Raw genomic sequence first — 144,179 nt, 5'->3', positions numbered from 1 at the left:
ATTTTGTTATAATTAAATTTTAATTACAGTTTATTAATTTAAATAATAATTAGTTGATCTTATTTTTATGTTTGTTAACTTTTTATTTTATTTTATTTATATGGTTCATAGGACTTTATATATATATATATATATATATATATATATATATATATATATATATATATATATATATATATATATATATATATAATAGATGGATACTTGTTTAAGTCTAGCAAAAAAAAAAAGTATTAACTACTTAATTTTATGTAATAATTATTTATGTTAATTATCAAATAGTTAACAGAATAAACTATATGTAACAAAAATGTAGCATGTATTTATTGTTATGTGTGACATTGAATGAGATATTATGTGCCATGTTTGTTTATTGCAAAAACATACATTATCATTGTGAATCTGTGACCACATTTGTGTATATAATAACAAAAAATATCTTCATTCAGTTCCATACATATCCATCTTCATTCAATGCCACATTTTTATACATTTACCTTTTTTTAGAAAATATATGCTTATACACAAATGGATTGTACAAGTATATTTTGTATTTCATATATTATTTTTCCAATTTCGTAAGTATTTAAAGAGAATTTAACTCTAAAATGTCATGATGAGTCTAGCCTTCAACCTTTAGCTGACCTAGTAAGATATTTTAAAAAATGACTTAAATGTATATAAATAATAGTTTATTTTTAAAAAAATTATCGTATATTATATTTGTATAACTAGTTTATTATTATTATTATTATTATTATTATATATATATATATTATTAAAAGTATATAGAAACATATCTGTTATAAAATATGCTTCATTAAAAAAATTCACCTTCTTAATTTATTCTCATCTTCTCTCTTATCATTTTTTTTTACTAAAATTCATTTATAATATCATAAAACCGGTATATCCCTAATCTATAACTTATTATTTGTTTTCGTTGAAAAATAACCCATGGGAAGGAGGATCAGGAATTAGCAGACCGATTCGCTTTTGTCCTTCCCGTTCTTAGTTGAAGGAAAATCTAAAGTGTTCCAATAAAAAGAGTAGTTCAGAATTTGGAAATCCAATAGATTTTTGACTCTATTTATAAATAGAAATATAAAAAAGAGGCGAAGTGATACAAAAAGGACTCTGTTCGCTTTTTTCGTCTATCCATAAGAGGAGATCATATGAAAAATGTAACCGATTCTTTCCTTTCTTTGGGCCACTGGCCATCCGCCGGAAGTTTCGGGTTTAATACTGATAGCACGTGTCAGAAGACTCGTGGCAATACGGGGAATTCAAAGTGGTTCGATGGTTTTAACTTTGGTTTACATGCTAGACATCTCTTTAAAATAAAACATTACTTTTAAAGATTTTGATAGTACCTGACAGCCTTTCAAAACAATTATATAAAAATAGTTTTATTCATATTTTAACAATCTAGGATTTCTTGTAATCAAATGACGACTTGATTTGAAATTCGGTTTTAAATTAATTAAACATAGTTAATGTAAGAAAATATTATTTATTTGAAAATAGAGTCGCCAATTGATTTTAGAAAAATCAGTAAAATTTACGTGTATAAACGTACCTTATAATAGAGTTTCCATAAGGGGTTCGTTATTTGGTTACGCTCGGCAAAGGGCTTGCGCGTTATGTCATCCGCGCCCGTTGAAACAGTTTTATTTTTTAAAAGTCTGGCTATCAAAAAATTCATTTATAACATTTATTTCCTTTAATTAGTAGTAGGGGGTCTTAAACAAGGATAAGTTTGGATTACGTAAATCAATGTATAAAAATATTTAAAAGTGTGTATCTGCAATTGCGATTATGAAAGATTGAGTAAAGATCCCGAAAAATATGAAAAAATAATGTTAGGGTTTAGAAACAAACACGAAACGAAGCCTTGGTCAAAATATTTGTTTGGGAAATATCCCGAAAATATTTTGAAATTATTTTCTGATCCCTCGGGGATCATTTGAAAATTGAATTGGTTTCCAAAATTAGAAAAATAATTTTGGGTTTTGAATAGTGGAACCAAACAGACCTTAGAACTGGAGTCCTAAGGCTTGGGTCTGTTTTTGTCGGTCGGAGACTAGAGAGACTCGGTCTAAACCGAGGGAGCTCTCGATCTAGGTTCAGGAGACTCTGTTGGAGGACCGGAGTCCTTAGGTTAGGGTGCCAAGGATTCTCGATCCTTGGCTGAAATTATCGGTTTAGGTGTAAAATCATATTGGTCCTGGACTAGCCAGGGGCTAGGATCCTCGGTCCCAAAGTTGGATCTCTCGGTCCTAGGACCTGGGAGTCTTTGTCCCAAGTCAGATTTCTCAGTCCTAGTTCAAGAACACCGGTCCTAGGGCTCGGTCCTAACTCAAGAGAATCGGTCATTAGTCTCGGTCCTAGGTCGATTTTTTCGGTCCTTGGCTAGAACCAAGGGTTCTTGGTAATGTCTCTCGGTCCTCGATCCTACAAGACTTGGTCCAAGAACACCAAATATTCTTCATTTGGTCCGAAAATTACAGGTTGGTATCTTTTGATAAAGATAATGAAAATATGATCTATAAGTTGTTATACAATTGAACTACGATTGATTTCTCAAAACAATTTCTAGGGCAAAATTTGGAAACTTTTGAATTAGGCCAACTCATGGCCTAATTCTTGTTCCAACAGCTTCGAAATGGTGTTTATAATCGAACACGACCAAAACAAGAACATCATTCAAGCTCTGTAACATATTTCAAAACTGAAATTGAAAGTTTTATTTTGAAAATTTTCAGTTCGATCAAACATGATCGGAATGTATGTTTTATGATTTGAGACTCATCCTAACATGTTTACAAATATGTTACAACTATTTGAATCAAAATCCAAGCTTAAAACCTCAAGAACACGAAATTCAAATTTTCTAGTTTTTCAAATCAAATTTGGGTTTTTTTGATTGGGGTTGAATTGATGAAATCTCTTTCGACAGAAAGCTTAGAAATCATTTAAGGATCAATTTCAACTATAGAAAGCACATAATTGATCAAAAATAAGTTCAACCCGATCGCATTTTAAAAATTCCAACTTTGAATCATAACTTGAATTAAAGATGGTCTGGAAGCTTACCTGTGATTAGAGATCACTCCTACGATCTTAAGGAAGCTTTCTAGAGCTCTGAATCGAAGCTTAGAACGCTGGAACTTTTTTTCAAAAAATAGTTGTCGGAGCTCCTTTGAAGATCTTCGAATAGGCTGTCATAGTTGGATCTTGTTCGATGGATTGAAAGAAGAACACTTAGGGATTATTTATACCCAAGCTAGGTCGGGTTCGAAGTCGAATTCATCTTCAATTTTACTTCTGAAGCTCTTCTTCTTCGTTTATGTTTTGTCTTAGCAGGCCTAGTTCTAGGGTAGATTTTAACTTCAATCTTTAAGGAAAATGATGGCGAGGGAGAGACGTGCACATCCGTGAATTCTGGAAGGATAAGGATGAGAAACGAAGGAGATAGAGTTTCTGGAAAGATCACCGACATCGAGTGAGATTCTCTAGCGTTCCCCTGTTCATCGGATAAGACAATCAAAACGACGTCGGTTCATTTAATATGAAATTTGTCGCTGCGATCCGTTAGCGGTTCGTTAGACGTTCGTGCGTCTGGGCTAACGGGGTTGGTGTCTCGTTAGTTGATCATGTGTGGACCCGGGCATGTGTTTCTTTAGTTACAACTAGCTACGCGGCGTGTTCTTGGGCGATGGATAAAAATCCAACGCTGATCCAATGGATAAAAATCCTATTGTAGTCGATTTCTTTAATTTCGGACACACCAGATCATTAGTTTCATTTAAAATAAAAGGGTTATTTGAAATCGAAATTTTAACCATCTCTTTCATTTTTTCTTCACCAAACTAATACACAAAAATATTTTTGATAACATAATAAAAATTGTTTTCATTTATTTTATTTTTAGGTATTTATTTAATTATTTTAAACTATAAATTACACGTAATTTATGTCTAAAATTATAATTAAATTATTTCAACCCTTTTTTTAATTTGAGTAAAATAAACATAATATTTTTGTCCCAAATTATTATTATTTTTTAATTAATTTTTGTAATTAGGGTTTAATTGTCACAATAATTAATTCTAATTTAATCTTTACTCATTCTTTTAATTATTTTGAATTAAAATTTTAAAATATTATTTTAAATTATTAATGTTATTATAAATTAAGGTATGTCAAATTTTCATGTTTATAATTATATTTTTATTTTTAATATAAATAAATTTTATATTTTAATTAAAAATATTTAATCATATATGATAAATTATTTAAATTTAAATCAATGTAAAATTTAAGTATTATTTCATTTAATATTATATGAAAATAAATTGGGCTATGTTATGGGCTGGTCCATAAAAGATTTTTTTTTAGTTTAAGTTTAGTTTTAAAAATTGATAAAAAAAAAATTATGTTTAATTAGATTTGAAATCATGACCAAATAAAAATACTAAATTTATATCTTGAACACTAATTACAATATTTTATGTTTAAAATCATAAATTTATCTAAATATTTTTTATATATTTTATTAAATTAGTTGTTTTGAAAAGTGGACAGGCTTACCAAGCAAGTCAAACTGACCATAATTAATAGTTATATATAAATATAACAATTACTCCTACATTATTATCATTTTTGAGAGGAAACACGTACCAACCATAGCTAATCCAGATGGTTACCATTTCTTGTTATATATATAAATTTACATTAAATGTAACTGTTCCAAATATATTTTGGTATATTATTTGTCTAAAAAGTAATCAACTAATATTTAATAATCATAATAGTCTGATGTGTATCATATAAAATGTTATTATTATTACGTATTTTAATACGTTTTAAAAAATTGGTGAAGTTGATATCTATTTGTTATCCTCGAGGCTATACGAACTCGATAACACGATAGATGACATTTTTAAGGTTTTTTTTTTTCATATTTAATGTTTTATAACTTTTTATTTTATTTATTTTCTCTGATGTGAAGTTTGTGTTGTTGGATTTAACAAGTATCATATTTTTTTTATTATAAACTGGTCCTTTAAAAGAAATAAAAATAATTAAATAAATATGAATCTCAAAAATTACACAATTAAATAATCAATTACAATATCCTATATGTATCCTTTCATTTTCATTCTCAAATCCTTGTACAATTGCACATAGATAAAAATATAAATAAAAAAATAATAATATTTATTCAATGTTTAATTTTTTAATAAATTATGAATAAATTAAATGTTTAAATTTTTAATAAATCACAAATAATATATTAAAATAAAATTAAAAAAACACTCTCATCTAATTAGTTAGTTATATATAGATTAGTTAGTTAAAAAGTTGAACTTATATTGTTAAAATGTCTCACGTTCATGTAATTTGGTGTTGAACCGTTTTAAGTTTGTGGGTGGATCAACCTACAAACTATATTTGATAATAAGATTCCAAATAACACTAATTATTTAAAAGGATACTTAAATAACTCAATTTTTTTTTAATAAAAAGATAATTCAACTAAAGAGTTATGTCTGAAATATTAATTTATAAATAATAAAAAACATCTAAAAAAAATAACAACCAAACTAAAATCTAGATATGAAATAGTACCACAAATAACTCAACATTAAATTAGGCCTAAAAGTTTTAAATGGGTATATATAAATATATATTATTTTGTATTATAATATAATTACAATAATATAGTTATACCCAATTATTCATCTCAGAAATATTCACACATCAATATTTGTAAATTTTTTTTCTTATCAATTAGTATAACAATTAAATATATATATAATATGGTCGTAGTTGAATGTGACGTAATTGCTTATGCCTGTCTCCATTTCATACAAGTCGTTTATTGACTTATTTATAAATCAAAACTAATATTACGTTCACACTTATTTTTTTTTTTCATTTTTTATTATCTTATTTTATTTAAAAGAATACATCTCTCTTTCTTTTTTGTTTGTTAATGAAAGAAGATCAAATAGCCTATTCAACTTATAGGTGCGAGATAAAATAACTCCCAAACTTCCAAGATATGACCCGAATTTATTTATTTGTTCATTTAGAAAATATTACTTTTATTAGAGTTTTTGTTAATCAGTTTAGTTGAATTCTTTTAACATAAATATTTACTAAAAAAATAATTTAGTTATACTAAATTTTAATGTTCACAATCGATTCTATAACCAAAGCAATCAGTTAATTCAAATATATGTTTAGTAAACAAAATATTTTAAAAAAAAACTGGTTATATGATTTAACGGATTGAATTATAAAAATATAGTGATTTGATTATTAATATGTAAAAAATGTAATATAAAATAAAGTAAATTTAAACAAATTAATGAATTTAATCAATAAAAAAAAATCAGATTAATAAAACTAGGAAACTTGCTCTTCATATATTTTAAAATTGAATTCTATTTAATTTGTTAGACTCTAAAGTATTCTAGAAGGTTAAGGAAACTAGAATTAATAAAAATTTACGTAAGGTTCTCTTTGCAAAAAAATTCAATTAATCACTTCTCAACAAATAAATCACTCATTTTATTAACTAAAATACTGAAATATCTTCTATTTTAAATTATTATTTTTTATTTTATTTATATATATAAATATTATTTTTAAGTCTTTTTATTAAAAATAATCATCACCTTCTCAAAATAATCATCCATCATTATTTTTTTCAAAACTACAAACCGAACAAGGCAATATTAATCTTAACACATTGATGTACAATTCAAGACAAATATATCTTTCTATTAATCTCAACAACTCAATGGAACATTTTAATACTAAAAAACAATTTTATATTGCACTTTAATAATTTATAAACATAACAAACAATTTTATACTGCACTTTAATAATTTATAAACATAACGGTGACAAAATATTGTTTTAAAAAATATATATTATAATAAAAAAACACTATTAAAAAGACTTTCTCTAAATTGCAAACCTACTTAACATAGAAAATAGAATATAGTGTCACAAAAAAACCTCAAAAAAGAAATTAAAAATATTTTTATCTTGAAGAAACAATTAATCAATTAAATTAAATTACTATTATTTAAAAAAATACAAAAACAAATTATTGGCTAAATTTAAAAAAAAAAAAAAAAAAAAAAAACCAACAGAAAATTTTAACTAACTACAAAAATATGACCAATAGTGTCAAGAACCAACCTGAAGATATTAGCATAAATGAAGTTTTAAAATGAAGTGATTTTTCATTTGTTATTGTTAAAGGGCTTATTTACTCCATTGTCGAAAGTTCAAGGGCCTTTTAAATTAGTCTTTGGTCAAGAAAGAGTAGCATAAATGATAAAACGTGTGTCAACTAGAACGTTCCACTAGTCTTGTATGTCCTTTTTTATGACTTTTTTTTAATAATATTATATATAAATTCGTTGAATTTAAGGCTAAAATACATAAATGCTTATAAGATAGATAATATTTTATAATAATGGTATTATTTGAAAGCTCAATTAAAAAATTGTGTGGACATATAGTAATTTTAGTCATATTTTGTACATAATCAGGTCCTGAAATTTTAACGGGATTATGCAAATTTAAATTTTGAGACCCCTAAAATAGTAAAAAAAATAATTTAATTTTAATTAATAAAATAAAATATAAATAATTAATATATTATAATACAAGATTAAAAAGAGATAAAAAAGTTATTTTTATAATATATATTTAATATTAAAGGGGAAAAAAAGAAAAAAAAATAATATTAATAATATAATATTATTAAATATAAAAAAATGGGGCCTATGCAAGTGCATTGGTTGGTTGCCTTACTCCAATGCCCTGTCCATAATTAATTAAATATTTTATTTATTTTAATGTTACTTTTTTTTAATTAATATTTATATTTAAAAAATTACATTAGACAATTTTAACACATTAGTAGTGTTGCGACCAACTATCCTCGTTCCATCCTTGTCATGACTTTGAGTATAATTAATATTTAAGAGCAAAGTTTGAAATAATTAAAATTACGGATAATTCATAATATTATATTATATCATGAGTCTTATTTATTTTATAAAAATAATAAAAATAAAAAAGTTAAACATATTTTAATGTAGGAACGAATATTCTTAAAGAATAATTAATTTAATTTAATTTATCTCACCGACAGACCAATAGTGTAGGGTCATGGTGTATAAATTAGGGAACGCTACCATAATGCATTTTCATCCTCTCCATTTGCACATTCTTCCTCTGTAGAAATTCCTTCGATCAATTTTCAGATCTTCATTCGTTTTTCATTAGAAAATGGCGTTGAAAGTCCATGGTAGTCCGATTTCCTCCGCAACACAACGAGTCCTGGCCGCCGTGAAAGAGAAGCAGCTCGAGTTCGAATTAGTTCCCGTTCACATGGCAACCGGTGCTCACAAGCAGGAACCATTCATTTCTCTCAACGTATGCTCTATCTCTTTCTCTAACCGTATACAGATTTTATTACACTGAATTGGATGGATGATCAATTGTATAAACCTAGTCCGATTTCAATTTTGTTGTTAAAATTAGATCAGTTTGTCTATTTATTAGGAATTGACATTTTCTGTATTCCCAAATAGGTCTGTTGCATCAAACAATAATAATTCAGGTCTCCTCAGTTGAAGAACAGAGGATTTTAGAATTTCTTCAAGGAGTTCTTTCTAAGCATTAGGTTTGTCTAGAAAAAGTAGTGATTTCTTTGATAAAATTATTATGATAATATTTGTGCCATTTGGAAACACTTGAGATTTGGATCTAGACTTCAATAAATTTATATATATATGTGTCTAACTAAGTCCTGTTTTCAATGATGAATCCAGTTTAAAATGAGCTAATGTTTCCATGAATAAAAGCCAAAAGGGCCCAGTCTTTATCTGTTTCCAACATAGACATGTCCATCCTTAATTACTTTATTTGTTTCTAGTTTTAACATATGGGTCTTATCCTTCTCAGCCATTTGGCCAAGTTCCAGCCCTTCAAGATGGAGACCTGACACTATTTGGTAACTATATTTCATTCAATTCATTCAATATTGTAATTTGTTATGTAAAAATTCTACATATTATGTCAAGGAGTGTATGTTAAAGATACAATATTATTGGTATTTCAGAATCAAGGGCAATTGCTTCTTACATTGGAGAAGCATACGCAAGCCAAGGGACACCCCTTGTGAGCAAAGACCCAAAGGAGAATGCCATCATCTCCGTTTGGTGCGAAGTGGAGGCTCAAAAGTTCGATCCAGCTGGGTCCAAATTGGCATGGGAGATTGTTTACAAGCCAATGTTCGGAATGACAACCGATCCAGCTGCTGTTGAAGAACACGAGGCTAAGCTATCACCTGTTCTTGATGTCTATGAAGCTCGTCTAACTGTATCAAAGTACCTTGGTGGAAACAACTTCAGTTTAGCTGACCTTTATCACCTTCCCTCCCTCCAGTTCTTGGTTGGGACTCCTACTTATAAGAAGGTTTTCGAGTCGCGCCCAAAAGTCGATGCTTGGGTCAAGGATATATTGGCTAGGCCTGCCTGGAAAAGCGTAATTGAGATGCAAAAGAACTAACTGAAATCATGTTTGTTGCATTTTGGGGGTTTAGTTGTGTGCATGTTAAGGAATAAGTTTGGTTTGTGGAAAGGCTAACCATTGTTGTTGGTCTGTTTTTCTTAACTGGGCATATATCATTTCTTTTTTGTTGATGGATTTCAGTTTTTGTTTTGTTTTGTTGATCTACATTTGGACCATTTTGAGGCTTTTTGTATATGATAATGTGTTTCAATTCTATTAATAATATTGATTATTATTGTCTTTTATATGGTTTGAAATGTTAAAAGATAAAATTCAAGAATAATAACCTTTTACATTTATCTAGACGTAAATCCAATATTCTACCTTGACCGTCATGCTAAACAAATCTTCTACTTTCTAATTTTGTTTCTGGAGAAAATAGGCTCTAGACATTATAGTATCGATGATTTATTTTCGTCGCAATTTCCCAACCCGACTTTTTGACATTATTTTTTACATAGAACACTTATTTTGTTTTAGTGACCAATATAAATGGATCATTTTGATATCGACACTTTCGTTTGCAATTTATACTCACAAATCCATATTTATCTATTTTAATTCTCATTTTCCCATAATGCACGTCGAACCATTTGCACTTAAAAAGAACAATTTGTTTCCACGAAGATATTGCATTTCAATAATTGCTGTCAAAACACCATAATAGTTCATAATTTATGTGTGTTTGTCGCCAACCACTAGAACACCACTATTTTGTACGTTAAAAACCTCGTTCGTGCCTTTGTGTTTTGAATTTATATATCTTAACTTTACACCATAAAAATTTTGACGCATATTGCGTTGGTCCACTTCTTAAAATTTTAAGCTCTAACGTTTTTTTAATTTTTGTTAGTTAATTGTTCGACCTTCCAAAATAAATAAAAAGATTTAAAATGTAAATTTATAAGTTAAATAAAAAAACACTTTATTTTATTTTTGAGCTATTTGCTATATTTTTTTTATCATATTCATTAGTTGAGTGATCTTGCATATAATCACTAAATGCTATATTTTTTTTTATCATATTCATTAGTTGAGTGATCTTTCATATAATGACTAAATATAAATTTGAGTTAGAATTTAATCATCATAAAAAATAGATGTAGAAAAATATGTTAGTACCATACTTTTAATGGTTCTGTTAGTACCATACTTTTAATGGTTCAGCTTCTTCAAAAAAAAAAATTGAACATCTTCTTCATAAGTATATGTCGTCCAACAATGAAAATATAGATAGAGAACGATTTGTTTGATTTAAAAAATGTGTTTTAAAATCATATAAAATATTAACTAATAACTAAAAAAAAAACATGACTATAGTGTCAAGAACTATCCTTGTGAAGACATCATAAATGAAATTAATTTTAAAATGAAGTAATTTGTTCTTTGTTATTATTTAAGTGCTTATCTATAATGATGCTTAATTTTTAAAGTGTCCGGATTGCCGGGTCGAGAGCTGTGGTTAATTTGAATACTTGGGTCGGATTGTGGGTTGACCCGTTTTTAAATTTAAAACGGTTAAAAATAAAATTAAAAATGTTAGAGGTATGTTTCGAACCTGCAACCTAACAAAACAAGTATTATTTTTTAACCAACTAGGCTATAAAGACTTTATATTTTAAATTCAACACCAAATTTGATAAACGCGGGACGTTTTAATATTAATATAAGTTCAACTTTTTAACTAACTAATATATAATGATGTTGAGTAAATGGATAATTGGGTCGGATTGTGGGTTGACTCCCTCATAAACTTAAAACGATTAAAAATAAAATAAAAAATGTTATCCGTAATTTTTTTTCACGGTTTTTATATTATTACTCGTGTAAACTTTACAGATTCACCCTATTTATATAAAATTAATAATGAAAAATAATATAATATATATATATATATAAAATAATAAATAAATATAAAATTAGGTAAATGCATTTATAACAAAAAAAAATATATTTATATATATATATATATATATATAATAAATATAAAAATTATGTAAGTGTATTTATAATAATAAAAAAATTGTTTATATATTGAATTAATATTAATAAAGATAATTGTTTAGATATATATTGTAATATATATATATATATATATATATATAATATATATGGAAACAAAATTAATTAAGAAAGAGAGAGTAATATTAAGAGAGTACAAGAGATGAGAGAGAAGACGTTGATTATATACCCTGTGATTGTGACGTGAATCTATATATATCTAATAACGCTTAATTTAAAATGTTGGAGGTGTAATACACGCTCTCTCTACCATCATTAACAAATAAGGTAATTTCTCTTTCCTAATAATTATTTATCTTAATTATTTTCTCTCTCCAAATAATTATATATATATATATATATAAATTTCTTTCCTAATATATATATATTTCTCTCCCTTAATTTAATTATTAAGTATTTTTTACTCTCTCTTACCATATAAATATTTATATTTTTTCGCATTAATAATATAAAATATATTTTTATCAATAATTTTATATTAAAATATATAATATTACATAACATATTTATTGTTATATTTAATAATAACAATATATTATATAATAATGTTTAAAGACAACATGCACCACATTAATACATGTCATTAGATATATAATCCACATTATCAAATATTTTATCTCTCTTTTCTCATTCTCTTTATTTCATAATTTCTCTTTACTAATAATTATTTATCTTAATTATTTTCTCTCTCCTAATATATATATATATATATATATATATATATATATATATATATATATATATAAAAGTTTCTTTTTTAATATATATATATTTTTCTCCCTTAATTTAATTATTAAATATTTTTTACTCTCTCTTATTCTATAAATATTTATATTTTTTTCACTAATAATATAAAATATTTTTTTTATCAATAATGTTATATTAAAATATATAATATTATATAACATATTTATTTTTATATTAAATAATAACAATCTATATATATATATATAATCTATAAAGTCAACAAGTACCACATTAATCCATATATAATCTATATCATTAAATATTTTCTCTCTCCTCTCTCCTCCTCTTCATTTCTTAATTAAATTTTGTTTTTCTATTATTATATATATTATATATAATATATATTTCATTATCAGATATTATCTAAAACATTATCTATAATAATATTAATTCAAGATATAAAAAAAATTGGTTATAAATGAATCTAACTTCATAATTTTTATATTTATTTTATTTATATATAAATATAAACAACTTTTTTTATATTTTTATAAATGCACTTACCTTCATAATTTTATATTTATTGGTTACCTTATATATATATATATATATATATATATATATATATATTATATTCGTTTTCATCATTAATTTTATATAAATACATTTTATCTTTTATCATACATTTTTTCACTCATCATATATATAATAATATAAATAATTTTTATGTTAATATAAAAATTAACTAATTGGTAATAAATATTAAATACAAAATATATATGCATACACAAAATAATAAAATTATTTCAACAATCATAAGTGGTCTAGCGGTTTAAGTGTTCATATTTCATGCGAAAGATCAGGGTTCGAATCCCAGAACATGCAAAATTTTAAACAAATCATAGGCATATGAAAGTGTGATGTTGGAATTAGTGGTTTGTTTGACGAGCATTTAAATGTTTGAGGTCACGAGATGGAGGTTGGGTGGTCAGTGGTTTATCGAGTATGATATCAGAATTAGTGGTTGGTATGACGAGCATTTGAAATTGTGAGGTCACGAAATGGAGGTTGGGTGGTGGGTGGTTTGTCGAGTGTGAGGTTGGAATTAGTGGTTGGTTTGGCAAGCATTTGAAAGTGTAAGGTCACGAGATGGAGGTCGGGTGGTGAGTGGTTTGTCGAGTGTGAGGTTGGAATTAATGGTTGGTTTGAAGAGAATTTGAAAGTGTGAGGTCACGAGATAGAAGTCGGGTGGTGGGTGGTTTGTTGAGTGTGATGTCGGAATTAGTGGTTGGATTGGCGAGCATTTGAAAGTGTGAGGTCACAAGATGAAGGTCAGGTGGTGGGTGGTTTGTCGAGTGTGATGTCAGAATTAATGGTTGGGTTGGCGAGCATTTGAAAGTGTGAGGTCACATGATGAAGGTCGGGTTGTGGATGGTTTGTCGAGTGTGAAGTCGGAATTATTGGGTGGTGGGTGGTTTTTTGAGTGTGATGTCGGAATTAGTGGTTGCGTTGACGAGCATTTGAAAGTGTGAGGTCACAAGATGAAGGTCGGGTGGTGGGTGGTTTGTCGAGTGTGAAGCAGAATTATTGGGTGGTGGGTGGTTTGTCGAGTGTGAAGTCGGAATTATTTGGTGGTGGGTGGTTTGTCGAGTGTGATGTCGGAATTAGTGGTTGGGTTGGCGAGCATTTGAAAGTGTGAGGTCACAAGATGAAGGTCGGGTGGTGGATGGTTTGTCGAGTGTGAAGTCAGAATTATTGGGTGGTGGGTGGTTTGTCGAGTGTGAAGTCGGAATTATTGGGTGGTGGGTGGTTTTTCGAGTATGATGTCGGAATTAGTGGTTGGGTTGACGAGTATTTGAAAGTGTGAGGTCACAAGATGAAGGTCGGGTGGTGGGTGGTTTGTAGAGTGTGAAGTCGGAATTATTGGTTGGTTTGACGAGCATTTAAAAGTGTGAGATCACGAGATGGAGGTCGGGTGGTGGTTAACTAATTGTTAATAAATATTAAATACAAAATATATATGCATACACAAAATAATAAAATTATTTCAACAATCATAAGTAATCTAGCGGTTTAAGTATTCACATTTCATGTGGAATACCAACTTTCGAATCCCAAAACATGCAAATTTATATTTTTAACGATGTATTCTTGACTATAATATATGGTGGCGCAACTTTTAAACAAATGATAAGCATCTGAAAGTGTGAGGTCGGAATTAGTGGTTGGTTTGAGCATCTGAAAGTGTGAGGTCGGAATTAGTGGTTGGTTTGGTGAGCATTTGAAAGTTTGAGGTCACGAGATGGAGGTCGGGTGGTGGGTTGTTTGTCGAATGTGAGGTCGGAATTAAATGTTGGTGTGGTGAGCATTTGAATGTGTGAGGTCACGAGATGGAGTTCAGGTGGTGGGTAGTTTGTCGAGTGTGAGGTTGGAATTAATGGTTGGTTTGACGAGCATTTGAAAGTGTGAGGTCACAAGATGATGGTCAATTGAGGGGTTAAGTGAGTGTCGAGCGGATAAAATATAAGTTAATCTTAAGTTTAAAATGAAACTTAATTTTATCTAAAATATTTATAAATAAATAATATTTTATATATATTCTCATCCGTGCAAATGCACGGGATTCATGCTAGTTTTTTTAAAAACGGTTTAACACAATTTCATTCAAATGTTCAAAAAAAAATGGGAGAGTCAATAATCAAAACTAGACAAACCCTAGTTTTGATTGTAAGATAAACAAAAAACTTAAGAGTTTTTGAATGATAGCAGTCAAATCACATTACAAAACACATATTACAATGAACAAAGACTACAATCTATCTATCACAACTTATATTATCTCCATATCTGCCTTTTTTTACCACATTGTCTTCTTCCACGTCTCTTTCTTCTCTCGTTCTTTATGAAGGAATATTGAATTGAAGCAAATGATATTTGTCTACTCTCATTGTTTAATCTTCCTCTATATGAACTCGTACTAATATGAAAAATGTATTCCTCTTCACGATTTTAGAGTTTTTGTCACTAATTTTCTCTAGTTCAGTTTTACGTGTTTGAGGATCAACAACCTTAGTTTCCTCTTCGTTTTTCTCCTTTATTATATCTTTGTTTTCACTTTCTACACTTTCCTCTTCCTTGTATTTAGATTTATCTTTTTAGCATCTCATGTCTCATAAATTCATTGATTTCTTCATTATCTGATTCTAGTTGCTTACTTCCTCTATATCATTAATTTTTCCTTCTCTGATTATTCCCTTGCATTTTTTCCTTACTGATTGTCTTTAAATTCTCCAATATGCTTTTTAATCATTGATTATTTCGTTTCATTTTTTGCTTTTCTTCTTCTTGGACTTTCATGATTTTATGCTTTTTCTCAATTTCTTTTGTACATTTAGTGCTAGCATGTTGAAAAGTATTGTAAAAAACACACATGTATGGCCTCCATTCATATGAGATTTTCATGACTGTATATTTTCCTTTCCTGTCAACTACTATTATATTCTTTGGAAGCGTACTTCGAGAATGCACTTCAATGTTTATTATAGCAATGGTAAGTTGTTCTTCTCCTTCTTTAATTGGGTCCATATATAGGGGAATTTGATTAAATGACCCTTAAAAAGGGGTCATCTCAAAACTAACCATCCTAAAATGTATTTGCAAATATAACTTTTTTTTATAAATTCTGACCATTTTACCCTTACTAATTTTTTTTATTCCCGTTTCTTTTCTCTTTTCCCTCTCATTTTCTCTCCTCTTCTTTCTCTCTTCTCATCCGGCGACGAAGGACGCCTCCCCCCAACTCCCCCAAGCAACGCTGGAGGACGACAACGAGACCCACCTGCAACGTTGGAGGACGAAAACAGGTTCCCCAACTCCAGCAACATCGCCGGACCACGGACGCATGAAATAAAATATGAAATATGTTTGGTATGTTTGTAATGCTGTGTGAAATTGCACACCACGCAAATTGCGCACCACGCAATTTGTATTTGCGTCCCACGCTCCACGCAAATTACGCTTACGTCCTACCACACAATTTGCGTTTGCGTCCCACGCACCACGATAATATGGTTTTGTTTACTGCTCTAACATTTCAATTTCTATCAATTGCAGATTACAATTTATTTGTTAGCTGTCAACGCATATATAGTTTGTAAACGGTGTACATAAAACACACTTGTTAGTACTTTCCACTCACTTTTGTGAATTTTTATGTATTGTTTGTTTACCAACGGATCGAGTATGATTGGGTTCGACATTCAGAACTAAATTTTTCGAGGTGAAACTAAATTCAAGACACTAAAGAGGAACAAGACAACTGCAGGGATGTCAGTTACCTTTTTGGGCAACATGGTGAATGTCAGGGCTTTGTCTCGACAAAGAACAAACCTGAGAAAGCAATTTATTTCCTACAACACCTTCTCCGCCTCTGAAACGCGGGCTTCAGTTTCTAAGTGAAGTTCGGATGTTCTTGAATGGTGATTGGTTAATTCACCAATACTATTCACATGAGAAACGAGTTTCTCTACGAAAGCTTCCTTCTCAACATAAGCAGTGGCCATAAATTCTTTAAGTTCATTAACATTGGCAGCCAACAATTCATTCTCTGATAAAAATTTTGTTGCTTTATCCTCTCCTGTGATATTTGTCTCTTCAGTTCTTCATCCCTCCACCGATGATGCCAATAACAGGTTCATCAGAAATATGGTCATCGAACGCAACCTGATCTTGACTGAATGTTTTCTTCAAGGCGGGCCTGCTTGTGGGACGCGAACTACACTCTACGTGGGACGTGAACTACACTCTGCGTGGGACGCAAACTACACTTTGCATGGGCCGCAAACTACACTCTACAAGGGACGCAAATAAAGCAAACATACCCGACTTAAAAGCTATACCAAACATATGAAAAAATTATATTTGCAAATACATTTTTAGGAGGGTTAGTTTTGAGATGACCCCTCTTTTAAGGGTCATTTGATCAAATTCCCCCATATATAATGGTTTCCCTAATAAATTTCCAAAGTGACTTAGAGCTTCTGCATTATACATGTGTGTTGGGATGTTCCAAAGCTTAAACCATATATGAGCTATTTCTTTTGGTTTGCTTAACAGGTTCAATTCTTCAAACCATCTCTCCAACTTCATACAGTTAGATCAAATATAAGTATGCCCATATTTTAGAATATCATCCAAGTTTGATCATTTCTTAAACTGCAGAAAATAGAGATCATGTATGTTTGTAGAAACTTTCTATAGTCTCTTCTACTCCCATTATTTCACTAAGACTTATTGGTGATTGAGAAGAATACTTTATTCTTCCCTATGTAGCTTCCAAAAACTACATTTTCCTATTCATTAACACATTTTTCCTCCACTACAGTTGGAAGTTTATATTCAAAATGAGAATTGAGTATCTCTACTTTTGTTTTAACATCGCCTAAGTAGATTTTTCTTTTATAAGCATGATCCTCTATTTTCTTTCCTGCATTATTTTTCCAGACTTCATTTACTCTCTAGCTGGAATTACTCCTGATAGTATAGGTCTTTGATTTAGGAGACTTCATCAGCTCACTCATTGTTTTAACTGACCAATTTACTATTGTTTCATACCATTTCTTTTTTTAGTAAATTTCAGTCCTTAAGATAGTGTACATTCAATTGACGGTTGTTTGCTGCATTTTTTCTTTGTTGAGCACAATCTCTTATTTCTTTGCGTGCATCAGGAGCATTGTGATTTGATTTTTCAGTCCAAATAGATTTTCTCTTTCATTATAACTAACCTTCCAAAATCCTTCTTTCTTCTCTTGATTTCCTACTACATTATCAGCAATTGGTTCATTATCTTTGTTGCATTTCTGTTTTTTCTAAATAATTTCTTCAGCAATCTTATCAATTTCTTTTTCACTTGCCTCACTTAAACCTTCCATCACAAATTCTTTGACTTCCTTATCCTTATTATTTTTCTTTCTTCCCATTTTAATGAAAACATAACACAACAACAAAGTAGAGCAATTACAAAACAGAGTAAACCAGAAACTCTAGCTATTACAAAATAGGGTAAACTATAAATGCTAACCTTCCAACCAAGTTTTTCAAACTTGGACTGGTGACACGAGAAATTTCAGCCCTCTACTCTACTAGTTGAGCTATCCCGACTATTCATGAATGAACAACCTAGCTATTATAGTAGATATTGTGTCGTTCGTATTGATCGTGTACACATTCTTGATTTGACAAGCAACCCTAAACGACTAGCAACCGTGATCACATTAAGCAAACCGCAACATTGATATTGTGTCAATCGTGCTGATCTTGTTATCGTGATGAGAGAATTTGCTGTCGAAATTTTCGCTATAAAATATCGCCTAAAATCTCTAAAACTTTTCTCTCTATTCCTTGAGTTTAAGAGCTTATTTATTTCCTTGTCAAATGTTCATGGATCTTTATATTAGTTTTTGGTAAAAAAAAAAAGAGTAGCATAAAACGTGTTTCTAGAGTCTAGTCTCCATTATCTATATATATATACTAGGAAAATTCTCGTGCGATGCACACGGATAAAATTATAAATAAAATAAATTTTAAAAAATATAATAATATGTATTCAATGTTTAAAATTCTTAATAAATCACGAATAATATATTAAAATAAAAAAAAATAGAATACTCTCATTTTACATTTTATTCACTTCGATAAAATAACTCATCTTCTCGCATATCTCATCACATATTTTTTTCCAATGAACCTCTCATCTCACGACCTTACACTTTCACTTTGGTCTATCAAATATTTATTCATATTTTTTAATGTTTAGCATCGTGACTTCACAATTTGGTCAATCAAATATTTGATTTATATTTTTTAACCACTTTCAATTGTTACTGACCTATTATCCATCGGTAAACCACATTTCAATCACACTTGGTTAAAGGGATGTAATTATTTTGTTAGGTTGCAAATTCGAACATACATAACCGTTTTAAGTTTATGGCGGGTCAAACCACAATCCGACCCAAATATTCATTTACTCTCACATATATATTCAAATTAACCACAGTTCTCGACCTGGCAATCCGGACACTTTGAAAATTAAGCATCATTATATATAGAGAGAGATTAGTTAGTTAAAAAATTGAACTTTCTTATTAGTTTAGTTGGTTAAAGAGTTGTACTTATTTTGTTAGGTTGCAAGTTCAAAACATACCTATATCATTTTTTATTTTATTTTTAACCGTTTTAAATTTATGGTCGAATCAACCAACAATATGACCCAAGTATCTATTTACTATCACATATATATCTAAATTAAGCATCATTATATATATATATATATATATATATATATATAATGATGCTTAAAATTTAAGCGCACTAAGATCATTCACGTTAAACATATATTTTCTTTCTCCTTTCTCCTAATCTCTCTTTCTTAATTAATATTTTTTCCTTTACCACATATGTATATATATAATATATAAATAATATATATATATATATATATCCTCAATCGAAAAAAATCAATATCTATATAATTGGTAATAAATATTAAATACAAAATATATATACATACACAAAATAATAAAATTATTTCAACAATCTCAAATTGTCTAACAGTTAAAGCGTTCATATTACATGCTTAAGACTAGAGTTCAAATCCCAAAACATACAAATTTAGATTTTCAAGAATGCATTCTTGACTATAATATAAGGTGACACAACTATTAAACAAAGGATATGAGTCATATAACTCATACGAGGCATTTGAAAATATGAGGTCGGAATTAGTGGTTGGTTTGGAGAGCATTTGAAAGTGTGAGATCACGAGATTGAGTTCGATTGATGGGTAGTTTGTCGAGTGTGAGGTCGGAATTAATGGTTGGTCATTTGAAAGTGCGAGGTCACGAGATGGATGTCGGGTGCCAATGGGATAAAGAGGTGTATGAAAAAGTGTTAGTCACAAAATGAGGGTCAATTGGGGTTAGTGATATGTTTGACATTGGATAAGAAGGCTGTGATCAATTATGATTGGTTGTTAATTTGTTGAAGTGTGAGTAAAAGAGAGGTCGACTAAGATTGGTGAGTAATTTGTCGAGGGATAAAGATACATATGAAAAGATGTGAGTCACAAAATTAAAGGTCAGTGTGTGGTTTGTCGAGGGAGAAAGAGGCATATGATGGATTAAGTGAGTGCCGATGGGATAAAATATATGTTAACATTAAGTTTGGATTAAACTTAATTTTTACAAATTAAAACTAATTTTAAATTAATTAAATTTGAATAATATTAATTTTATCTAAAATATGTATAAATAAATAATATTTTGTATATAATGCATCAGATTAATGCGAGTGGTTTAAAATAAAATAAAAGTTTTTTTTACTTTTATAATAATATTATATACAAATTTATTGAATTAAAGTCTAAATAGATAAGATTTTATAATATTAGTATTATTTTGAAAGGCTTAATTAAAAAATGGTTTGTAACGTCAGATTTTGTAAATAACAATTATTTATTTATTTATTTATTTATTTTAATGTACCTTTTTTTAATTAATTTGTCAAAAGTATTATAATAAAAAAATTACATTCACAATTTTCACAACCAACAATTTCATCTTCATAAGAAACCTTATTTTTGTAACTTTTCTAATTATTATATTGTATAATTTAAATAGAAACCTTATTTTTGTAACTTTTCTAATTATTATATTGTATAATTTAAAGTTTGAGTGATATTTATTTTATAAAAATAATAAAAAGTTTAAAGATAAACATAAATTAATGTAGGAACTAATATTTTAAAGAATAATTAATTTAATTTATCTGACCGACTAACAAACAGTGTACGGTATTGGTGTATAAAGTTGGGAGTGCTACCTTCATGCAATTTCATCATCTCCATTCGCATTCTCTTTCTCTTCAGAAATTCCTTCAATCAATTTTCAAATTTTCGTTCGTTTTTCATTAGAAAATGGCGTTGAAAGTATATGGTAGTCCGAAATCCTCCGCAACACAGCGAGCCCTGGCCGCCGTGAAGGAGAAGCAGCTCGAGTTCGAATTAGTTCCCGTAGACATGGCATCCGGCGCTCACAAGAAGGAACCGTTCATTTCTCTCAACGTAACACTAACACCTCTCTCTCTCTTTCTCTAGCTAACCATTCATTGTTTCTAGTTTTGACATATGGGTCTTATCCTTCTCAGCCATTCGGCCAAGTTCCAGCCCTTCAAGATGGAGACCTGACACTATTTGGTAACTATTCATTCAATATTGTCATTTGTTATGTAAAATCTCTACATATTATGTCAAGGAGTGTTAGTTAAAGATACAATATTATTGGTATTTCAGAATCAAGGGCAATTGCTTCTTACATTGGAGAAGCATACGCAAGCCAAGGGACACCCCTTGTGAGCCAAGACCCAAAGGAGAATGCCATCATCTCCGTTTGGTGCGAAGTGGAGGCTCAAAAGTTCGATCCAGCTGGGTCCAAATTGGCATGGGAGATTGTTTACAAGCCAATGTTCGGAATGACAACCGATCCAGCTGCTGTCGAAGAACACGAGGCTAAGCTATCACCTGTTCTTGATGTCTATGAAGCTCGTCTAACTGTATCAAAGTACCTTGGTGGAAACAACTTCAGTTTAGCTGACCTTTATCACCTTCCCTCCCTTCAGTTCTTGGTTGGGACTCCTACTTATAAGAAGGTTTTCGAGTCGCGCCCAAAAGTCGATGCTTGGGTCAAGGATATATTGGCTAGGCCTGCCTGGCAAAGCGTGATTGAGATGCAAAAGAACTAACTGAAATCATGTTTGTTGCATTTTGGGGGTTTAGTTGTGTGCATGTTATGCAATAAGTTTGGTTTGTGGAAAGGCTAACTTTTGTTGTTGGTCTGTTTTTCTTAACTGAGCAATATATCATTTCTTTCTTGTTGAAGGATTTCAGTTTTTCTTTTGTTTTGTTGAACTTCATTTGGACCATTTTGAGGATTTTTGTATATGATAATGTGTTTCAATTCTATTAGTAATATTGATTATTATTGTCTTTTATATGGTTTGAAATTTTAAAAAGATGAAAATCAAGAATAATGACCTTCTTTTACATTTACCTTCTTCTAGAAAAAAGTTTTCACACAAAAGCCTATTATACACAAATAGATTCTACAAAACAATTTTCTTTTTTAGAGAGAATTTAACTATAAAATATCATGATGAGTCTAGATACAATATTAATTGCATTAAAATGAGACAATAAGATAAAACTAGCTAAATTCCATTCATTTTCACGGGCAATAATATATAAAAAAATATATTATTTTATATAAATATTTTAAATAAAATTTATATTATTCAAATCTTTGAATTGATTTTAATTTGTAAAAATTAAGTTAAATACAAATTTATTTTTAAATTTATCGAGTATATAAAATTTGAAAAACATATAAAATGAATATATATTACATGCGGGTCAATCATATAAATTCATAATATACATTAGGTGGTGAAAAAATAAATAAATCATCAAACATGAAATTTTAGATTAAATTATCAATCAAATTATATAAATTTCTATTCGGGTCTAATATTCTATATTATTATATACTTATTTAAAAATTAAAAGTCTAGGCAATTATTTAACCAATTCAATTAATTTTTTATATTTTTTATTTTTTAATAATTTTAATTATTTGATAAATAAATTGGGTAAGAATGGATATTTATCAAAAATAGAAAAAATAAATAAATTAAATAAAATAAATTATTTAAAACTAAATAAATTAATATAATAAATAATTAGATAAATATAAAAAATATTTAAAATTAATATATATATATATATATATAATTAAAAAGAATATATGATAATACAATTGTTGTATACATGGTATTAATTTGTGTTTTTATAATAATACATTATTATAATAATATTAAAATATAATTAAATTAATATAATAATTAAATAAACAAATATGTGCTATTAAAAAAATTGTTCTTACAATGTCTTCATTTTTATTTATAATAATAAATTATCAAAATAAAATAAAATTAATTTATAAATAATTAAATAAAAAATAATAATAATTAATAATAAATAAGTCTTAAATATATTTTTCAATAAATTTAAAATTTAATGTATTTAATTAAATATTTTTTATTTTTTTTAATTTATATATTTTTATTAATTTGTTTGACAACGTTTTTTTTTTTGAAAAAACCTTTGTTTTTATTTTTAACAAATATTTATTTATTTATTTTATTTCAGTCTTTTTAATTAATAATATTTTTTTTAATTTTTCCTCAATTCTAAAATATTATTTCAAGTGTATAATGTCTTATTTTGTTTTTTATAATAATAAATAAATTAAAAAGAATTTCTCGAAAAAAAAAATGCATTATTAAAATATCTCGCCCACATATATATCATCTAAATTATCTTTTTAATGATGCATTATTAACCTTAATCATTTTAAATTCTCACCATACTTAAGCATTCAACTACACCTTTTGCCATGATCTTTGACTTTGACTCACCCTCTGTGGAAGAACTTTGCGGTCTTTAAGGATGTATTCTTAAACATTCGATTACACCTTTCGGTATAATCTTAGGCCCTAAATTACCCACCATGGACAAATCCTTAGGTTTTTCCACCAATGTTTATTTTACTCACGCCAACATTCTCAACATTCAATTACACCCATTTGAAATGATCTTATGCCCTAAATCACCCTCTGTGGACGAACCTTTAGGTTTTCTCACCAATATTTGTTTTATTCAAATCAATATTTCCTCTATGAACGAACCCTTAGGTTTTTCACCAATGTTTATGTTACTCAAACCGACATTCTCGTTTCCGCTACATCTACCGATGTTTGCGCACCCACACATAATAATTACTTTTAAAGGAATTCAAACTCTAGTCTTAAATATTAAATGTTAACACTTTAACCACTAGACCACTTTATAATTGTTGAAATAATTTTATAATTGTGTGTATGTATATATATACTTTGTAAGTCACATTTTGAATAACTATATATATTATATAAAAAATTTATACTCATACCAAAAAAATATAATAAAAATAATTGTATTTTTATGTTAAATATTAAATAAAAATAATTAGTTAATAATGATATATATAATAAAAATAATTATATTTTTATCCTATTTTTTCAATATATTATATAAATTTATTAATAAAAATATTTTAATTAAAATTTATTTGTTATTTATTAAGTATAACATTGAATACATATTTTAAAATTATTATAATTTTTTTTTGATTTTTTTGTTTTTTTTGGGATCATACATGAATTTATCTAGTATTTATTAAAAATGCAGGTGAAGAACTTTGCGGTTTTTAAGGGTGTATTTTTAAACATTAGATTACACATTTAGGCATGATCTTAGGCCTTAAATCACCATATGTTGAACTCTTATGTTTCTATCCGAAGTCCTAACACATTCGATTACACCTTTCAGCATTATTGTAGGCTCTGAATCACCCAATGACGAACCTTTAGATTTTCTCACCAATGTTTGTATTAATCAACCCAACATTATGGCTTTCGCTTCATCTATCAATGTTCGCGCAACTACATATAATAATTACTTTTGGATGAGAATGTTAACACTTTAATCACTATACCACTTATGATTGTTGAAATAATTTTGTAATTTTATGTATGTATTTTTTTAAATATAAGTTAAACACTTATTATTTTAATATAAATAAATTTATTTTTATTTTTAAAATTTATTAATTCTTACATTAAGGTTGATTATATATTTTATTTAAATTATATATATTTAATTTTTATATTATTAATTATTTAAATATATGTATTTGTATTTTTTAAAATATATAATAAAAATTTATTATTTTAATATAATATAATTAAAATTGTATTTATTATATATTTAATTTATTAGTTAGAGAATTAAATGAGAGAAGAAATTTAAAAGATATAATAAATCTTTATTATTTTAATATACTTTAATTAAAATTTTATTTATAAATTTTATTAATTATTGTATTGTTAATGTTATTATATATTTTATTTATTAGTAAGAATATAGATTTAGAGAATGAATAAAAAAATGTTTTAAATGTATTGTATTTTTCAAATAAATAATAAACATTATTATTTTAATATTATATAATTAAATTTTTATTTATAAAATTTATTACTTTTTGTATTGGTAAGATTAATTTAATTTCTCATGTTACACCCAATTGTCTCTATATTTTAATTAAAAGAGTTATTTGAAATCGAATATTAATCTCTTTCTTACGTTTTTTTCACAAAAAAATATTTTTGGAAACATAATTAAAATTAAAATTATGTTCATTATTTTTATTTTTGGATATTTTGGGATATTTATTTTATTGTTTTAAGACATAAATTATATATAATTTATGCTTAAAATCATAATTAAATAATTTTAACTCTTTTGGCCGGGGTTAATTTGGGTAAAATAAGTGTAATATTTTAACTTTAAATTATTTTTTGATTTTTATTTAATTTTCTTAATTAGGATTAATTATCACAAATTAACCCTAATTTGATCTTTAATCTATTTTTAAATTATTTTAAATTTTAAATTTTAAAATATTATTATAATTTAATAATATTATTTGTAAACTAGATTATGTTAAATTTTAATGCTTAAAACTACACATACCAATAAAATGACAATACAGAACATAACCTTAAAAATTATACAAATCAAGTGAAATAATGAAATTCAATCTAAAATCGATATAATACAGAGAATGAATTTTAATATAGCACTAAAAATTAAAAAAAAAAGGTTAGAGAATGAATTTCAATTTTTCTAATTAGGTCCGATTATTAGTGTTAGGATTAGAGTATGAATATTTTTTAAATAAAAATAAATTATATATATCTTAGCGGTGATCATCTAGTTATTTTATTATTATATAATTTTTAGTGGTGAGTCATCTAATTTATTTTATTGTTATATTATAAATTAAATAAAATTTTCCTAAACTCACTTTACTCCATGCATCGTTGCTCATCAATCTTGCCACCGGACTTTACTCTCCGTCTCTATAGCAAAAAAATTAAATTGGTTTGTTTGGAGGCATTGTTCTAGATCAAAAGAATTGTATTAAATATAAATAATTGAAACTCTAAATTAGGTTAATCTAAGAAAATGGCCGTTCATGACACAAATACAAAGTCGGATCAGATAAAACTAAAAAAATATTTCTTCATAACTTCTTTGTTATATTATTATATTATAAATTATAGGTTATAGAAGGATCACTCGGGCACAATACTGTCAAAATCGAGAGTTTACGTAAAATCGTTAGTAAGTTGTAAACTCGTAAACTTTAAAATCGTAAGAGTTTAATTTAAAAAAATAATACTTATATATTATTATTATTTATATATATAATAAAGTATTTTATACCTAACCAAATTTAAAAATTTATATATTTAAATATAAAATTAAGAAAAAAATTATACTTACAAAATTAATTATATTAATTAATTTATTTAAAAAATAATAACTTTATTTTTAATTTTTATTTATAAATTTGTTTTTTAAACATAAAATCGTAAAATCAAAATTATTTATAAAATCGTAAAATCGTAAATTTAAAATCGTAAGAGTTTACAAATTTAAGAGTTTACTTAAAATCAAACTCGTTAACCTCATGTAAAATCGTAAAATCGTAAAATTTTAAGAGTCAACTCGAGATTTTGACTACCTTGCTTGGACAACATCTCATGCATAATCTTGACAATGTTGAGTAAGACAACCTATGCAGTTTCATAGGACCTTTCACCTTTATAGGGCCTTATTTTTTAATATGTAATAGTATTATTAATTATATATTATATTATTAGTCTTATTTTTTTTTCTTTTTTTACGATTAATATTATATATATATATAACTTTTTTTTATCTCTTTTTAAATCTCATATTTCCTTATTATAATATATTAATTATTTATATCTTATTTTATATTATTAAAATTAAAAAAAAAATATTTACTAATTTATATGACACAAAATTTAAATTTGCATTTGACTCAATTGTCTAGGTCGACTTATGTAATAAAAATCATATCTAATGGGATCGTGATAGGGATTTCTTGATAATAAAAAAAGAAAATTATTTAAAATTAATCTTAATTTTAATATTATAAATATTATAAATAAATTTAAAATGTTAACCTCATTAAAAAAAAGAATTTTAAAATTATTTTTTAATTAAATAATTAATTAAATTAAAATATTTAATATATATATATATAATAAAGATTTTATTTAAACATAATTTGTATAGTGGTATTAAAGATCAATAGTCAGCCATTAGACAAGAGTGAGTGGCTTGGATTAAAATAATAAAAATAATAAATGTAACATATTTTTTTTAAGTCGGTATATATTGAAATAATTTTACAATTTAAATAATAAATTTAACACATCAATTTTGTAAATAAATTTAATATTTTTCTAAAATATAAACTCATTAATTAACTTGGAAAGAAAAAAAAAAAAAAAAAGAAGAATACTTTTCACTTATATCTCTAACTAAATATTATTCACATCAACAAATTTAATCAACAAAATACTACAATACCATATATTTTATTTTATAAAGTATATTTACCGTTGTATTTAATACTTTTAAGTTTTTTTATCAAACAAAATAATTTATTCAAGATCATCAATAATCATTAATGATATTTTAAATATAATTAAATTCAAATAATATTTTATTTTGTGTTTTTAGTATTCGAACTGATACCAGTGGAGTAAATGCAATTTCATATAGTATTGTGCACGCAACTTAAAAGTCAAACTAAAAATAATTAACAACCGAAACTATTCAAATCAAATATTATGGAGGCGGATTAAGTTAATTCATGTCTAAGCAAGAGCAACTAATGAAAGTTGAATGAAAAAAGGAAGTATTTTCATGTTTTTTATATGGGTTCAGACTTTGTGTTAAATTTGACATGATTTGTATTGAAGTGTGTATATTCTCTTAGTTATACATCTAGAATGAAATGGAAACGCAGATTTCAAAAAAGACCTAGTTATAAAGAGGTCAGACATACATTCAAACTTCCATGAGTCAATCAATTGTGCCGCCTACTTAACACTACTTTACATAATAGCATTATACCTTATAACTTAATTCATTTTTTGACATTTGTAATGAAGTGTTCATATTTTCCTGTTTTTATTTTATATGGGTTCAAACTTTGAGTTAAATTTGACTTTTGTAATGAAGTGTGAATATTCTTAGTTATACATCTAAAATGAAATGGAAACGCAGATTTCAAAAAAGACCTAATTATAAAGGTCGGACATAGATTCAAACTTCCATTAGTCAATCCATTTTGCCGCCTACTTAACACTATTTTACATAATAGCATTATACCTTATAAATTCATTCATATTTTTTTGACATCTGTAATGTACTGTTAATTGACATTTGTAATGTAGTAGTGTGAATATTATTAGTTTTCATTTTTCAAACTAAGAAACTAATTTGTTTTAGAACTATTTTTATTTGTTCTAAAAATACCACCAAAATCAAATTAATCATTATTCAAATATTAATACATTTTTATCACAATTATTTTTAGAACACTTGACATAAATCACGATTTTGACGATTTTTAGGTCTTATAAGGATTAATTTTAAAATACAATTTCTAGGTCAAATTTTGAGATCTTTCAAATTAAGTCATTCAAGGTCTTATTTTTGTTCCATTAGCTTTAAAATGTTGAATATAGTTAATCTTAACAAAAAATAAGAACATCATAATATCATTAAAACAGTTTTTAAAAATTGAATCAAAATTCAAAAATAAGATTTGATCAAACATGATCAAAGTGATGAAACAGTTACTTGAAATTCATCCTAACATGTCAACAAAAATGTATAACAACTAATTGCACCAAAAATCCGGATTAAAAGCAAGAACACCGAATTTCAAATATCCAATTTTCAAAATTTTAATTTGATCAAACATGATCAAAACGTGATTATAGTTGTTTGAAATTCATTCTAACATGCAACAAACATGTATAGAAACTAACTGGATCAAAAAATCCAAATTTAAACCAATAACACAAAGATTTTTAAAAATCAGTTTTCAAACTTAATTTTTCAAAACTTTGATTTAATTTGATTTGATTGATTCTCTTTTAACTGAAAGTTCATACATTATATATATAATGATTCTCAACAAAAAAAAATCACATAATCAAGCTTAAGAACACGATCAAATTGATCAAAGTACGAAAATTAAAAAAACAAAATCATATTTTCAATTACAAAACAAAATACATGGCTTCTAGATTCATATCAACACTTGGAGAACCCTCATGGGAGGTGTTTGAGGTTATCCAAAAGTCTGGATTGAAGCTTGGATCGCCGGAGGAAGTTTTGACAAAAGTTGTTCTTGGCCGGAAATCTTCAAGGTTTGATTCAATGTGTAATTTGTTGTTCTTCTTCGATGATTTGCTTCACAAAACAATGAAGAGTATTTATAGTGTAGATAGGCCAGTTGAAGTAATCCAATTTGAGGCGGATTTGACCTTCGACGAGCTTATCTTCAAAATCTTATCCAACAGCTGACAACCTTATCTAGGGCAGGATAAGGCTGGAGGATAAGGGTGAAATGTAGGTGTCGATGAGAAAATCACGTGGCTAAAAAAATTAACGGATTTGTGGAGGAAGCTAGAGCTTCTAGAAGAATCGCGTTGACGACGATCGCGAGTCCGGCGAGGTCGTGATTCCAGCGGAGAAGACGAGTCAAACGACGTCATTTCGAGTGACGGGATGCTGGGTTTTGTTAGGTCCGTTAGCGATTAGACTAACGGGGTTAAGAATCCCGTTAGTTAATCCGACGTGAGCGCGTGCGCGTGGCTCTACTACATCCGGAGCGTGGGAGCGTCTGAGTTATTGGATGAAGCCTGGGCGCTCATCTGATAGTCCAGAATCCTGCTGCAAAGATTAAAATAATTTATGTTAGAGTGGATTATCATATTTTATTTTTATTTAAAAAGTTTATTAAAATCAATTTTTAATTCCTTTTAAATTGGTTTCTTAACCAAAAATTTCAAAAAAAGATATTTCTAGAATTGTATTAAAAATTATGATCATAATTTATTTATTTTTAATATTTTGAGAATTTTGGGATATTTTATTTAGTTGGTTTAAGTAATTAATTAAACATAAAACATGATTAAATTACAGTTAAATTTTTTTAACTTCTTCCTTGATTTATTTTGGGTAAAATAAAAACAATATTTTATCCTCAAATTAATTTTGGAATTTTAAATAGTTTTCTTAATTAGGATTTAATTATCACAATAATTAATTCTTAATTATGATTTAATTCCTTCTAAGTTATTTTGAATATAAAAATTCAAAATATTATTTTAATATTATTAAAAATAATAATAATAATTGAAAATTAGGGTAAGTCAAATTTTCATGCTTACAATGATATAAACGGTGTCCGCAAAGATTCTCCGAAACAAAATGAGACAGGAATTATATATTCATTTCTCACTTTGAATTGTCCATTGTCATCCCTAATTTCAACATTAATTCTCAATTTCAACTGAACTACTATGTTAAATTATTTTATATATCTTTTTATTATTATTAAATGAACTGACTCAGAGATCGTGAATTTCTGGGATTACTCGATGAATCCAAACGGATTAATGTTAATTCAAATATTTGGTTATTTAGTTAATTCAGATGTTTGTAAATTTTTTAATATATATATATATAATAAAAAGAGTTAAAAAACTAGTTATAAGATTTAATTTATTGAATTATAAAAAACGTACTGGTTTGATTATTTAATTCACTATTGAAAACTATATTATTGTTGGGTTTTGCAACAGTAAAACTATGGATCTTCTTAAAAATCAAATTTGTAACAAATCAGTTTCCAAATCGTCTACGACGAACAACAGATTTACCAAGAACTGAAATAGCACAAAGCAATAAACGACAATACAATATACGTGGTTCGGTCAAAATCGACCTACGTCCACAGGAGGGATAAGTTTGACTAAATCAAACAAATGTCAATAGTAGAAACTTACATGTCCTGCTCTCAAATGAAAGAAGTGATTACACTAAGAATGATTGGACTACTCTACAATCAAAAGCTCCCCCAATCTTTCTCTCTGGATCAGCCAAAGAACAAGAAGAATAAGGAAACCAGAAAATCCTAGATCTGTAATTCACTTTTTCTCAACTTACTGTATGTTATGAGAAAAATACCAAAAAAAAGTATTTTTACTCTAACCCGTTTTCATAACAGAAAACTCGGGAAATTTGATAATATGACCCTGAAAAGACTCAATTTTCCATATTTAACCTAAAAAAACCATTTTGATTTTTAACCTTTTTTATAAAAAAATTCTCATTTTACCCTTACTAACCTTTTCCCATTTTTTTTTTCTTCTTCTTCTTCCTTTTTTTCTTTTCTTTTCTTTTCTTCTCTTCTTCCCCCGCTTTCCCCCCGACCGTTCCTCTTCACCTCCTCAGCTTCCTTCTTGCACCGTCGACCGTTGGCTTTCCCACGGACGACCATTGCCCGCCGACCGTTGGTTTCTTCCGGTCCCTTTCTTCCTGCCGAGCAGCCGGACGATCGCCAAGCACCAGTCGGACGTTCTTCCTTTCTCGTTCTCGTTCCAATCATTCAGAGACTGAGGTTAGTTCTCCTTTCTCGTTCTCGTTCCAATCATTCAGAGACTGAGGTTAGTTTTACTGTTTTAGAATAAGCTGAATGTTTGGTTTGTTGGCTTGTGAACATTTTCACGTGGGGCAATTGAATTGCGTGGGTTTGGCCGTGAATGGGGCTTGGGCGTGGGGCGTGGGGCATTGGGCGTGGGCGTGGGCGTGGGCGTGGGCGTGGGCGTGGGCGTGGGCGTGGGGCGTGGGGCGTGGGGGTTGGGCGTGGGGCGTGGGGGTTAGGCGTGGGGCGTGGGCGTGGGCGTGGGCGTGGGCGTTGCGTGGGCGTTGCGTGGGCGTTGCGTGGGCGTGGGCGTGGGCGTGGGCGTGGGCGTGGGCGTGGGCGTGGGCGTGGGCGTGGGGGCTTGGGCGTGGAGCGTAGGTCTTGGGCGTGGGGCGTAGGTCTAGGGCGTGGGGCTTGGGCGTACCACACAATATGTAAAACTAATTTAATAAATTTATAAATAAGCATGGATAGCTCAGTTGGGAGATTGTCAGGTTGAAGATCTGAAGGTCAGGTGTTCGAACCATCTTCACTGCAATAGTTTTTTTTTCTATTGAAAATTTTAAACAATGCGATGATATATATAAGCTAAAGATAGGACTATAACTAATAATAGTTCTAGCAGAGAATTGTCACATAGGAATGTTAAGTACTCACCCTCTTTGAGTTTTCAGTGGGAGAATCGAGGGCGGGTTGCGGAGGAAGTTACTTCTGTTAATTGGTCGGGACAAGTAAGCAGAACCGATCAATTGGAAGTCAAGTCTGGCCGCACAACTGATCTTGTCTCTCCCCTTGTTCATACAATGCTGATGGGTTAAACCTGATTTTGGTATGTACAAACTCATCATGATTTATTGATGTATGTCAATTTATGATTCTATATATATCCAGGTTAATTAAGCTAAAGAGAATGGCTCATATTCTTGTTGTTGAGTTGAGTTATTTTCTCTCTTCTTATAATGGATAGGAGCCCGAGAAGAAAATGATTGATGTGGAAGAGACGAGTATGATAAGAAGAATGGATGTTGAGCTCCATGATTACCCAGGATCAGAAGCTAATAATCGCCACAATCCAAAGCCACAACTAGGTCGAGGCTGTTTTGGTTGTTGATTCGTTCATGGACATGATTTGCTCCAAAATTCTCATAAAACGTGTTAGAATTACTCATTATTTGTGGGTAATCTCATTATTTAGTTTTGAGAATAATATTCCTCATGGTTATAATATATGCATCACCATTTAGTGTTAGGGGAGAAGACATTAATGTTGTTAAATTATTATTGAATGTTTCTTCTTCCCCACTATACAATTTCTTACACGCCACTTTATAACATATTGACAAATTGAATATAAATTCATAAATTTATTGAATCATTCCAGAAATGTCCCACAAATTGAAGTTCCAATTGACATAAATGAAAGTGAAAGTTGGTTTGAAAGAACAAACATCCAGATTCTTCGCAACTCTTATTGTCAATCCAGGATTAGTCGACAAAAACCCAAAAACAATCGCCAACTTTTCACTATGCAAATCCAATCCATCTCCATCATAACCCGCAATCCTCAGTTGCTGTCCAACCTCTTCCACCATTCTGTAAACTTCAGTCTTTCGATAATGCGAGATATCCTCTGCAATAAACTCATACACCTTCCGATTCACTTCGATTGTGTTGCAATTGGATGATACCCCGATTCTACGTTGTGATTCTATCCTGCTGAGGAAAAATGTATCCAAACGGGAAGCCATGCCATTTATTATTCGTGATAGGACAGATGGGTTTTGAATAAACCGGGTCCCCAAATCACTAGTGAAGTCGACAGGACTTGAATCATAAACATGACCACAAATACAACCACAAATACAGTCTCTGACTAATCGATACTCATCCTGAGAAGAAGAAAAAAACTCTTTGACTCTGGTATCAAAAGGAATCAAATTTCTTACTTAAAAATCATCATATTTTTTCATTTGGTATAGAGATTCATTTCTGGATTATTATGAGGATCATGATCAGATTACTTTACAAATCATTGTGATTTTTGGAAAACATAATAAATATAGATTTGTCCGTATCATGATCATAAAAAAAAAGTTGATAACTAAATAGCTAACGTACCAAGTTCAGCGAATCTCCACATCTCCCTTCAATTATCTGCAAGAAAATGAGATATGTTTAAGCTAATCTAGCTTACTCAAGATTCAAGCATACCTACAACCATGAAAAGATAAACAAGCAACAGAAATTGTGCCTAAAGTAAGTTGAGAAGACAGAATATGACCTGAAGAAATCTGTACATGCATGCTTTGGAACCACCAGAAAAAGATGCAAGCACAACTGGGCATGGCTTCACTTTAAGCTCCTTCAAAAAAAAATGGAGAATAAGGCTAGTGTAAAGAAAGCACTAAAAATGCATCAAAATAGAACTATGACCTCTTGATCTCATAGCTCCCAATAAGAAGATAGGGGAAACGAAAACTAGCATATTTGGAAACTATATGCTTCTAGAACAGGATCTAAATCTGGATCAAAATGAGACACCGCCAGTAAATTTCTGAATATGTGGTTAGACTAAGTTTTGTTTTCAAATGTGAACTCATTTTGATCAACATCTAGACAAGATGTTTTCCATAAAGCTTTTCTATGATTCTACTTCAATCAAAATTTCTTAAGGAAAAATGAAGCAGATGAATAATGCAACGGTCCAGTTATCAAGATATCTATATATTTTGTTTTCAATCTCATTAAATTCATGGGCTATTGATGCTCGACTTAAGTAACTTGTTTTTCATACTCCAAAGGAATGAATTTAAAGTGCCCACAAAGAAAACAGATCAAAATTGTCACCATCAGCTGGTCTTCATGAATAAACACAAGAAGTCATTGCAAAAATGTCAACTAACCCCAATAAGCTCATTAAGTAATTCAAGTGCCAATGATGTAGCCTTCTCAAGGGAAAATCTGCAGGTATCATAAATTTAAAGGAAATCAAGAAGAGTCCAAATGAAGTACAAATAAATATCTTAAATAATGTAAGCAAACAAATATTTGGTTACAAGTAGGTAGAAAGATAGGGAAGTATGAAGTAAATAGGAACCAAAGAGAAAAGAAGGTATAGCCGAGGTATAGAAATGACAAAGTATGAAATAAACTCAAATATATTCAGTATTCAATCAAAGGAGAACTATTAGATTAAAAAATACTAGCAAATAATCAAATTCCTAATCCAACCCAAGATCTTTCAATTTCAGGAAAGCTGATCAGATAGTCCCTTGAACTTATAGCTAAAGATTAAACAAGCTCCCAAACCTTGAAAATGATCATCTAAACATTCCATTTATAAATATGGAATCAAATTAGTCTTTCATCAATTCAATAGATTCCTTTAAAATTGCCAATCAATCGTCTATATATGCATGTGCCTTTCTCATATGCTTTACAGGGATGCATAACAGTCAGTGATAGAAGGTTTATTTGATCAAATAAATACATATTGAAGGTTCAGATCATCTTTTCAAAATTTTAGAGGCTTAATTAGTTAATCTTGGTCTACAAGTTTAGGGAGTTCAATACATATCCATATTGCATCATCTATTGATTGATGCAAGAAATTCAGTGTTGAAAAAAAAAACATTGTTATATGATGATCCTAGACCAATTTGTTGAACAAAATATAAGATAGTGACCTCGAATGAACTCGATCCCAGCAACAAGATGCCATCGAAGAGAAGATGGTGTGAGGTCTGCAGATAGTTCGAAAATTGCTCATATTTCCCGATTTTGACTTCACTCCTTCGAGTCTGAGCTTAGGTGTACCGATCAATTGACGGATATAGAAGAGAGAATCAAATGGAGAAGATAAAGAATGGGTGGGATTTGTGAATTGTCATCTACGACTAGTGAATCGGAGTTCTTCAGGCTCACGCACCACGCCCAAGCACCACGCCCAAGCACCACGCCCAAGCACCACGCACCACGCACACGCACACGCACACGCCCACGCCCACGCCCACGCCCACGCCCACGCCCACGCCCACGCCCACGCCCACGCCCACGCCCACGCCCACGCCCACCCCAAGCCCCATTCACGTGAAAATGTTCACAAACCAACAAACCAAACATTCAGCTTAGGCACGTTGCAGTAATCATTAATCCCTAAACTAAACTGAATGATTAGAACGTGAAAGGAGAACTAGCATCAGTCTCTGAATGATTCGAACGAGAAACGAAGAACATCCGGCTGGTGCTTGGAGATCGTCCGGCTGGGGCTTGACGATCGTCGGGATGCTCGGCAGGAAGAAAGGGACCGGAAGAATGGTCGGGATGCTCGGGAAAGCCAACGGTCGCCGCGGGCTTCCGGGGAAGACAAAAACGGGAAGAAAGAAAGGGAACGGGAAAAAGAAGGAAAAGGAAAAGAAAAGAAAAAAAGAAAAAAATAAAATAAAATGGGAAAAGGTTAGTAAGGGTAAAAGTGGAAATTTTTTATAAAAAAGGTTAAAAATCAAAATGGTTTTTTTTTGAGGTTAAATAGGAGAATAACCCAATTTTGAGGGTCATGTTATTAAATTCCCCGAAAACTCTGACCCGTTTACCCGGATTTAAAACACGTCCGCAATGACAAAGAACACCTCAATAATTATAAAATACAGTATATTTAAATATATTAATGTAATTGAGTGTAGTTGTTTCATTTAAATTTATACATATATTAGGAGTAATTTGGTATTTTCTCAATAAATATAAGATTTGATAGATAATAAAAAAGAAAATGTAATGGTTGAGTTTTTGGTAAAATCCACAAATAACTTACTGTTTGTATGTTATATTTATGATTTCTTGGTAGATTAGTCAATACTCGATATAAATAGTTAAAAATGGTTTTGGTCCAGTTAAAAATAAAAATGAAGTGACCCTGACATTGTGAGATCTAATTAAAAATCATATGAAATTTTAATAATAACTAAAAAAAAACATGACAAAATTGTCAAACTATCCTTGTGAAGACAACCATTGGAGTGATTTGTTCTTTGTTATTGTTAAGGGCTTATTTATTCCCTTGTCAAAAGTTGAAGGACTTTATACTAGTATTTGGTCAAAAAGGAGTAGCATAAAACGTGTGTCAACTATAATGTTCTAGAGTCTAGTCTCCATTATGATTTATAATAAAATAAAAGTCTCCAGTCTCCATTATCCTTCTTTGTAATATTATATACAAGTTCATAGATAAGATTTTATAATATTCGTAGGCTTAATTAAAAAATGGTGTAACGTCAGATTTAGTAAATAATTGTTTATTTATTTATTTTAATGTTCCTTTTTTTTAATTAATTTGTTAAAATGTATTTATATTAATAAAAATTACATTCACAATTTCGACCACCAACAATTTCACCTTCATAAGAAACCTTATTTTTTTTAACTTTTCTGATTATTATATTGTATAATTTAAAGTTTGAGTGTTAATTATTTTATAAAAATAATATATTTTAATGTAGTAAAGAAGAATTAATTTAATTTAATTTATCTGACCAGTGTACGGTCATGGTGTATAAAGTTGGGAGGGCTACCTTCATGCATTTTCATCATCTCCATTCCATTCGCATTGTCTTCCTCTTTAGAAATTCCTTCAATCAATTTTCAAATCTTCGTTTGTTTTTCATTAGAAAATGGCGTTGAAAGTTCATGGTAGTCCGATTTCCTCCGCAACACAGAGAGCCCTGGCCGCCGTGATGGAGAAGCAGCTCGAGTTCGAATTAGTTCCCGTAGACATGGCATCCGGCGCTCACAAGAAGGAACCGTTCATTTCTCTCAACGTAACACCTCTCTCTCTCTCTCTCTCTCTTTATCTAGCTAACCATTCATTGTTTCTAGTTTTAACATATGGGTCTTATCCTTCTCAGCCATTTGGCCAAGTTCCAGCCCTTCAAGATGGAGACCTGACACTATTTGGTAACTATTCATTCAATGTTGTCATTTGTTATGTAAAAACTCTACATATTATGTCAAAGAGTGTTAGTTAAAAGATACAATATTATTTGTATTTCAGAATCAAGGGCAATCGCTTCTTACATTGGAGAAGCATACGCAAGCCAAGGGACACCCCTTGTGAGCCAAGACCCAAAGGAGAATGCCATCATCTCCGTTTGGTGCGAAGTGGAGGCTCAAAAGTTCGATCCAGCTGGGTCCAAATTGGCATGGGAGATTGTTTACAAGCCAATGTTCGGAATGACAACCGATCCAGCTGCTGTTGAAGAACACGAAGCTAAGATATCACCTGTTCTTGATGTCTACGAAGCTCGTCTAACCGAATCAAAGTACCTTGGTGGAAACAACTTCAGTTTAGCTGACCTTTATCACCTTCCCTCCCTCCAGTTCTTGGTTGGGACTCCTACTTATAAGAAAGTTTTCGAGCCGCGCCCAAAAGTCGATGCTTGGGTCAAGGATATATTGGCTAGGCCTGCCTGGCAAAGCGTGATTGAGATGCAAAAGAACTAACTGAAAATCATGTTTGTTGCATTTTGGGGGTTTAGTTGTGTGCATCTTATGCAATAAGTTTGGTTTTGTGGAAAGGCTAACCGTTGTTGTTGGTCTGTTTTTCTTAACTGGGCAATATATCATATCTTTTTTGTTGAAGGAGTTCAGTTTTTCTTTTGTTTTGTTGATCTTCATTTGGACCATTTTGAGGATTTTTGTATAAGATAATGTGTTTCAATTCTATTAGTAATATTGATTATTATTGTCTTAAGATGAAAATCAAGAATAATGACCTTCTTCTTTTACATTTACCTTCTTTCATAAAAAAGATTTCACTCAAAACCTATTATACACAAATAGATTGTACAAAGCAATTATTTCATTGTATTAAAATTAGACAAAGAGTAAAAATATATTAGGTGGGCTTGAAATGGGCCAGAACATTTTTTTTAAAGATATTGGTAATGAATTTCAGTTTTTTTAAATCAACCGAAAACAAATAAAGTTACTTATTATTATTCCTTTCTTCCCCATCTCTCTTACTCTCCCTTGCAGCCAACCCTTTGAATTTCCATAGACAGGAAATTTGGATTGGCGGCAAGCTTGATCTCGTCTATTGCGTCTATCAGTTAATTCTCATCTTCAACCATCGATGTGTCATTCACCGATCCGATTCACGAGATGATACAGCTGTGCCCTTTGAGCTTTCAGGATATATATGTAATATGTGAACGCAATCATACCAAGTTTTGTCGATTCACTTTGATCGAGAGACCAGCTTACTCTGAAAAGGGCTCAAATTTGCAGGCAACAACAGGATTCAGTCTGAGATGAGGATAGTGGGACTTACCGGTGGGATCGCTTCTGGGAAAAGTACGGTCTCTAATCTATTCAAGGCACACGGTATCCCCGTCGTCGACGCTGATCTCGTCGCCCGCGTAAGTCTCTCTATTTCATCACTTTGTAAAAAGCCCTAATTTTTTTATTATACCCATAACCCAATATATGTCAAGCTAGCTAGGGTAACAATAATGTGGGAAAATCTTTATAGTTCCAAATATAGAAATTTGGCTTTGTGGGTGGGGGAAGATAGATCCCTGTTTTTACTTGCATCAATGGCTTGTTGTTGTTGTTGTTACTTCTCATATTCAGTTCTTGGTTAAGTTCCTATTTCATCTTGTAGCTAAACTTACTTGCAAAAAATGATCATTTTGCTTACTATGCTTTTAAAAGGATCAAGGACAGGATTAGAATGATTAGAAACCCTAAACCATTTGTTCATATCTCACCCAATTGTTACATATATACCAGGATGTTTTAAAGAAAGACACTGGTGGATGGAAAAAGGTAGTTGCAGCATTTGGTGAGGAAATTTTGCTAGACAATGGAGAAGTTGATAGACCAAAGCTTGGTCAAATTGTTTTTTCCGATACTTCCAAACGTCAGCTTCTTAACAAGTAGGTGCCATAATCTCTTTCATTTTGCATATCAAACTGCCATTATCCATCAGCATTCTCAACAATTATGTCTTGATTGATGATTATTAAATAACTGATTTCCTTACAACTTGCAGAATCTGAGTCTGATTTGAATTATCTTTAACAAAATGATGTAGGTTACTTGCACCATATATTTCATATGGTATATTCTCTGAAATGTTGAAGCTATGGGTGAAGGGGCATAAAGTTATTGTTCTCGACATTCCTCTACTGTTTGAGGTTAAGATGGATAAATGGACAAAACCGATAATTGTGGTGTGGGTTGATCCCGATACACAACTAAAGCGTCTCATGGCTAGGGACGGAACATCGTCTGTGGAAGATGCATCGAATAGGATCAGTGCTCAAATGCCTCTGGATTTGAAGAAGAGTAAGGCAGACATAGTGATTGATAATAATGGATCCCTAGAAGAATTGCAGAGATCCTTCCAAAAGGTACTTGCCCAGGTTGCTAAACCTTTAACCTGGAATGAATTTGCCCTTTCAAGACAGGGTGCTTTTCTTGCATTTGTTTCCATTTTTGTTGTTGTGCTCACATCCAAGATGTTGCTTAAATAGATCTTGCATTATAAATGCAAATGATTATTGTGTTAATTTGAATAAGAACTGATATATTGTTTTAAAATTCTCTTTTAGATGTAAAATAGAAATTGAATGGAAAATCATTACAAACAAGATATTGTGAAATTGTAAGAAATCATGAGTACCAAGATTTTAAATTTATACAACTCACAAAGAGGCAAGTCTATCTAATCTTTTAATTTAATTAAAATATTAATGAATTAAAACAAATAAATACTAAAACTTTACATCAAGGAAGAGAATTTATGAAAAAGACATGAAAATACAGGTCAAATTAGGGTTTATTTTCAAGATTATATCTTGGAATTGGTTCAAAGATAGATAATGGCTATAAAGTTGTCACAATATAAGTCAAATTAGGGTATTTCAAGATTATATCTTGCAATTGGTTTAGAAAATAATGGATCTAAAATTGTCACAATTGAAGTGAAATTAGGTTAATTTCAGGATTATAATCCAACATTGAAGCAAGTTATTTAAGAGATTATTACCAAGCAAGGGATCATGAGATAGTATCAAATGATTAATATAATTGCCAACAAGAAAAACACAGCCAAATTCAAAGAAAGTGTCACAAATTCATATTCTTTGACTAATGAAAAACATTTCCCAAAAACCCTAGCAAAATAAAGAACAAAAGAAACCCTTCAACCATTTATCAGGATTTTCTTTACTGTTTAACTTCGGTCCTCTTCTTCTGCCACAGGCGATCAAGACCACCATCAGCATCACCCTACATTAAAATCAGCAAATATTATACATCAAAACTAAAACTAGGGTTTTTTTTATGAAGATTGAGATGTTGGAATTAGTAAGAACCTGAGCACGAACAAATCCACAGAGAGCAAATGTGGTGAATTGGCCGGTGTACACGCCATTATCATCCAAATGCCCAATGTTCATTTGGACAGAAGCATGATCCTTAGAGGTAATCAACCTATTTGTAGCAGAACTGTATACAATTGACTAAAACAACTAAGTTTTCAAATATATAATAGTTTATGAAATAAACTAGATCAGATGACAAGATTCTATACCATTTACGTGGAACGTAAAGTTCAGTGATTTGTCCTTCGTCGTTTTGCATATTTGCAGCTGATTAAGAATGCTCAACGACTAACGATTGAATCCAGGCAAAATCAGAAAACAAAAAAAAACACAATTCAGTATCATACTACGTTGTTTTATGACAAGCACTTCACAAAATGTGATAGATATAGATACAATTTGATGCTTTGCTACTAAATCGAACATATTGATTTTGAAAAGAATTATTATCTAAGAAGAAAGAGAGAAAGAAGAATACCTGGCTTTAGGGGCGTATCGGCTCTAGAGGAAAATGAATACTAGGGTTTGATATTGAAGAATCATCACTTTATATATAATGCGACTAGAAACCCTAAACTATTGGGCCTGTATGTTTAGGAGGCCCGTCCAGCAAGCAGTTTTGCTGGGTCCATACTACATGTCTTTTTATTTCTACTTCCAAATTATACATTCCTTTTTATCTAAATTGAAAGATTATTTAATTTTATAAATATAATATATATAATTAAAATTAAAAGTACACAGTTAAATAATAAAAATAAAAATATTTGACACAAAAAATAAAATAAAATATATTACAATAGAAATCAAATTTATTAAAATAATATATATTATCAAAACAATATATTATATAAACATTAAATAAAATACATTATATTATATAAATATTAAAAAAATAAAATACATTAAATTATATTAGTCATAGTTACTTATTAAAATAAAATACATATTTTATCCATATAATAAATTATATAAACACTAAAATAAAATATATTATATAAACAATAAATAAAATATATTAATAAAATAAAATATATATATATATATATATATTAAATAATCATTACCATAAAATATATTAATTATATTTCAAGACATTACAGAAAAAAATATTAAGATAAAATAAATTAGTCATACTTATAATTATTGCAAAAATTTATTAAAACAAAATACATATTTTATCAGTATTATAAATTATATAAATATTAAAATAAAATATATTATATAAATAATAAAAAAAAATTATTAAAAAAAAATAAAATTAGATGCATTTAATAAAAATAAGTGAATTGTGCCGTATTAAATTTTAAATTAGATACATTAAAAACTTATTATAAAATTTATTAAAATAAAATACGTATTTCATCCTATTACAAAATAAATCTAATTTATTACATCAATTATAAAAATAAAATATATATTTTATTGATTAATTAAATGTGCATTATATTTTAATAAGTTTGGTATTATTGGAATATTTTATTTTATTTTATAAATAGTTTGGTATTTTTGGAAATTTATTTTATTTTAATTTTATAATAAAATTTATTTTAATATATAATATTTAAGTTAATTATTGTTATTTAATTTTAAATATACATATTATATTATAAAATATAATAATTTATAAATTAATAAAAATATATATAATTTAAAATTTCCTATTTTCTATCTTTTATTAATTAAAATTTTTTCCTAATCAATCCTTACCTAACATAAAAAAAGACTTAAAAAGAATTGTCACTTTTCATTTTCAAGTTTAATTTTTATTTAATTATTCATATTTTCCAATTAATTTCAAAATATCCTATTTTTTTAGATTTAAATTTTTTATAAATATTTTTTTTTTCATTTCATAATATATATATATATATCATTTTTTTAATATATATATATATATAATTATAAAATTTTATAAATTATTTAATATTTTAATTATTATATATATATATATTATGTCAATTAGAATAAATAAATAATAATAGTTTTATTTTATTTAATTTAACCCATAATTATAGATATTTTTAATTTTTGAGAAAATTATAAGAGATAGAAATTAAATTATTTTATTAAATTGATTATTTAGATATTATTAAATAATAAAATCTATATATATTTATTATAAAATATAGGTTAAAAATAATAATAATTAATAATAACAATTTTATTTCAATTTAATTTAATAATTAATATATTTTAAGATAATAATTAAACATCACTAATGAAATTTGAAATTAATTATTTAACAGGTATTCATATATTAAAATAAAATACCAATATATTTAATCCATATATATTTATATTTTAAAAATTTTAATATTATTAACTCTTTTTATAAATATATAAATAAATTCATAGAATATAATAAATATATATTTATTTATATTCAAATGTCAAAATAAAAGTAATTGATTTAGTTAACATTACATTTTAAGTAATTCATAAATATTTATTATTTTAATTTATAATATTATTATATAACAAAAAATTTATATTAAATTAAATATTAAATAAAAAAATAAAAAAAAATAAAAAACATATATATATTATTAATTGTCAATAAGAGATATTTTATATATTAGTAATTAATAAAATATTATTTATACCCACAAAGGTATTCTAGTAGTAAGAGTGATTTAAGAAATAAAAATATTACGGATTTGATTTCATGAGTTGGGGACATGACTTGAATTAATATGTCATTTACATTTATATTAGATATAGTTTATTTATATTTACTTTTAGCAATAATAGATGAAATATTTTAATTAAAAATATTATTATTATTTCTGTACCCCCAAATCTTATCAAGCATAACTTAAAGTAAGAAAAGAAACAAAATGATAGTCATAAACAGAACTCGATAAATAGTTCATTTTGACTATAACATGTTTAGCTAGAGTTGCTATCAAATAATTTGTTTCTCGATAAATTTAAAAAAATTATTTTACTGGTTGAATAATGACTTTGAGATTTTATTTTTAATTTAGTATTTGGTTACATGTAAAAAAAACATATAATAGTTTTCTGTTTAGATTAACAAAAAAAAATCTAGGTTGTTTGTTAAACTATATTTAGAAAGATTATTTTGTAGTTAACTAATTATATTAGAATATTGTTGTGCTAATATTTTATGAATTTTTAACACTTTTTAAAAATATTATGCTTTAGGAATTATTTTTAAAAAAAATCTCAAATGGATTAACCTATATTTGAAACTATCAATAATAAATGGGCGATTAAAAGTTAATTTACTAATTAGTTCCGCTATGTCTACTCATGTTATACATTTTCACAATTGAATATTAATTTAATTTTATTTCTTTGATGATAGAAAATTTGTTGCATAATTATTAAACAATTTTATTGGACACTAATTATTAGTGAAGACGCTGAGAATCACTTAGATTGAAAAATAAAAAAGAATACATTATCCATATAATTAAAGACTTTGGCTTATTCGAAAAAGCCTTTGATTGATTGAATTGCGTAAAATAAGTGGTGAAAATTTAAACAAACAATATGTTTTTATGTATATTAAAAAAGAAATTGATAATATTCTTTAGTTTGTAGAATGTTTTTTAAATGATAAGATGAATGATCATATATATTAAAATAGATTAGTCATAAAAGTTATAAATAAGTATTCAGATTGAAAATCACTAAGTGCAAAATATGAGTCATAAACAAATTAAATAAATGGAAATCCTAAATTATGATTGTTTCTATAATTGCTATATATTACATTTTGTTATGCATTATATTTACATGGTCATCAATTATTTTAAATATGTTTTTATATTTAGAGTTGTGCCAGGTGCATTAAAATTATTAGAGATGTAACACAAATTCATTATATTTGGAAGTCATTTGATTTGTTTATATATCATGCATGTAACTCATGAGCTACATCACAATTTACCTTAATAACTGAATAATATGTAGATTTATCAATAAAAATTAATTTTAATTTGTTTAAATTGAATGTAAAATAATTTATTAATTCCAAAATAGCATGGAAGGTTAATTTTTAATCCAATAAATCGATCATATAAAAAGAAAGGAGTTGGTAAGTTTTTTCCTACATGTATTTTAATATAATAATATTTTTTTTATATTATTATATATAAAGTTATAAGGATGAAATCAAAGTCTGAGTCGGTAGAAAAATTGAAATCCAATTGATTTGTGCTGATCTAATAAGAATATAATAATAATAATAATAATAATAATTGAAGAAGAGAAGATGACTCAGTCTATCTCCTTCCTCCTTGTCCAGCCACGTGCCACCTCCCGCCGCACTTGATGCAAAATATAATGCAGAAAACTACGCCTTCCCTAATAACAAGATCAACATCAACTTTCTCTACCTAAAACTTACACAATTAATCACACCAATCTCTCTCAATTCCATGGAAGACACCCAACTCCGACAGCGAGTGAGTGAAGAAGTCATCAACAAAGCTGGAAACGATGTTGATGAAATCACCAAGAACAAGAAGCAGACCAAACGGGCAGCCATGGCCAGACGTGGCCTCCGTTCATTGGCCATCTCCGTTATAATCCCGGTCAGTCTAACCTTCATCTCAAGATTAATCCATATCGGTCAGCATAAACCTGCTAATTCGCTTCTCGCACCATGGGCCATGCACACTTTCTTCGCAATATCCTCCTTAGTAATGGGTTTAGCTGCCTGGCTTGTTTGGGCTGACGGTGGCTTTCATCGGAAGCCAATCTCATTGGGTTTGTACTTGACCCATTTAGTCTTAACCCTGGCTTGGGACCCAGCCGTGTTCGGTTTCGCAGCTGATATGATCGGGCTGGTAGTTAGCGTGGCGATGCTGGCAGCCTTGACTGGATGCGCCACCACTTTCCGGCAGCTGAAACCACTAGCCGGTGACTTGGCTTTAGTTTCTGTTTTGTGGGGAGGTGTGATTGTTGGTCTTAATCTTATGCATATGTATCGATGAAAACTTAAATGATGTGTGGAAAACTTTGCCTCTTTCTCTCTTTTATGTCTAGATCTTCTGTGTGTATTATAAATATATATCATGTATGGTTTTGTCTTCCTAATAAGATAGTAATAAAGGTGTCCTAATTAGTATCAAATATTTTGGATTGAGAATGTGACAATGAAATTTACGTTATAGACTGTCTTAGATTGAATTCACACTACCATTAAAGGGTCACAACTCTAAGAACTAATGAGAATTATTTGATCAAGTGAATTTTTTTAATTTTTCAAGATCCATTGTCATCCCACCTCTTAAAAAAAGAAAATTAATTCTCAAGATAAACATTATTGATCACCTTATCATCTCTCTTCTTCTAGCACCTCCTCCAAACGTCCAATTCTTGCCCAATAACAGGTTTTACTTAGGAATAGTACATTATACAGAAAAATAAAAAATAAACATTATAAGTGAGACAAAAACAGATTAAAGAAAAAATAAAGTGTTACAAACTAAATGGAAGATGATTATATGCTATAACTAATATTTTTGTATGTTCAATTTCTATAAAAAAAATATTATAACTACTCATATTTTCAGTGTCTATTTTTAGTAAAATTGAATTGATGTCTATTGTATTATTATTTCAATGTGGAATGTTTTTTATTAACAATTTTATACTTATTTGTTAGTCATATTTAGATGTTTTAATTTAATAATGTTACTATTTTTAATTTCAACCAAAAACTTATTTTATGACATATGTTATGAAAATGGAAGATATAGTTGAAAAATTACAAAAACAATCGTTAAAAATCAAGATTAATTCATTGAGTAAATTAAATTATCAAATAAAATAACAACTTTAATTATGATAACAAAATAATAGTCTGAAAACTAAATCAAATAAGTTCACCGAGATCTCTAATTAGTTAATTACTTTGATTTTTTTTATTAATGTAATAATGGTTTTAATTATGATTTTGATATTCATTTATTCTTTTTATTTAATATTTTTTCTTTTCTTTTCTTTTTCTTTAGTTATAAACTTATATAGGATATTGTCGATCTCTTTCTTCTTCTTTTTATAATATTGTATACCACCTTAATTTAACAATATTTTTCAGACCCTTCTTTTTATTCTTTTTTTTTTCTCTCACCTATAATTATTTGTAGAATAATGATTTGGGGGCCGAGGGTAGGGCTCAGATCATAAAGTGAATCTACGTGGCATTGTCACGCTGGATTTTTTGAATTAAAAAAAAATTAAATAGCTTTAATTCGCCTGCCCTTCTCTCTCATTACTCTCTCTTCTCGCTCCCTCCTGTGTAAACCCTAGTCGAGCCGTAGTCTAACCATTGATTCTCTCTCATTACTCTCTCTTCTCGCTCCCTCTTGTGTAAACCCTAGTTGAGCCGTGATGTATTTTTTGTCTCGTCGTGGAAACGCTCAACCATTTCCATCAATCTCTTCTTGCCGCCACTTGTTATCCGTCTCGTTGTGGAAGCCCCTCGCCTCCTCTTATATTCTCGCCGTACGTATTCTCTAATATCCAATCGCTTCTTGTTATCTATTCTCTAAGATCAATGGATTCTGCTACCGATATCAACATCCCATCTACCGTCCCCCCTAATTCCGACATTGTAACGACTCCGAATGCACGAAAGAGGAAGACCATCCCGAAGACACGAAAGAGGAAGACCAACGATGTTGACAACCAAGATTTTGGAAGGTAAGTTATCTTTTGCGTGTTATATTTCGTAATAACTAGTTATATTGAGCGTAAAATATAGTTATATGAAGCGTACTAAGTAGTTATATGAAGCGTAATTAGTAGTTATATGAAGCGTAATAAGTGGTTGTATGGAGTATAATATGTAGTTATATGGAGCATAATAGGTAGATATATGGATCGTAATAAATAGTTATATGGAGCATTCACCTTTGTCATTTTTTCAGTTCGAAATTGTCAAAAAAAAGAAGATTGCCGAAAACAACGATTCCAAACATCCGCACTTCTCCTCAGGGCCTATGTAAACTCGTGAATGGACTGTCGGACCTCTAGAAGCAAGCTGTCAAGGACATCGGCTTCGGCTCTCTCCTTTCCTTACGTGTCTCCAAATTGCCATCCTCAATTGCAATGTATTTGTTTGAACACTTCGATAAACTAATGTGTTCCCTGAGTTTGAGCAACCATCAAAATATGGTTATTGACGAGTAAAGCTAAAAAAAACTTAATATAATGCTGAATTATGCTCTATAGTTTATTGTTTGTGGTATCATAGTCAAATAATTTATTTGAGATCTATATAATGAGGCAATCAGCTCAATATAACGAAGCAACAAGTACAATATAACGAGTCAATGATCTCAATATAACGAAGCAATAAGTACAATATAACGAAGCAATGATCTCAATATAACGAAGTAACAAGTACAATATAACGAGTCAATGATCTCAATATAACGAAGCAACAAGTACAATATAACGAGTCAATGATCTCAATATAACGAAGCAACAAGTACAATATAACGAGTCAATGATTTCAATATAACGAAGCAACAAGTACAATATAACTACAATAATGTGGTAAAAGAGAATTGAGTGAAGACTATTGTTTGTGGTATACTAGTTGGGTCATTGAATTGTTGCGCATCTGTTGGTTCATCCCGTATTTTTTTCTATAACAAAATTTAACAAGGCAATTAGTTAAATATATTACATCAATATAACTAGGCAATGAACTCTATATAACGAGTAAATGAACTCAATATAACAAAGCAACTAACACAATATAACGACTCAATGAGGTAAAACTAACCTTTGTTGAATGTTTGGACCTGTTAATTACTTTTTCTACGGCAGATAATTTTCGTTTCGTTGGTGGCCTACCTCGAGCCCTCACTCTAACCTTAGTGTATTTAGATCAATATATATGTGTATTGAGCTCAATATAACCGTGTATTTAGTTCAATATATCCATGTATTGAGCTCAATATATTCGTGTATTGAGATCAATATAATGATGTATTGAGCTCAATATAACAATGTCAATATAAAGTTGTATTGATCTGAAGATAAATGGAGGATAACGATTAAAGATAACGATGAAAAAACACAATATCAAAACATAGTAGTCATATGGAGTTACCCGAACAATGTCAATATAAAGTTGTATTGATCTGAAGATAAAGTGAGGATAACGATTAAAGATAACGATGAAAAAACACAGTATCAAAACATAGTAGTCATATGGAGTTACCTGACCACCGTCGATATGGTTCTCCGGAGCAGCCACCGTCGAAATGTATTTATATCGAGTTATATCCCGGCCGCCGTCGATAAGGTTCTCCGGAAGAACTGAATCTATTCTAGGGTTTACAAGAAAGGTTGTCTGGGAGAGGATAGAGAAAAGAGAGAAAGTAGTTCCGTGCGTTTATATTTCTTTCTCAAATCATAAAACGAATCTATGTGGCATTTTTTTTACAGCCTGGCAAAGTACATATGACAGCCACGGAGGATTCGCTGTATGGTCGGAGGCCCAACATCGGCCTCCCTATCACAGCCCTTATTTGTACTTTACTTTTTTTTCTTTTCTTTTCTTTTTCTTTAGTTATAGTATATTATCAATCTCGTTCTTCTTCTTTTTATATTATTGTATACCACCTTAATTTAACAATATTTTTCAGACCCTTATTTTATTCTTTTTTTTCTCTCACCTCTAATTATTTGTACTTTACTTTTTTTCTTTTCTTTTCTTTTTCTTTAGTTATAGTATATTGTCAATCTCTTTCTTTTTCTTTTTATAATATTGTATACTACCTTAATTTAAAAATATTTTTCAGACACTTCTTTTTATTATTTTTTTTTCTCTCACCTATAATTATTTGTACTTTATTTTTTTTCTTTTCTTTTTCTTTAATTATAGTATATTGTCAATCTCTTTCTTCTTCTTTTTATATTATTGTATACCACCTTAATTTAACAATATTTTTCAGACCCTTATTTTATTCTTTTTTTTTCTCACCTATAATTATTTGTACTTTACTTTTTTCTTTTCTTTTCTTTTTCTTTAGTTATAGTATATTGTCAATCTCTTTCTTCTTCTTTTTATAATATTGTATACCACCTTAATTTAACAATATTTTTCAAACCCTTCTTTTCATTCTTTTTTTTTCTCTCACCTATAATTATTTGTACTTTACTTTTTTTCTTTCTCTTTTTTAATTTATACTATCCCCAATTAAAACTCTTTCCGAAATCTTTTTTAATTTTAAAAAATTAATCATCATTATATATATATAGATAACAATGTAACATTAATAATGAAAAGAAAGAAATAATAGAGTATTAAATAAAAACATTAATCGACGAGAACTCAGTGCTAAAGTAAGAGAGGGCTGGAGTAGGGTAATTGCTAAGGAAAAAAAAACAAAGTCAGATGCATCGGAAAAAACTAGCACTTACCCTACTCCAGCACTCTCTTACTTTTCAAACATTCTTGCCATTCCTAAATTCTTATGTCTAGATTGGATGGAATGATTCTGAAGCTCATGTCTAGGGTTAACTATGTGTAGTTTCAGAGAGGGCCAAAGAAACATTGCTGAAGTTTCTGAAGAAAAATTAATTATAATGCCAGGTAGTACCTACCTGCTCTTGAAGATCTGGAACAGAGTCTATGTCTGAATTGCCTGTCACAGTATGATTTATGCCACTTGTGTCTTTGTCACTCAACAAATCTGTTTCCTTGGTTTCTATCATCAGTGATCCTGGATTATGCTTGAAGCTATATAACTTCGATGCCAAACCCTGGGAATCTCTCCATGCTTGAAGTCCTTTAGATCTTTCCTCCAGGGTAGCTCTAACTGCTGGCCTGTGGTTGTTTCTCAATTCATTTAATCTTGATTCATTAACATTTGAATTGGGCAATAATGGAAATATAAGTTAAAGCATAGTCAAATTTGAATTGGGCAACTTGTACAATAATCCTAAAATCAATAACTTGTTTTTCTGTTTTTTTTATTTATAAAATTCACCTATTTCTAGACGAAAAAAAAAATAAAGAATGGAAGTTTGGCAAACACCCGGATGTGATGTGAGGTATAAGCATACATATTAAAAAAAATTGAAATAAAAAATTACCTATCAATTCAATTTTGGTGTGATAACCAAAATAAAATTCACCTAACAAAGAATCAAATATTTCATAAAAGAACTAAACAACTTCATATTGATTATCATATAGTTACAAGTGTATAAAAATGGTTTCATAAATTTAAATCACATCTTGACAAATTTGCAAGATTTTATTTTGAGTAAGCGATATATAGGAGAATATTAAATTAGTTTAAGTTAACTTAATTGTAATTAGTTTAGGTGATATTTCTAAAGTTCAATGACTTGTTTAACATGATACCTAAATTAATTATATAATAAAATAACTCACCTCTCAAATCCTTGAATCAACTTCTCGTAAAAAGAAATTAATAATATTCTTTAGTTTGTAGAATGTTTTTTAAATGATAACATGAATGATCATGTATATTAAAATAGATTAGTCATAAATGTCCTCTCACGAGTAGTTGATTCAAGGATTTGAGAGGTGAGTTATTTTATTATATAATTAGTTTAGGTATCATGTTAAACAAGTCATTGAACTTTAGAAATATCACCTAAACTAATTACAATTAAGCTAACTTAAACTAATTTAATATTCTCCTGTCGCTTACTCAAAATAAAATCTTGCAAATTTGTCAAGATGTGATTTAAATTTATGAAACCATTTTTATACACTTGTAACTATATGATAATCAATATCAAGTTGTTTAGTTCTTTTATAAAATATTTGATTCTTTGTTAGGTGAATTTCATTTTGGTTATCACACCAAAGTTGAATTGGTAGGTAAATTTTTATTTCAAATGTGTTTGCCAAACTTTCATTCTTTATTTTTTTTCTTCTAGAAATAGGAGAATTTTATAAAAAAAAAACACAAAAACAAGTTATTGATTTTAGGATTATTGTACAAGTTGCTCAATTCAAATTTGAGTATGCTTTAACTTATATTTCCATTATTAATCATCCACGTATAATAATATATAATGTTAGAATTTTATTTAAATTTGTTTTTATCAACAAACAATTGTCATTACTAATTGTTTATATTTTTCTTTAATAAGAGCATTTGAAATATCTATGTTTCATTGTCTACCTGATTTTTTTAATCCATATATATTTCTGTTGAGTTTGCATACTTGGTCTGTTTTGATGTTTTTTAACCTAATGGAATCATCATGTATATATCCTTTTCTAATGAAAATCACTATGTTGGTGTTATTTAATTTCCAACCTTTGTAACTACCTACAGCTATTAGTATTCGTATATATATTGTCTTAAACTATTGGTGCAAGGTGATATTATTTGTCACTTTCGTATATATATTGTCTTAACTATTGGTGGAAGGTTATTATTTGCCACTAGTAGGGCCTTATACTCTTATACTTTTCTATTGAACATTAATGTGTATATTATTTTGTACACCCATTTACATTCTAATGCATTTTTTTAATGATTTATTTATTTATTTTTGATAGTTTTGTTAACTCCCATGTGTTGTTTAGTACGGTAGATACCTCATTTTTGCACCCTTAAAATTAAAATAAATTTATCCGATCTAATATGATGATCATACTTGATTGCTGGACCGACTCGATTTTCCCTTTTGAACTTGGTCCAAACGTTGATTTTTGAAAAATACTCAAAATTTGGATGAGCTAAAACCTTCAGATTGACCGGTTCGAAAAATCATAAATTGTGAGCATAATATTGCCATTTGACAAAATGTACATAACAACTATTTTAATGCATGTTTTTGTACCCCAAACGCTATTTTTCATAAATAGTTAGAATTCGCGAGACCTGATATGTTCATATCAACTAGTTCAAAAAATTATGAATTTTGAGTATATTCTTGCTATTGGCAATTTTGTATAAAGGTGTTCAAAATGGTAAAAGATGAACATTGAGTAAAATCGGGCGGTTTGAGGCTTGGTCAACATAAGTCAACTGCGCTAAAACTTTCAAATATGTGGAGATGACATCATCGTGACTTAAAAAATAGCCATATTTGAAAATACCCAAATGTATTCTTTACATGGTATACTCTGACTAAAGAAAGGCCAACCATGATCCTTAAATTCTAAATTTATCCAGGCCTCAAATGATTTCAGATGGTTTTGGAAAGCTTGAAGAATTTTCTACAAAGTTTGTTCAGCCCGATCTTGGATTGAATCTCTTGATCGCGAGACATCGTCGATGCAAGACAAAGTATATAAAATAGGATCAAACTAGACATACTTTCGGTTTAAAATTTATAACTTGATCCATAAGGCGTTAAAAATGGTTTCTACCTACGGTTAGAAAGCTGAGACACACAACCCGATTAAATGACACTAGTCCCAGACTATCATTCGACGTTTAAGTTGGTCTACACATTTGTACAAGTCGATGCAAGTGTATTAGTTTCATTCCAGGGGCGAACTGAAGTTAGGTGTGACTTCAAAATTTTATATCTTGTGTTTTACTCAACCATTTGGTACAAGTGAGCTACCATTAAAAATCTATTTGAGTTATCTTTCCAAAGACACCAAGCATCGCTCACGATTTGACCTACAACTAATTCTAGGTCACCCGTAAGCCAACATGTTTAATTTAGGGTCAATAACGTTCCATAAAAAATGCATGGACCAACAACATGTCTTCACATTGGTGAGTAACATGAAAGTTGTAACTAAATGGCTCACATTTCCAACCATCCCAATCTCAACTCTTAGCATGGCCTAAGTCATTCAGGGTGGCTCGACAAAGTTTATGTTTTCACAAGGCGGCTGAAAACGAAACTCCAAAGACGACTAACTTTGAAAAATCACAACTTGGATTACAAGACATGAAACGGGGGATGATTCAAGTAGGAGTTTGAAGATTGACCTATTAAATACACATGCCACTCAACCAAAACTCACCCTAAGGCCGAGTCACTACCTAGCTGACTCGCTTAGCGGGTAGCATGTTGGAACTGATCAATCTAATATCTAAGGGTATTTAAACTCATTTTGTTCACAAAATGAGAAAGTTAACTAGATTGGGATTTCATTTTCCTAAATTATAGGATGAGACACTTGAGAGAACATTTGAGAGCCTTCTAGTGATTGAAAGAGAGAGTATGAGAATTCAGAGATCATCATCTTCGACGATTTTGTTGTTCTCCGACGAGGAAGTTCGTGGCTGGCTGAAGTCTGTCGCATTTCTTCTAATGTCCTAAGGTAAAATGTAATCCTACAACAATAATCTCAAGTGATTGAAGCAATATAGTTTGTAAATCAATTCAAACATCTACTCCTAGTTTCGTTGTTGATTTGTTTGAATTGTTTATTTGAATAGTTAGAATGTTTGATTGAATTGTTTAGGTTAAGCCTTAGCGGATAGAAATCCTAATTTAGTCTTATGTGCTTAGTTTAGGGTTAAAAATGAAGTTAGGTTAGCTTAAGATGATTTCAATCCTAATTGATCTACTATGTTTCTGTCCATCGCCGGATGATGAATCCATGCACTTATGATTCGAATTCTACAATCATTCCCTAGCTTCGGTATGTTAGGATAACAGAAAATGTAGTATCTCTTAATGCAAGAATAATAACAACATCGAATAATTGTGAAAACGAAAGAAATCGACTAAAGAACGCAAACACAAAAATTATAGTGGTTTAGTCAAAATAGGCCTACATCCACTTTCGAAACACAAAAAACTCTCAACTTTATTATCAAGAAGGTCACATGAGTATTACTATGATTATCTCATAATAAAAGCTCACACACAATTCAAAAGGATGCAATGCTCTATATGAAAAGACTTGACTTTCTAAAGTGCGCGACTACACCTTTAAATAAGCTCAAATTAGATTAATATCAATATATTGTCCAAAACTCTCAAAGAGCATCCAAAATATTTTTACTATATTTTTTAAATGTATTTCCATAACAAAAGATATAATTTATTTTTGTGATAATCTTATTTCCTAATATCAATATTATACACCAAAATATATAGTTTTCTTTTGTTGAATATATACACCTTCCTTGTACCAAGATTGTGTACCATGAATATATTATATTTGTAATATCGTAAATTCATTCTCAACTCTCCACCTTGATTGCAAGCTATCTTTCTCTTGTCTTCCATTATTTTCTTTGTCAACAAGCAAAGTCTTCATAGCTCCCAAATTCAAGAATTGCCAGCATATCTTCAACATTATCACCTTCTTGAATTATTTATTTTTCTTAGCCTTTATTTTAATTAATTAAGATTTAATTATTACAATAATTATTCAAACCAATTATTTAATCATGGCCTTAATTTAAATTATTTTGAATTTATTTATTTAAAATTTATAAATTAATTAGATAAAATTTTAGTATTTATTTATAAATTTCAATGTTATATTATATGTATTATATTATTATAAAAATAGTAAAAATTAAAAATATTATATTTCTCATTATTTTATTGTTAATAATCTTATTTTATTATTTTATTTGTTAACGTAAACGATATCTATAAATTTTATAATATATTTATTTTAATTATATAATATCATATATTTTATTATATAAAATTAAAAATAAGTATGGATTAAATTTATTTATCCATTTAATAGTGTAAATTAAGAGAGATGATTTTAGAAAAAGTTATAAAATATATAAATAAAAAAATTAAACTATAATTAAATTAACAAAAAATTTATATCTTAATGTGTAAAAATACATGAATACACCAATTATTTATTCTATAATTAGATATAAAATTGTTTATCTAAAATATATTTTCTATATTTTATTTAGATTAAATAATATAATATATTTTATTTATATTAACACATAAACTAGTACTGAGAATTATATATATTTTTTATTTTAACGACATATTTAAAATTTGTTTGTAATTAATGCATATTAAATATAAATTTTGATTTTTTTTATTAAAATTACTTTGTTTATATTTTTATTTAAAAAATTTAAATTACTTTATATATATAATTGGATTTTTTAAATACATATAATATAATATTTTAATATTTTTAATGAAAATTAAAACAATAGGCTAACATTTTTATTTTTTTAAGAAGTTTTAGATTAGTTTTTTTGTATTATATATATATATATATATGTGTTCTTTCAGTTGTGCAATGAACATGTACAATATTGGTATACAATAAAAAAAATTAAACAGTACTTAAATTAGATAAAAACTTCTTTTTATAAGAAAATTTAATTAAAAAAAATGATATTTTAAAGAGTGAAATTTATTGTATTTGATATAAAATCTAAAAAGTCTAACCAAATTAAGTAAAAAATATTTTAATAAAAGTAGATGAAAAAGTAAATTTACAAAATAATTTCTTTAAATAATTTTTTGTTGAAAATCTTTTTTAACAAATAAATTTTGTAAAAGTAAAAACAAATACTTATTAATTAAATGTACTACCTAATCTATTATTATATATATATATTAATTAGATTACGAAAATTTAACATAAAATTTTGAATTCAAATTAGATTACGAATATATTAATTAATTAATTAATAAAATGTAATACCAAATTAGTCTTTTGATTAATTACAAATTCATACAATTTTTAGTCAAAATTAATTTAGAAACATTTTCTGTATATCTAGAGCATATAAATATTTATTTACTTACCCATCACTAATACCTTTCTAAACAAACTTTGAATAACTCTAAGAAAAACCTACCTGATTATCATCATCATTAGCAATGACAAAACTAGAAGTTCTAATAACTTTAATTTGTTTGGCTCTTCTCTCTAATTCATTTGTTCATTGGTAAATACTTCATCACTATTATATATAGTTAAATTAGAGGATCTATATTTAATTTTAATTAATCTCGGTGTTATTTTCAGTCAAATGCCAAAATATTGCACAGTGACCAAGAAGTATAAGGGTCCTTGTGAAAATGGATTAAGTGGTTTACCGGGTTGTTTCTTTGATGTTGATGGATCTTGTGGAGCTTCTTCCATGACAACCAATTGTAGGCCATGCAAACAAAGGGGTGAATATCATTTTTGCACTTGCGACGTGGTATGCGGCCGCTGTTAATTCAGAAATAATTTTTCTATCATATTATCTTTATGCATCATTTGTAGCCAAATGAAATAACATGTCTTTTTATTACACATAGCTAATAAAAAATGACAATTATTTTCTCTTTAGTTATTCTTATGCTATCATTTTTATTAACATGTAAAAATGAAATCAAGAATTTCTAAGCCCCTTTTTCTTAATGCGCATGGTGTCTTTCCGTTTTGTTAGACTTTTTAATTTTCATTTTTATCTTTAGATCGGCTGTATTACTTATAATTTTTGTTTTATTTTTTTTTATAATTTTAGAAATTTTAAATTTATTTTATTAGTCTAGATCTAATAACTTACCATTCTCTGTAATCTCGTTAGAAGAGATAATAAATGGAAATGATAGATTTGATTAGAAAATATTGTTTGTTTTAAATGGCTGGACACAAATGCGTTTCCAGAAAATTTTTATTTGGATACGAGATTCGATGACATTCGGGGGAAGGGTGTTATCGCTATGTCATATGTGCCTTTAAAAAAATATATTTACTTCACCAAATTTTGGCTATTAAAAAAATAGATTTTATATTTTGTTTATCCAATTATTTTTCTAAATCCTAGATATATATTTGATTTAAAATATTAAAATAACGTTAATACCGTTTTTTAATGTCAAAATTTGTAGAAATTAGTACTTGAAAAAATATCAATAAAGAAGTTAGATTTAAAATTAAATTCAAACAAATATTTAATGAAATAATTTATTTTGCCTTAAAAATATTTTAGACATTATATCTATATTTTTTGAAATTTTAAAAAATAATTTGAAGCATTTAAAATATCAAAATATAAAAAATAATTAATTAGAAACGCAAACTTGTCTTAAGGGCCATTGGATCTGGGTTCACGGTGGCTTGAGCACGAGTTAGCATGCGGTCAACGGGCTCCATCGCGAAGCACGGGGGCTTCTTCTTGGCCGAGCAATAGGTAAGTGTGTAGATATCTCGGTCGGACGGCGAGAGCGCTCCATCGCGAAGCAAGCGAGGGGCTTGTACGGTCTTATGGCATGACAAGCACCTAAGATTCTCAGTGGCCTGACTTTTTTTTGGTTGAAAATCAGGCCAAAGCCTTGATTAGTCAATACTCCAACAACTAATGTTTTAATGCAACTTTTCATTTTATATTTTGCTTCCAACATGAAAACAAATTACATAGGAAGCTTAGTAAGCTTCGTTTCACTTAGAATATGTTTGTAATATCCCGAAGGTGTCATTCAACCGACCGAGGCCATATCGGATCCTTAAAGGAAAACAAAAAAAATTTGTTCAAAAAATTGTTTTCATGATTAGTGGTTCCAATTTAAAATCTGTTGGGTTTTGTCCTCTCCTAGTTGGAGAGACTCAACTTGTTGTGGGCTTTATTTAGGCCCATGATATATAATGTGAAGAAACATTAATTTTTCACTTTAGGTTAATAGAATTTGGAGAACAACAAGAGAGACCAGACTAACCAAGTTATAAGATTCATTTTTCAATCCAAATTATATTTTTAAAGTAAATAAATCTCAAACCAATTATATATGTTTCAATATTTATACATCGGTACATTGGATGATCGGTTTAAAATAAATAACTCATTATTTTTGGAGACGACGTCGCATTGATTGTACTCCGAAAAATAATTTTGGACTAAATAATTCAAAATATATAAAATAAATGATGAATAAAATGATAAGCGAGACCGTGACCGCCCTCGCCCTCGCCCTCGCCCTCGCCCTCGCCCTGAATGAGAAGCACATACCTAGAAAATGATCCCAAGACCCACTAAAATCAAACTCATTCCTCTAATCTATAGGCCCATCGACGTCCAACCCAATCCCTAAGCGAAGCCTACCCCCAATCTGCACAATTTTAATCGTCAAGTTTGTGTTGTCGGTTCCTTTTTTAGAAATTTTATTTGTGAGGGTGATCAAGTGATCGAAAAATTAAAGTAGAAAACGAGACTTTAAAGATGACTCCATAACTTATGATGTTGGGAACATATTTGAACCAATTCCAAGTCATCCCAATCACGTATGATAAAAAAATTATTTTTTTTCTTGAATGATCAAATTGAATAGCCATTGTTCATGTGTTGGTTCCATTCAACCATATGAAACATAATAAAGCTATTTGCAAGCTCCTCACACTTCAATAAAGCCTGAAAATCAAAAACTCGTTTTTTGTACCCAAACTATTCAAGCTGAATGGAACATCATCCCGATCGAATGACACCTCAGATGATGTTATAAATGATCATAGGAACTATACGAAGCTTTCCATGACCTTGAGTCAATGAATCAAGGTCCCTGTCAAAAACATCAAACCTGCACTTTAATGTTCTGGACGACCGATGAAGGTTTTCCCAAGGCTTACTTCCGACCGAAAAAACATAGCCCAAGTTTAACTAGAAGTTAGACCAGGCTCAATTTATGACCGATAAAACGTAGCCCAAGCTTAGCTAGAAGTTAACCAGGTTAGATTTCCGTCCGAGGAAAAGTAACCCAAGGCTAACCCATGACCAAAGAACTTTTTTACACCCGACCGAGGATTCCGCCCCAGACTGAGGATTCTCGCATTCGATCGAGCCTTTAGCACCTAGACCAAGGACTCTCGCACCTAGGACCTATGACTCTAACACTTGATTAAGAGACTTCAGTCGCTCGGTCGAGGGATCACGACCTAGGACCGAGGGTCTTATCCCATGACCGATGGAAATCGCATCCAGGATCGAGAATACCGGTCCAGGGCCTCTTTGGTTCTACTTTTTAATTTTCAAAATTATTTTTATAATTTTGGAAACCCAAACCATTTTCTAAAAAACTAAAAAAATTAGAAAATGATTTCAAAATATTTTTGAAATATTTTCATTAAAAGTTATTGTGACAAAGACATATTTGAGATTTATCTTTAAATCATAATATCTTAAAAACTGATATTCTCTAGGTACATTCCTCATTAATCGTCAACATTAGTTTCAAGTATCAGTATTTAAATATTATTGTTACAATTTTAAATACACGAAAACTTGTGCATGGTTATAAACGTATAATTTTATTGATTTTCGAAATGAATCGACGACTCTTATTAAATAAATTATTTTTTAAATTAATTATTTATAATTAATTTAAATACAGGTTTTTTTAAATCAAATTATAATTTAATTATTTTAAATCTAAAAAAAATTATTTAAATTTTATTAAATTAATTATTATTATAATTAATTCTAAAATGACATAACACGATTTTATAAAATGTTTTATTAAAAAAAATCTACACACAAATCAAGATTAAAATTCCATTTAAACTTTTTCCTTGATGATTTTACAGGGTTATATAAATTAAATTTATGAGAGATGATGTTAGAAAAAAGTTATAATATATATATATATAAATAAAAAAACAGTACTTCAATTATATAAAAAAAACTTCTTTTACAAGAAAAGTAATTAAAAATTATATTTTAAAGTGATCAAATCTAAGAAGTCTAACCAAATTAAATAAAAAAATTATTTTAATAAAAAGATGAAAAAGTAAATTTAAAAAATAATTATTCTGAAATAAAGTTTGTGTGTTAATCCCTTTTGACAAATAAATTTTGTAAAAGTAAAAACAAATACTTATTAATTAAATGTATTACCTCATCTATTATTATATATATTTAACATAAAATTTTAAATTCGAATATATTAATTAATTAATAAAATGTAAGACCAAACTCTTCTCATTAATTTAAAATTCAGTCAAAATTAATTTAGAAACAATTTCTTGATATCTAGAGCATATATATATATATATATATATATATATATATAAATATTTATTTACCCATCACTAACACCATTCGAAACTAACTTCGAATAGCTCTAAGAAAAACCTAATTGATTATCATCATCATTAACCATGACAAAACTAGAAGTTCTAATATCTTTAATTTGTTTGGTTCTTCTCTCTAATTCATTTGTTAATTGGTATATTCTGCACCTCTATAGTTAAATTAGAGGATCTTATTTTATTTTTTAATATTGAATTAATCTTGGTTTTATTTTCAGTCAAATGCCAAAATATTGCACGGTGACCAAGAAGTATAGTGGTCCTTGTGGAAATGAATCAAGTGAACTTTCAGGTTGTTTCTATGAAGTTAATACATCATGTGGAGCTTCCTCGATGACAACAAGATGTAGGCCATGCAAACAAAGGGGTGGATACCATTATTGCACTTGCGACGTGGTCTGCCACAACTGTTGACAAAATACAACCATCCAAGTTTAAATAATAATGTTTCTATAAATTAATATCTTTTATGTATCATTTGAAGCCAAATGCTAATAAAAAAATGAGAATTATTTTCTCTCTACGTATTCTTATGCTATAATTTTTATTAACAGGTAAAAAACGAAATCAAGAACTTCTAACGCCCCCTTCTTCTTTAGGCGCATGGTGTCTTTCCGTTTTTTTTAAAGCTTTTTAATTTTGTTTTTATCTTTATCTTTAGGGTATATGAGAAATTTGACAAAATGACCATAAAAAGTTCCTTAAATGAGATGTGACCGGCGCATAATTTTAATTACGCTGTGTGCCGGTTTATATTTTTTTGACGAAAATATCTCCATCGCGTAACACGATGGAAAAAATCGTCACGCGATGGGAATAGTTTCTTTTTATAAAACTGTTTTAAGGGAAATGTGTCTAACACATGCCTCGAATCAACATCTCAATCGGTAATTTCGTTCTTCATATATTTTATTTATTTCATTTATTTGTACATCATTTTATATATATTTCTGTAATTTATTTCAAGACAAGATTTCTAACACAATTATCATCAAGTCACATTATAAGGAGAAAAATAGGATTTCTCTAGGGTTGAGTTTTTTTATCTCTACTCTGTGCTTTATTTATTTATGAAATTAGCCTTATTTCAATTCTCATTTTCCATGCTTATTATGTGACATTCATAAATTATCATCCCCATTATTTGATTTCACATATGTCAATATTGATTAATTGTGATCATTTACTTGTTTCTACTGAAAAGAATTGTTTCAGTAGACAAAGGTGATCTTACAAAGAAGCAAAGGGTCGAGAGATCAAGAAAGTATGTGTAAAGTATGTGTAGTATATACTTTGTGTGTCATAAATTCAGATTCAGATCCAAATGATAAACACCAATAAATTTTGAATTTGTATCTGGCCAAACGTGAGACTCGTCTGAATCCACTTGTTGATGTAGAATGGCAGAAGCGAAAGTGAGAAACCTGACCCATCGCTTCCATCAGATATGCAGTCAATTCTAAAGAGATGTGAAAATCTTGAGAAGGAAGTTCGATCTCTCAAACTGAACTTGTCCTTCATGAATAGGTATGAAAAATGAACATCACTTTTTCTAAAAACATCACGCACAATTCAACTAAAATGGATCTCTTTGTTTTATGTATTTTGGAATTTACAAAAAGGACTCGGAGAAAACCAAACACATAGAAGAGCTTCAGAAACAAAATGACGAATTAACTGATGAAAAAGAACGCCTCCTGGAAGAGATCAAGGTCTTAGTTTTGTTTCAAGGCGAACAAATGGATCTCTTTGTCTTCCCTTCTTGCTCTCTTCAAAGAAAAAAAGGAGAAGTCAAGGTCTTAACTTTGTTTCAAGGCTAACAATTTGTTTTCTATAATTTGATTGTTGTTTTCATTGTTTCTTAAGAATAATTTTTCAACTATTTGAAATACGATTTAATCTTAATCTTGTTAAAGTAGTTTGTAAATAGACTCAAATGTCATTTTTACTTGAGTTATTATCGTGCATTATAGTGATGTTCAAATTAGTAAACATTAATGTCTACACGTTTTTAATCTTCTGCAGTAAGTTAAGTTTTTTCTTGAGAAATACGTCTATATTGATTGGTTAAATAACCAATCGTCATAGTCTTACATAAAATCACCGATTGGTTAAATTATCAATCACCATAGCCATACATAGCAACACTAATTGGTTGGATAACAAATCATTATAGTCTAACAACACCGATTGGTTATGAACCAATCGGTGTTACCGCAGAGGGTAACACCGAGAAATCTTCTATCGATTGAGACCGATTGGAACAAAACAAATCGATATAGGGTAATATCGATTGGTAACAATGGCAGTACCGATTGGTAAACCAATTGGTATAGGCCTTGTTTTTACTAGTGGGTTGAAACAAGACTTAGGGGAGTCCTTTGCGATGAAGGATCTTGGACCAGCGAATCATATTTTTGGAATTATAATCAGTCGTGATTGAAAGACAAAGAAATTATGGTTGTCTCAAGAACAATATATTGAAAACGTGTTGCAGAGATTCAATATGGAGACCAATAATATTTCCACACCTCTTGTGGCACATTTTAAATTGAGCTCTGAACTTTGTTCTTCAAATGATGATGAGAAAAATATATGAAGAATATTCCTTATGGTTCTGATGTTGGAAATTTTATGTATGCCATGGTTAACACAAGACCAAATATTCTAGGAAAAAAATAATGGAAAGTTGCCAAGTGGATATTGAGATATCTTCGAGGTACATCAAGTTTGAGATTGTGCATTTGAAATGAGAGTCCGAAAATAGTTGGTTATATCAACTCTGATATGGCAGGTGATGTTGAGTCGAGAAAATCTACTTTTGATTATTTGATTACTTTTGCAATTAGAGTTGTTACTTGGCAATCCAGGCTTCAAAAATGAGTTGCGTTGTCAACCGCTGAAGTTGAAATTATTGCAGCAACTGAAGCTTATAAAGAAATAATTTTGGTTAATAAATTATTATATGAATTTGGTTTTGTGCGGGATAAATATATTTTTTTGTGATAGTCGAAGTGTGATTTAATTTGCGAAAAATTCAACATTTCATTCTAGATCGAATCATATTGATGTGAGGTATCATTGGATACATGATGTTCTAGATGAAAAGTTATTGGTTTTAGAGAAAATGCATATAGATGATTATGGCTCTAATATGCTGACCAAAGCACCCCCAAAAGACAAGTTTGAGTTTTATTGTTCAACCGCGCGTTTGACAACAACCCTTCCATAGTTATGATGGGGGAGTTTGTTAGGTTATTTGTTTGGCTCCCAAATATGTAATAAAAAGTTCGGTCTATTTAAGAAGTCTAGAAGCCCAAAAGTCATTTTGTGTTAAATAGGGGCATGGTTGTCTTATTAGAAAAAGACTATTGGGATGTCCTCGTTCTGCTATAAAAACTGGAGGAAGTGACCTTATTAAAACACATTTGAAAGTTATTTGTAGAGAGATAGTGAGATGTCTTTTTGTTTAGTTTTTATCTTCATTTGTTTCGTGTTTAACATTTGATTATAGTGAAGTTTCTTTTGGACAAAAGTCCTGTGGTTTTTACTCATTGATTTGAGGAGTTTTTTCACATTAAATTTTGGTGTTCTTATTCCATTTATGTTTCCTATTATGTTTGTTGTTTTTCGCTCCTAAAGATCCAATCAAGTGGGGAATAGTTTATTATCACAAGTGTGATTATTTCGCTTTATTCCCAACATTTTGATGAAATGAAAGTAAGGTCTTAGAGATAATAGAGGTTGATTGTGATTGAAGGATAAACATGGAATTAGATGAATTTTTGATTAGTCGAAGTGAAAGTAAAGAGATAGAGGTCGATTGGGAAAGAAATTGATATTTCTGGTTAACACATGCGAGAAAATTAGTTGTTTGACTGAATAGAAAGTTAAGGTCATGAGATAAATGTGGAATGAGATCTAAGTGCTTTAAGGTCACGACATTAGAGGTCGATTGAGCATTGATGGGCTAAAGTGAGGGTAAAAAAATGATTAATAATATTTGAGATTTTTTATTTGAGCAAAGTGAAAGTGTAAGGTCACGAGATAATATAAAATGAGAGTATTCTATTTTTAATTTCAATATATTATTCGTGATTTATTAAAAAAAATTAAACATTAAATATATATTATTTTATTGTTTTTTATTAAATTTATTTTATTTATATTTTTATCTATAAAAAATTCTTCTTAGTTAAACTAACATGGTCATTTTTGTAACGACAACAAAAACCAATATGTTTTGTGTCTCACAATAACCTGGTTATTTGATGGGTACATTAATTGCAAGGGTTGCATTTATCAAATGATTAATAAATTATATAGAGTTCATAATATAAATCATTAAAAATTGCGTTAATTTAATTAGATTAGATAAAAATAAAGAATAATAAAATATTATTAGTACACTCAAACCAACTATAATTTACAAAAAATAATTAGAATACGATATTTAAACATTCCTTAAATTTGGTACTAAAAAATTATAACTATAAATATGGTTATAGTTATTATGAAAAATGTTTTGAATATTAATACTACGTATACTTGGAATGATCTCGTCGTATATTTTTAAAATTTAACAACATAAATAGTTTTAAATATGTTTGAGTTGAACATTTTGATCAAGTGTTACATATTTGTTTGGTTTTATTAAATATTTTTCCTTTTTTACAACCTCTCAAAGACATCTTTAATCTTTTACTTGAGGTCATTTTTTCTTTTCTTTTAAGCTCTTTAATTTCATTAGAGTCGCATAAACTAATTTTTAAATCCTATTTAAAATATTTGTGGTATTTGACCCAACTAGAGGTGTAAGCGATTCGATTCGGTCGATTTTTCACCGAAAAATTCATTTCAACCGTTGGTGTCAGTTTTTCAAAATCTCCATACGTCGATTGACGGTTAAAGGTCGATTCGGTTTGGTCGGTTATAAAATTAGTTCGGTCGTTAGTTTAATTGTTAATATATATATAATATATATAAATAAACTTAAAAAAATTAATAGATTAATTGAGTTTTATAAAAAAAAATAACAAATATATATAATATTTTTAAGTTAAAGAAGGAAAAAAATAGTTGAGTTTTATAATAAAATTCTAATAAATTAGGTAATAAAATAATTATTTAATTTAAATATATATATATATATATATTAGAATATTATTTAAATCAAAATGAGTTTAAAAAAAATAAACATCAAATTATAAATATGTGTGTCAAGATTCGAAAAATGAAAAAAAAACATTATATTCATCATTTACCAATAGCACGAATATGTTATATATATGGTCTGTCGGTTAAACTGTCAGCTTTTTATTATATAAACCGACAACTGAACCGGTTATGGTTGGTACAAGAAAGTATGAACCAACCAGAACTTGGTTTGGTTGGTTTTTCATCGTTCGATGAAATCATCGTTCGATGAAATCATCGTTCGATGAAATCATCGATTGTTTTGATTTTGCTTACCCTATATTCCACATATTTTTTTAACAATACCTTGTAGGTTTTCATGAATTGGTTGAGATTTATCAAAAACAAATATAAATTATTCTATATTTTATCTTTATTGTTCTAATTTGTAAGTATTAAATAACTAATTTCATAGATTATATATAAAATATAAAATTTGAATAAAAATTATTATAATAATTTAATTAATTAATAATCTAAATAACTTATCTTTAATATATATATATATATATATAAATATATATATATAAATATATTTATATTTATATATTTCCAAACAAATTCTTACTTGTGTCGTGTAGTTTATTCGACTCCACCATTTAATTTAATACTATTTAATTAGCTTTTTTTAGACTTTAATTGTTATAGTTTATAGTACTGAATATAACAATTTATTAGACAATTGATTTATTATAAGGGGAATCAAACTAACCCTTCCTAATCTGGTTGGACTCTGTGCCATGAAAAGTCATCCCTGAAATACCGTCTGCACCAAAATGGCATCCCTCAACTCTTCCGCATGGGCAGGAAAGTGATAATAGATCCATCTCCCGATCTAATCGGACGGTCTATTTCTCATCCTTAGATCGCCTCTAGGAATGTCCGTCCCCTCTATAAGATATTAAGAACCGCAGCCCAATATTAAGCTAACAGAAAGCTCGGTCGATCGATCTCTAATGGCCGAATTAGAAGAAACCCAGACTACGGAGGAGACGCTGGTATGTCTCTCTTTCCCCCCCTTTATCTTTCTTCTTCACATGATGATTTGGTGATATCAATATCATTCATATATACTTGTGAAGGTTTCAAACGAGGAGGAGGAGACGACGACGCTTAAATACCTGGATTTCGTTCAAGACGGTGCACTTTATGCTATCTCCGTCTTCTCAAGCTTGTATGAATTCGCAAAGGCAAATTCCGGTCAACTCAAGCCTGGCGTCGAGACTGTCGAAGGCACTGTTAAGGCAGTTGTTTCGCCGGTTCTTTATAAGTTCCATGATGTTCCTTCTGATCTCCTCAAATTCGTTGATCTAAAGGTTAATAATAATTATCCTTCCTCTTAGTTGAATGAATTGACATTAATAATGATTATTGGTAATGGGTATTAGGTAGACGAGTCAATAAGAGAGTTGGAAGGTCACGTACCATTGTTGATCAAACGAGCTTCAAGTCAAGCTCTAATGGCGGCTCAGAAAGCTCCTGAGGTAGCACGAGCAGTGGCTATGGAGTTACAGCGGTCAGGAGTGGCGGATACGGCTGTGGAGATTGCCAAGACTGTTTACTCTAAATGTGAGCCGACGGCTAAGGAGATGTACGTGAACTATGAGCCTGTTGCAGAGTATTATGCTGTAATTGCTTGGCGATTTCTGAATGATCTTCCATTGTTCCCACAAATGGCGGGGATTGTTTTGCCAACTGCAGCACACTGGGCGGACAAGTATAATGAAGCTGTTTCAAGTGCGGTGGATAGAGGGTACACGTTGGTGAATTTCATGCCCATGGTTCCTATAGAGAGGATTGCTAAGATCTTTGAGAATTCTCCATATGAGCCATGTTCTTCATCATCTTCTTCCGAGGAGGAGGATCATGATGCTATGGCGGTGCCACAGTGATGGATGATGGTTAATTTATATTTGCGCTTCAATTTCTATATATTGTAATCTATGTGTGAGAGAAGGACTATGTATGTTTGCTTTCTGTTGAAAATATGGATTGCAATCTAATACCCTCTTAATCCGGATTTTTTTATTTACCTTAATTTTAATTATAGCGGTTGAGTTTGTTTGCGGGATATGTATTTAACTCACGGAGATTAATCGCAATTCGTAGATCTAGTCTAAATACGTCATAAAAATTTTAAGAAATTATAATAAAAAATTAATTTATAAATAATATAAAACTACAAATAATACAAAATTAATATTTACAAAATAAAATATTAAGAAGGATAGAGGTCTTGGTTGAGCTCGCGAGATCACCTGGTTGGATGAGATTAATCGCAATCCGAAAAAGTATGATATAACTAAATAAAAACTCTTAGGAGAACCAAGAGCGGAGTAACTGGTTGGTATGATATAACTAAATAAAAACTCTTAGGAGAACTAAGAGGGGAGTAACGAATAATTTTCTAATTTTCAGTGACAAGTTATTGCCCCGGGCTTGTAAATAGATACACACTTCAGGAGAACATAGATAAAGTGTTAGACCATAGTAGAAACAGAATTTTGTATCAATTATTTGTTATTTTGTATGATAAGTGTCTAATTTTATTTATTATTAAATAAACAGTTAATTATTTTAAAATAGAAGTTACACTGAAAAAGTAATTTACAAATAATACAAAATCAATACTTACAAAATAAAATAAATGTAATCTTATAAAGTACATAATAGAGTGGAAAAGAGAAAGTAAGAGGTACTTAGAAAGAAATTGACTTATTCTCTATAGGTTTTAAAAAAATGATTAAGGAATTAATTGTTTATTACTTAATTTTGCTTACTTTATAACTGTTGTGGTTAATTATATATTAAAATCTTGTTTTTAATATATATTTAATATAATATTGTAACACCAAAAATAAATATTTTGTGAAGAGATTTTTGATATTTGATAGTTGTGCCCCATAATTTATCGTCCTCCTCAGTAAGACGAAGAAACAAATTGATAGGTTTGATTAGATTATATCTAAAGTTATCGATTTAAACTAATTTCAATTTTCTTAGAGTTGCTATCTAATTTATTAGTAGAGAAATTAGAAAAGAAAAATATTATTCGTGTTCAAACGTATTTTAGAAATCTTGTTTTTTTTCTGGTGTTTGGTTACACTTAAGAATAGTGTTTGGTTACACTTAAGAATGGGCTTCAACAATATGTCTCACGTGTATTGTCTCTACTTTAAACTTTTTATTTTTTAAAATAATATTATTTTAAACTTTTTTTATTTATCCAATAATACAATAATAAGATATGTACCTATTTTTTTTTATCTAAATCTAAATATGTGACTAAACTTGTATCATTATGTTCATGAAGGTATGTGCGAACTCATTGTCGAGTTTTATGTCTAAATAAATAAGAAGTTTGCTAGTAATATAAGAGAGTGGTGAAGGATAAAAAGATACCTATAAAAGAAATTTAAAAAATTGTATAAAACAAAATAAAATTCGAACAAGCTCTTATTCAAATTTATTATTGGTATATATTTATTTTGTTTTTTTATTAGAAATAATTTTTTTTTATCTTATATATTTTTTTGGAATTTTTTAATGTAAAGAAAGTAAAAAAATAACCAAATAAATAACAAAATTATGGAATCTCAGGTTGTACAATGGTCCAAAACGCGGGTAAAAAAGCATGATACAAACCCTGTTTGAAACACAAGAATTCCTTTTATTACCTTTATTTTTTTACCTGCTAATCTTTACCTAGATCAATACATGCTCAATATTGGTCAAATGACTCAAATACAATCCAAACATTATAGTAATCTAGAACACAAGATTTGAAAATTTTCCAATGGGTTAAAAAACAGAAACTTTGATTATTCTTTAAGAGTATTGGAATGCCTTTTATTTTCCTTTGTTTTTTTACCTGCTAAGTCATCCATCAAACCAAACAAAATATTGCAGAAAACAGAAAACATTTTTTTAGTCTTTACCTAGATCAATACATGCCCATTCCTAAACCTCAAGACCATATCACATACACCTCACCACATACAATCTAAACATCATAGTAATCCAGAACACTAGATTTAAATTTTTTCTAATGGGTTAAAAAAATAGAAGTTTTGAAACATATCTACACTATTTAGGGCTAACCAGACAAATAGATAAGTCAAGAACAAAAACCTACACCAACTCTTAATTTCCTTTTAGATCTGAAATTCGGGTTTTCGTTTCTAGTTTGCCTCAGACACTCAACTAATCCAGTCTCAATATAATATATCACATTTAGAATCAATATATATTATTTAAATCAATCCATGGAAAGCAGAAGTTCCTTAAATATAACTTTCTTCCAAACTAATTTTTAAAATTGAATCAAACTACATGGAAAAAAGAATTTTTTTTACACAGCTTAGCTCGAAATATTTCCAATAGATGATCTATCAACTAGAAGCCTTTGGATCAAATACCAAAAAAAATATATATAAGTTTGATTATTTATATTTTAATATATTAATTTAAATTATTATTTTTATAAATTTAATTATTTATATTTTATATATCTATTTAAATTATTATTTTTAAAATTTGATTATTTATATTTATATTATTATTAATTTGATTATATATTTTTTAATATTATTATTTAAATTATTAATTTTAATTTGATCATTTCTATTTTTATATATTTATAAATTAAATTATTTTTTATATAATAATAAATATTCACTTTATCTTTTTCTTTAATTTGAGAAAGTTCATGAATATTTTAAATGAAAAAAATTGTTTAAGCACATCGAAAATGCATAACTTGAAATGAACAGAAAATAAATAAATAAATAAATAAAAATAATACTTACTAAGTGACTGAGCTTCTAAATTCTAGAAATGAACGATTAACTCACCAAGTCTACTGATTTTATTGAACGAATCTCAGAAAACGTTTATACGCATTTATTTCGTTTCCCTTAACGTCCAAAATGTTTTATGTATGCAGGTTTCCTTATGTATCTATCAATTTTAGAGTTCACTTCACGTCTTTTGTTGTAGAGCATGAAAGGATTTGTTCCTAAGAGTAGATTCATTCATTCAAATGCTTTGTCTTTAAGAGCAGTTTGTGCAATCCGAAATTAGTCAGTCTCATGCATTACATATCCTTTTGAGTGCTCCGTCCACAGAGGGGACGCAATAAAGGACTTGAATGGTAGACACGGCATGTGCACTTTAGAAAAACTTTTTTTTATAAAAGTTATGTTATAGAACCCCATAGCTACCTTCCTCTCGAATCTCACAAAAAGTAGATAATAAGACTATCCATATATGATGTTGTCTTATCTATTTGAGATGAGGAACCAAAGTAGAGTTTTATATCATAAACCTTTCTTGATTGACCCGTACAAGTTTCAGATTAGTACGTGTAAGAACGTAATAATCCAATTGACTTTAAGAGTCGCCACTTTAGTTTACTAAACAAAGAAACTAAAAAAAATTAGAGTATTCATGGATTAAGGGTATGATGCTTGGTTACGCATGAGGAAAGAGCCGCAATAACAATGTCATATGTGCCTATCCCGTGGGATAGTGTCTACTCGAATGTAGTTGGTCATTTGTTTGTGAGGTGCATTACACAGTTTCATTCTGAGTTCAGAATATTTTTACTTGTGTATATCCTAACCTTGTATCTAATCTAGAAGGAGTAATCTTAGCTTTAATTAGATTCAATAAAGGTTGACATCAATCCATTAGAATTCTCTTGGTTTCCATTTATCATGTCTTAATACTATTTAATAGGATGCCATATATTTAGTCTAGAGATGACTTTGAACTCTCGTTAGGTTTTTCTAGACAAAAGAAGATATAACGGACCTTGAATGTTCTCATTAGACACACATGTGAACCACAATGAACTCATCTCCTTGCATATTTGATTGGAAGTTTGCTTGTTGATCTGAACTATGAATCCTTATATAAAAATGATTTCACAAATTAATCGGGATGTGGATTAAAGATCGAATAGGGGAATTGGAGTCCCGATGTATGCGACAAACGAAATCAAGAATTTTTCCAAATGTTGGAAAATCTTGAGAGTTTTTGTGCATGTCAAATATATTTTTAGAAACACTTCGCACTCGAATTCGGATTTTCTCGGGGTTACGAGACTCCTGATATGATGACTCCGCTAACATTTGTGTTTTTCCATTAGTGTTTCAAAAATTCTGAAATTTTTTAGGGAAGTCAAAAGTAATTTTGTGAACTATTGTAAAATTTTCATAATTTTCTAAGCCATGGAGCTCAATATATGAGCTTTTTAAAATAAGTTGTTTTTCAAACGAGCCCTGTAAGCATTAAAATTTTACCTACCCAATTTATAATTTTTAAGATGATTATTTTGAACAAATAAATTAAAAATAATTAAAACAAATGCCAAAACTTGATTAAAAGATTAATTGATTTAATTATTATGATAATTAAACCTTGATTAATTAAAAGATAATGGCCAATGAAATAAATAAAATAATTTGGGGAAAATATTGTACTCATTTTATCCCAAACAAATTATTTATTAAACTTAAAAAATATACAAAAATAAAATAAATTGACAAAGTATATGTCATATTTATTAAAAAAATATTTTGTATATTTTTAAGATTAAAAATAAAGCCAAAAGGGTGAAAGAAAAATAATTTTCAAACAAGCCCTTAAGACTAAAAATTGCATGTAATATGGTGTGGCCGAAACTCGGAGGAATCGTTGCAGCAGAAACCACAGCCTTCAGATGAGCGCTGAATTTTCATCCAACTCCCAACATCCATCCACGTTGCCCGCTACAATGAAGGAGGCGTGCGTTCGCGAAACACATGGTCAACTAACGCGCGTCTCAGCATTGTTAGCTGAAACATTACGGAACTCCCAGTTGCGAACGAAATGCCAATGGAGCGTCCCGCATTCGATCTCTATCCCGAAACGACATTGTTTCACCCTGTATTGTCGTCTTCCTCGCGACGAAAAACAGATAAGAATAACAACATTCTTTGATATTTCAAAGATATAACTTTTTCGTTTCTCCACCTTTTGACTTCGTTCAAAAGGTGAAATGATCACCCAACTCTAGTGATCATTTCCCCTACATTAGGCACATCATTGATGCATATACCGACAATTGGCCGGAGAACAGCCAAAAGACCAACAATGGTCTTTTGACTTAATGGAAGTCATGTGGTCGATGAACCAACCTTGGGAGGCTATAAATATCCTCCCTTGAGCAAACCGAATGAAAGAGATTCACTCTCAAGCCCTTAATAAAAAAAATTAGAAATCCACCATTAAAGCTTCAAGCTTTCAAGATTCGACGTCGGGACAAAATCCTATCGTAAAAAATAAACAAGTGTTGAGCAACTATTTACATACATATAGGAATTAGTTGATGACAACCTCTTCATTAAAAAGGGGGAAGAAGGACAAGAATAAAAAAATATGGGTGTTGAAGGCAATAAAAGGGCGAAGGCATAGAGTCTTAAAAGCCAAAAAATGTTTTTATTCAAAATTAATTGATTGAATGAAAAGATCAAAGTTTCTTTCAAACTCTCAGGTCATGCACTATGGGCATTTTGGGTAAATGCATCTCATAAAAAATGATTCTCATGTGTTAGAATATAAGATAATATATAATGTAAGATATTATCACAATATTATAAATTGTGATAATATCATTACTATATTATATTATTAGTTTCCTTATAAGCTCAATGTAATGTCTATATAATAGACATAACTTATGTAATTCAATATATAACATTCAATACAATCTTCTCCTTTTATTCTAACATGGTATCAGAGCCTTTTTATCGTTCTTGAGTCAATCAAGTGATAGTCTTTCGCTGCCTCCATCAATGGTTACTTTAGCCATTGATGAAGGGCTCTAATAATTTTTTATTAATTATTATTACTATCTCTTAATATTATTTTCTTCTTTCAAATAATTATGTTGATATTCTTATTTTTTTCGACAATCATATTCTCTGAGTTTGTTTTCAGTTGTTGCTTTATCCAATAGTTAATGCCATATTTTTTGGTGTTAATCCAATCATATGTGTTCCTTTACTGGTTATTTAGTCAGCACATTATCATTCTCTCGTTAGAATGGGTTTTACAGGTGTTGTTTCACTCCAACATTCTATTCCCATGGGATTCTACATACCTTCTTCATTGGTTTTCTTTAATGCAACACACTATCATCCCGTCGTTGGATGGATTTCGAGACTCGCGAATAACTTCGGAGTTCATTCGGTTGTTGTTTCACCCCCAGCATTCTATTCTCATGGGATTCTACCTCTTCGTTGGTTTATCCGTCAACACACTGACATCCTTTAACTAGATGGAGCTCACGAGTTTTTGAAGTTTGAAGAATACAATATTAACATTTCATCATCTCGTTTTCAACCTTAAGTTGATCAAGCGTTTTCCATCTTGAGTTTGAGAAGGGATGTTAGAATATAAGATAATATATAATGTAAGATATTATCACAATATTATAAATTGTGATAATATCATTACTATATTATATTATATCAATATTATATTATTAGTTTCCTTATAAACTCAATGTAATGTCTATATAATAGACATAACTTATGTAATTCAATATGTACCATTAATACAATTTCTCTCTTTATTCTAACATCATGCATAAAATCCCCTAGTCTGATACTAGAGGCATTCAAAATAATTACATCTCGTGAATGAAATTCCCTAGTCAGATATTAGGGGCATTTTCGAAAATAGAGGCAAAATTAAAATGTGATTCTTAAGACAATCTCTTATAAGATTAACATTTGTCTGAATCATGAGTTCTTGAAGCTCACCCAAGACCGCAAGGTTGTGTGACTCCTTCAAAGACTTTTTATCTTGTGGTCAAAGTTAACCCGTAGTTGGGTCAAAAGCCAAACCTTCAAAGCTTTTTATCTTGTGGTCAAAGATAACACGTAGCTAGGTCAAAAACCAAACCTTCAAAATATTTTTAGCTTGGTAATAAGAGGATGTGTTGTAAGATATTTATGTGATGCATCATCTTCCCAATGACGCATTGTAAGACATCTATAGATGCATCGTCCTCCAATAAACGTATCGTTTTAAAATAACCCTAGTATGAGTCAAATGATATAGATAAAAAAATTACATTTCAAAATCATACAACGATAAAAAAAATTGTCAAGGATAACTATGAAGTGGATAATTGTTATCAAGATTCGAGGTGTCTAAATCGTAATTGTGTTTCATTAAGTGCATTAATATGCAATGATTATCGACCAAAATTAATCATTATGGATTAATCAAACTATGTCGATTACATTTAGATAAACCACACAAGGCATGAACCTTCATCGTATAAGAGTTGGTCCGGAATTAGCACTTTGGGAGCTCTCACAAAGAGAAAAGGACAATGTTATGTTTCTATTCGTCTATGAAGCCTCGTATAGAGTTTGTTCTTCTTGGTAATAATGTGTCCAAAGTTCCTTGTTCCAAGCGCTCACTCTCTTTTTGAAGGTGGCAACGTCGCATGAATTCTCTTAACATTCTCGCTAATAAGGTTATCAAAATCTGGGTGTCATGGACATAGAGCTAAAAATAGGAAAGAACAAATGGGGAGCATGAGAACTAGGTACGTATTTCAGTAGAATGGGGCGGGCAATGAGAAGAGTATAGTCGAATTAAGTGATGGAGCACTAAGCCACAGAATCTTTTTTTCCATCAATAGGGAACTCCTACTTGTCATTCATCTAGTTGTAAAAGTGCCTCACCCACATTTTGACTAGGAAAATATCTTTTCTCGATTTCGATCTCATGGAATACCCATGCCTGACCTAATGCTGATCTTTTCCCTTGACTTAACTTAACCCTAAGTCTAAGTGTATGCATGATCTTGGTTTACCTATCGATCTAATTCCTTGTTTTCATTCTGTATTGAGATCTAGATTTTGCTTGTTCTCCTTGTGTATCAACATTGGACTTTATTTTTATTCTTGTAGGGCCCATTGGCTTTGCTTTGAGGTATCCTCTCATCTTTGTATCGTGAGAATGCTTTTTCTTTGAGAATGTGGAAACTGCTTAAGAAGCAATTCCTTCATTTTTGTCTTTGTTTTCTCTTTACATGATGTATTGTATTAATAGCACTTTGATATAATATATTATTATTTGATTTATTAAACATTAACTATTAGGTACTTTGATAATATGTAGTATTGACCAAAATTAACTACTATGACAATCGGGTATCAGGTAGGCCGATAAAGAGTGACTGTCAATCAAAATCAACCATTGTGAGAATCGGGTACCTATCAATTAAATAATGATTGTTGACAAAAATAAGGCATTACAAGATCAATCATCAATTTAATATGTCGAATAACGAATATCAAGTACACCGATAATGTGTAGTTGTTAACTAAAATCAATTACTGTGATAATTGGGTATGAGGCAGGCCGATAAAGAGTGACTATCAACCAAAATCAACCACTATGACAATCAGGTATCTAACGATTAGATAATGATTGTTAACCAAAATCAGTCATTGTAGAATCAATCGTCAATTTAATATGTCAAACAACGACTATCAAGTACACTGAAAATGTGTAGTTGTTGACTAAATTAACTATTGTGACAATCGGGTATCAAGTAGGTCGATAAAGAGTGGTTGTCAACTAAAATCAACCACTATGGCAATTAGTTACCTAGAGATTAAATAATAATTGTTAGTTAAAATCAGTCATTACAAGATTAGTCATCAACCTGATATGTTGAGCATCAACTATTAAAGGATACACCGATAATATGTAGTTGTTGACTAAAATCAACTATTATAACAATCAGGTATTAGGTATGCCGATAGAGAGTGGTTGTTAACTAAAATCGACCAATGTGACAATTGGGTACCCATAATGTAGCGATTATATAATGATTATCGACCAAAATTAGTCATTACAGGATTAACCATCAACCTGATATGTTGAGCAATAACTATTAGAGGATACACTGATAATGTGTAGTTGTTGATTAAAATCAATTATTTTGACAATCGGGTATCAAGTATCTGATAATATGTGGTTGTCAACCAAAATCAATCATTGTGACAATCGAATACCTATAACACAACTATTAGATAACGTGTTGTCGACCAAAAAACAATCGTCGTTATCATTATCATGTGTTCATTCTATACAAAAGAAAAGTGGAGTAAAAAAAATAAAAACAAACAAAATCACCAAATGAGATGAAATGTACAATCGTTAAGAGTTTAACTTCACAAGGATAACTTGGTAAGCATCAAGATGGAGGTTCGAAAGATATAAGCATCGTTTACTAAACCAAATGTTTTATCCAAACTTTGTCCAAGAATGACATTCTAAACACTATTTTTTCAATAATCGAATAACTTAATTGAAATTCGTTTTGAAGCTCTTGAGTTCGTAACCGTCTCATTTCTTCACGATTTTTCAATCTTCTTACTCTAGCATGATCTATGAATGATTTAGGAACTATCTAATGAATTTGAATTAAACGAATCATTATAATCTAAATTTGCCTAAATTTGAACTTCGACTGAAATTTTCATATTGTCTCCTTCAAGCTTACGAGATGATCTATAATCATCTTATAATCGGTTTGGAAACCTTTTATGTAAGATAATCCTTATTGTGTTGGAATTTGAGCACCTGCACAAAATTCTTGAAAAATGGTTAATTATTTCATAAGCGATGGTTAGAGTTATCTATTGATTCTTGTGTCAATATGAGTTCAATGTTAGCTTCCTTTGATGATTTTAGGTTGATTAGAGTAGGAATTATTCTACTATAAACATGTTGGTGATAATTGATAATATGTCGGTCACCTTCTTCGTTGCTTCAGTAAGGTCGAATCAGGCATTCTGATTTGCTCAGACACATTCTAAATCATTTATTAAGTTTGTTTGTGGTTTCAGAAATCTATATAATCAAGATAGATGAATTTTAATGTTAGACTAAATATTTAGATAAAACTTTGAAAATTCTGGTTGATTTCTAGCCATTGTTGGATGTTGTGATTATGTATTCTTAATTTGGTTTGAATCTAAGGTTTGACTGATGTTGAATTTAAGGAGAATCGAGGCTATGAGTATAGATTGATTTGTAAAACAAAACCGAAATGGAAAAAATAAAAACCAAAGAAAAAAATGACACAAAATGTGTAAGGATTGAGATTTGATCACCCAACTCTTTGTATCCTATGTTAATTCCTTAGCCTTTGTATTAGTTATGGTGTTATGTTCATGTAAGCCAACTTTTAATATAAAATCATCCTTAAATGGTGTTTAAGGCTGGTTTGATTTTGGACCTTTGGCCATTTCGATTTCATTAGCCATTATATATGCTTAAATAATTTATAAAAATCTAAAATAATAATTAAATGGCATAATATAATTATTCTAACCAAAAATAAAAGATTTGAATTTTGAATATGTTCAAATTTGTACTTCCTTTTAGCCCTCTCGTTATTAATGTTTTGTCAAATACTTTATATTGTTAGTATTGTCTAAAGCTACAAATATTTTAGATTAGGGATACAAATAAGTCAAGCTTCCCGTGAGCCTCTTACGAGTCATTCGGTCAAAGTTCGACTTGAGTTTGATTTTGATCAAGTTCGAGTCGAGATCGAGCCGACTCGTTTAATATTCGAGTCGAGCTCGAGCTCATATAATACTTGTTCGATGACTTGTTGAGCTTTTTCGAGCTTGATAATAAATAATATTTTTATTTATTTATTTAATGTTAAAACTTAAAATTTATAATAAATATTTTTTCTTTATAAATATTTGAAAATTTAATTTTAGTTCAAATTTTTCGAGTCGAGTCGAGCTTGTAAGTAAATAGTTGAGTCGAGCTCGAGCTCAAATTTATAAACTCGTTCAAGTCGAGCTAATAAATACTTAATCGAGTCGAGCTCGAACTCAAGTAGGCTTGAGCTCGGCTTGACTCATTTACAATCTTATCCTAGACATCCTCTAGGAACGGAATAAGTGTAGCCCCGTTAGATGTTGTCTTATCCCTAGATTAATAACTTAGGTTTGGAATCAAAACAAAAGTGTAATAATTCTTTATGTTTCCAAAGGTAATTGTTTCGTAGTAGAGATTGTCCAATTGAACGAACATGTGGTCCATAACACCAATGGTCATTTCTCACATGTAACTAAGCACCGAGCCCAAATGAATTTCTAAAATTTGTCTTTCTTAATTTTTTTCGGAGCAAACTAAGTGGCGATTCTTAAAAGAGCCAAAAGTATGTTTAAATATTGCTAAGTTTTATTTTGATTCCTCATCTCAATTTAAGATGAGACGATTCTTGAGAGAGTCGATCTCTCGTTTAATTTTACTAGATTCGAGAGAAATGTAAGTCACGAGATTTAACAAAGTAATTGACTAAAAATATTTTTATTAAAAAGTGCAGGGTCGAGCTTACCATTTCGGTCATCATCCCACTCGGAATTCAAGAGAAAATAAGGCATAGGACCGACCAATTTCGGATCGCACAAACCATCCTTAAAAACGAGGTAAAAATGTTTGTAAATCGAACAGAACGATAAAAAACAATGTACAATCTCACTCGAGATTCGAGATAAAGATAAATTATGTAAGAAAACTATCGAATAAAAAAAAGATTTTAAGATATACACCGTTTTACACTTACAAAAATTCGTGAATATTTGTGTTTGTAAAGGAACTAAACAAATCATATAAATAATCATATGATATATTCACTTTAAAAATCAACTTGAAATTGGTCATTGTTAAAATAAAACTATATTTTAAAAAAACTAGACAAGTCAATCTTGCCAAAAAAAAACACTATCAATCTTGAAACAAATTACATTAAAAATATCAAACAACATAAAACATAAGTTTTGTTCTCTTTCAGTTTTTTAAAAAATCCAACTAAAATTAATTTTCTAATTAATTACTTCTCAACAATCACATCACTCATTTTATTAACTAAAATACTAAAATACCCTTTATTTTAAATTTTTATTTTTTTTAATTTTTTTCATATATATTAATATCTTTTAAGTTTTTTTTATCAAAAATAATTATTACCTCCTCAAAATCATCACCGATCATTACTTTTTTCCTCTTTAAATTTTTTCAAAAACTCAAATTCGAACGAGACATAAGCTTCAACTCTGATTAAGTAACATCATCGGTTAATTTAATCAGCAATGAAAAAAAACAGTATCTTCTCTTCTCTTGTACCTTCATTCATCACCACTTCTATCTATTTACTTTTTTTTCTTATTTTTTTTATAACAGTTTTATTTTGTTTGCAAATCTTTCTTTAGTTTCTTTTCAATATTTGGGATTATTCATATGTATAATCTTCCTGACTTCATTGTTGCTTAATGCGTATATTTCTATTTATAATTAAATGAAATATTATTAAAAAAAAAGCATCATTCAAGATATGGTGCTTTGTTTGTTATCTTTCTTTTTAAATAATATATATTTTACGAGAAAAATAAATGATTAAAATATTATTATTTTATTTAATAATTGAATTTTTTAGTATTTTTAATGGATGATATCAATGAGGTTATTTGAATTAAATCAAAATAATCATTCATCAAACAAAGCCCAAATTTGGAATGCCTCGTGGCTGGCAGTGGCAATTCTCGTAGACTCGTACAGACAGCTCTTAGCATTGTTCGGTTCGGTTTGGAATATTAAAAAAAATAGAACAAATTGTGAGCTTCCACAATCATTTATCATATTTTCTCTCTCTCTCTCTCCCTAACATCTACTTGCTTCCCCATCCGTCCTCTTCTTTTTCTCTTTGTCTATCTTCCCAATCTCCATAACATCACAAGGAAAAACATCGACATGGTCGAAACAAGGCGAAGCTCATCATCATCCTCAAAGAGACCCTTATCTTCTCCACGATCACCTCCGCTTCCTCCCGGCAAGAGATCAAAGGTTTCATCTTTTCTTTTCTTTTTTTTCTTTTTTTTCTTTTTTTTTTCAATTCTTGGGCATTTCTTGTGTGCATCTTTCCTAGATTTATATGGGTTTTTGACTTTGTTGTTGTTTAGGGGGCTGAGGCAACCTCGTCAACGACTGCTGCAACGCTTGTTCCTCCAGATGAAACCCAAGAGCAGGGGAAAGATTCTGGCTTTGAATCTCCTGTTCTATCTTCTGATCCCACAACTTTGAAATCGGCTGATGGAATTGATTCAGTCTTACCTGCGAATCCAGCCGATGTTCAAGTTGAATCCGACGACCCTTTGGTATCTCCTACAACTTTAGGTTTGTGATATATTTATCTTCAATGTGATTTCAGATTTCTGGGTTTTATTCATGCACTATTTATTTACCCAAAATCTTCTGTTTCAACGAATTTAGATGATTCAACACTTGACGCTGAGAAAGGCGAGTCACTTAATGCCTTGTTGAATCGATCAAAAAGGAGACAGCTTAAATCGAATGCAAAGGTCGCTTGGGGGAAGCTTATTTCTCAGTGCCCTCCGGTATGTTCTCAGTGTTTTAATTGTTTAATCTCATCGTGTTTAACAATAGTGCCAAGGCTAAGGAAGAAATCACTTCACCTAAGAATGACTAAAGAACATTGTTATAGTTTGTAATATCGATTGACTGCATTTTGTTCTCCATTTAAACTTCTATGGTTGAAAATAGTGTTTCATGAAAATTTCAAGACATATAGTCTTATAAGAGAGATGAAGGATATGAACACACTTGTTAATTATGTCATTTCAGTTCTTCCTTTTACTGGCTCTTCTCAGCTTGCATATTTCCCCCACAGAATCCTCATGTGGATATGAACGATCCTATTTTCACTGTCGGTCAAGGCCGTCAATGCAACTTGTGGATAAGAGACCCATCCATTAGTAAATCTTTGTGTCGAATAAGGCACGTAGAGGCAGAGGTATGTCATGTCTACTATAGCCATTCTTTTGTTGTATAGAAGTTCAGTTTGCTTCCTCAACATGTTGTAGGGTAGTTTGGCTGCCAGAACTTTTAGAAATAGCTCAAATTATTTACCACTGTCAGTTATTTGTTAACTGCTTTAAGTTACTAGATCTCAATGCTTAGTTAAAACATTTGTGTCTTTCTAAATGTATATCAAGACATTAACTAAGTTAACCAAAAAATGACGGTGAGAAGTAATTTGAGCAATTGCTGGAGTGGAAAGCATAACCTTCTAGGGTAATTTTATCTATATGTATAACCCACCAGAGTAGCTCAAGTGGAAAGAGTCTTTCCTAAGAGAATGTCTCAAGTTCGATTCCACTTAGAAGTTAGAACGCGTTGTTTGAAATGGGTACCCATGCCTGTGGTGATAGTTTTTTAATAAGAAAGTAATGAAAACGAGTTGTTGATTGAAGTTAAGAAAGCAAAATGAACTTCTTTCTTTTTTCAAACAATTAATAAATGTGTCAAAATAAATCTATTGGTTATAGAATTCTGGTCTGGAGAGGAGAGGACTGATAATTCTCTTTTTATCATGTGTAGCAAGGAGGTTTACCTACAACATATCTTGAAATCACAGGTGGGAAGGGTGTGGTCCAAGTAAATGGAAAAAATTACTCAAAAAACGCAATAATAGCACTCAGTGGTGGTGATGAAGTCGTATTCAGTTCATCTGGAAGACATCAATATGTATCCTTCTTTACTAGACATTTATACATATTCTTGCTTATTTTCTGAACTTCTCAACATAAGTAATTCTCCTTAACAATCAAATGGTAGATTTTCCAGCAACTTCTTAACAACGGCTTAGCTGCTAATGAAATACCATCTTCAGCGAGCATTTTAGAAACTTGTGGTGCCCGGTTCAAAGATATACAGTTTGAGGCAAGGACTGGAGACCCCTCTGCTGTTGCAGGAGCTTCAATATTAGCATCTTTATCGGATTTCCAGAAAGAGTTATCTATTCTTCCTCCAGCACCCCAAGATAACGTGAACTTGCAACAGGGTTCTGAAGTGCATATCATACCTTCAGCATGCCAAGTGTCAGGAAATGATGGGGCTGGGGATGCATCAACAAAGGAACCTATTATTCCTGCTTCAGATGCTGCAGAGGAGAATGTGGATCCTGTAAGCAATGTGCTTGATGCATCTGGAGACCCAGAAACTGGGAAGGTTTCTGGTCAAGCTAATGAATTAAGGCCATTCATTCAGATGCTTGCAGGAGCATCTACTGAGCTTGATTTTACTCATGGAATTTCTAAAATTCTCGAGGAGCAAAGAGAACTTAGAGAAGTTCTTAAGAATCTTGATAATTCTGCTTTGACATCAACGAAGCGACAAGCTTTCAAAGAGAGGTTAAAGAATGGGATTCTCGCTCCTAATGACATCAAAGTCTCGTTCGAAAACTTCCCATATTATTTAAGGTGCAAAGCTTGATAATCATTTGTCTGCATTAAATTTGGTCAACTTTGACCCTATTGTCTTAATGAAGCTATACCCAACTGCCAAATTTCATTGATATGACCCTATTGTCAATAGGAGATGCACCTTTAACTATATTGGAACCCTTTATGATCAAGAGCTTGTTTCATATTTTTATTTTTCAAAAATATATTGGTTGGATGTAAAAAGTTTATTTGGGTAAAATTACAAAGATATCCTTAGTTTAGTTGATGATTTGATAAGTGATTGATGATGGTATAGTAGTTTATTTGGATTTAATCTGAATAAACCACATCAAAGAAGCCCCAAGTTGTTCAGCATAATAGCTTGGATTGATGGGCTTTTCCCTAATACTATGCTTACATATAATTTTTTCCATTGACAGTGACACAACAAAGAATGTTTTAGTTACATCAACATATATACATTTGAAACGTAATAAGTTCACCAAGTATGCATCAGAGCTCCCCACCACGTGCCCAAGAATATTATTATCCGGGCCTGCAGGTATGCAGTGATGTTTTTTTTAATGAGATGATTTCTATATATTTTGTAATGTTATTGCCTCCACGGTGTTTAATAACTTTCACTCATTCCAGGCTCCGAAATATATCAGGAAACATTGACAAAGGCGCTTGCAAGGCATTATGGTGCCAAACTTCTTGCAGTTGATTCTCTACTTTTACCTGGTGTAAGCTTCTTTAATAGCTATATTATTCCTTAATATTTTTCTTTTTTCGATTTTTGTTATGATTTGTCTGCTAAGGAAATTACTTCACTCGAGGTTCTATTTGTCCTAGAGCTTCTTCGATCTCTAGGATTGTTTTTGGAAAAAACCTTGTTTGATGAAAAGTAGATTATTTGGTTAAATGATTAAAATATTTTTGTATTTTAAAATATATATATATATATATATAAAAAAAAGAAGAAGGGTATTTTAGTTGATGATTTGAATGGTCTGATTGATTAAGTGATTGTTGATGGGATAAAGGGTTATTTGGTTAAATCAAGCAAGACCCTAATGCTTACCTAAATAAATTCAGGGTTTACTGTCAAAGGATGTGGAGCCTGCTAAAGAGATTTCAAGGCCAGAAAGGATGAATGTGTTTGGTAAGCGAGTCTTACAGACAGCACCGGTGCAGATTAAGAAGCCGGCTTCAAGTGTTGAGGCAGAAATCACTAGCGGGTCTACCATAAGTTCTCAGGCACAGCCTAGGCAGGAAGTATCAACTGCATCATCAAAGAGTTTTACTTTTAAGAAAGGTATTATCAACATCGACAAGCATTTACACTGGATATTTCTTTTGATTGCGGTGTTGGTACACATTTTCAATCTCACATGGCTTGTTAAATATAATACTATAATAGTGATGAAATTATTGAATTTATTTGGCAGGTGATAGAGTTAAATTTGTTGGCTCATTACATTCTGGTTTTCCGACACACCAAGCTACTGTAAGGTGATCACTTGTTCCTTAGTAATGATTATTCAAAATCTCTAATTTATTCAATTTGAGGAGTTGAATGAAGTGAATGGGTCAATGTAGTTAATTTGTGTTGAAAGTAACACTGTTGGACACACACTACAATAGAAATCTGAATATTAAAATAGGACTTAAATATGTAATCCTTTAAATAAGTGATCATTTATGATGAATATTAAATAGTATCTAGAAATTTGAGTATTACACACCATAGATATCTCAGTTCAAGAATCTTCGTATCTTGATATCTACAGGGGACCAGCATATGGTTACAAAGGTAAGGTTGTTCTTGCATTTGAAGGGAACGACTCTTCAAAGATCGGAGTTAGATTTGACAAGGCAATTCCACAAGGCAATGACCTTGGTGGTCATTGTGAGGAAGATCGTGGGTTCTTTTGTCCTGGTGATTTTCCACACCATCCTCGTTTTACCATTTCCTTCTCTTTATCTTGTCATGAATCATGATTTAAGTGAGACTGATGGATTGTTGTTTCTGATTGTAGCAGCCGACTTGCTTCGCATTGATAGTGCTAATGTGGATGACATTGACAAGCTTGCTATCAACGAACTCTTCGAGGCAAGTGGTAGTTCTATTTTTATCCATGCCATCAATTTAGCTTGTGGAGTTCATATGATTTCTGAAGTATATCATAACATGCTACATTACAGGTTGCACTAAATGAGAGCAAAGGTAGTCCCTTAATTATATTTCTGAGAGATATTGAGAAGCCTATGGCGGGCAATGCAGATGCATACGCGGCCCTCAAGCTTAAGTTGGATAATTTACCAGATAATGTAGTGGTGATTGTTTCTCACACCCAAGCAGATAGTCGAAAGGAGAAAGTAAGAACTTGGCGTTGTTGAGTATTTTTTTTTAACTACTTTTGGTTTATATGCATATTATGTTTTGTAGTCTCATCCTGGCGGACTTCTCTTCACCAAATTCGGCGGCAACCACACAGCTCTCCTTGATCTTGCTTTTCCGGTACTTTTTTTGGATTCCTTAAAAGCTTTGACATTTTTTTTTATTGTTCTTCATATATTTTTTGCATGACTTCTTGATTCATGAATGAGATGCGGGTTATTGGCAGGATAATTTTGGTAGGCTCCATGACAGAAGCAAAGAAACTCCAAAAGCTATGAAGCTGCTTGCCCGTCTTTTCCCAAACAAAATTACAATCCAGATGCCTCAGGTAGCATACTTATTAGCTGAACTTTTTTCCTTCAGCCATTACACTATCGTATTAGATTTAATACTTCTTTTTTCCAGGACGAAAATCTTCTTTCAGATTGGAAACGAATGTTAGATCGTGATATTGAGACATTGAAGTCTCAAGCCAACCTTATTAATATCCACCAGGTGAGCTTACATGCTTGAGCAAGAGATATGCATTCATTTGTTAAATCTCTAGTCCTTTTTACTTTTATTTATTGCTATATGCAATCATTTAATTGACAGGATACTTTGCATCATTTGGTTTATGCCTTCCTACTTGGTCTGTATGTTTGTTTAACTTTTATCATATTTGCTTGGCAATTTCAGGTTTTAAATCGAAGTGGGTTAGAGTGCCCTGACTTGAACACAATATGCATAAAGGATCAAGCGCTTACAAATGAAAGTAAGTGTTAGGTTGAAAGTGAATATCCATCGTGGATTCTTTTTATAACTTTAACTTTATCCTTTCATTCACAACTCATTAGATGTTGAGAAAGTCATTGGTTGGGCGCTAAGTCATCACTCTATGACTTCTACTGAAGCAATTATTAAGGATGCAAAGCTTGTGAAAATATCTAGTCAAAGGTGTTCACTTTATTTTTGAGTTTTTTCTGGGTCAAAATGTATTTGGAACATAAGTATTATGCTCTCTTCTGTTACTTAATGACACTTAATTTTTATTCCTACAGCATTAAGAATGGGCTTGACATCTTACAAAGTATTCAAAATGAAAGCAAGAGCTCGAAGAAGTCTCTCAAGGTAACTAGTCCCAATTTCATTTTGTTTTAGTTTTGGGTCTTCAGCCTTGTTTGATGAAGGGTTGTTATTTGATTTAACTTTGTTTCTCATCATCAATTAAATCATCAACAAATACTTTATTTCCTATAACATATTAGTCATTTAACCCAAATAACCCCCAATAATCCACTTTTTCATCAAACAAACTCTTGTTGTGTACAGCCTTTGTTTGGTTCTTGATGTTAAAAATTGTTGCTAATATTTTTTCAGGATGTGGTTACCGAAAATGAATTTGAGAAGAGGCTTCTGGCTGAGGTTATCCCACCCAATGACATTGGGGTAACTTTTGATGACATCGGAGCACTAGAAAAGGTTAAGGATACATTGAAAGAGTTGGTTATGCTTCCTCTTCAAAGGCCAGAGTTGTTTACTAAAGGACAACTTACCAAGGTTCACTTTATTTATCCTCAAACTGTATCTGGATATGATTATGCTGCAAAAGCTCTGCTTGTGAACTTCGTGAAGAAAAAAAAGAGATAGTTGGCTTAATACATTGATATGTGTATGTTTTGCAGCCTTGCAAAGGGATTCTTCTTTTCGGACCTCCTGGTACAGGGAAAACTATGCTAGCTAAAGCTGTTGCAACTGAGGCTGGTGCAAATTTTATCAACATATCTATGTCTAGTATCACCTCTAAGGTGGGTGGTTAAACTTTGACAAGCCATTTTATTCTTTAGAGCTTATTTGATGTAGTTTTTCTTCTTTTTTTCAAATAATCCAATTTTTGTTTGATGAATAAGTTGATTGTTTGAGGTTATTTGTGTTAAATGACAAAATATGATCTGATTGATTAAATCTAAATAACCCTTCACCAAATATTTGAATACGGAAGTTGGTTTTTGAAGCCATTTCAAATTATTTGGTGGTTAATAACTTCTGAGATAATTTGCATTGCTCACAGTGGTTCGGTGAAGGAGAGAAGTATGTGAAGGCGGTTTTCACATTGGCTAGCAAAATTTCTCCCAGTGTTGTTTTTGTTGATGAGGTTGGTTGATCGAAAGTTAGCTACTTTTTTGATTATATACTTATGATGAGGTTCATTCTCAACCCATATTTTGCGTTTATCATTGAAGGTAGACAGCATGTTAGGAAGACGTGAAAATCCTGGCGAACATGAAGCTATGCGCAAAATGAAAAATGAATTCATGGTGAACTGGGATGGTTTACGTACAAAGGATAAGGAACGAGTCTTAGTACTTGCTGCTACCAACCGCCCATTTGACCTTGATGAGGCTGTCATTAGGAGGCTTCCCCGGAGGTAAATAAGGGAGTTGGGTTTGAATTTTTTATTATTAATTTTCAACAATCCACACAAATGAACTGTTTTCTTGACAGATTAATGGTGAACTTGCCAGACAGTCCAAACAGAGCGAAAATAATGAGAGTTATATTGGCAAAAGAAGAATTGTCCCAGGATTTTGATTTTGAAGCAGTTGCCAGTATGACCGAGGGATATTCAGGAAGTGATTTGAAGGTTGTTATTCTATTCTTGTCGAATTGTTTATGTTACATTCTTCCTCATGGTATTATTGTTTTCGGTTTCAGAATCTGTGTGTGACGGCTGCTCATCGACCCATAAGAGAAATATTGGAAAGAGAAAAGAAGGTTAGTGTGTATATTTGTTTGATTTAGGTTATTTAAAATTGGATTATTTGGGTAAAGTAATGATTTTTCTTTGTTTATAAAATAGTGGGTATTTTGCTTTGAGATGTTGGGTTAATTTTGAATAAACCCTAAACTAATATTCTTAAAACCACCAATGACACTGAATCTGTTGTTGATGTTTAGGAAAAGGAATTAGCATTAGCGGAGAACAGACCTGTACCTGAACTTCACAGCAGTGTAGATGTCCGTCCTCTGTGTGTAGAGGATTTCAGAATCGCACATGAACAGGTAAAGAAATAAGTTTTTTTTTATAAAAGGGTCAACTTTTCATTAGAAAGAAAATGCAAAGATGCGGTTAAGGAAGAAATAAGTTAAAAGTAAAGAAGCTTATTTTGATGCAAAGTATAAAACCTGATAATTTGCAGGTTTGCGCGAGTGTGTCGTCGGAATCCAAAAACATTACCGAGCTCCTTCAATGGAATGATCTTTATGGGGAAGGCGGATCAAGAAAGAAGACTTCCCTTAGCTACTTCATGTGAGAATAAAGAAAATTGTATGTATAGAAGAAAATTGATAGAAATATTTGTTCTTATTTTTAGTTTTTCATTTCAACTCCACCAGCCAAAACCCTAAACTACCACCCACTCAAATATTACCGTGTCTTGATTTTCTTATTTGGTTTGAAGGTAGAGTGTTTTGTAAGCTCGAGATCAAAATATCGATGCTTTTTGTCTGGCTGTATATGCGCAATTTCATTAATTCGATATATGGAGTATTCTAAAGGTTATTGTTAATAATTTGATAGCTAATTCTTATTATTCTATGTTATGGGTTCAAAAATAAGGTAAGAATTTATCGATGCTTTTTGTAAGCTCGAGATCAAAACATCATTCTTTTTGTCTCGTTGTATATGCAAAATTTCATTAATTTGTTTTATGGAGTATTCTGAAGGTTATTGTTAATAATTTGATAGCTAATTCTTATTATTCTATGTTATGGCTTTCAAAAACAAGGTAAGAATTTAATCAATAGAAAGTATATTATTTTTAAATGGTTTGAATGTGAAGATTATAATTAACCATGAGTTTTTATAGTTATGAGTTAGTATTTTAAAAAAGTTATATTTTATTAATTTTAGAAGTTAACTCAATTTTTTAAATTAAAAATAATATTTTGTAGTATAATAATCGTTTTTATCTTATGAGATTGTATCATTTTTTCTTCTTTAATTAATTTATCATATTTTTTTTTAAATTGAGTATTATTTTTCTTTTAAATTATTAAAATTGGTTTGAGTGACTATAAAAATATTTGATTGAGGAAAATTTTGAATATAGATAGATTTTGTATCTATTTTTCAAATAATTTCATAATCACATAATATTGAGTATGATCTAGACGTATTTGTGTTTTAAATTGTGTTTTTTTTCGAGATATACACATTAAAACAACCGAAAACGGTTTAAATATCTTAAAAAATTGAATAAAAAAATTACTATTTTATTTGTATGAATGTGATAAATTAACTAATAGGTTAAAAATATTATATTAAAGAGTAATGATATATATAGCACCCTTATACAACACTTTTGCATAACATCTACCTCATTTGGATTTGGAATTTTTCTCTCTTGTATTTTTTTTTAAGATATATTTTCTCTTTCTTTCCAAATGAGATAGATGATGTATGTATCATTACTCTATATTAAAATAAGAAAAAAAAAACATTTATGAAAACCTTAAATAACTAGAACTATGACATGTTAATCCTATTAGCATAATTCAAAGTTGAATAATATCTTCCCTTTAGCTGATAGATAGCTACTGGCACAGAAAAGAACTATGATATTGTAAATCTCATATAATCATATAGCAGAATTCAAAGCTCAATCTTATCTTCCCTTTAGCTGAAAGATAGCAATTGATTTATCTAGTCCCTCTTTTTTAAAGACACTTTAGATTAAAAAAAACAAAAAAAAAAAACCATGCAATTGAGCCTTATTAATATATATATTGAATTAAGAATTTTATTAGAGATATTATATAATATAAATAGATAGTGTAAGTCTGTAAGTAGAGCAGTTTCTAGATTGCAATCTGTAATGGAAAGTTCAGCAGCAGCAGCAGCAATGGAGAAACCAGTGATGTTAGTCGGAGTGGACGAGAGCGATCACAGTTTCTACGCGCTGGAATGGACTCTAGATCACTTCTTCGTTCCATACGCTCCGAATACTCCTTTCAATCTCATCATCATTCATTCTAAGCCAACTCCATTAACCGTTATCGGAATCGCAGGCCCTGGTTTGTTTGTATCTCTGTTTCTTCTTCTTCTTCATCGTCTTAATTAAAACGGATGAATTTCTAACAGGTGTGGCGGCTGCTCTTCCGTGCGTTGAATCGGATCTGAAGAAGATAGCTACTCGAGTTATTGAGAAGGCTAAGCAACTTTGCATCAGTAAAAACGTAATTCCATTTTAATCTTCACTTATAGCTTCTTTGCATCACTATTAGTAAATCTATGATTGAAATGAGGTTGAGTCATCGTCTTGTTGGATCCTAATAGAACATTAATTATGATCAGAAACCCTAGCTTAGCTTAGCTGCAATTCAACTGTGACTATTATAACATTTTTTTTATTCTCCAAATCTAATTAATCAATTTAATCAAAAGAGCAGAACTTACCGTCTGCCAGGTTCGAACCAAGTATCTCAATGAGACGAGGACATGGGATATTATAAATTATAACTTTTTTTAAAAAAAATGTTGGGTTCTACCTCTCATTTAGAGTGCGACTATTTTTAGCATCCTCACGCCGCGGGTTAAACACATAGCCCGCAAACACACTTAATCATTTAACCAGGTATAGAATTTGTCGTCTGACAAACTCGAAACCAAGATCTGGAGCCTGGGAATATTTATCTCTTGTTGTTATTAGGCTAGAAGACTAGGAATTATAACTTAATTATGTCTTAAGAATGAAAAAGGAATTGAACTTTAACATGCAGGTACATGGTGTATTATTGGAAGCTGTTGAAGGTGACCCTAGAAATGTCCTTTGTGAGTATGTTGAGAAGCATCACGCCTCGATGTTGGTCATAGGCAGCCATGGCTATGGTGCTATAAAAAGGTATATTTTCATTCAAACAATTTTCGATTTTCAGCTGTATATGATAGTAGATTACGTTATATGATCATCATATGTATGTTTCAGGGCTGTTCTTGGAAGTGTTAGTGACTATTGTGCCCATCATGCGCACTGCAGTGTCACGATTGTGAAGAAACCGAAGAACACACATTGATTGATCGAAAAAATCAATCTCTCACAATATATCTATGTGTTTTATGTATCTTTATAAGTAATGTACTACTGCCCACTCATATGTTTGATTGTGGGGATGTATGTAAAATTGATAAATAAACAACTTAATATACCAAATATTGGTGGATCCATATTTTCTGCATTTATAGTTCCATTTAGTTGTACCAAATTATTAAAAAAAGGCTAATTAATTAGATAAATATAACCGATTTTATCAGGTTCATTTAAATACATAAACAAAATACTTTTTAGAAAGTTCATAAGTAAAAAATATTTTATTTTGCAAATTTCAATTTACAAATATTATGATCCTGTTAATACCGCCATCACTTTCATCCAGCAATACATACTAGAGACTTCTGAACTTTATTTAAAAGATATCATATGCTGTAATCCAACTCCAATAATATACATATAAAGATGTTAACCTCTGCCATTCACATTCACATAAATCACATGTATATCTCTCTTTTCCAGCTTTTTACCTTATTTATTGCACTCACCACTCTCTTGCCTTCTTTAAAACAAATCCACTTACAAAACACAACTATAAAGTATGCTCCCATCTATAAATCAATCACTTCTGCTCCCGTCAGGCAGCAGCAAAAAAGAATGAAGACTATTCATGTTCTCCTCCTCCTATGGCTAGCCTCCCCAACAATGGGGCAGACGGAAAGCTACGTTCAAGAAGCGTGTAGAGTTACTCGATACAGAGAACTCTGTGTCCATTCTTTATCGTCTTTCTCAAGGACGGCTAAGAAAAACCCTAGCGTATGGGCGAGGGCGGGAGTGTCGGTTACAATTGGAGAGGCCAAGAGTGTGATAAGGTACCTTTCGGGTTTGAAAAGGTACAGTTTGGTGAAGGGAAAGAGGAACCAAGCCGCGCTCTCGGACTGCATCGAGACTTTTCAAGATGCGTTGGACAGCCTACATATGTCGCTAGGTGTGCTCCGCGAGTTGAATGCAGAAAGCTTCTTCTCGCAGGTGGAGGATGTCACCACATGGCTTAGCTCCGCACTAACTGATGAAGATACGTGCACAGATGGATTTAACGAGAATGAATATCCCCTCCTAGGATCCAAGAAGCGCCGAGGGAATATAATTGGGAATTTGCGACGTAAGGTGGTTAATGCCAGCTGCATTACGAGTAATGCTTTGGCTTTGGTTAATAGGTTGGAAACTACAGGTCCAGGCAGCTTAAACCTATGATGGTAACTCGAGTGGTTCAATTCTATCTAAGAAAAACTTATGTAAAATGCAAGGCCAAATAAATAGACATCAATATTTTTTATAAGTGATATAAAATGCAAGACGAAATAAGTAGATTCAATCTTTCGTTACATTAGTACTACTACAACTGGAATTTTCAATCTAAATCAGCACTAAGTGCTAAGAAAATGTCAAAATAACAATTTGTTCGATACTGAGAGTACTTATATTGTTCAAAGGAGTACCTCTCACTTGGGATTCCTAAGAACAATGATAACTGAATCCCCTCGAAGGAACATCTTGCTAATGAATCGATCCTTGTTAACAGGCTGAGCTTTCTTCTTGCCTTTACCCGTCTTTGGTACCTAAAAAGGAAAACATGTCTCACTCAGATGATACTAATGTAGTACGTAGAGTTCGTAAGAACGAAACTAACCTCAGTCCACATCTCTCTAACATTTTCCAACACCATATTGCAATGACGATCAAAGGCCCTCACCCGACCTAGAAGCTTCTTATTGTTCCGGCAATTTATGAGAACCTGTTGAATGAGAGAGATCAGCAGATCAAAATCAACAATTAAGAATGAATATAAAAGAAAGCTTCTCTAAAGGAGTTCATATAAAGGGCTGTTTTGTTCTACACTTTTTTCATCCTATGGCTCTAACTCTGATGAATATGGAAACTACTATTTGAAGGCAGTCAGAGAGGATAAAAGGATAGTAATTAGAAATGAATCATCTTCCTATAAACTCTACATATACTATATCAAATTTAAAATATATATATGTTATAATTGTAATTTGGATTATGATCTATAAAATATGTTGTATACCAAAATAAAGCAACAAAAACCATACTACATTTTTTTGGATCATGATCCACAAACAAATTTATACCAAAAAGTAAATCACTTTCAATTTTTATTTCGGAAAACGGTTTAATGCCATTTCATGAAAGAAACCCAAAAGTTGGGATGAATTCAAAATGAGTCAAGATCAAAGCTAGACAAACCCTAGCTTTGATTACACCAAATGCACTTTCAATTTTGACTTTTGGGGAATTTGCAATGTGATGGGAAGCATTTACATATCTATGTTTTCTCATTCATAAAAATGTGCAAAGAGAAACAATACCTGTGTATTGTTTTTCACACTCATCATGAGTACAGAAAGTGGACCAGTGTTAAACTCCTCTTCTTCATTCTTAACCTGCACCAAGCAATTTATATGAGGAAAGCATAACAATCACTACAACTATGATATCGTTACGAAAACTTGAGATACAACTCACCTTCTCCTCTTCCATCTTCAAACTGAAAATAAAAATAAAGAAAGACAAACGTATAATCAGTATTCTCAACATTTTGAAATAAACTTAAAGATATAGTTACAGTTTCCACAAATCGAAACGATTATTGAAGATCAAATACTATCACCATCTCATATAATCAACAAACAATGATAACATCATGACCACAGAATCCTGACAAGGTTAATCTAAACTAAATATGAACTAATACAGAAGGTCAATCTAGATCGAAAATGATATCAATACACTCTACAGAACCAGAGGAAATGATGCGACATGGTAGAGGATAGATCTTGTAAGAACTAGGGTTAGTACATCAGGAAAAAGCGTAAAAAACATGATGCTTACAAATCTCCGGAGAAGAAAGGGAATCGGTAAGAGCACAAACCTCTAGCAGTTCTCTCTGTATCTCCAGAATCCAGACCTCGCCGCTAAGCCGTCGGCTATGAATTCGAGATTCGCGCGCAGTACCGAAATGAAGCTCTTCAATGGCGGCAATACAAATCGCGAAAAAGCATGTGGGTCATTTGAAAGGGGCCGAGTAAATATTGAATTGGGCCTGAGCCCATAATAATGTATCAAACCGTTTTTTCTATAAAATAAATTATAATTTTAAAAAATGTAAAATGAAAAATTATTTTGAGATGTTAATAAATCGAAATAATCAGGTATCAAACAAAAAGAAGATACATAACTAATGAGAAATTTACACAAGTGGAAGCATCCTATGCATGCGACAAAATACACCGAAACTTCATTCTCAATTTACTTTTCTTCTTTCAATTTTTGTCAACCATTTAATACTTAATTAGAAGAGATAAAAAAAACTATCATACTTATAATAAATAGTCTTTTATAATTATCTAAAAGTACTTATTGTAAGTATCTATTTATCATAATTATAAAAATAAAATAAAAAATTGTTTACTCAAATTAAAAATGGGAATTGTAAGTATCTATTTATCATAATTATACCAAAAAAAAAATGTTCATCCAATTCTTTTAAATCCATTAATTTAGCTCAAATTAAAAATGGGAAATACATCTATCACCTTCAGTTTGGAGATTGAACGTCCACGACACCCCGCGTTTTTTAACCTACACCCCACATTTTGGAGACACCCCACATTCAGTTTTGGAGAATCTCTGTGAGGACCCATGTTTAATTTTGGAGATTACAGTTTTGGAGAATCTCTGTGAGGACCCATGTTTAATTTTGGAGAATCTCTGTGAGGACTCATGTTTAATTTTGGAGAATATTTATATTATTATAAAAAAAACGTTTAATTTTAGAGAATATTTAAAAATATATAAATCTATTAGTAATATTTTATATTTAATTGGGTTTATAGTGTTCAAATTATTCGGTATAATATCTAAATTATGATATATATTCATCACTGTATACTCCTTAATTATAAAAAGGAAAACCAGCCATTTAAGCTTATTTTTATTATATTGTTTTAAAACAAACTAATTATTAGTGAAGTCATACTAAATTGCAATTTGAAAATAAATTCTAATTTTAGAAAAGAAAATGAAACTATGTTAAGAAAATGAAAACTATATAGAAAAACTAGTATTTCTTTAGATTATGCATATAAAAAGTTGTTAAAACTTAAACATAAATTACATAATTCTTCCTTAATCCATAAACGTAGAATTGAACCGCTTAAAAAACACATCCTTCTTATTCTTCTCTTCTCCGGCGCCGGCGCCACAGTGAAATCCGCATCCACACTGAGGACTCTGGTTGAAATCATCCAACGCAAAATTGGCCGACGCGATCCCAATGGAGAACGCGAGCTCTTCGGACTGACGACGAACCTCCTGGATATTCCACCACAACAACAGCTGATTAACGCTGATTCCCTTCAGGTTGTAGATCTTAGACTCGCTAATCATCCCTGATATGGTCGATTTGTACTTGAGATCGTATCCATCGATGTTGAATGTGCATGTTTTGTTAAGGTAAACCTTGAAACTTCCTGAGTTTCGGTTAATTTCGTAGCCTCTTACTCCCTTTGGTAGGAGACCAATTGGAAACTTGTATTGTTTCAGGACATCGTAGGCGCTCAGGGCGTTTTGGTCGGCGGCGGTGGCTATGGAGGCCGTGAGTATGAATACGAGAAAGAGATAGGAAGAAGCCGGCGGATACATGGTGGAGAGAGAGAGAGGGGGAGGAATTGAATTTGGAATGATCTCTTCTTCTTTATGTAACTAATAATAAATTTTGGTATTACCAAAAATATAATAATATTATTTGGTGTAAACTTATACTTGAAACACGTGGATATATGTCACTTGTGACACTAGTCTATTTTCTTATAAATTATAATAACTCACCGCTTCATAGTCGGTAGTTACATTACTTACATATTAATACATTATTTGAATTGAAGATCACAATTAGGGTTGGCTCAACTGAGGTTATTTGAATAATCTTAAAATGAATAATTAAATAATTTATTTTATAATTATAATTAATTTTGAAGATGTGAGAATTTTTTTAAATAAATTTGTTTGAAATATATATATAATAATAAATTTAAATAAATAATATTTTAATTAATAAATTAAATAAATTAATAAGATAAAAATGAGATTATATTTAATTTTTTGAATAATTTAAATAATCCAAAACCAAAAAAGATTTTAGTTATTTAAATATTTGATACTTGAACATGGTCTATATTAATATTAAATATTTTTATTTTTATTTTTTAAAATTTTGATGACATTTTTAAGTGCCACATTATTATTATTAATATAATAAATATTTATTATTTATCTTACGTTACTCACACTTTAACGTTAACAACATTTTTTTAATAATAAAAAATATATTTTCATATTAACTTTTAATATATTTTTTTAATATTAAAATATTATTTATTTCTCTTTAAATTTTTTTAAATATTTATTTTCACGTCATTTAGCGTTATTTTACTTTACTAACATTTTTCAAACATATTTATTTAATAACAAAAGTATTTATCTCTACTCATTCTTAATATTCTTCATTTTTAATAATAAAATATTATTTCTTTACCCTTACTTTAAAAAGAAAATATTTATCACATTCATGTTATTTATCATTTGTTTTACTCCAGTCATGTAAACATTAATTTTTTTAAAACAGACAAATATTTCTCTCTTGACTCTTTATATTTTATTTTTTAATAACAAAATATGTCTTTTCTATTTTCATTCTTTATCTTAACTTTACTCCTTAATATTTATTTTTTCTAAACTTCTTTTTTAAATTTTCAATAGGCAGATAATTAATATTTTTATTTGTATTTTTAAAATTTTAACAATATTGTCATGGACCAGATTCGTTATTGTCTTTGAATGCAGATAAAATAAGAAAGCGGCTTGGAAAAGTCAAATGGCATCAGGACAGCTGGCTGCTCGGACATAGCATATGACAATCAACAAGTGGCTGACATCTTCTCAAAGTCACTTCTCGAGTCTAAGTTTTCTTATCTTAGAAACATTTTTAGGATTGTTAGATTACGATAATGCCTAAATTATGTTTAAATCATGAACTCACCAGGTTTTGATAATTCAGCTTAAATAATCAAAAAGGGAGAAATTGTTGGGTTAAAAATTTTAATGTTTAAATTGATTTGATAATTTAGCTTAAATAATTAAAAAGGGAGAAATTATTGGGTTAAAATTTTTAATATTTAAACTGATTTTGATAATTTAGTTTAAATAATCAAAAAAGGAAAAATTGTTGGGTTAAGATTTTTAATGCTTAAACTGGTTTTGATAATTTAACTTAAATAATCAAAAAAAGGAGAAATTGTTGGGTTAAGATTTTTAATTGATTTAAAATAAGTTAACAATTTTGATTTGATGAATGATGAAATGATTTTTGATAATAAATGGATAAAACTAAGTTCAATAATTGTTAGTCATATCAAATATATAAATATATATTCAGATATCAACATCGTCTGTGGTGTAGTGGTAAGTACACCTGCATTGTACTTACCACTATTTAGTTGCTCAACAAATGAACAACTGCCACGTACACCACAATTCAAATTGTCTGTACTACATTGTACTACCACGACTTCAAGAATCTTTTCCTGTTGTACTTCCTAGTACCTCATGAATAGTACATCTAACGAAAAGAGGACATGTGTTCAAAAGAAGAATTAGACCGGTAGTGTATTTCAGTATATATGAAAGCCAAATGACAATGGTCAAGAGAAAGAGAACAGTTTCATTCATTCGATTAAAGAAAGTTTCCAAAATCAAATATCTCACTCTCCATCTAGCTGTGAATACATTGTAATTACATACTGTCTTTTCTGAGAGAAAACTTTAGTGTTGTAAGTTGAACAAATGTTGTTTTGTTCAACAGAGAGATATCTAGCTCAGTAATCTGTATTTCATCTAAGGAAGTTAGTAAAATCCTTTCGGTTGTTGGAAGAAGGGGTGACGTAAGAGAGTTTGCTCTGAACATTCATAAACAACCCTGTGTTCTTTATTTTCTGTCTTTCATTTTTCACTGGTTCATAGCTTCAAACTTGAGCAAACAGTTCCACACTTGAATCGCTTTAAGAGTTTGAAAGGGTTTGTGAATAATAGAAAATGGTATTAATCTCTAACTTGATTTCTATTAAACTGTTTTCAAGAAATTGTCATCAATAGCTAGATCCCGACTCTATTGATTACACTGATCCTAACATAGTTATTCAAATGTAATTCTTTTTTTATATATATATATATATTATAAAATTATTTCAATATTAAAATGATAATATTTCATACTTAAAATTATGATTCAAATCCCTCTAAAATAATTATTATATGTGGGTTTGCCAACATTAGTAGACAGAAGAGACAAAATGTAAATGTTTAAGTGGAATGCACACAGAAAAGATAAAAAAATTACAAGAATTTTAAATATGTATTTAATGTGTCTTATACTTGATAAATAAAATTAGAATAAGAAGTTTAATTATTTTTATTATATATATTGTTATATAAAAATATTTTTGTTTAATATTATGGTAAAAGATATAATTATTTTTATTATATTTTGTTTGTTTGAGTATGAAAAAATTATATAATATATATAGTTATTCAAAATGTAACTTATAAATATATATATATATACACAAAATTATAAAAAAAAAATCAACAATATAGGTGGTCTACTATTTAAAATGTTAACATTTCATAAATTAGATCAGGGATCGAATTCCTCTAAAAATAATTATTATATGTGAATGCGCGAATATTGGTATTAGAATGTCGGCAAATATTGGTGAAAAAATCAATGAGTTCTTCCACGTAGGGTTAAGTAAAACAAACATTAGTGAGAAACCTAAATATTCATTTACAAGCCTAAGTTAATGCTGAAACACGTAAAAGATAAAAACAAAATAAATTTAACAATAACAAAATTACAATAATTTTAAAATATGTATTCAATGTGTCTTATCTTGATAAATAAAATTAGGATAATAACTTTTTATTATTATTTATAATGTTATATATGAATCATTATTAACAAAAATATTTTTATTTAATATTAGGATAAGAGATATAATTATTTTTATTATATATTTTTAGTATGAGTATGACCATGACAAGTTATTCAAAATATAACTTACAATATATATATAAATACACAAAATTATTAAATTATTTTAATAATCATAATTTGTCTAGCAATTAATGTGTTAATATTTCATACTTAATATCATAGTTTGAATCCCTCAAAAAATAATTATTATATGTGGGTGCGCAAAAATTGAACGATTAAACGGATGCGAGATTATCGGCTTGAGTAACACAAATATTGGTGAGAAAACTTGAGAGTCCAGGGATGGTTGAGTAAAACAAATGTGAGAAAACTTAAAGGTTCGTCCACATAGGGTGATTCAGAGCCTAAGTTAATGTCGAAAAGTGTAATCGAATGTTGGAAATGTCGACTTGAGTAAAACAAGCATTGGTGATAAAACATAAGGGTTCGTCAATTGAGGGTGATTTAGTGCATAAGATAATGTCAAAAAGGTGTAATCGGAATGTTGTGATGTTCACTGGATGCACATAAAAGATAAAAAAAAAATAACAAAAAAAAATTATAATAATTTTAAAATATATATTAAGGGCATGATCTATCTAGCCGGGCCAAAATAATAGAATGAACTGAACAAAAATAAAAGCTAACAATTTTTTTTTTTACCTTTTCTTATACTTAAAAAGTAAAAATAAATATAATGTTATATATCATTATTAATGAAAATATATTAGGAGAAGATATATAATAATTTTTATAATATTTTTTTTTAGTATGAATATAAAAAATTTATATAATATATATAGTTATTCAAAATGTAACTTAAAAAAATATACATATATACATACACAAAATTATAAAATTATTTCAAGAATCATGGTCTATCGGTTAAAGTGTTAATATTTCACACTTAAATTTGAAGGCATATAAAAATAATTATTATATGTGAGTGCACGACATTGGTAAACAAAAATGAATCAAGAATGTGATTTGAGTAACATAAATATTGTGAGAAAACCTAAGGGTTCATTCACAAAGGGTGATTCAGAGCCTAAATTCATGCCAAAAAGTGTAATCAAATGTTGGAATGTCAGTTAAGTAAAACAAACACACACAAACACAAACATTAACAAATATTGGTGAGAAATCTAAGGGTTCGTCAACTAAGAGAAGGTGGCTGAGAGGTTGATTTAGGGCATAAGATCATACCGGTGAGAGAATGTGATTGAGAGGTTGATTCAGGGCCTAAGATCATAACGGTGTAATCGAATTCTTAAGAATACACCCTTAAATATTAATAATGCATCGTTGAAAGATAATATATATGGATATTTTTTCTTTTTTTTAATAAAATTATTATATATATATATATATTAATATAATAATTTTCTATTAATTTAATTTATAATGTTTATATATATATATATATATATATATATATATATATATATATATATATATATATATATATATATATATATATATATATATATATATATATATATATATATATATATATATATATATATATATATATATATATATATATAAATTATAAAAGAAATTTAAATTATTTTTAATTAAATATTGTTAAGTTTTTAAAGTGATTGATTTTTTGATTCTTTTTATTATAAAAAAACAAAAAAAACATTATATGTTTAAAATAATATTTTATAATTGAAAAAAAATATTATTAATATATATATATATATAATATATTAATAATTAAAAATACTGAAATAAGAGAAATAAAAAAAAAATTGTTCAAAATAAAAATAAAAACTGTAAAATAAATTAATAAAAATAATTTAAAATATATTTAACTAGTTGAGATAATAATTTTTTTATTTAATTATATATATATATATATATTAAAATATTTTTTTAATAATTTATTATTATAAAAAACAAAATAAGATATTGTATGAACAATTTTTTATTAACACATATTTTTTTACTTAATTATTATGTTAATTTAATTAGTTTTTAATATTTGTCTAATTATTTATAATAGTAATTTGTAATTATAAAAATCAAATTAATACATTATATAAAAAATATTATTATCACATATTTGTTTTTAATTATTTATATATGTATGTATATTAATTTTAAATATTTTTTATATTTGTCTAATTATTTATTATATTAATTAGGGCTGTGCAAAAAAAACGGAAAACCGGTAACCCAACCGAACTGATAGTTAACCGGTTTCATTTTAACGGTTTATTGATTAACCGGTTCTAGCGGTTCCAGTTAATCGATTTTTTACCGGTTCGGTTTTCGGTTTCCTTATTTTTCTAACGGTTTAACCGGTAAACCGGTAATAATTTAATTAAATATTTTATATTTTATAATTTGTATTAATTATTTTATAAATATTTTTTATAGAATAATTTTTAAAAAATATTATAATCTATATAAAATTTTACAAAAATAAATTAAAAAAAAATTGAAATAATTTCATTAAAATATGTAAAAATATTTTTAAGAATTATAAATTAACAAAATCAAAATAGTTAAGCAAATTAAAATTTAATGTCTTCAAAGTTTAACCTTCACTTTATGTTTTAACTTTCTCTCCAACACGTCCAATACAGAAACACTTAAAATCAAAGTTATAAATTATAATTTACCGATTTTACTTCCCGTTCTACCGGTTGAGAAGGAATTCTATCATATTTGCTTCTACTTGGTTGGTCAAAAACTAATCGACATAATGAATTTGAATTTTCTCAAGGAACATATAAAACCTAACCGTAGCTATAAAATATATTATATTGTTACAATAAAATTATATATTATAAAATATTCTTAAATATATCAATAAAATATATTATTATAATATAATATATTTATATTATATTATAATAATAATATAATATATTATATTAAAATAGAAACAAAAAAAGGATGGAAAATAGTATAATAGGAAAGTGCAAACAATAATTTAAAAAAATATATTTTATAAATTTATTACTTAATTTAAAAAAATTGAATTATAGGTTCCTAGTTAAACCCGGTTAACCAGCCAAAACCGACCAAAACCGGTAGAACGAGAACCGGTAAAACCGATATCATTAACGGTCGGTTAACCGGTTTGTAAAATAAAAGCCAAAACCAGTAATTAACCGGAACCGTTTAACTAGTTAACCGGTTAACCGGCCGGTTGAACACCCCTAATATTAATTTATTTATTTTTAAACAATTTATTATATTCAATTTATTTAGTTTCCTATTTTTGATAAATGTCAAATCTTATTAAATTTAGTTGTTAAATAATCAAAATTATTATAAATATAAAAAATATAAAAATTTAAATGAATTAGTTGGATATTTTTTTAATATTTTTATTTTTCAAATTAGTATATAATAATAAAGAATATTAGACTTAATTAAAATTTGATATAATGAATTTAAAGTTAGAAGTAAACATTAAATTTGGATTGAATTTAAATTTACAAATTAAAATTAATTCAAAGATTTAAATAATATCATTTTTAATTAATATATTTATATAAATAATATTTTGTATTATCTTTAGTCGTGTAAATTTTTTAAATAAGTTTGATATTTTAACTTTTATTTTTAACATATTTCACTTAAATCCCTATAAATAAGGGAATTATAAAACTTAAGATAATAATATTGAATTTTACGTATTAAATTGTATTAATCAAAAGAGAAACATCTCAATTTAAAAAATTAATATATGAATTGGTTTAACTAATATCTTACTTACAAGTATATAAGATTAGAGAAATGATTAGGTGAAGGAATTTGGTAAGGGAATTTGGTGAGGGAATGACGTGCCATAATCTTATTCGATGAAAAAATCAAATAATTTCTCTCTTTTCTCTCTTTCCTCTCACTTTTACATTTTCCAACGTGATGGCACGTCATTCCCTCACCAAATTCCCTCACTCTATCACTCCTCATAAGATTATTATGCCTTATGTATTATTATATTAATTAATAATCATAATATATTTAATTATATAATTTAATATATTAAATATTAAATAAAAAATAATTAAAATAATAATATATTATTAAAAATTGTATATTAAATTGTTAATTTATAATTTGATTGATATAATATATATATAAATGAGAGAATAATGATATATTATGATCAAAAGAATAGGTAAAAAGTTTAAAACATAATACAATTTTACATGTTCAAGTAATTTTATTAATTAGAAGGATAAATTAATTTTTTGATGATTTTTTTAAAGTAGCTGTGGCTAAATATTATCACTTTTCAAAAGTTTGTGATGTATATTATATCAAGGATGAGTTAAATTAATTGCTAACTAACTGGAAAAAAAAAAGCACTTGGCTATTTTAAATTCTCTAATATTTTAAATAAATTTGATATTTTAGTATTTATTTTTAATATATATTTTTTATTTAAATTTATAAAAATAAGTAATTATAAATGTAAGTTAAAGTTGTGTTGAATGGAACAAAGCCCTCACCATCAAGAGCTTGTGAGACTTGGAGTAAAAAGCGGACTCCATATGTGTCAAATGGGTGCATACAAGATTTATGAAAGAAAAGCAGAGTATCTGGACACGAAACATCAATGAAAGAATGGCATGGCCATTGAAGAAAATCCTAAAAACAAGAAAAAATGTCTTTTAAATGGTGAAAACTATAATTGGTAATGGAAGAGGGGTACTATTCTGGCATGATCTTTGGATGGATAATATTCACAAGAAGAAATGCAAGGAAACAGAGTTAGAAGAGAATACATCAAGTACTCTGTTGAGTCAAATTATTTTGACTAAATGTCAAAGTAGTTTGATATTGGAATTTTGATGATGAATGGATATAAAACTTAATCTATGCGTCTAATTGTCTTTGGTGCAGGTGTATCAAAATTAGACTTTATTAGACGTGGTCTTAATGAGATTCATTAGACCAATTTGGCATTAGATGCACGGAGTTAGACGTGCAGTCTAACTAGTTAAGTTAGACGTGCAGTCTAACACACGGAGTTAGACGTGCAGTCTAACAAACGGAGTTAGACGTGCAGTCTAACAAACAGAGTTAGACGTGCAGTTTAACACACAGAGTTAGACGTGCAGTCTAACACACGGAGTTAGACGTATAGTCTAACTAGTTGAATTAGACATGGAGTCTAATGGAAAGAGAAAGTTAGACGTGTAGTCTAACTCCTTCAGACTAGTCTGAAGGGAACCGTAATTAGACGTGGAGTCTAATGGAATGTGAAAGTTAGACGTGCAGTCTAACTAGTGAAAGTTAGATGTGCAGTCTAACTCCTTCAGATTAGTCTGAAGTGAACTGTAATTAGACGTGAAGTTTAATCCTATTAAACCAGGTGGTCTAATGGATCCTGTTATTAGACGATGTCGTCTAATTGAAATACGTCTAATGCCATGCTTAAGCAGTTGCTTGAAGCTAGCTCTAGATGTACGCTACTCCTGCTCCACTTTCTAGTGAAGATTAGTACGACAGCCAGCTGCAACCAATCAATCAATGCCACGTAAGCGAATATCCTTCACACTACTTGTTTTGCAGGTACATCTCTGAAGAATATTCGGCGCACTACTAGTTGTGTATGGCCACGATCCTTGTACTTAGAGTCTACTATGTACTATGGAGGCGTACCAATGGAAGCTCGCCACGTGTCATTATCAAGATTCGACTGTTAGTACATGCTCCTTATTTAAAGAATCTCAAGGACAACGGACGAACCGCCAGACAATTAATCGATCTATCAATACTCAGATTATTCTATTGAAACTATCAGTTGCTTTCTTGCTTTACTGTGTGTTAATCAAGAGAGAGTTAGAATCAAAGCATTGTTTTAGCTGAGTGATATTCTTCATCATATTGTAAGTTGAACAGAGTCTGTTCTGTTCAACAGTAAGCTATTCGTGCAAACTGTATTTGATTCAAAGCATATTATAGTGAATCCTTTCGGTTGTTGGAGGAAGGGGTGACGTATGAGAGTTTGCTTCGAACATCCATAAACAAACTGTTGTGTTGTTTCTTTCTGTCATCTTTTCATTCTTGGTTCCCAGCTTCAAACCTAAGTAATATTTCCGCGCTTGATTCTGTTTCAAGTGTTTACAAAGGTTTGCGTAGAATAGAAAGTTATTTAAATCCTTAACAAGATTTCTATCAAATCGTTTTCCTAAGCCTTCATCAATAGCCTTACCCCCGCCTCTATTGATTAACTCGATCCTATCAATTGGTATCAGAGCTCTATTTCTATTCTCAAGCTTTTCCTAAAAAATGTCGACCATAACCAAATATGTTAGTGCAACCGTCATTCCAACTTTCTCTCGAGAAAACTATATCATATGGAAGAAGAGAGTTCGTGCTCATCTCTTTTCTCTTCATGACGACATGTGGAGTGTCATCACAGATGGTCCTATCAAAATCGACAAAAAGAAATCCGAATGAACCAGTGAAGACAAGAGGAAGAACAACCTCAACAACATGGCTCTTAATGTTCTGTACAAATCTCTCGATGTTAGCATGTTCAACTACATTATCGAGTGCGATACTACTAAAGAGGTCTGGGACAGACTCACCCAACTATGTGAGGGCAACGAGCAAACCAAAGAAAACAAGATCATGGTTTCCACTCAACAGTTTGACAGTTTCAAGATGCGTCCTGGTGAAACAATGAACGAGTTCGACACCATATTCAACTAGATCATCTCCTCCTTATATATCCTTGGCAAGACCTTTAACAATAGGGAGCTTGCTATTAAGTTCATGCGTGCTCTTCTGAGGGAATGGGACATAAAGACGATGGCTATGAGGGAATTCAAAGATCTCAACAAGATCTCTCTTCGACATATTTGTTGATCTTAAGGCCTACGAGTTCGAGCTGAACTATAGGATTGAAGAAGATCAATCCACATCCATTATCATTGCCAAAGTGTTGGTGACTACTGAAGATCCACTTGTAGTTACTGATGTGAAGATGGCGGCGCAACAAATAAGCAGTGATGCCATGTCTCTCTTCGTGAAGAAGTTTGGCGACTTCATGAAGAAGAGAAACCCTAACTCAAGATCTTCAAATTCCAATGATAATAAGAAATCAAAGGCTAATGTTAAATGTTATAATTGTTGTATTGCATGTCATTACCAATCGGAATGCAGGAAGCCTAAGCATGAAGATAAGAAGGATGATGAAAAGGAGCTGAAGGCTCTTATGGCAGGAGATGGGAAGAACAGACAAAGCATTCGTGACTCTTACTTCTCATCCAATGATAGTGATGACGAAGAAGTGGCTTGCTTCATGGCAAGAGAAGATGAAAAACAGACTCAGGAAACTGAGGTATTTGACTTCTCTTCTGAAAAAATTTCAAGGGAACAACTAGTAGTTGCACTAAATGACATGGTCATAGAGTACAAAAAGCTAGCAGAATCTCCAAATGAAACAAAATCATCACCTGAAGTATCTCAACCAGTTTTACCTTAAACTCTTGAATCAAATATTTTTGAAAAGAAAGTTGTAGAGATCTCATCTGAGAATGAGATGCTCAAATAACAGATTCAAACTATTTTAGTTGAAAACAAGAGGTTAATCTATGTTGTTAGTGCATGGACAAGGTCTGGAGAAGCTGTCAAATATCAGATCAGCATGTTAAAACCTGTTGGATCTAGATCCGGTCTAGGATTTGATGGCATTGACTCAAACCTGTCGTGCAAAAAGTCAAACTCATCGAATGACAATCTTAAACCAATAAGTTTTGTTAAAGGAAGTCTGACTGACAGTGAATCTGATCCCATTCATGAAGAAGTAGCTTTTAAGAATGAAATTATTTATGTTCCGCCGACTGTTAGCTGGTTGAAAAATAAGTTAGAAGCAGCTAATAGGTCTGGCAACCTAAAACTTGATTCAAAGTCAAAGAGTTTTAAAAGAAAGTCTTCTTCAAAAGCTAAGGGATCAATGACTATCAGAAAGTCGTATGTTAAGTCAAAATCATACGCATTATTCACAACGCAACATGGGAAATCCATTAGAATATGTGAGATATGGATTCCTAAGGGACTAATTGATCGAGGACCCAATTGAATATGAGTACCAAGTTTGTAAATAGTTTCTTATGTAGGTGATGCAGGAGGGCTGCAGAAAGGAATCATGGAGAATACTCTTTTGAGTATACATCTCAGAAGATCAACAATGGCCGTTGCCATTCCAGAAGATTAAATGTTTTTCTATACTTTTGTATTAAAATACTTTTGGTCCGAAGGACCTCAAAACATTTGGTTATTCATGTTGTACATGCACAAAATGAGAGGGAGAAATTATTTTGAAAGTAAAGATACTCTCAAACGAATGGCCTTAATCGGTCTATTAGACAAGGTTGTCTAAAGGAAGAGGCATGTACTTAGACATATTTTTGCTCACAATCTATATATCTAAGTCTATATGTTGTGGTTTAAAACATGCGCGATTAGACGTACACGTCTAATAGACGTTAGACGTTTTTACGTCATGAGCAAGAGGATGCTCACGTCTAACCAAACACACGTCTAATACGTAGTGTTCACGCGTAATTAGACATACACGTCTAATAGACATTATACTTATATTTATGATACGTGATTAGACGTTTGCGTCTAATAGACCCATGCGTTTAATAGACGTTTAGTTTCATAGATGTGTGTAGTAAGGAAAACGTCTAACTACGTGCTCATTAGACTAATCAAGGACAACTGTCCCACGTGAGTAGATATCTGATTTTCCCGCTCAAACATTAAAACAGTCATCTCCTAACAACATGAAGACACGTGTCTTTCAAGTTAAGAGAGAATGACTAATATACCCTCAATATAATGATGACTCTTTTGAAAGGACATCTAATATTAATTGGTGGGCCATAACCCTAAGAGAAACGACGATTATCCTATATGACTCTTGATAGTCTATATAAGGATATCTTTGCATGAGATTGAAAACTTTTCTCACTCAAGATTTCTAAGAACCCTAGATTTCTTTGATTTTCTCTTTCAAAAACCCTCGTTCTTTGTTTGTATGTTTGTATTCTTCTGAAAAATGGGAAACAAGAGAATCACGCTCGGTCACTGTACTTTGCAGGTGAATTTTTCTTCCGTTTACACGTTCGATTAGCAGGAGGTGGTCGAAATGTTTAGATCTCTCGAGTATTCCGGTCTAGGAAAGTATTTGGGAGGACCTTTCATCTTCCACGAGAAGGAAGTGAGGGAGTTCTTCAAGTCCGCAACAATGGTGGGTGATTCCATTGTAGCAACTATAAATGGAACTGAAATTTCTTTCGAGAAGGCGGTATATGTGGAGTCTTTGAACTTCCATCAGAAGGGCATACGTTCAACCGACATTTGTCAGCGGCGATGATAGAGGAAATGAAGACGGTCTTTTCTGCCGACGGATCGGCGATTCGACTTAATGGGAGCAAGAAGGCTCTCAAACCACAATTCATTCTGTTGAATGATGTGGTGGTGAAAGCGCTTCAGGGGAAGGTGGGGTCATTCAATCTCTACAGTCAAGATCGGTTTGATTATATGTCTGCCATCTTGAAGGGGATTCAGGTCAACTAGGCCTTAACGTTGTTCCAGAACCTCTGCATTTCAATTAATCAGGAAAACAAGGAGAGCATTAACTTTGCTGCTCAGATAAGTAGATTTCTAGAGCACTTGGGGGTTCCAATGGAGGATTCTGAACCAATCAACTCGACTAGGGTGTACATTGTCTTTACAGTCGCAAACACCCTAGTTAGAATGAAGAACAACAAAGAGTCTCTTTCCGGAGCCTCGAGTCAACAGACAGCAGGAAGGTCTGTTACCCGATCTAAACATCCAACGGCTTATGTCCTGTCTACAGGAGCCAAACGAACCAAGACTGTGAATGAGTATGAGGCTAGCTCTATCAGCCTTCAGAGCTTAGAGAAAGGGAAGTGAAGAAAAAGAGAAGAAATGAAAGAAATGAAAAGAAATGAAATTTTTTTAATTATATAGTAAGGGCATTGTGGACTTTTCACAATGCCTTCGGGTGCGTCACGCAACCAGAGGGTGCGTGACGCAATGGGGGTATTTTCGACAGAAAATTATTTGGGGGTCACCCGCGCTATAAAAATTATAGCACTGCACCCTACGACATTTAGCCCCTTTTTTGGGGTCATTTGCTCAAATTCCCGGTTATTTTATGGGTTAAAAAATCAATGATTTAATGAAATTAATTTTTTATTTTAGGATATTTTGGGCAAGGCTCATGAAATGAATAACCTAAGAGGGGGAGCATGCCAAGAACAAAGGTCCGACTTTGCCCCAATCGAAAGAAAAGAAAAGGTTTTTGAGTTCTAGAGAATTTTGTTGGGGAGTTTCTTCGGGGTGGGTTTAGGAATACTTCAGTTTGAGTTTGGAGAAAGGAAAGGAAAAGTTGATCTGACTGAGTAAGATATCAATTATCGCCAAAGCTTTGATCTGGTTTTAGCTATACCGTTTCCTTGTACAGAGAACTTGTAGATTACTCTGAAAAGGGCTCAAATTTGCAGGCAACAACAGGATTTAGTCTGAGATGAGGATAGTGGGACTTACCGGTGGGATCGCTTCTGGGAAAAGTACGGTCTCTAATCTTTTCAAGTCACACGGTATCCCCGTCGTCGACGCTGATCTCGTCGCCCGCGTAAGTCTCTCTATTTCATCACTTTGTAAAAATCCCTAATCTTTTATTATACCCATAACCCAATATATGTCAAGCTAGCTAGGGTAACAATAATGTGGGAAAATCTTTATAGTTCCAAACTCTCTATTGAATGGAACATTATAGAAATTTGGCTTTGTGGGTGAGGGAAGATAGATCCCCCCTAACATAGGGTTCAACTAAACTTGCATAAAATGATCATTTTGCTTACTATGCTTTTTTTAAGAGGATCAAGGACAGGAAATTGATGAGACATTTTAAAATGATTAGAAGCCCTAAACAATTTGTTCATGTCTCACCCAATTGTTACATACCAGGATGTTTTAAAAAAAGACACTGGTGGTTGGAGAAAGGTAGTTGCAGCATTTGGTGAGGAAATCTTGCAAAACAATGGAGAAGTTGATAGAATAAAGCTTGGTCAAATTGTTTTTTCTGATACTTCCAAACGTCAGCTTCTTAACAAGTAGGTGCCGTAATCAAACTGCCATTATCCATGAGCATTCTCAATAATTATGTCTTGATTGATGATTATTAAATAACTGATTTCCTTACAACTTGCTGAATCTGAGTCTGATTTGAATTATCTTTAACAAAATGATGTAGGTTACTTGCACCATATATTTCATATGGTATATTCTCTGAAATGTTGAAGCTATGGGTGAAGGGGCATAAAGTTATTGTTCTCGACATTCCTCTACTGTTTGAGGTTAAGATGGATAAATGGACAAAACCGATAATTGTGGTGTGGGTTGATCCCGATACACAACTAAAGCGTCTCATGGCTAGGGACGGAACGTCATCTGTGGAAGATGCATCGAACAGGATCAATGCTCAAATGCCTCTGGATTTGAAGAAGAGTAAGGCAGACATAGTGATTGATAATAATGGGTCTCAAGAAGAATTGCAGAGATCCTTCCAAAAGGTACTTGCCCTGGTTGCCAAACCCTTAACCTGGAAAGAATTTGCCCTTTCAAGACAGGGTGCTTTTCTTGCATTTGTTTCCATTTTCGTTGTTGTGCTCACATCCAAGATGTTCTTTAAATAGATGGTTATTGTTAATTTAATAAGAACGGATATATTTATCCTGATTGAAATAAGATAACATGGAAATGAATTGAATGGACATGAACAATTAAATTTGCTAATATATATATATTGAACATTATTTTATCTAAAAGCATATTTGAAAAAGACATTTTTTATATACTTGTTTTTTTTTTGTCAAACATAGACAATTGTGTAAATAAATAAATCTTATAATTTGAATGGTGACAACTTTATTTATACATTGTGCTGAGAGATGGAGAAATTGAATTTGGAAGAAGTTAGACGGACTCTTTTCTCTTATGTGAGTATCGTGTCTAAAAGAAGGGCTAATTATATTCCTTTTCTTAGTAAATTCAGGAGTTCATTGCTGGTAGACAAGATTAAAATAAGATAGATCAAAATGTTTTTTTTTCTAATCAAATTGAAAAGTGATCATTTTCAAATTTGTTTGATTATAGATATGACATACACATCTTGTTAGAAAATGTTTATAAAAACACCTTGGTATTTTCGGGATCACAATAACCTATTTATTGAACTTTTTTGTGGAGGTCAAAAATAGTTTTAGGAACTTAGAAAATTAATTTGATTATTTTTTAAGTTGTAGAAAAATCATGTCATCACAAAGTGAAAAAAAAAAATCTAACAGACTATAAAAATTGTGAATCTTTTTTATTTGTTTGGTTGAATTTTTTTTTTTTTTGACAATCCTATATTTTTTTAAATTTATTTTTGAATTAGTTAAATGATTAAATTAATTATAGAAGAGGTTTGGTTAAATGGTAAGTCAAATGGGACTTAAGATTTTAAAACAGATTTGATTTCTAAAGTTTGAAGTGAAATCTGATCAAAGAAGTGGCTTGGGGTTCATTTGAACATGTTTTGAGAGTCTGAAGTGCGTCTGGAAGTTTGGCCGTGGTTTACAAACACGTGTAAAAAGCTTGTCTTTGTGGTCCGAGATGTATTTGAACAAAGTGATGGACAGGCCATGGACAGGCCGATTGGCTTGTGAACACGTTATATTGTTTTAGAAATAAATGTTGCAAACTATTAAAAACACCGCACCATCATATTTCTGACATCGCATATTATTAATTTCTAAATTATGTCTAGTGAGGACATTATATATTTCTTTCTTGAGTGTTACGACTGTAATATCATGAAAATGCATAATTTGAAGAAAAGCTCTCGCAAAATACCATTGACATTAACAAATCTAAAAATTATGGTCATTTGTTCCTTGTTAGATACAAGTTTGAATATTTCTCCATCAACTTATTCATATGAAAGACAATAACCTAATAAATTATTAAAATAGAATATAAAATTAATGAAATAAAATATATAAATTAGTCTGTTAAAATTTTACCAACATAAATATTATTTAATGCAATGTAAGTGGCAATTTGAACAATATTATGTACTCTAATTTTTTGCACAAATATATTAAGTAATTCAAATATTTTCTCAACCGTGTGAGAGTAGCTAGATGCATCAATTAATTCAATAAACATGCTGTCTTTCGGGGTGTTCACTAAAAAAATTAATTAGTGATCTCCATTTTCTATCTCTCCACCCATTTACAGCCATTCTTTCCTCTCCTCTTCATTTTATTTCAAAATCTTTATAGGGTTAATCTCCTTCTTTAAAAGTAAATTCACTAACCTCATAAAAAATATGTGGTTTCATTTCAAGATCATATTATCCAATTGTTTCAATTATTAATTTGAAACTATCATATTTAATTATTTCTGAGCATATTGAAATTGAGTTGTTTTTCATTTTAATTCTTAATGTCTAGCTTAAAAAAGAATTTATAAGACATTGTTGTGGTTTTTTTTTGTGGTACTATTGATGAGTTTAACGATAAATAAATGACAACCGTTTTTCACGAGATGAATTAGGAGGTGAATCCATATCATCTCTTTGCTCTTATACTTCAATAACATCATTAAAGTGAGGTATGGATTCATTATAATTTGTTGGGATAATTTTTTCTCAAAGTGATTTGTTATTGCTTGTATAACACATGTTAGGACTTTTGGACATAATTTTGTATTTTTAAATCCACCAATAATATGTTGTTTGAGTCTTGTTTTCTCGACTTTTGTAGCTTTTCACAAAAGTTACATAATATTTTATCAGTAATCTTATTTACGTCAACCACTTTTCCATAGTTTCATCATATATCTCTTTTTCCAGAATCATTTATGTTTTTTATTTATTAAATACTAAAACAAATTTAAAAAATCAAAAAATATAAAACTACTAAAAATTATATAAATAAAAATATATCAAATAAACTTATAACAAAATTTTAAGGCAATTTGACCATTTAGCTATTCCCAATAATAAAACTATTCCCTACTTGAGAAGACAAAATGACGACTACTATGCCAATAAAATGCAAGGTAAGGAGAGGAGAGGAGAGGAAGAGAAGAAAAAAATGCACGATAGAAAAGCAATAAAAGAAAAAAAGATCGTGGAAAGAAAAGAAAGATGCAAGAGAAAAAAATTGAAATTTAAATAAGTGAAGAAAGTTGAGGAAAGAAAAAGACTAGAAGAGAGAAATTATTATTATTATTTTTTAAAAAACTTCATTTTTTTAAGACAATAATTTTCATCGCTATATGAGCTATAGCAGCTATAGCGACAAAAGTGTGGCTTTTGCAAACTGCGTAGCGCCGTAGCCTATTGCGCCTCTTAACTGTATATTGTCACTACACTATTCGTTATAGCGAGCGTTACACTCACTATTGACAAATATGTCCTCACTTGTTACCTTCACTAATAAACAGCCCCGAAACTTGACTGTATGTAATTGTATTAGTCAACCTTATGACGTAAATCCCTCAAATGAAGAGCATACTTGACGTCTTCTAGACTTAATGTATATTTCTCAACAATGAAAGACTAAACACAGTTTTTATTTGACTTAGGCAAAGATACTAATAGAATTAAGACACCATCCTCATCATCAACCTTAACATTAATAATTCTTAATTCTAACATAATATAATTTAATTGATCAAATGTTGTTTCAGAAGCAACTTGTTGGTGGACGATTTCGTCATGTAGAGACTCTCCAACTTCAACCATAACACAACAACAATCTCTTCCTCTCAAACTTCGATGATGACATCATCTACAAGGCACAACATAATTGTTGAGTGTGTTCTCTCCTCCAGAATAGTCATCTCAACACTTATTTATATTATTGCCGACAACTTCAGCGGCCCCATCAGACTTGTTGTTTTATTCCCGTAAACTTGTCAATCATAATAATGACTATTGTTATCCCTCTTAATAGAAAACAAACAATCAAATTACCTGAAACTATGATGTTAGTTTGTTAGAATAGAATGCAAGAGATGACATAAACAATAAAAAAATCACAGATTTAACGTGGTTCACCAAGATAAACTTGATTACGTCTATAATCTACCTAGATAAAGAATATTATTGAGAAGATCAGAACAAAGACATTGACATCAAACAATCGTCTCCTCCAAAACTTAAATAGATACAAAACTTAGTCTATAAACGATACTCTCAAATGTAAGTCTTCAGCTTTCTAAGTGCATGGTGGTATATATTAGCCTAATATATATATATATATATAATTAATTGTTCCGACCCATTAAAAATTCTCAAATATTTAAATATACTCATAAGAAAAAAACCAAGATTTCACCTGTAAAATGATGCGAAAACTTAACCTTCGTTCTTTTTTTTATTCCATTTAAATAAATACAATATAATTTACAAGATTGTGAATAACATATAAATAATTTTATTCGAAATAACATTAAGTTTATTTAATATTTTGATCACTCAAATTTATCTTTTCTGTTTATTTTATTTGCTAAATATTCAGTTATATTTGGTTTATTTGGTTTATATAGAGTAATTTATTCAATAAAATTACTCTTGTCAACTTATTACTATATTTGAATTTAAATCCTTTATTATTTATTTCTTGATGCAACCATAGTTAAATCAAATCAATTGATTATTTCATTTAAATATTTCAAATTGGGCCAATTATTATAATCCATTGTTTCAGATTGGGCCTACAAAAACAAGAGATGAGGAAGAGCCCTAAAGAAGATAAAAGACACCATAAACCTATAAGCCTTCTTCTTCTTCACCAGCACAGAAATTTCCAGCTGCAGCAGCAATGGTATTGTTCGCCGTCCTTTGTTTCCATCCCGTTCTTCATCTTTTCTACTGTTTTCTAACACAATTGACATTTGTTCATGTTAGGGAATCGATTTGAAAGCTGGTGGAAAGAGCAAGAAGACCAAGCGAACCGCTCCTAAATCACAGGATATATATCTTAAGCTCATCGTCAAGGTAACATCTCATTTCTTTCTAGATTTCTCTAATTCATTATGATATAGTTGATAAGTTGTTGAAACGAATATGATTTGATCTGGTTTTAGTTATACCGTTTCCTTGTACGGAGAACTGGAAGCAAGTTCAATGCCGTCATCTTGAAGCGGCTTTTTATGAGCAAAATTAATAAGGCTCCTATTTCCCTTTCCAAACTTGTCAAGTTTACTGAAGGAAAGGTATTGTTTTATAGCAAGTTTTCAGTCCGATTTTATGTATGAAAGCAATTTTAGGTTAGTATTATCGTTAATTAGATAGATGGTTATGGAAACTTGAGAATCATTTCTCACGTGGGTTGTTCTCAGGAGAACAAGATTGCTGTCGTCGTTGGAACCATAACTAATGATATCAGATTGAGTGAAGATGTTCCTGCTTTGAAGGTTACAGCTTTAAGGTTTACTGAGTTAGCTAGAGCAAGAATTGAGAAGGCTGGTGGTGAATGTCTTACATTTGATCAGCTCGCTCTAAGAGCTCCTCTTGGACAAAACACGGTATTCATTTCATTGATATCATCAGTTGCTAATGTCCTGACATTATGAAATGATGAAGTTCTTGAATTCCCAATTGGATAAGAGATTTATGTTACTTGGTGCAGGTGCTTTTGAGAGGTCCGAAGGATTCTCGAGAAGCAGTGAAACATTTTGGAAAAGCTCCCGGTGTGCCCGACAGTAACACTAAGCCTTATGTTCGATCGAAAGGAAGGAAATTCGAAAAGGCTAGAGGAAGAAGGAAGAGCAGGGGTTTCAGGGTCTAAGTTGTTTTGTTCATCAAATGATGCAGAATTTTGTTTGCTCTTATTCTGTTTTTTTTAGACAAATCTTAATCCTGGTTCCTTCTTGAATTAATGAGTATAATTTTTGACAGTTTTAGAGCCTTGTTGGTTAATTGAAAATTATTGTTGTTAAAACATAGTGATTTGAGTTTAAGATTTGTTATGTTCTTAACTGTTTATAGACCTTTGCTAAAAGCTTCACCATTTGTTCCTATTTCATTTACAATATAAGAAAAAATTGTATGAAAATGAAATGTAATACAGTAAATGCATTTTAACTATTTAATGTTATTTTATTGGCAACATTCTTTAATAATAATCTATTAAACAAATAGGAGAAATTATTAATCTATTTCCTATTAATTAAATTCTTATAAATTTATCTCTTATTAATTAAGTTCTATTGCCTTAAAGTTTTTTATATTAGTTAAATTTTTAATTATTATTATAAATATATAAATTATTGTAATATTAGTTTAATTTTTATCTCTAAAAACTCAATTAAACAATTCTTTGTTTATATTATAATTCTAAGATCAAAGATAAACAAAATTCTATCTATTGAAAATTACAAGTTATTTATTTTATAGCTATAATAGAAGGGAATTTTAAAACTTCTTACAAATTTCTTTAAAAAAAAGATAATCAAAATAATATAATTCAAATAAATAATCTAAAATTTAAACAAGGGCGTATATTTAGAATCAAATGGTACTTGTACGGTTCTAATATTGACAGACTAGATTTGTCAACAAATCTCAAAATCATCTTTAGTGCAAAAATTTTAGAAAACCTTAGAGAAATCTATGTTTCTCAATCAAAGAACCAACTATTTTAGTAACTCCTAAACGCACACAAGGATAATGATTCTCTTCTTAGCTTCATTCAACATATTAGAAACCTGTCAAATTCACTCATCGTTATTGGACAATATGTTTATGATCAAGATGTGCAACTAACTCTACTCAACGGGCTCAAAGACGAATTTGAGTCGATGATATGTGTTCTAAATTCCGGACAAGTTCTATCGTTTAATGAGATGATAAATACCATTTTAAATCATTAACAACGACTCATTTTCAAGAAAAGAAATTTTCATTATGAAAATATTTCGCCAAAGACAAAACCGAGACAATAATAGTCCGCAATGTAATTTTTATCATAAAATTGGTCATCGCTCCAAAAGTCATTTTTATAATTCACCTTGTCAAATATGTAATGTAAAGGGACATATTATTTTTAGTACCCTCGTTTTAATCCTTCTACAAATCTTAAAACAATGTTAGTTACATCGTCTACTATTACAGATCCCACTTGGTGTCCAAATTCAGATGTTACCGACTATATCATTTCTTACCTTAATAATCTACACGTACACGCTCCTTATACAGGTACTCAACCTATTAAAGTGGAAAACGGTATGCCTATGAGTATTTATAATATTGGTACCACTAAAATTTTAAATCAACACAAATATTTTTACTTACGTAATTTTACACGTTCCGGATATTACTAAAAATTTGATGAGTGTCGCGAGATTTTCGTCAGATAATAACGTGTTTTTTGAATTTCACCCGATTGTTTGTCTTATTAAAGACCGAGATACGAAGACAGTGTTTCTTAAAGGATTATTCAAGGGCAGACTTTATTGCATCGACTCTATTGAATGTTCGTTTGGTACTTGACAAATGTTTATTGGTATTTGATCTCCGGATCAAATTTGGCATTCACAACTTGGACATCATTCTATTGATACTACATTTTTAGTTATATCACACTTTAAATTACCAATTTCAGTTAAATAGTATTTCTTTTTGTGAATCATGTCAATATGGGAAAGCACGTAAACTAACTTTTTCGGCTTTTAAATCTACATTTATGGCTCCTTTAGACCTAATATATTTAGATGTTTGGGGACCTACTCCTAAATTTTTGTCTACTAATTGTCGTTATTTTAGCAAATTCACATGGATATATTCGCTAAAGAAAAAGTGATATTTTGGATAAGTTTATCAACTTTTTTCGACTTGTTAAAAATTTGTTTAGTCATAAAATTAAAATATTGCAAACTGATTAGGAAAACGAATATAGAAATTTTAAATCATTAACGGATCATCATGGTATTTTACATTTTTTATCTTGCCCACATACTAGTGAGCAAAACAGTATTGTTGAACGAAAAAATCGTCACATTACAGAAACTAGTCTCACTTTATTGGCTCATGCATCCATGACACTACATTATTGGAGTGAAGTTTTTGAAACAGCTACATATTTTATCAATCGTCTTCATACTATGACATTACATCAACGATCACCATTCGAGACTATATTTAACTCTTCTCTTGAATATAGTTTTATGAAGATTTGTGTATTCTTGATATCCACTCATACGACCGTATAATCAACACAAACTCGATTTTCAAATATATAACTAAAATAAGTGTTTCTAAAATGATATCTTGGCTTAACGTGTTTTGTTAGTTTTAATTTTTAAAAAAGTTTATTTTTTTTTTAAAACACTTTTACAAAGTTTTATTAATAAATCAAAAAAATTGGAAGAATTAATAATAAAAACTTGTAAATCTTAATTTTGATTATAAGATGACAAACAAATAACTCAAGAGTTTCTGAATATTAACAATCAAATCACATTGTAAACACAAATATAATAAACAAATACTACAATCTATCTATCTCAAACTTCGTTGTCTCCATTTCCGTCTTTTTGACCATATTGTATTTTTCCACGTCCTCTTTCTCTCTCATTCTTCATGAAGTAGATTGAATTTAAAAAGATGATAATGTATGTCTGCTCTCATTGTTTAATCTTTCTCTGTAAGAATCCGTACTAATATTATAAAAATTATTATTCTTTAGGATTTTAAGGTTTTGTCACTGTTTTTCTTTATTTCCATTTTACGTGTTTGAGGATCAACAATCTGAGTTTCCTATTCACTTTTCTCTTCTGTTATATCTTTGTTTTCATCTTTTACCTTTTTTTCTTCATTGTTTTTATATTTATCTTCTTCAACATCCCTTGTTTCGTCAATCTTATTGTTTTCTTCCTTGATTTCTTCCTCTACATTTTTTTCTTGTTGATTGTCTTTAACTTCCCCAATATTCTCTTTGATCATTGATTCTTCTGTTTCATTTTTCTATTTTTCTTCTTTTGGAGCTTTCAGGATTTTCTGCTCTTCCTCAATTGTTTTTGCACATTTAGTGTTAGAATGTTGGAAAGTATTGTAGAAAGCACACATGTGTGGTCTTCATTCATATGAGATTTCAGTAACTGTAGACTTTCCTTTCCTGTCAACTACTATCATGTTTTTTGGTAGCGTATTTTGAGAATACACTTCAATGATTATTCAAGCAAATGTAAGTTGTTCTCCTCCTTCTGTAATTGAATCCATGTATAATGGTTTCCCCAATAAACTTACAAAGTGATTTACAATTTATGCATTGTAATGTATGTTGGGATGTTCCAAAGCTTAAACCATATCTGAGTTGTTTCATTTGATTTGTTTAGCTGATTCAATTTTTCAGACCATCTCTCCAGTTTCATATAGTTCAATTCAATATAAGTATGTCCATGTTTCAGAGTATCATTCAAGTTTGATACCTTCTTGAATTGCAGAAAATAAAGATAATGTATGTTTGTAGATACTTTCTCCAGTCTTTTCTGCTCTCATTGTTTCATTAAGCATTTATTGGTGTCTAGGAATGATACTCTCTTCTTCACTATGTAGTTTCCAACCACTACATTTTTTCATTCTTTAACACATTTTTTCTCTATTTCAATTGACAATTTAAATTCAAAAGGATAATTGAGTACCTTCAATTTTGTTTTTGTTGACATTCATTAGATGTATGTTGCGGAAAATAAGATTCTATCTTAACATCTATTCAGGATGTTAATGCATTTTGCGATTAAATAAATCATTATCGAAAAAGTGATACCTTTGATGCGTGAATTTGTTATATCTTGTAGTATAAAGGATGAGAGCCCCACGTGTTCCTCCTCTAGTTGGTCCACACGAGCTCGTCAAGATTCAGTTGACTTCGACTGATAGGACGAAAGAACAACAAAAGCAATCTAATTGCTTATGAAAAAAATGAGTTTTTCAATCACCTATTCACCATCTCCTAGATTCCTATTTTAAGCTGTTAAATTAGAGAGTCAGGAAAAAAGAAAACCAAAAGACCATCTTTTGGCATTCCTCCGTTTTGCAATTAATATTTATGATAAACGTTTTATTTTCTAAATAAAATCTATTTCAAATCATTATATTCATAATTAATTTGATATATCACGTTTCCATAATCAATTTACCATGGTTAATTATTTTATTTCATAAATAAAATATTGTTTCTAATTATTAATAATATCTAATATATTATTAATAATTAGATTTCATTCCTATTAATCTATTTTGCCAACTCTAAGTGTGTGACCTCATAGGACCCAATTATAATAGCTATGAGTTTAACCCCATTAATCGTAGTTGGCTTCTAGCAAAGCACTGCGACTCTTAACATAATCGGATTAAATTATCACTGTTAATTGTCCTATCCAGGTTTAGTCATTGCACATTAAATTAAAGGACATATTTCCTTCAATTTTATTATCGCCAAATAGATTTTTCCTTTATAAGCATGATCCTCTATTTTCCTTCCTGCATTATTTTTCTAGACTTCGTACATGTGGTTATTTGCGCTAGTATCCAAGTACCAAAACGAGTTATCAGAACATCTCGGTTTGATCTCAGTTTTTGGAATTTTTGTCTCCAACAACAATCCTTCATCTTCTTTCTCAGGAAAGAAGTTTATTGGTTCCTCATTTCTACTTCTCGAATTTATAATTTTTAAAAATATGACCCAACTATCCACAGTTGTAGCATTTTATCGAGTAACAATCCTTGGTAATATGTCCATACTTCCTGCAGTTATAACACTCAATATTAGTGTTTATGTTTGTCCAATCATCCCGATCTTGACTCCGGCCATGTTAGTTATGTTGGCCAACGTTCTCATTTCCTCGCCATCCTCTTCCTCTATCATCTATGCCTCTACCTCTTCCTCTCCCTCTTGTACTCTAAACATATAGCACATTCTCATCTTTTATTGTCGCATTCGCTTGAAGAGCATGTTCAAGGGACTCCCCCTTCTTGTTTTTCTTCTCTACGCATGTGTTTCCAGCGAGCCATCAAGTTCTTTAATGGTGAGCGTTAATAGATTATTGGATTCCTCTATGCGCACACGATAGTCATCTTTGGAATTATTGGCTATTGGGCATAACAGATAGTCATCCCAAATAAATTAATGGCTGAACTCGATAGAATCATGAAAGACTACATCTGGGGAACACAAGGCAGATGAGGAAAAAAAGTCAAATGAGAGGAGGTTTGTACTCCCATATAAAAAGGCGGATTAGGAATAAAAAGTTGTGTTGAATAGAACAAAGCCCTCACCATCAAGAGCTTATGGGAGTTGGAGCAAAAGCAGACTCCCTATGGGTCAAATGGGTGCATACAAGATTTATGAAAAAAGAGTAGAGTATCTGGACACGAAGCATCAACGAAAAAATGACATGGTCATTGAAGAAAATCCTAAAACAAGAAAAGATGCCTTTCAGATGGTGAAAACCACAATTGGAAATGGAAGAGGGGTACTATTCTGGCATGATCATTGACTGGATAATATTCTCATTATATTCAAAGAAGAAATGCAAGGAAACAGAGTTAGAAAAGAATACATCAAGTACTCATTTATAGACGTCTATGAAGGTAGATGTGATTCACTTTTGAGTCGTATTTCATAAGGTGATAGAATCCTAAACCTAATGAGGCAGAAGCAACTCAATTAAAGTAATGATGAAATATGCTGGAAAACGGAAAATAATGAGAAGTTTATTACAGGAAAGACATGAGAAATTGTTACAACAAGAGGACATGAGGTAGATTGGCATAATGTGGTATGGTCTCCAAAGATTATTCCTCGTCACCAATTTATTCTCTGACTGGTATATAGGAAAATGTTGACAACAAAAGACAGAATTCGAAAATATATAAACATTCTTGATATCAACTGTGTCCTATGTTCGGGAGTTGAGGAAAACATAAACCATTTATTTGGGGAATGCTCTTTTGTAATACAAATCTAGAAGATGTATGCTGCAAACATGAACATCATCAACTTTCCAAGAATATGGGAAGAAATCCAGAATTGAATGAAAAATAAAGCAAAAAGAAGATCCTTCTATGTAAGTATGTTGAAATGCTACTTTGGAGAAGTAATCTACAATATCTGGAAAAAAAAGAAATTCAAGAACTCACAGTGGAAGAAGTAGAACCGTTGAAGATATTTAAAGAGATACAACTTCATATGGGAATGCACTCATTCAATTCTGGAGATGAATCGAAAAAAATGAAGAGAATAGAAAGTTATGCCATATATGTGATATTTCGTTTAAGAAGGTCACAAGTAGAATAAAAGTAAAAACACTGTAGATGTTAATTGATTGTTGTTATTGTCTGTAATTCAATTATTGTTTCATTGTCTAGATTTGATCTTAAACTTTTGTATTTTTTTCTCTTTTTTGGTTTTTTTTAATGAAATGGCACTAAACTGTTTTAAAAAAAAAGAATAAAAATAACCAAACTGCAATATTTTATTCTAATACCTAATGGATAACCATTTACTGGACAATACACACTCAATTTAATATTCAACAGAACTTATAGCAGTTATATTACACATACCAAATGAATCAGGAGAGAAAACATTGCAGGCAAACACATAAGATTAAGATAGAAATCTAACTAGCTAAGCTAGCATTTTACCACTATTTAACCACTATTTAGAGCTTCTTGCTTCCATTACTATCTTCGGATGTCTTTCTTTTTAAACATTAAGATCTCAGATGCTGATATATAACATGAAATTTAAATAGATCGGACAAGGTCATGCTAGACTTAATACTGAAGGATAATAAATTTCTAAAAATCAAAATTATATCCATGATATTAGTCATTATTCATGAAAGAGTATCAACGTATAAAAACATTCAACTTAGTTTTATCATGTAAGGAACCTTAGTCAAATATCGAAAAGCAAAATCACCATCAAAGTCTACAAATTGTGAACCTCCAAAAGAAGACTTGAATATTGAATCAGCTGGGATTTTAGTTGTTTACAAATTGTGAACCTCCTATAGTGCAAAGTGCTGCCTAGCCTGTGTTATTGCTTCCCAGTAAACAGAAGAAACTGTAGAGTCATGCATAAAACCTATTTAAGAAAAAGAAAATAACCTAGCATGGCGCACAAGTGCATTATTCAAAGATTATATATATAAATCCGAGGTAGGTAGCTATCAAGAAGTAATCATGATTAAATTGAATCTACAAGTTCAGGTTTTCTTCGGTTGCCAAGAAACATTGGAAACATTATAGTCTCCAATCATTTCACTCACAAGAGATAGAAATGAACCAACATAAGAGGGGAAATTTGAGCAGATGACCCCACCGTAGGGTGAATAACAAATTGTGCGGGTGGATAATTTAAATAGCGCTGGTGACTCTCTTTTATTTAATGACAATTTTACCAACCTGAAATTTTATTTTTTTCAATTTTTTTTCGTCTCGCGATTGCGTAACGCAACTGAGGCATTTTCGTCGAAAAAAATTTAATAATTAAAATTTTTTGAAAAATAAAAAAATAAAAAATTGCGTCACGCAAGAGGTTGCGTCACGCAAGAGGTTGCGTCACGCAAGAGGTTGCGTGACGCAACTGGAGCATTTTCGTCCAAAAACAGTAAAAGGAGTCACCAGCGCTATTTAAATTATTCACCCGCACTTTCCGCATTTGATTCTCGTTCTTCCAATTCGCACGCTTGAGAAAGAAGAAGTCTGAGGAGTATGTGCAGTGCTAGCAAGAAAGCCAGTCAGCGCCCTAGGAGCCTTCCATGCACAAGAGAATAAACTGCGTGTCTAACGTGTCTTCCAACTTAGATAGAGGGGAGAAATAAAATAAAATTTTGAACATGGCAATTTTTCTGAAAATAAAAATAATAATTTTTTTCTCTCCTACACATAAGCATCTTCGGAACAAAAATTTCTCGAACATGATCATCTTTTCGAAAAAAAAATAAAAGTTTTTTTTCTCTCCTCCCAAACATGTTAATGTTTGGGACAAAAAATATCTCGAACATTATTTTTCCTAAAAATTCTTTCTCTCTTGCATATGTGACCGTTTATATCATGGTTTTACTTTTGACGTAACTTTGTTGTATAAATCATTCCTTTAAAAATTATTGATTCATATTTATTGTTTGAGTGTTATAAACATAGTTAATTAATTGATAGATGAACCTCAGTTAGGAAGAGAGAGACAAGAAGCCTTAGAAGAAAAGAGGATTCTTATTTATACTAAATAATCGTAGCTGAAGAATAACTACTAATTTAACTAACTACTCATAAATACTTATAACTGTGCATAACTACTACCCTTAACTATGTGTAACATCGGATAACTACGAAACTGCACAATAATATTGTATCAGTTTTCCCTTCCCCGACAATAGTTCATTTATACTTATCTAGGAAGTTGTTCCATCATTTGTTTACTTTCTTCTAATATTGCCTATAAGTTGTGTATCCTCCTTGTATTGTTAGTTAAATCATTCCAAAATATATTATAAAATCCTACACATAGCTTGTTTATTCTGATATAATATGCAACCAGCACTCATGCTGAATTAATATTACTAGTTGTAACTGGTGGGGTGTTCGAGGAATAATTTTTAGATACATATGATAAATCATTAGTATGTTTTGTATTAGAAATTGAAACTTAAATGAGGTGAGGTTTATACATTAGAGTTTGTGCGTATATATAATACGCTTATTACTTATTGCACGTAATATATAATACGTTTATTACATATTACGTTTATTAGATATTAAGAAATAAGGGGCATTCAAATGAGCTAGACGGACATTTCGCATGTCAAAGTGTCATTCCGGTAATATATAGTGCAGGTTATAAATATTTCTTTTTTCCTTTTTAAATGTAGAAAATTAGCATGACTTTCACTTCAACTTAAAGCGTTATAAGTAGGAATCAAACCCGAACTCGTGACATTTGGTCTCTTAAGAAACACTCTTTTCCCTTGAACTACCTTAGTGGGTTTATTATATATATATATATATTTTTTTTTGGAATAAAGGAAAGCTAGTATGACACCCTACAGAGTCGTAACCCTGGTTCATTATATACTTATTATCTCAATATTATTAAAAACTAAATTATATCTACCATTTCAAACTCATCAACTATAGATCTTGTTTATCTGAATTTTCCCTCCTCTCTCCACATTTGGCAGAATTCCTCTTGAATTTTGTGGTGGAATAGGAAGATAACATATTTAGCATATATTTTTGGAATTTCTTTACAGGTGGCAAAAGAAGAACTAGCTCGTGAATGTGATTACCAATTGGAGGCTACAAACCAAAAAAGATTCCGCAGTCTACGTACTATCCAACACCAAGGGGTTCTATGTACCTTTAGTTGTGGTCCTGTGGATGATATATCAAGTAAAAAAGGATTTTAACCTCAGAACTTGTTCCAGGTGCCTATTTGCAATATGCTTGGTTCTGATATGGTATATGGATTTGGCAGCACATGATATTAAAGTGCCTGTGCATCATTCTGTTACAGGTTAGGGTTTGACAAATTACTGAATTTTGTGGTTTTATGATTTAGGGCAGCGGAAGCAGTGTTTTTGAAGAAGAAGAGATCTGAAGAAGAAGGAAGGATCTGTCAATTTATTAACAGCCAAGAAGAAGAAGAAAGGGTACATAACAACCTTTAAGATTTTCCATGATATTGATAAAGAGATTTGGGATTGTTATACCCAAACATTACAGTTTTACAGTTACATAACTACTTTTCATAACTACCCATTACACAAACTACCCACTACACAAACAGTTACTAACTTCTAACTTGCATAATTGTCTAAACTTATCATGAACACAACACACACAACAAACATAACTATCATACAATTATACTGAAATTACCAGCTACATGTAACACATTCATATGATCCATTCATTAGAAAGTAACTAGCTAGGAAGTATACATGTTTTGAAGTGCAATTTATCTCTCATGTTATATGATTAGTTTAGATAGTAACTGGAAGTATTTCTTTGTTACTTTTTTATTATTTAGGTGTCCCAGTTGACAAGGTTGCATCATTAGACCAAGAGACACGCAATTATGTGGGGGAGAAAGTTACTTGAACTAACCTTAAAGGAACTGTTTGTCTACATTTATGTGGAGAAAATATATTTCAAAGTATTAGTATTGTGCATTTGTTTCTTTTATGATTAGTATCTTAGAGTCCGACTATTTCCATTTGATGGGTAACAAAATCACTAAAATATTTTTTATTTAAAAATAAATAAATTATTTTATGATTATATTATTAATATTTAAGTTTTTTTACTAAAAATAAATACTCCTTAAAACCAACATTACGGATTTATTAAAATAAATCTAATAATCTGAGTTTATTGTAATAAACTTGTGCCTAAAAGTACTTAGTTGTGTGAACAAAATAATAGAATTGTTGTTTAAAAATGTGTAATTAATTAATTTTAATCAAATTTTAAAATCTAATTATGTAACAAGTTTAATTACACGCTTCAATTAAATATGAAATTTACGCTCCAATGGACGAGTTCGATTGAATTTGTCATGATACTCATATGAAATGAATGGAAGAAAACAATTATGTGATATAATTATTGTTGTAATGTCATGATTATATACATAATAGTGGTCGGGTTTTTATATTATGAAATATCATGGGCATTTTTTTTTTGCATGTGTTTATAAATGTTATTAATGATTATGCTATATGGAATGATGAAAACTCGGAGATGGTAAGGACTCATGGAATATATGGGGGAAGATTAATGAAGAATATGGAATAAATGATTTTTTATTTTATCTTTTTGTTAAAAGGATAATAATATTATTTTAAAGGGAAGTGCAAGCATCATTTACAAAGAAAGGTAAAATGATTTTTATGTTTGTGCACGGTTGAGAAAATTGATACAACAATAAATAAAGAATGTGTGTCTTGGCTTTTGTTTCAATTTAGTAACAAAGTCTATTCTTATTTGAATTGCAATAATTTCTATATAATGTCAAATTTTGTCATATTGTTTTTGTGATCAAAATTCTATAAACGATATATATTTTTAAAAAAATACAGAAAAGATGAATATTCGAAATCTCTGTTGGGTATTGGTTGGCCCAACATTGTGGTTCAATCTCTAATAACCCGTTTATTGGATTTGACATAATAATATAAATAGATATTACTCTCTTGATGGGAGGTAGATGTCAAATTCTTTTGTGGTATTTGGATGTTAGAGAGAGGGTTGCCTCCTTTGTGTGAGATAGTGGTGCAACGAAATCGATAAATAAGAGGATTGAGTCAAACTCCAATCGTATTCACACCCAACAATCTCTAAGAAATATTTAAAATCTCCATGAGAGGAATGATTCATTTGTGGAGAGATGGTCAAGGTTGAAATTTGAATTTCACTCTCAAAAATAGTTATTTATGCCTAAAATGTTAGAAGTAAGGTGATTTTGAATTCTTTAATACATTGAATTCAATTATTTAAGATAATGATGATCTTTTTCTTGATCAAAACCCCACCAACATTTTTTCAAGGTTTTAAAATACGCGGTTCGACCGGCGGTCCAACCGGTCCGACCGCGAAACGGTTTGGTGAGCGATCCGGGTTTTACCTTCAAAACGATCACCTTTCGAACCGGTCAAAATCCGGTCCGACCGGCCAGCTTAACCTGAAAAACAAACCGATTTTTTCCGATTGGAAAGGTAAATTTTATATAATAATTATTATAATATTATTATAATAATATTTAATTATTATTTTTTTCTGTATTCAGTACTTTACTCCATGAGCTGTGAGCATGTGACTGTGAACCTATATTTATTATTACTTTTTGCTTTTGTTTTTGCTTTTGCTTTAACTTATCACAGTAAACACTAAACAACACTAAACAGAAACAGAGAGAAAGAAAGAAACGACGAAGGAGAAAGGTTGGAGACGAAGGAGAAAGGTTGAAGACGAAGGAGAAAGGATTATCTACTTTAGATCTTCGACTGTTCTTCAGATCTACATTTGTTTGTCAAATTTTCGGCTGTTCTTCAGATCTTCAGTAAGTATGAATTCTTGTAGTATTTCCGATAATATGTTGGTTTATCATTGATGAGCATCAAACAATGAATATGCAATTAGGATTCATTGTTTAATTAGGGTTTAGAAGAGAATGAGCAGCAAACAATGAATATGCAATTAGGATTCATTCTTCAATTAGGGTTTTTTAATTTAGGTATTGTAATTAAGGTTCTTCAATGTGATGTGTGAGTTTATTAATTTGCTTATTGTTTAATGGATTTGCTGACTGTTGATTGCTTCAATTTAATTATTGGTATTGAATTTGTTGACTGATTGTTGGATGCAGGTAAACTGGTTTTAATTTAGGTATTGTTGACTGATTGTTGGAGGTGGGTAAACTGGTTTTTAATATATATAATTTATGTATTAATATATTTAAATTTATTTTAAAAAAAAATCCGGTTCAACCAGTGGTTTAACCGGTTGAACCGGTCGGACCGAAGTACAGCACAAAAACCGAGTTGATGACCGAAACGATTTTCAAAACCTTGCAATTTTTTGGCACCGTCAAAATTTAAATCTATGATAACTATGTGATTTATAAAGAAAAACTATCATGGTTTGAATTTGGGTTAAAATACATCTCGTTTAATATCTAACTAAGTTTTTGTTAATTTTTAACCAGCATTATTATATTTCACCAATTTAATTTAAAATAAATAATAAAAAAGGAAAAAAGGTTTAGCTTAGAGTACCCTAAGTCTATAGGATGCTACTCCATTACATATTTACAATTTATATATTACACCTCACATATATCCATGCTTATGAAGTGTGACTTAGGCTTACACTTTAAAAAGTTTAAATCGCTTAATTTAAAATTTTAACCACTAAATTTCATAAAAGTTTAACATTATACAGATCAATACAATTTTCTTTTTATCTAAAATACTAATTATTTCATGTTTATAACCACTCAAACAATAAATATGAATCAATAATTTTTAAAGTAATGATTTATACAACAAAGTTACATCAAAAGTAAGATGACGATATAAACTGTCATGTGCAGGAGAGAAAAAAAAATATTATTTTTTCTACTGTCATGTGCAGGAGAGAAAAAAAAAAATATTATTTTTAGAAAAATTAATATTTGAGATTTTTTTTCGAACATTAACATGTTTGGGAGGAGAGAAGAAAAACTTTTATTTTTTTTTTCGGAAAAATGATCATGTTCGAGAGATTTTTGTCCCGAAGATGCCCATGTGCAGGAGAGAAAAAAATTATTATTTTTATTTTAAGAAAAATTATCATGTTTGAAATTTTTTTTTATTTCTCTCCTAACTTGAAAAACACGTCAGATTTATGACATTATTTTCGTTCTCAACTTCGTTAATCTATCCTCTGTAATTTTAATTTCTTATAATTGTGTGAGATATGATATGTGAGCTTATAATTGTGTGAGATATGATACGTGAGCTTGTATTTTATTATTTAATAAAAATACAAATATTTTCAATTAATGAGTTCTCTAATAAAAGTATTTAAATAATAATTACAATAATATCAAAGCTTATAGTAAGTAGTCCACACTAGTTATGAGTCTGAGAATTCACGTGAAAAGAGAAAAAAGAAAAGAAAAGAAAATAAATATCTTGATCATACGGCATTTGTGTGGCTTCCGCTTAGCTTTTATATCTCTCGTGTCCGTTCCTCCTCCTTCCCCTTCGTCATTCTCTCTATCTCTCTATCTATCTGTAAGTCTCTCTTCACCATCGTCGACTAAAACTCTCGCAGATTCTATCTCCGCTACTTCTCCGTACCTTCTTCCAAACCGAGAAACGATAAGGAATCTATAATCAATACTCTAATCTCTGTAAGTGTATATTTTCTATCTGTCTCCAACCGATGGACTTCTTAATCGTCCTTGATGATTCTTGTTCAATACTTTCCAGTTCGTCTAAATGTTTTGGCTCTGCTTCAATGCTTCGGAATAGAAATGACTGCCGCTCCTTCGATGCCAGGTTTGTTGTTTCACCTCTGGATGTTTTTTTTTTGTAGAATTCCGTGGTTTTGATAGTTTTTTCAATTGATTATTGCAGTTTCTGTAGAATGTGTGAACCTTAGCAAATTCTTTAAAGCGGATGGAACTAGTAGTAGACATGACTGCAGTGTATTCTCTTGTGCGTGGAAGGCTCCTAGGGCGCTGACTGGCTTTCTTGCTAGCACTGCACATACTCCTCAGACTTCTTCTTTCTCAGGCGTGCGAATTGGAAGAACGAGAATCAAATGCGTATGTTATGCTGATTCTCTTATGTAGTTCATTTCTATCTCCTATGAGTGAAATGATTGCAGACTATAATGTTTCCAATGTTTCTTGGCAACCGAGGAAAACCTGAACTTGTAGATTCAATTTAATCATGATTACTTCTTGATAGCTAGCTACCTCGGATTTATATATATAATCTTTGAATAATGCACTTGTGCGCCATGCTAGGTTATTTTCTTTTTCTTAAATAGGTTTTATGCATGACTCTATTTTTTCGAGTACAGTTTCTTCTGTTTACTGGGAAGCAATAACACAGGCTAGGCAGCACTTTGCACTATAGGAGGTTCACAATTTGTAAACAACTAAAATCCTAACTGATTCAATATTCAAGTCTTCTTTTGGAGGTTCACAATTTGTAGACTTTGATGGTGATTTTGCTTTTCAATATTTGACTAAGGTTCCTTACATATAAAACTAAGTTGAATATTTTTATTCGTTGATACTCTTTCATGAATCTTGATTAATATCATGGATATAATTTTGATTTTTAGAAATTTATTATCCTTCAGTATTAAGTCTAATATGACCTTGTCTGATCTATTTAAATTTCGTGTTATATATCAGCATCTGAGTTCTTAATGTTTTAAAAAAAAGACCTCCGAAGATAGTAATGGAAGCAAGAAGCTCTAAATTGTTGTTAAATTGTGGTAATGCTAGCTTAGCTAGTTAGATTTTATCTTAATCTTATGTGTTTGGCTGCAATGTTTTCTCTCCTGATTCATTTGGTATGTGTAATATAACTGCTATAAGTTCTGTTGAATATTAAATTGAGTGTCTGTTGTCCACTAAATGGTTATCCATTAGGTATTAGAAGAAAATATTGCAGTTTGGTTATTTTTATTCTTATTTGAGCCAGATGATGACTTTGGCTTGATATCATCTCATGACCATGAAATATTTGATCGGGTGTAGAGAAGTGAAGTTTCTGACCAAGGGGGCTGGAATTCTCATGAGGCCTCTGAGTTTTTTATATCATCAAGACAACTACACCCACTTCCACGTCATGTTACATGTAGAAACTGGCGATTGTACTCTTTATCTCCTTCCTCAGATTTCTATGAAGGGGTTTCTCCTGAAAGCTTGTGGGAGGTATGTTTATTATACATGTTTAATTTGATATGTATTCTGTATATTCCCTTGGAAACGGCCTTTCAGAGTGCTCAAGGCCTCACCTCTCCGATTTGTATTAGAATGATTTCATGCTTTTAGAGTAACTTATTATATTATTGCTAAACAAGTGGTCATTTGCTAGTTTCCCCTGTCTTCATGTTCAACTTACAGAATATTGTGTCCCTTCTGGTCTTATACTGAATTCCTTTGTACTCATGTCAGGGATTGGGTCCTGGTCTATGCCTAAAACGAATAAGTTATCCTGTTATCCTACAGGATTTTAAGATAAAAACAGGACCTCATGTTCAACTTGCAGAATAAGTGTTTTTGAATAATATAAAAATACCCTTTTCCTGAATTTGAAGGTTGTCTCATTTGATTATGAAACTCTTAAAGTGTAAGGCCTATATTATTTGTTCTTATAAGAGTTCATTTTTCTTTTGCTCGTGTATATTAGTATTTTATCTTGCTCTTTTGTTCATTATTCAAAGGCTTATGACCATAAATACATCTTTCAACTTCTATAGTTTCCTATAAAGAATTTAGTCCAGTGTCAACCGTATGATTATGCTTAATAGGAACAGCAGTGCAGATCCTAAACTTACTCGTGTTTTCATGTGAACTTTTTACTGTCTCAGGATCTTAAGCCAACAATTTTATATCTTCCAGATAAAGAGTTGGAACTAGTTCGTAATGCTCTAAATGTGAGTGTCTCAATTTCTCTGTTAGTTACTTCATCCTTTTGTTTGAGCTATGTTGTTTTTTGTGGATGAAATCTGTTAAGGATACATATTATCATGCTGAATTTTTAATCTTGTGTTATCTGGTCATTGATTAGCAAAAAAGAATAAAAAATATTGATCACTTCTTATTCCCCTCCCCCCTTTTGATTCATGGATTCCATAGCTGGCATTTGAAGCTCATGATGGTCAAAAAAGGCGAAGTGGAGAGCCTTTTATTATCCATCCTGTGGAAGTTGCTCGAATACTGGGGGAGCTTGTAAGTATTTCTTATTCTTAGTTATACTTCAACAATAGGGAAGGACAGTATTCTCTGCAAGCAATCTGTAAAATGTACCCTTAACTTATCAATTCGATATAAACTGTAACTGCTATTTAGGAATTGGATTGGGAGTCTGTTGCTGCTGGTTTGCTGCATGATACCGTCGAAGATACTGATGTAGTTACATTCAGAAGAATAGAGGAGGAATTTGGTGCTACTGTCAGACACATTGTAGAAGGAGAAACTAAGGTAGATTTATGTCTGCAAATGCTAATTACAATCACGTATCTTCTTATTTAGTGTTATTTTGTAATACTAAAAAATCATCTGCAAATTATGTATTTGTTTAAACCATCTAGGTTTCCAAGTTGGGAAAGATTAAATGTAAGAAAGAAAATCATTCAGTCCAAGATGTCAAAGCAGATGATCTCAGGCAGATGTTCCTTGCCATGACAGAGGAGGTGGACCTTGAATTTATTTCTATAAAATATTTTATTCTACTGCTATTGACCAAACACCATCTAAAGCACTACCTTTTCAGGTCCGTGTTATCATTGTCAAACTAGCTGATAGATTACATAACATGCGTACGCTTACACATATGCCACCAAACAAGCAGGTGATACCAAAAATCTGATTTACTGGGTCTTTAGATGTTATGGTAGTATTGAACCTTGTATTTCTCTTTTGTCCAGACTAGTATTGCAACAGAGACTTTGCAAGTCTTTGCTCCTCTCGCAAAACTACTGGGGATGTACCAAATAAAGGTATATCCTACCTTTTCCATTAATGTTTTACCTACTAATTTTATGTCTTGAGATGTTACATCTCTCTTTGCTGCATAACATTGTATTAATGTTTCTGCTTTCTGACAAATTTTACTACTAGTATTTTGTCAGATGAAAATATAAAAAGGAAGGTTGAATTTTTCACTTTTTTCAAAAAAGTTAATGTAAATCTTTGTGGTTTTAGTTTTTTTAAGGAAGTGCAAATTTATGAAAACAGGCATTTGACTAACTAAACACTTTTTTTTTCTTTTATTTCCTTTATTTTGTTCTTTTTAACAAATAACATAGTTCTTTTTATTTCCATGAGAATATTTCCATGCAGTTCCTCCTTTGCTTTAATCTGGGTTAATGCTTGAATGATATATTAGAAAAAGAATTTTTTTTTTCTCTAAGGCAATATTTTATTTTGTTTTCATGTTGCACATATGCATAGTTATTTATGTTTGGTCCCTTTTATCTGAAGAGAGTCCTTATTTTTACTTTAGCTTCAGATTCTGTATGGATGAAGTTACAATGCCATGCTACATGTGTGTTTCCATTTTTTCATGCTTAACCTTCCTTTAACTGGTTTCTGGCCTTGTCAGTTCCTAATTCCTATAGAGGTTATTTTGTTGTTCGTTGTTTAAGCTGCCATTTATTTGTCTGATTTGATGAATTTGACTAACCTTTGGGTTGAGAAGAACATATCTTGTATCTTCTCAAACACTCCAGAGCACCCAAAACAAACATTTAGAATTCTTGGGTACTACAATTAATAGCGAAAGACTTATTTTCTTTGCTAAGGGTATTCCTATTCATTTTGCTTATAGTATTGTCATTCTTAGCGTGCTTGTCAATATTGTCACAAATTTACTTAATTTACAGGCTGAGCTTGAAAACTTATCTTTCATGTACACAAATCCTCAAGATTATGCTAAAGTTAAGAGAAGGATTGCAGATCTGTATAAGGAACATGAGAAAGAACTTATAGAGGTAAACCTTTTCCACTAATTTCAGAGGAATTACAGATTGGTTATGGTGTCTTCAATGAGTCAGATCATGCTTTAAACTACTATGATCTTGTTGAGTTCTGTATACCCTTTAATAAATTCTGTGAGGTAATCTTGGACTTACGGGTCAAATGTCTTGGACATAGGCTAACAAGATTTTGGTGAAGAAGATTGAGGAAGATCAGTTTTTAGACCTTATGACAATTAAAACTGAAGTAAGATCTGAGTGCAAGGATCCTTACAGGTAATTTATTCAAATAATTTTTCTGCTCTGATTTACTTGTGTTGAAGAATAGAATTGCATTGTATAGGTTTAACAAGATGTTTTTAGTTATTCTCTGGTTTGGAAGGAGAATGCGGAAACCTTATCAGTTATCCTGTTATCCTACAAGATTTTAAGATAAAAACAGGACCACATTTAATGATCAGTGTATGTCTTTGCTGCTATTTTGAGCACATCTCAACTTATTTGCAAAAACTTTTTGGAATTAACATAAACAGCTTTGTTTGATGTAGGTTAATTTTGTCTTTTTTTTTTAAATAATCCATTAATTTTCTAAGGGCCAATTCTTCATGCCACCTCTTTAACTCTTATGATGCTGCTCCCCTTCACTGAATGATTTAAGAATATGACCATATTACCTCGATTTGATTTTTGCAGTATCTATAAGGCTGTGCTTAAATCTAAAGGTTCAATTAATGAAGTCAACCAGATTGCACAGGTTTGTTCTGTTACTAGCCTTTGCTAGGCTTGCTCGACACTTCTTCATAAGTACTTTTTTACCATTGACATAGGTTAATATTTTTGTATCCTCAGCTCCGGATTATAATAAAACCCAAACCATGCGTGGGTGTTGGGCCTCTATGTAGTGCACAACAGGTTCTATGCATCTAGGAAGAATTGTTCATCACTCTTTGTTGGTAACTTTTGCCTGTATTTCTTTTGTTACATGTATAAAGCTCAATATTCTGGTAAATGCAGGTCCCTTACCATGTCCTGGGACTGGTACATGAAATATGGACACCTATCCCACGAGCTGTTCGTAACTTGCTCCTTGAGTGCTTTTTTTTTCTTTGTTTAGGTAATAAATTTCTATATGCATGATTGTCCAACACTTTGTGACAGATGAAGGACTATATAGCAACTCCGAAACCTAATGGCTATCAAAGTCTTCACACAACTGTAATCCCTTTCTTGTATGAGAGCATGTTCCGTGTGGAAGTTCAGGTAACCTTGATTTGTCCTCATTTTCCAAAAAATCTACTTCACTCCCTTGGGTAGCTGCTCCTGCTGATTCCCTTTTTTCTTATCCATAAGTGGCCCAATACCTATATCAGTCTGTGTGTATTATGGTTTTTTAATCACAGATAAGAACTGAAGAGATGGATCTTATAGCAGAGAGAGGCATTGCTGCTCACTATAGTGGGAAAGGCTTTATTACTGGTCTTGTCGGTCATGCAGTGCCTAACAGTAGAACTTCAAAGGGAAAGATGACCTCTCTTAACAATGCAAACATTGCTTTAAGGGTAAATCAAGGAATCAGTCTCCACACTGGATGTAAAGGATTGGTTAATGTATGCTTTCAAGGATATTAACTTTATTATTGTTGTATTCTCTTCTCAGATTGGCTGGCTTAATGCTATTAGAGAATGGCAAGAAGAATTCGTCGGAAACATGAGCTCTAGAGAATTTGTAGACACTATAACTAGAGACTTATTGGGTAGTCGTATTTTTGTTTTTACGCCTAGGGGGGAGGTAGGACTGATATTTTCTTTATTGCTTCTAATATAAGGAACTTATGCTCATTCATTAACCTTTGAAACTGATACAGATAAAAAATCTGCCTGATGGAGCAACCGTCATTGACTATGCATACATGATACATACTGAAATTGGAAACAGAATGGTAGCAGCAAAGGTATTATCCTACGCTATTAAGTAAATAGAGGCTAAAGTGACTGGGGAAGAAAATAACTATTGTTCTACATGAATCCAAGATTTACCATTGCATTTATGGCTTTCAGGTCAATGGTAATCTTGTTTCTCCATCACATGTGCTTGCAAATGCTGAAGTCGTGGAAATAATAACATACAATGTGAGTTTATGTAGGTCATCTCATATGTGCCTTGAGTTTTTAGCTTCAGATCCACTGCGAATGATAATAGTCTTAAGGTCTTTTGAGGTTGGCAATGTGTATGGTCATGTAATTGATATTTTTGCTTTCCAACGTTTATGGATTTGTTTAAAGGTTTCCAAGTTTTTTCTGAAAGCAGAGGTAACATCGAAAATTTTAATGTGCCTGGAGCTTTTCAAACCAATATTTTTCAGAAAACATAATTGTACAATTTAGACTTCGTTGCCATTGAAATTTTAAAATTTGTAGAAATACTTGTATATTGTTAGATAATTGCTTCCACTAACTAACTACACTTATGGAATGATATAAGTTTTTCACTAGATAACGTTAAATTAGCAATTTAAATAACCACACCTACCTATAAAATAAATCTACATAAGAATAATCAATTGTAAACATCACTAGTGGTAAACAGTTAAACCTAAAGATTTAAATAACCACCTAGTTTTCTCATATTTTCCTGAAGTTTCTTGTAATAAAAAAGTGATGATTCATCTGGATGGTTGAAATCTCCTTATCATTATTTTTTTACTTAAGAGATTAATTAATTGCTTACGGAGTTAGTTTACGAGCATAAAGATAATAACATTCTCAAAACCAAAATTTGATAAAAAATAATTATAGGAAACAAATAAGAGTACAATACACTCAAACATGTAGCACCACATAAGTTTGCAATAAGATAATTGCTAAACGATTATTACCGTCAAAGGACTTTATGAAATGATTATAGGAAGTTGGGATATACCCTTTTCCCCATTAGCTATGCAGTTTCCATAGCTAATGGGAAAAATGACTTTATGAAAATGGTTGTGAATCAAATTTCTTTGATTAATGAAGTGGTGCATCCGGGCTCCTAAGCCCCTAGGATTTGTTTCCACAAACATAGAGCTGTTGAACACCTTTTTGAAATGGAGGTATATACTATGAAGCTGGTGGAGGCATGCCATTATGTGAAGCATTGGTTTTTTATTTTATATACCCTTTTTCAAGTAACTATAGTTTATGGTACACTATTTTTTTGTTTGTGGTGGAGGATACAATTTTTCTATTTCCTACGTGTATACATGGTAGACGGTGAGTCATGAAATGATTTACGTCACTTCCACGACGTGGTGTGAGAATGATTGGTTTTTAGGTGGTTGGTGATTTTGGAGCCTATCTAATCTAGGATTCTAAGAATTTATCTAAAGACATGTGTAATAATTACAAAGATTCTAGGTTACAGAACTCTTTCAAGGAAACCTCTTATAATTGAATGTTTTCCTTGTTCCTTTAAAACCTTTGCTTTTGATTTCCAGAGCAGGTTGGTAATTCCACAACTACTTTTGGTTCTCTCCAAGTTTTCAGTTATAATTGGATTATCAGAAAGTAAGGGTTTTTGGTTTTACCCTATACATTCCTGATTCCAACAAATTTTGTAATAAAAACGTAGGAAACCAAAATACGAGAAATATTCTGTTCATTTTTTTAAAGGATTAAACCATTTCATTTATCCACATTCAAAAATATTATGATCTTAAACACATCCTTAGGGTTTATATCCTTAGATAGAGTCTCATTTCTCTCAATGCAGGCAAAATTGCATTATGGTAAATATTCTAGGTTTTATGTCCTTTATGAAGTGAAAAAAAGTATTACCCCCATTATTGCTGCAGTTGTTTGAGCCCTAAGCTTATTTAATTATTTTCTTTCTTGCTATATTCGTCTTATTGGCTGCTTCTGCATTTATTGCAATGGGGTGGATTGCCTATTTATTGCGCACATTTGTTCATTTTGGTAAAGAAATAATATAGTAAGATTTTAGTATACTCTCATGCCATGGAGCTTACTAGTTTTGTATAATGCAGGCTCTCTCAAGCAAATCTTCCTTTCAACGGCATAAGCAGTGGCTGCAGCATGCCAAAACGCGTAGTGCTCGTCACAAGATTATGAAAGCACGTCTCTTTATTCTTTTTCTTTTTTGCAATTTAAAATTTGACAAACAATTGTTCTTCGGATAATAATCTGACCTCACTATCTTACCAGTTTCTTAGAGAGCAAGCTGCATTGTCAGCTGATGAAATAACAGCAGAGGCTGTGAATGAATTTTCTGCCGAATCAGAAGATGATACTGAATCAAATGAGTTAGATATTCCTAAACGGGGAAAATACAACTGGGAGAAGATACTTGTAAACGTCATGGAAATGTCAACCTCTAAATTTGGTAAAGATGATGATGCTCAAGTTGGTGGTAAGGTATTAATTCCAAAGGTCAATGGAAAGCATAACAAACACATGAAGGATGTAAGTCTAAAGGCCAAGGGAGAGTTGTTATCCCATGGAAATGGTGTGGCTAGAAATGTAGCTTCTAATGTTCCAATTGCAAAGGATGTTTTGCCCGGCCTTGAGAGCTGGAAAGCTGCCAAGATAGCGGCTTGGCACTGCCTTGAAGGCCATTCTATCCAATGGTTCTGCATAGTATGTATAGACCGAAAAGGTAAAATCCATCCTATAATTCAAGTGTACAGATCTTTTTGATTTTCTTTTTTGAACGTAGGAAGCAAGCATGCCTCCCCACAGTCATAACCTCCACTTCATTTAGGCGTTCTAAGTGGGAGTTGATCTTGTGATATTTTGTCTCTTAGGCACCTACTCTTTCTAGTTGAACTATCTTAGTAGGTTAATTCAAGTGTAAAGATCTTATTTTAAGTATAAATCTTGAACTATGAGGATGACGTCTTAGAGGTTTAATTCTTACAGAAAGCACTTTTTTTATTGAAGTGATTTCCTATCCTAGCCTCCTCCGGAGATCAAAAGAACCTAAGCTAAAAAAATTATATAAACCTTATATGAGTGTTGAACTTAAAGGTTGAGGTCTCAAGCTGGATTCCCACTTAGACCACCTTGATTCAAGTACTAGCCTTCTCTAGGGAGAAAACCCTAGCCTAAAACACTTTCTTTAAGATTGTTATCATTTAGAGATTCATCTGTACTTTTCCAGGATTGATGGCGGATATAGCAACAGCATTGACAGCTGTGGATGTTACAATATGTTCTTGTGCTGTGAGTTGTTGAGCCATAAATTGATTGATTGATTGATTTTTTTAGTTTATAATATTTTTTCGTTTGATTTTGTTGGTAGTCGGAGACAAATAAAGAGAGAGGAATGGCAGTCATGCTATTTCATGTTGAAGCGAACCTGAGCAGTTTGGTAAGTCTAACAAACAAACATAAAAAGTTTATATAATGGAATCTTGTGGGATTAAAAGTTTGGCTTAATATATTATTATACTGCAGGTGAGTGGTTGTTGTGGTGTGGATAATATATTTGGTGTATTGGGATGGTCTGTTGGATGTAGTTGGCCTAGCTCCACTGGTAATCAACAGTTGCTAGAATGTTAGGTCTTTGCTCTCTCTTCTTAACATTTACTATTTAACCTGGCTTCCACTGGTTGGGTAAGAAGTTTTGATCTCTAAAGCTCTGAGATAGGAGGAATTGGTTCTATTTCTATCTCGGTTAATTAGGCTCGATTGCTTCTACAGCTAAGCTGCAGGTTATGTGTACATAAAAGAAGAAGAAGAGAGGATAGTTAGGCATATACATACATATACATGTGAAGACAGCAATAGTTTATAAGGAAGGAAGAGTTTTTGAAAACATTATTTTTGGGGGGATTTTATAAGGAGAGTTTTATTTATTTTTTTACACAGGCAATGTGGAACCTGTTTTTGATGTTTATACAGACAAGGAGGTCTGAACCAATTTAAGTTATAATCTTTTTAAAAAACACTTAAGTTACAAATGATTTTAGATTTACCAACTTTTTTTGTGAAATCTGTTGACTGATAGCTTGTTGTTTGTTGTTGTCTGGATCAAATCAATCTTAGAACAGAGACAGATTTATTAAAGGGGAAGCCTCCCAAACTCTATTTTCTTGATCTGTTAATGTTTTAGAAGATTATCTTGATTATGATTGATGTTAAAGATTATTATCCCTTTGATTCGGTGAAATTTTGATTTCAAGATTGGCTGGAGTTTCAGTATAATGTTCTTTCTTGTGAAAAAATAGTACTAGTTCATGTAGTTTCCTTCAACCATTCTTTTTTTTAGAAAAGGATAAATCCTGGTAAAGAACACATGAAAATATAATTAGCTCCTAGTATTTACAATTTATAATATATATAATTTAACAATTTTTTTAATCTTTATTCGTCAAATTTAGTCTTTTAAATTTAAAGTAAAATCTGACTAGTTATAAATTCATATTTTAAAATTTAATTTGAAAAATATTAGTTATATATTATTATTATTTATATATAAATAATTATTTTATATCTAATTAATTTTAAAATTATATATATTTAAATATAAAATTAATTAGAAATTAATAATAAATAAATAACATTAAAAAAATTATATTTATAAAATTAATTATATTAATTTGAATAAATAATAACTTTTTTTATTTATAAATATAAATTTGTTTTTTTTAATATCAAATATTGTAAATTTGAAATTATTTATAAACTCTTAAAATTATATTATTACAAATTTAAAATAGTAAGAGTTTACCTATTTTAGAGTTTACATAAAATCACTCATTAAAATTCTCTATAATACATTTTCAATAGCAATGGTCATTGATCAACATTAGTTAGTGATTATTGTCTTTGAAACATGTCAACCAAATTTTAAAAAGCTAAATAAATAACTTTGAATCCTCACTAGATAGTAAGCCATATCATAGCAAAATAGATTGTTCATGATAATTAACCACGACAGAAGGAGAAAAAGGCATATCATAACGGTTTGTCAAATATGTTGTGTCAAAGGTGATGACATCCGAGAAGTACTCATAAGCAGTCCTACATCTTCCATAATCCCAAAACACATTCTTTATTCGAGATTTCTCGTCTATCATAAACATGTTTTTTTACAACATTTACTTTGCATTCGGTGGATATACTAATAAAGCGCTTCAGCATCACCATTTCTATCATGAACCTCCTATCTTCTGAAATATAGTTTCTACAACTTCTCTTATCAAAACTCAGATTATCATATCCACCAGTTTCAACTACAAATGATTGAAAAGTTTTTCCAAAATAATTCTAGTTTCGTCGTTTAAATCTAATCTTCTTTTCGCAATTGGATCTATAACATTGTGAGATCTAAGATTCCCGACTTTGCCAAGTTTAAAATATGGTTATGCTCATTGAAGACACTAGTAATCTCAACATCACCTTCATTCATAACTACAACGTTTATCGTAGCCTTACAAATTGTTTTGGTGGAATGTCTAACTTGTAAAATATTTTTCTCTTTTGTAGAAAATACACCACTTTTGGCATAAGTAATGGAGAACCACTTTTACTTGCCATCCTGACCATTCCTTGCTCCTAGCTTATAAATTTCGAAACCCTTTGATTGGGCATAAGCGTTATAATATTCACGAAGCTCATTTTCAAAATGAAAAGTTATTCCAATTGTGTGATTTGAACATCGGGATGGAATGATGATGGTTGATCCATTAAGCTAAAGAATAAAAGAAAAACTGTGTTAACAAACATTATAGTTCAATTTAAATAACATTACAGTTCATTTTATAAGACATTACAATTCAGCTCAGTTTATGTGACATACAGTTCAATATATCAGACATTACAATTTAGTTTATCAGACATTATAATTCAGTTAATCAGATATTACAGTTCAGTTTATCAGACATTACAATTTAGTTTTTAAAAATTACATTTCAATTTATAAGAAATTATAGTTCATTTATAAGAAATTAAATTTCAGTTTTACAAAACGTTACCGTCTTTAAATTACATTACATTTCATTTTATCAGACATTATAGTTTTATTTTATCAGACACTACATTTTAATTTTTAAGAAATAAAATTTCAATTTAAAATACATTATAATTCAGTTTTAAAAAATTTTACATTTTATTTTAAATTACGTTACAATTCAATTTAAATGACATTATATTTTAGTTTATCAGACATTACAATTTAATTTATAAGAAATTACATTTCAGTTTTAAAACACATTACATTTTAGTTTAAAACACATTATAGTTCAGTTTAAGAAAAACGTCACAGTTTATTTTATAAGATTTTACAGTTAAATTTAGTTTAAATGACATTATTATAGTTTAGTTTATCAAAATTACAATACATTACATTACCGTTTATAAGATAATATATTTTA

At 30.1% G+C, this 144,179-nt stretch overlaps 16 protein-coding genes across 19 annotated transcripts; 12 read left to right on the top strand and 4 right to left on the bottom strand.

The window, feature by feature from the left end:
• The first annotated feature begins 8,256 nt into the window (after nt 1-8,256).
• LOC124938369 (glutathione S-transferase-like) lies at nt 8,257-9,855 on the top strand. The gene is made up of 3 exons (XM_047478792.1): nt 8,257-8,470; nt 9,002-9,050; nt 9,159-9,855. Exons 1-3 carry the CDS (start codon nt 8,324-8,326, stop codon nt 9,605-9,607), a joined length of 645 nt encoding a protein of 214 aa, XP_047334748.1. The 5' UTR covers nt 8,257-8,323; the 3' UTR covers nt 9,608-9,855.
• An 11,366-nt stretch (nt 9,856-21,221) lies between these two features.
• On the top strand, nt 21,222-22,366 carry LOC124938142 (glutathione S-transferase-like). Its single transcript, XM_047478518.1, has 3 exons — nt 21,222-21,440; nt 21,524-21,572; nt 21,669-22,366. The coding sequence occupies exons 1-3, from the start codon at nt 21,294-21,296 to the stop codon at nt 22,115-22,117; spliced, it is 645 nt and encodes a 214-aa protein (XP_047334474.1). The 5' UTR covers nt 21,222-21,293; the 3' UTR covers nt 22,118-22,366.
• Nucleotides 22,367-33,440: 11,074 nt separating this feature from the next.
• On the bottom strand, nt 33,441-33,824 carry LOC124937790 (pentatricopeptide repeat-containing protein At3g47530-like). The gene has a single exon (XM_047478115.1). The coding sequence runs from the start codon at nt 33,822-33,824 to the stop codon at nt 33,441-33,443; it is 384 nt and encodes a 127-aa protein (XP_047334071.1).
• Nucleotides 33,825-37,677: 3,853 nt separating this feature from the next.
• LOC124938472 (glutathione S-transferase APIC-like) lies at nt 37,678-38,817 on the top strand. Its single transcript, XM_047478916.1, has 3 exons — nt 37,678-37,889; nt 37,977-38,025; nt 38,123-38,817. The coding sequence occupies exons 1-3, from the start codon at nt 37,743-37,745 to the stop codon at nt 38,569-38,571; spliced, it is 645 nt and encodes a 214-aa protein (XP_047334872.1). The 5' UTR covers nt 37,678-37,742; the 3' UTR covers nt 38,572-38,817.
• A 273-nt stretch (nt 38,818-39,090) lies between these two features.
• Nucleotides 39,091-40,686, top strand: LOC124939961 (dephospho-CoA kinase-like). Its single transcript, XM_047480429.1, has 3 exons — nt 39,091-39,488; nt 39,862-40,007; nt 40,166-40,686. The coding sequence occupies exons 1-3, from the start codon at nt 39,381-39,383 to the stop codon at nt 40,605-40,607; spliced, it is 696 nt and encodes a 231-aa protein (XP_047336385.1). The 5' UTR covers nt 39,091-39,380; the 3' UTR covers nt 40,608-40,686.
• A 447-nt stretch (nt 40,687-41,133) lies between these two features.
• On the bottom strand, nt 41,134-42,001 carry LOC124939965 (40S ribosomal protein S21-2-like). 2 transcript variants are annotated; one of them, XM_047480434.1, is made up of 4 exons: nt 41,938-42,001; nt 41,669-41,747; nt 41,451-41,583; nt 41,134-41,364 (listed from the first exon to the last, which is right to left on the bottom strand). In XM_047480434.1, exons 2-4 carry the CDS (start codon nt 41,716-41,718, stop codon nt 41,302-41,304), a joined length of 246 nt encoding a protein of 81 aa, XP_047336390.1. In that variant the 5' UTR covers nt 41,719-41,747; nt 41,938-42,001; the 3' UTR covers nt 41,134-41,301. The 2 variants fall into 2 exon arrangements, with proteins under 2 accessions (XP_047336390.1, XP_047336389.1); XM_047480433.1 differs by lacking the exon at nt 41,938-42,001 and having other exon boundaries at nt 41,669-41,766.
• Nucleotides 42,002-45,871: 3,870 nt separating this feature from the next.
• LOC124937788 (translocator protein homolog) lies at nt 45,872-46,429 on the top strand. Its single transcript, XM_047478113.1, has one exon. The coding sequence runs from the start codon at nt 45,872-45,874 to the stop codon at nt 46,427-46,429; it is 558 nt and encodes a 185-aa protein (XP_047334069.1).
• A 21,154-nt stretch (nt 46,430-67,583) lies between these two features.
• Nucleotides 67,584-68,547, top strand: LOC124937787 (stress-related protein-like). Its single transcript, XM_047478112.1, has 3 exons — nt 67,584-67,625; nt 67,695-67,943; nt 68,016-68,547. The coding sequence occupies exons 1-3, from the start codon at nt 67,584-67,586 to the stop codon at nt 68,517-68,519; spliced, it is 795 nt and encodes a 264-aa protein (XP_047334068.1). The 3' UTR covers nt 68,520-68,547.
• A 12,811-nt stretch (nt 68,548-81,358) lies between these two features.
• On the top strand, nt 81,359-89,929 carry LOC124940274. Of its 3 annotated transcripts, none has more exons than XM_047480777.1 (27): nt 81,359-81,570; nt 81,687-81,900; nt 81,997-82,121; nt 82,415-82,537; nt 83,125-83,271; nt 83,362-84,005; nt 84,410-84,531; nt 84,624-84,715; nt 85,068-85,287; nt 85,421-85,484; nt 85,763-85,911; nt 86,015-86,085; nt 86,178-86,351; nt 86,422-86,493; nt 86,600-86,701; nt 86,779-86,868; nt 87,052-87,127; nt 87,210-87,309; nt 87,414-87,483; nt 87,733-87,912; nt 88,038-88,160; nt 88,424-88,507; nt 88,596-88,780; nt 88,858-88,996; nt 89,068-89,127; nt 89,311-89,415; nt 89,553-89,929. In XM_047480777.1, exons 1-27 carry the CDS (start codon nt 81,478-81,480, stop codon nt 89,664-89,666), a joined length of 3,738 nt encoding a protein of 1,245 aa, XP_047336733.1. In that variant the 5' UTR covers nt 81,359-81,477; the 3' UTR covers nt 89,667-89,929. The 3 variants fall into 3 exon arrangements, with proteins under 3 accessions (XP_047336733.1, XP_047336731.1, XP_047336732.1); XM_047480775.1 differs by having other exon boundaries at nt 86,012-86,085; XM_047480776.1 differs by having other exon boundaries at nt 86,012-86,085; nt 88,424-88,511; nt 88,600-88,780.
• Nucleotides 89,930-91,214: 1,285 nt separating this feature from the next.
• Nucleotides 91,215-92,445, top strand: LOC124940017 (universal stress protein PHOS34). Its single transcript, XM_047480494.1, has 4 exons — nt 91,215-91,428; nt 91,496-91,590; nt 92,134-92,255; nt 92,340-92,445. Exons 1-4 carry the CDS (start codon nt 91,230-91,232, stop codon nt 92,425-92,427), a joined length of 504 nt encoding a protein of 167 aa, XP_047336450.1. The 5' UTR covers nt 91,215-91,229; the 3' UTR covers nt 92,428-92,445.
• Nucleotides 92,446-93,026: 581 nt separating this feature from the next.
• Nucleotides 93,027-93,787, top strand: LOC124938055 (pectinesterase inhibitor 6-like). Its single transcript, XM_047478426.1, has one exon. It carries the CDS (start codon nt 93,060-93,062, stop codon nt 93,654-93,656), a length of 597 nt encoding a protein of 198 aa, XP_047334382.1. The 5' UTR covers nt 93,027-93,059; the 3' UTR covers nt 93,657-93,787.
• On the bottom strand, nt 93,720-95,451 carry LOC124940480 (small nuclear ribonucleoprotein Sm D2). The gene is made up of 5 exons (XM_047481004.1): nt 95,316-95,451; nt 94,950-94,971; nt 94,793-94,867; nt 94,093-94,197; nt 93,720-94,021 (listed from the first exon to the last, which is right to left on the bottom strand). The coding sequence occupies exons 2-5, from the start codon at nt 94,962-94,964 to the stop codon at nt 93,905-93,907; spliced, it is 312 nt and encodes a 103-aa protein (XP_047336960.1). The 5' UTR covers nt 94,965-94,971; nt 95,316-95,451; the 3' UTR covers nt 93,720-93,904.
• A 1,071-nt stretch (nt 95,452-96,522) lies between these two features.
• Nucleotides 96,523-97,144, bottom strand: LOC124940148. Its single transcript, XM_047480631.1, has one exon. The coding sequence runs from the start codon at nt 97,125-97,127 to the stop codon at nt 96,612-96,614; it is 516 nt and encodes a 171-aa protein (XP_047336587.1). The 5' UTR covers nt 97,128-97,144; the 3' UTR covers nt 96,523-96,611.
• Nucleotides 97,145-110,775: 13,631 nt separating this feature from the next.
• On the top strand, nt 110,776-112,255 carry LOC124939876 (dephospho-CoA kinase-like). The gene is made up of 4 exons (XM_047480331.1): nt 110,776-110,933; nt 111,036-111,166; nt 111,502-111,647; nt 111,788-112,255. Exons 2-4 carry the CDS (start codon nt 111,059-111,061, stop codon nt 112,227-112,229), a joined length of 696 nt encoding a protein of 231 aa, XP_047336287.1. The 5' UTR covers nt 110,776-110,933; nt 111,036-111,058; the 3' UTR covers nt 112,230-112,255.
• Nucleotides 112,256-116,323: 4,068 nt separating this feature from the next.
• On the top strand, nt 116,324-117,570 carry LOC124938763 (60S ribosomal protein L18-3-like). The gene is made up of 5 exons (XM_047479265.1): nt 116,324-116,414; nt 116,498-116,587; nt 116,677-116,805; nt 116,932-117,117; nt 117,222-117,570. Exons 1-5 carry the CDS (start codon nt 116,412-116,414, stop codon nt 117,378-117,380), a joined length of 567 nt encoding a protein of 188 aa, XP_047335221.1. The 5' UTR covers nt 116,324-116,411; the 3' UTR covers nt 117,381-117,570.
• A 13,769-nt stretch (nt 117,571-131,339) lies between these two features.
• On the top strand, nt 131,340-141,782 carry LOC124940391 (putative GTP diphosphokinase RSH1, chloroplastic). The gene is made up of 25 exons (XM_047480905.1): nt 131,340-131,498; nt 131,578-131,646; nt 131,725-131,915; nt 132,864-133,040; nt 133,700-133,765; nt 133,968-134,060; nt 134,181-134,312; nt 134,423-134,524; nt 134,605-134,682; nt 134,759-134,830; nt 135,716-135,823; nt 135,987-136,084; nt 136,502-136,562; nt 136,658-136,720; nt 136,823-136,879; nt 136,967-137,068; nt 137,209-137,367; nt 137,465-137,596; nt 137,673-137,759; nt 137,866-137,937; nt 139,830-139,916; nt 140,008-140,458; nt 140,963-141,024; nt 141,104-141,172; nt 141,259-141,782. Exons 2-25 carry the CDS (start codon nt 131,622-131,624, stop codon nt 141,361-141,363), a joined length of 2,649 nt encoding a protein of 882 aa, XP_047336861.1. The 5' UTR covers nt 131,340-131,498; nt 131,578-131,621; the 3' UTR covers nt 141,364-141,782.
• The last annotated feature ends 2,397 nt before the right edge of the window (nt 141,783-144,179 follow it).

Source organism: Impatiens glandulifera, chromosome 5, assembly GCF_907164915.1.
Source record: "Impatiens glandulifera chromosome 5, dImpGla2.1, whole genome shotgun sequence".
Classification (NCBI taxonomy): Eukaryota; Viridiplantae; Streptophyta; class Magnoliopsida; order Ericales; family Balsaminaceae; genus Impatiens; species Impatiens glandulifera.
This window is presented reverse-complemented; position numbering and strand designations above follow the sequence as displayed.

Bases quoted from the DNA above. Each gene is read 5' to 3' on its own strand.
- LOC124938369 (XM_047478792.1), top strand. From the start codon at position 8,324: ATGGCGTTGAAAGTCCATGGTAGTCCGATTTCCTCCGCAACACAACGA. The intron at 8,471-9,001 runs GTATGCTCTATC...TATCCTTCTCAG, and splicing joins AACCATTCATTTCTCTCAAC to CCATTTGGCCAAGTTCCAGC. The intron at 9,051-9,158 runs GTAACTATATTT...TTGGTATTTCAG, and splicing joins TGGAGACCTGACACTATTTG to AATCAAGGGCAATTGCTTCT.
- LOC124938142 (XM_047478518.1), top strand. From the start codon at position 21,294: ATGGCGTTGAAAGTATATGGTAGTCCGAAATCCTCCGCAACACAGCGA. The intron at 21,441-21,523 runs GTAACACTAACA...TATCCTTCTCAG, and splicing joins AACCGTTCATTTCTCTCAAC to CCATTCGGCCAAGTTCCAGC. The intron at 21,573-21,668 runs GTAACTATTCAT...TTGGTATTTCAG, and splicing joins TGGAGACCTGACACTATTTG to AATCAAGGGCAATTGCTTCT.
- LOC124937790 (XM_047478115.1), bottom strand. From the start codon at position 33,824: ATGGCTTCCCGTTTGGATACATTTTTCCTCAGCAGGATAGAATCACAA.
- LOC124938472 (XM_047478916.1), top strand. From the start codon at position 37,743: ATGGCGTTGAAAGTTCATGGTAGTCCGATTTCCTCCGCAACACAGAGA. The intron at 37,890-37,976 runs GTAACACCTCTC...TATCCTTCTCAG, and splicing joins AACCGTTCATTTCTCTCAAC to CCATTTGGCCAAGTTCCAGC. The intron at 38,026-38,122 runs GTAACTATTCAT...TTTGTATTTCAG, and splicing joins TGGAGACCTGACACTATTTG to AATCAAGGGCAATCGCTTCT.
- LOC124939961 (XM_047480429.1), top strand. From the start codon at position 39,381: ATGAGGATAGTGGGACTTACCGGTGGGATCGCTTCTGGGAAAAGTACG. The intron at 39,489-39,861 runs GTAAGTCTCTCT...CATATATACCAG, and splicing joins ACGCTGATCTCGTCGCCCGC to GATGTTTTAAAGAAAGACAC. The intron at 40,008-40,165 runs GTAGGTGCCATA...AAAATGATGTAG, and splicing joins AAACGTCAGCTTCTTAACAA to GTTACTTGCACCATATATTT.
- LOC124939965 (XM_047480434.1), bottom strand. From the start codon at position 41,718: ATGCAAAACGACGAAGGACAAATCACTGAACTTTACGTTCCACGTAAA. The intron at 41,584-41,668 runs GTATAGAATCTT...AATTGTATACAG, and splicing joins CTTTACGTTCCACGTAAATG to TTCTGCTACAAATAGGTTGA. The intron at 41,365-41,450 runs GTTCTTACTAAT...ATTTTAATGTAG, and splicing joins GTGGATTTGTTCGTGCTCAG to GGTGATGCTGATGGTGGTCT.
- LOC124937788 (XM_047478113.1), top strand. From the start codon at position 45,872: ATGGAAGACACCCAACTCCGACAGCGAGTGAGTGAAGAAGTCATCAAC.
- LOC124937787 (XM_047478112.1), top strand. From the start codon at position 67,584: ATGGCCGAATTAGAAGAAACCCAGACTACGGAGGAGACGCTG. The intron at 67,626-67,694 runs GTATGTCTCTCT...CAATATCATTCA, and splicing joins AGACTACGGAGGAGACGCTG to TATATACTTGTGAAGGTTTC. The intron at 67,944-68,015 runs GTTAATAATAAT...AATGGGTATTAG, and splicing joins TCAAATTCGTTGATCTAAAG to GTAGACGAGTCAATAAGAGA.
- LOC124940274 (XM_047480775.1), top strand. From the start codon at position 81,478: ATGGTCGAAACAAGGCGAAGCTCATCATCATCCTCAAAGAGACCCTTA. The intron at 83,272-83,361 runs GTATCCTTCTTT...ATCAAATGGTAG, and splicing joins CATCTGGAAGACATCAATAT to ATTTTCCAGCAACTTCTTAA. The intron at 86,702-86,778 runs GTAGCATACTTA...TCTTTTTTCCAG, and splicing joins TTACAATCCAGATGCCTCAG to GACGAAAATCTTCTTTCAGA.
- LOC124940017 (XM_047480494.1), top strand. From the start codon at position 91,230: ATGGAAAGTTCAGCAGCAGCAGCAGCAATGGAGAAACCAGTGATGTTA. The intron at 91,429-91,495 runs GTTTGTTTGTAT...AATTTCTAACAG, and splicing joins TATCGGAATCGCAGGCCCTG to GTGTGGCGGCTGCTCTTCCG. The intron at 92,256-92,339 runs GTATATTTTCAT...TGTATGTTTCAG, and splicing joins GGCTATGGTGCTATAAAAAG to GGCTGTTCTTGGAAGTGTTA.
- LOC124938055 (XM_047478426.1), top strand. From the start codon at position 93,060: ATGAAGACTATTCATGTTCTCCTCCTCCTATGGCTAGCCTCCCCAACA.
- LOC124940480 (XM_047481004.1), bottom strand. The intron at 94,198-94,792 runs GTATTGTTTCTC...CTCATTCAACAG, and splicing joins GTGTGAAAAACAATACACAG to GTTCTCATAAATTGCCGGAA. The intron at 94,022-94,092 runs GTTAGTTTCGTT...TTTCCTTTTTAG, and splicing joins TTAGAGAGATGTGGACTGAG to GTACCAAAGACGGGTAAAGG.
- LOC124940148 (XM_047480631.1), bottom strand. From the start codon at position 97,127: ATGTATCCGCCGGCTTCTTCCTATCTCTTTCTCGTATTCATACTCACG.
- LOC124939876 (XM_047480331.1), top strand. From the start codon at position 111,059: ATGAGGATAGTGGGACTTACCGGTGGGATCGCTTCTGGGAAAAGTACG. The intron at 111,167-111,501 runs GTAAGTCTCTCT...GTTACATACCAG, and splicing joins ACGCTGATCTCGTCGCCCGC to GATGTTTTAAAAAAAGACAC. The intron at 111,648-111,787 runs GTAGGTGCCGTA...AAAATGATGTAG, and splicing joins AAACGTCAGCTTCTTAACAA to GTTACTTGCACCATATATTT.
- LOC124938763 (XM_047479265.1), top strand. The intron at 116,588-116,676 runs GTAACATCTCAT...ATCTGGTTTTAG, and splicing joins ATCTTAAGCTCATCGTCAAG to TTATACCGTTTCCTTGTACG. The intron at 116,806-116,931 runs GTATTGTTTTAT...GGTTGTTCTCAG, and splicing joins TCAAGTTTACTGAAGGAAAG to GAGAACAAGATTGCTGTCGT.
- LOC124940391 (XM_047480905.1), top strand. From the start codon at position 131,622: ATGACTGCCGCTCCTTCGATGCCAG. The intron at 133,041-133,699 runs GTATGTTTATTA...TTACTGTCTCAG, and splicing joins CTCCTGAAAGCTTGTGGGAG to GATCTTAAGCCAACAATTTT. The intron at 134,831-135,715 runs GTATATCCTACC...CTTAATTTACAG, and splicing joins TGGGGATGTACCAAATAAAG to GCTGAGCTTGAAAACTTATC.